The 123,655-nt window shown below is 30.6% G+C and overlaps 3 protein-coding genes across 7 annotated transcripts; 1 reads left to right on the top strand and 2 right to left on the bottom strand.

Moving 5' to 3' along the window:
• Window positions 1-23,362: 23,362 nt before the first annotated feature.
• Window positions 23,363-83,391, bottom strand: LOC148229276 (dual specificity tyrosine-phosphorylation-regulated kinase 2-like). The gene is made up of 9 exons (XM_088196500.1): window positions 83,154-83,391; window positions 71,396-71,573; window positions 63,958-64,121; window positions 63,456-63,733; window positions 50,867-51,005; window positions 46,652-46,823; window positions 46,433-46,576; window positions 46,102-46,231; window positions 23,363-24,700 (listed from the first exon to the last, which is right to left on the bottom strand). Exons 1-9 carry the CDS (start codon window positions 83,172-83,174, stop codon window positions 24,265-24,267), a joined length of 1,662 nt encoding a protein of 553 aa, XP_088052626.1. The 5' UTR covers window positions 83,175-83,391; the 3' UTR covers window positions 23,363-24,264.
• Window positions 83,392-105,110: 21,719 nt separating this feature from the next.
• On the top strand, window positions 105,111-117,037 carry Zir (dedicator of cytokinesis). Of its 4 annotated transcripts, none has more exons than XM_088196488.1 (32): window positions 105,111-105,257; window positions 105,416-105,491; window positions 105,719-105,879; window positions 106,709-106,925; window positions 107,158-107,492; window positions 107,550-107,829; window positions 107,902-108,279; window positions 108,540-108,720; window positions 108,792-109,065; window positions 109,130-109,286; window positions 109,361-109,549; window positions 109,621-109,724; window positions 109,801-109,969; window positions 110,031-110,639; window positions 110,707-110,874; window positions 110,940-111,049; window positions 111,781-111,962; window positions 112,028-112,110; window positions 112,166-112,342; window positions 112,407-112,533; window positions 113,032-113,237; window positions 113,298-113,432; window positions 113,782-113,934; window positions 114,000-114,335; window positions 114,713-114,941; window positions 115,010-115,139; window positions 115,218-115,389; window positions 115,461-115,641; window positions 115,749-115,942; window positions 116,011-116,216; window positions 116,394-116,540; window positions 116,605-117,037. In XM_088196488.1, exons 1-32 carry the CDS (start codon window positions 105,244-105,246, stop codon window positions 116,642-116,644), a joined length of 6,120 nt encoding a protein of 2,039 aa, XP_088052614.1. In that variant the 5' UTR covers window positions 105,111-105,243; the 3' UTR covers window positions 116,645-117,037. The 4 variants fall into 4 exon arrangements, with proteins under 4 accessions (XP_088052614.1, XP_088052613.1, XP_088052612.1 ...); XM_088196487.1 differs by having other exon boundaries at window positions 112,395-112,533; XM_088196486.1 differs by having other exon boundaries at window positions 105,111-105,281.
• Window positions 117,026-122,858, bottom strand: LOC148229274 (chromobox protein homolog 5-like). 2 transcript variants are annotated; one of them, XM_088196508.1, is made up of 4 exons: window positions 122,718-122,858; window positions 119,700-119,816; window positions 119,344-119,605; window positions 117,026-117,740 (listed from the first exon to the last, which is right to left on the bottom strand). In XM_088196508.1, the coding sequence occupies exons 1-4, from the start codon at window positions 122,832-122,834 to the stop codon at window positions 117,577-117,579; spliced, it is 660 nt and encodes a 219-aa protein (XP_088052634.1). In that variant the 5' UTR covers window positions 122,835-122,858; the 3' UTR covers window positions 117,026-117,576. The 2 variants fall into 2 exon arrangements, with proteins under 2 accessions (XP_088052634.1, XP_088052635.1); XM_088196509.1 differs by lacking the exon at window positions 119,700-119,816.
• Between the last annotated feature and the right edge of the window lie 797 nt (window positions 122,859-123,655).

Below are 123,655 nucleotides of genomic sequence, written 5' to 3'. Positions count from 1 at the left end.
GAACGACCAGTCGCAGGGCAAAAATTTAAGAGTATGTTATGATCACGCTTTTAATGAAATAAGTGTGCACTTACGCGTTTACTCCTGAAAATAAATATATTGTAGTAATTAAAGCAGTCTTCCAAACTTTTTCCTGATTAAGTCGATTCTTTGTGGAGCAGTGTTCAAGTATACTTACAATATAAAATAATTTGTCTATAAAAAGTGATTATAATTTCTCATAACATTTGTTTTTTAATATATTTTTTTGTTATTAAAAAATATATAATACCAAATTTAATTATTGTTTTATTTATTTGTTTAATACGAACAATGGAATGAAAATATAATTATATTGTATAAATACATTACTAATTCATATAACTGACACATTGGTTCAAAAGCTTTCGTAATGAAGATAAGTTCCCTCTCAAGTACTTTCCGAGCCTGAACAATTTACAAGAACAGTGAAAGGTTAGAGACATTATTATAGAGTAACAATTAATATATGTCAGCAGCACATTCAATCTAGGTTTCTTTATTTAAAAAAAAAAGATTCTGCTTTCAGGACCTTACGTAGTATTTGCAATAAAAATAGTCGGTAAAAAGTTGCTATCTCAGAAAAATAATTAATTTGATACAAAGCTTGTTTTCTTTAACATTATCACCGATGCAATAAAGTAAAGTGTCTGCAGACAGATGTGTTTTACATTTTTCTATATTATTAATTATATCAATAATTTATATTATAAACAACAATGATCTTAATCTGGACCCCTGTGGTACACCGTAAGATATTATTTTTTTTAGAATTTTTTGCGTTCTCTTTTTAAAATAATTATTAAACCATCTTAAAACTATTTCACTTATACCTAAAATCTGTTATTTATTTAACATTATACTTCTGTCTATTTTTTCGAAAGTTCGTTTAAAATCTAAGAAAACTGGTCCAATATTTTTTTTGTATTCTTGACCATTAACCAATCATTTATCACTACTTGTAATGCAGTTTCAGTGAAATGTTTTTCTCCGAACCCCATTTGTTGTTCACACAGAATGTTTTGAAAAATAAAAAAACCTTAAATTGTTTGGTTACTATTTTTTCCATCACCTTTTTCATAAAACGCAACATTTGAATTGATCTCATTTCCTTAACCTTTTTACTCTTTTTAATTTAAAGTATAGGTACAATAGTAGCAATCCTTAAATTATCAGATATTTATCCTTTAAAGACTGCATTATTTACTAAATAATGTAATTTCCCATGTTTATTTGATTATATTTATCTGTATTAGTTATCTATATTTTGTGAATTTTTTATGGGTCTTACTGTCAAATACTAAGAAATACTGTGCGTATAGGAAGCAAGCATCCCTAGATTATACATTTCACAGAATGACAACGTTGTCAATTTTTACTAATTTCGATTCTACCGTTACATAGATGCACCCTGATATACTTAATCACTTCCATCAGAACTTTAAGTATATAATGTAGACCGCTTCGATCTGAGGAGTTGCTGTTGATGTTGCTGCTGAATAATTTCTGTTTTTGTGATATAAATAAGTGCAATTTTTAAAATTAATTTATTAATATCTAGAAAGTATTAAGGAAATAAAATAAAAATTAGAAGATTTTTTTTAATTTAGAAAGCTTTTGTATATTATTTATTCTGTGTTAGTTAGAAATACATCTAATGTTACATTTTATTTTTTTGGGCTATTATTACAAGACACTTGACTCGATATTCACAACTTACAGAAAAGTTGAAAAGTTTAAACGATTTTTTTTTATCACAACGCATTTTTTTTCAAAAATAAAATAGGGAGAATGAGGCTGTAATTAGAGTCAGTTCACGAGTAGCGCATTTATTAACGAATAAAATGAAGCCATTTACCGATAACATAAATAAAGTCGTTTATGCATATTGCATCAGGCTTTCAGTTCCTACAAGTGTTGAGCACATTGTGCATAACATCAATAGCCGATTTAATAGCAAAACAAATGAGTTTGAAAACTTTCCTTTGGTTTCATCCAGTAGTTTAAAATTTTGTTTGACTTTTAACGCCCATGCTAAATCCAGGTTTTCCAATACAAAAATATTATTTTTTATAATTAAAGGATTAGGTAAATATAGTAATATTAAGTCACCGTTTTTAGAGATTAATGCAAACAGTAAGTTATTGGTTTGCATAAATCATTAAATTGAAAATGGAAATAATAAGCTTTGTAATTAATTTTGTAAAAGTGACACCACTTTCAGAAAATGTACAGTTGAGAAATCAATGACTTTACATATACTGCTTAGTTGTTGTTGTTGTTTATTTAATGAGTAAATTCATTATTTTTTATAGCTCACTTAAATTTTGCTTTCTGGCCCACTAAGACAAAAATATTTCTGACCTGGCCTTATAAAACAAGTTTACTTACCACTATTCTAGAATCAAGAATCACTATTTTTGTTATATTTAATCAAGGAAGGGCTTGATATATTATTCGTACTTAAATGCACTTCTTTATAAGCGAATTTATTAAACCAAAATAGCATCAAGAATAGATCGCTTTGGGGTCAGTGCCACACAATGCATAGCAATGAATTCAGCAATGCGTATAGCACTATTTATATTAATAATAAACTTATGTATTGTAGGTCGAAATATTTTATTTACATTTACGAGTGCTCTTATATTATAGTGTCACTTAATTAAGCATACTGTTTGTGAAGATATACATCTCATTAAAACATATCTGGACAACAAAACTACCGTTTTGTGAACTTCTGAACAGGTTATTATAATTAATAATTGTTTAATCGAGGACCTTGACCGTTAATTCTATTGAGTCATTAAAATCAATTATAAAAAATATAAAAAGCTATCATGTTGCAATGTTAATTAATAACGGTTTCAATCAACGTTGATTGCAGTTGAATAAGAGCAAAAACTCGTATCGGAATTTAAGCAAAGAGTGGAAGAATAATTAACCTACGTGAGAAATAAAAAATAATAAAAAATAGCCACACAATAACAAACAATTGTATCTGGATTATGCAACGGATTTGTTCGCATGTGTCCCTCTACAATGGCAACGCGTGGTCACACCCGTTTTGCGGAATGGGAAAGTGAGATTCACACACACGGCGGATATAATAAATACGCAAATTCCCACTGCGCGTAACTTTTTATTTATTTATTGTGAATACTTGGACAAAGTCCCTTTTCGGGTTAACAATGAAATAAAATAATTATTAGCTGTTGCAAAATTGTGTTACATCAGATTGAAAGTTTTCTTTAGGTAATTGATTTATTTGTGTATAAATAAAATCAATTGTCTGAAGTTAAAGCACAAACTCTTACAAAATTATTAATGCGATAAAATAAAAATAGAGTTATTGTAAGCTTTAAAAACACAAATTTGTCTACAAACTTTTAAGATAAAAGAGTTACATTTGAGTACTTTGGACCCAAAAACTTCAATTTAATTTGAATGAAAAAAAGTCTGTGTCAAATTTTAATAGTACAAAATATATTAAAAAATATTAAAATTTGCACATATTCCATAACCAAAAAACCATAGGAGTGTTAGCCTAATTTTACATCTCATTGCGGTTAGTTAAACTCAGATCAATTGGCTCATAGCGGTTGATTACCAATAAAAATATTATTTCTGATCTTCATTTGCTTGACTAGTATATAATAATCTACCACTCTGTAATTTAATATCCGTGTACCGTACAAGGATAAACACGTTTTGTCATTGAGAAGAAATGGCTTCGTTGACAGTGACTAATCTTAGAAATGTATGTATGTAATCATGAATCACGTCGATTTTCTAATGAATATTAACTCGTAACCAAAGGCTACTCGAAGACAGTTCATCCATATAAATATAATGTAAAATATATATTGTCATAATATATCCAATGAAAATAATATCAGAGAGCATACCCTTTTATGTAGTAAGTCGTTAAAATATATCATAACATATGTAAGTTGATATTTATTAAATATCTCTCATATTGTCGCCCCCTATCAAAAGTCATCAGGGTGATTTAGAATTGTAGGAAGTGATTTACAAGCATATGAAAATGCTTAACCAAAGACAAAATAAATCAATGTTCGGAAATTCAATAATTAATGATTCAACCAGAAGGAAGAAGATTAACTGAAGCATAAGAGGTTTATGGTTGAATTATGTAAATATGAAATTTATAGTAGATTTTCCACTTTCAACTTGAATGTGTAATATACGCTGTATGCAATATTTTCTATTTTTTAATAATTTATAATACTATAATACGTATCCTTAAATTATATTATAACAATGGATTGTTAAATTTTGTTAATATTATATTAATACAAAAATACTAATATTAATTTATTTTTGGTATAAATTAATAAAGAGACAATTATGAAATATTATATACTCCACAAATATAAGATTATTTGTGATTTCATGTGAGCTTAGTTTTTAGTTATATAATATTTGTTGCTTTTATAAAATAGTATAAACTTGAATACAGCTACAATTTTTACCATTTTGATCAATACATTTTTTTTAATCTTCTAGTCGATCTCTCATAATATATTTATTGCCAATTTGTTTCTTGTGTTTCCGTCTTGCAATTTCCACTTCTTCTTTGATAATTCTAATTTTCAAATCTTTGTGAATAAGCAAGTTTGGGATATATCACGGAGCATCAAACATTCTCATAAACCGAAATTATATATTACAGAATTACACGCAGAAGAGAGACAACGCAAATACACCACAGAGTCGCAGTAGCAGGAACAAGCAGAGACAATCCAAGAAAGCACATCGACACGAGAGACAATAGCAGAAACACATCACGACAACAACTGCCGCTCTACCGAAATCACAGCCGACAATAATGCAACTCGACACGCTGGCGAAAACTTTCCGACTTCCAAGACCTGCCATTTTAACTACCGGTACCTAGATTTCTCTATATATAATATATGTAGTAATTTATATATGTTTATAAAAAAGTTACCAGTTTCTCCGGTGGCTATTATGGCCTCAAAATCATACCCATTCGGCCCCAAAACATATTTCAATACAAGCTTATTGAAATATGTTTAAAATTTCTTTAGTTGACTCTCAGCTGATAATTGAGGTCTAATTCGCTGTTGATTGTTTCTATGATTTAAATTATATGAAAGGGATTTCTTTTAGTAATTTTTATACATTAAAATAGTATTTTTATGGTCCATTGTTCCTTAAAACGCGATAGATTTTAGAGTAATAGTAAAAAGCTGCTCTTGTCTGTCTCTACAATGTTGACGTTTATTTTACTTATTTTTATATTGTAACATTAACATATTTTTCATTATTAAAGGTTAAATTATTTTATTGTCCTTTATCTTTTTTATTTTTTTCAATTGCCCAAACAAATTTTTGTTTTACATGTATATATTGAGATAATCTTACTGATTATTTTCGGCACTATTGTACATGAGTAGATTGTTGAAACGATCTTTTCAATTATCTTGATTTGAATAGGTTTATCATCCCTGCCCTGCATCTTCTCTTTAGTACGAACCAGTGAGCATGTAGGTCGGTGTATGCAATTAAAACCAATTTTCATTTCTTTTTCGATTTTTTCTTCACACTCCAAAGACTCTAGAATGCATTCTCGATCACGCAACCCACACGTGGGTGGATGCATTGAATTATATCGAAACTATCCAGATGACTTTCACGTTTGCGACGTAGTCGTCATCGGGCATCGTCATCATCATCATTATCATCGTCACAATATTGTCTTTTATCGATCGTTGCGAAAGACGAGGAAAAAAATGCACAACGACAAAAAAGGGAAGCGAAAGTCGCAGAGAGAATTCCGCTAACAGAGAAGACGACTGCGTATCTCGAGTTGCGTAATCTAAACCAATTCCAATAGAAGCCATTCGATTTTCATATGTGTTTTTTATAATTTTATTTTTACATAATAACGCTCTTCTTTTGCACAACTCGTCGATAAAAGTTGGGCAATTAAAAATAAATTATGTATGCTTTTAATGACTTTTGGGAATGTAATGTGCACTCTATAAATATTCCTTTCGATAGTTGCTTAATAAACGATTTAAAGTTTTAGTTTTGACGTGCGATTCATAACGCTCTAAATTTTTGATGGATTATGGCAATATTTTTTCAAATACTAGCACGGATCATTGGCTAATATAAATGATTGCAGAAATTAGATACGAAATTTAAATTAAGATTCATAGGAAAATCAGTTGCGCATCGAGAAGTTTTTATTTTATTTTTCTACTTTATTACATACGATAATTGGCTCATTCTTTATACTACGTATTTACACCCGGTGCTGCTCTGCATATTTGTAATTGGTAACTAAATGTAAAAAACATAAAAAACGTTTTTTTTTTGGAGCAAAAATCAATAAGCATTGTTCCAGTTCAATCCACAGTTATTTTGACCGTAGAAATATCAAGACAATTCCTTATTTACCACAGCAACTTTAATTAATTTATGTTTATTGCAAAATCAAGTTTTACCGAAATTTTATTAAAAAGTTAATATTTTAAAGTTAAAAGGCATGACGGTCAGTTTTATAAAAATTCAATACATTGAAGCAACATCGCCTTTAGAACAGGGAATTAAAACTTTTCTAAATGTTTTCACGCACAACCTAATTTTATGACATAATATAGAGCAAAAGCCCGCAACATATTTCAAGTTGTGACCCCTTTTCATGATAGCCAACACACGACCGTACAAAACATTGAAAAAAATATTTTCAATAGGGCAAAGAAAATATACCAAAAATATATTTTTTAGTGTATTATGAATTTAATTTAAAACATGCTTTTAAATTAATATAATACAATTATTTAGTAATTTATATTAACCTGCAGTAGTTGAGTGGCACTCAAATAAATAATTTATTTTATTTATTTATTTAAATTAAATTAAAACCATTTTGCCCTAACAAGTTACCACAACGCGTCACGACGGTCAATAAACAATACATAGGATTATTACAATACACAAAAAATATAATACAAGTAAGATAACAAAGAATACATCAACTTTTTACCATTGGAAGACCAAGAAAACGGTCAATTTCGAAACGAATTTGTGGGGTCTTATTCTTAAAACTCACGGTAATTTACTATGACCAAAATGATAAATTATCAACAAGGAAACAATACGATAGCGTAAAGGATGGGACCACACACAAAAGCACTTGTTACGACCAGAAAAACCACATAAATAAAATGCAAGTGTTCTTACAGTAAATATTCTCCGTCATTGAAAGAATATTTCTTTGTTGCGAAACAGTCATGAAAACAATAATTAACCGGTTCCACAAGATTCCCGTTGCAGTATATGACCTTGGGCAATGCCCATCAAGCAAATGTCGCTTTCTAAAGGTGTATACTTATTTCGCTGTTCTAAGAAACGAGTACATATATTGGCTGGATGATCGCTGCATGATTGTGATTAGTCAGCAAGCTTTGCAGCCCTGGATACTTGGTCTCCGATGAGAAGAGGGCAGTCACAAGCAGCCACTCGAAGACAACATACTGTCATGTGCGCTCAGATCCCGAGAGGGACTCCTCCATACGAGCACCATCGTAGCAGAGTGAGATCATTTTTCGCTATACTGTCGCTGCCACGCCACCTACAAGACCTCTCGGATCTTCCACGGACATCATCTCTCCGCCAGATTCTCCACCACTGTCGCAACATAAAATGTGTAAATATAATCTAACAAAACGTCTTACTGGTTACGAAGCCACACCCCTTAGGGTTAGAAAACATTAAAAAAATATTATTATTTATAGTTCTATATGTAGTTATGTATATATATATATATATCGCTTGTAAAATATTTAAAAAAATATATTTTGCATGCAATTTATATATACCTAAATGTTGAAATCCTTATTTGAATTTTCTCACATCAAGTCTACTAATCCTTTAAACCTTCTTTCATATTTACATATTCTATCATCGCTATTTGTTCTACAAATATTTCAATATCATCAACATTCTAAAGGTGTATTTTAGAATGTTTAAAATATTCATCTTAATCTACTACAACCGTAACTTTATTATTATTTTATACCCGTACGATAAACTAATGATATAAGCGGTGACGAATGGTTTGATGAGCATCTATTATAAATAACTTAATTAAAAATATAAATATTTGTCATCACAAACGGAAACTAGAAACTAGTATTATATTAACCCAGAAAAAATCTAGCTAAAAATGCTGTGACTGCTTATTGGAGAAAAATAAAAACAGTTTACTGTCATAAAATGATGCTCATAAAAACCAATTTATAATATGAGAAAATATTAAAAAAAATTATAAAATATTGGAACATTTTTGTCAGAGCAAATATAAATTAATCTTGATGATTTAAACACTCACAAATATGGCTCAAGTTTATAGATCTATTTATTTTAACCAAATTAAATTAGAAGAAGTAATTAGATATACAAACAAATTAAAAAAGAACTCAGCTTCTTGTACTGATGGCATAACAGTTAAAACAAATAAATCAATTTACAGTCTTATTGCTCCTATTTTAGTAAAATTATTTAATACATGTTTGAAAAAAGGAAATGTTACCTAATTGCCCAAAAATTGACAAAAAAACTAAAGCTGATGATAAAAGCATCACCTTCAATTATCGCCCTATATTTATTTTACTAGTTCTATAAAAAAAAATTAATCAATTCTAACCAATAGATGATTTTTTAAAAACAATTTTTTTTTTATAAAATTAAAAAAATCTATAATGATAAATTTGATATTACAATCACTGTTATTAATTATTACAATAAATAAATAATTTTTTTAAAATTGAATTTAAGTGATTTTTGAATTTCAAAATATTTGCAATTTTAACCCTCTAACTACGTATTGTATATTAATATCCCTCTTACTTTTATTATAAATTAGATTATATTTATGTTTAACAGTAATTTATTATCTTCTCTTTTAGATAATAATTTATCATATATTAGATAACATATACAATGAAATACAATACAATCAATTTTGATTTTCGATACAAAAAAATGTTTCGTATATAGCAAATAACGTATCGATGTCAAATGATGGACGATGAGCGCTCATAGTCATGTGTAAGTAACTGTATTTCATTTTTTTGCTAAAAGATACACCTATAAAAACGCTAGATAGCCTGTTATTATATATTCTCACACATTTGCATACATATTTATGAAGTGAGAGAGCGAGAGATTTTATTTTTTTTGTATTCAAATCGGTATATTTGGTTTAATCGTGCCGCTGAAATTTGTGGGCCGTCGTATGTCAAACAGTCAAAACGTGTCCCTGTCGCATTATAGTTTTCCATAAAAATCATGACATGCCATGACAGGAAAAACGTATTTCCTAATTGGTTTTGCGCGTGCGAACCCCAAGGAGAATTCCACACAATACGTTACGCGAAAGCACGAAAGCGCGTAAAATATTTCTCATTAAAAATAAATAAATATATATGATACCTAATATAATTTTATATAATATCTACATTAATCAAAGTATCTAAGGTGCGAGATGATTTTATGGATTTTCCATATCCGCCAAAGGCATCCCGACAAGTTGCACTTACGTAAATCGCGACTTTCTTCGCAACGATTTCGTAACCAATCCGGTAAATCTCATTATGGCGAGATGAAATGTTGTGTGGTCAGATACGCTAAGATATATATGATAAAGTCATTAAAATGTCTATTTTATTTTAATGGCATATTAAGGAAAGGATGTCCGGATATATTCTAGTAATAAAATCATAGTTAAATGGACACTAACTGCAATAAAACTGTTTATTTTTATTGAATCAAGTTTTCTATTATGATATCGCTGATAAATACCAAAAATACTCATTGACCTTTACATATGTTAATTCATAAATATATTAACATATACGACTTGAATGATGGTAATACAGTGTACTCTCGATGGTGCGGAAAAATATTTTTTTAATTAATTTTAATTTATTTAATAAATTTTAAAATTATTTAAGTATAGACTATATAGATCTAAATTTTAGAATCGAAAGACTTTGTCACCAAAACATAATATAGCTGAAACATTAGAAGTTTATTAAATTAAAAGCGTTCTAATACTAAAAAAGTACGTCAAGTTCGATCAAATGTTATGGTTTCCATGCTGTTTTTTCAATTATAACGATATAGTTTTTTGTGGGTTTTAACCACATGCACAATTCATGAAAATTATGTAACAGACAATAATGGAAGAGAGAACTCAGGACTAAGCTATTGCGTTAATAATTCATATTTCACAGAACATCTACTAAAAACATTTGTACTGATACGGCAATCACTTATGTTTACTTACGAGTTTTTGTAGAAATGATGCGCGATAGACAATGCGTTTAAGAATATGTATAAATAGTTTAAATAGTCAGTGCACATTTTAAAAGTGACAATATCAATATTGAACAATAAATTAAATTATATAAATATAAAAATTGCATTTTTTTGATCTGGTATATAATATATTGGGCTTCAATTTCCATGAGAACTGTATAATTTTAAAGATAAATCTTTTGCAATACATATTTTAATTTTATTGTGGTGCGACTTTTATACAGTGCTGCCAACAATAGCAACGTTAGATTTGTGTAGTGTTGCCGATGACACAACTCCATTTAGTTTATTAAAAATTACAATAACAATTATATGAATGGACCATTTGTTGCGGTGCTAAGGACAAATCTCTCAAACTCGCCATTGAAGATTCGAGTCAATTTCGAAACGAAACGATCATTACTACTATGATGGCATTATACCATTATGTATTTATGCACTTTTTCTAACGTATACATATAATATATCCCAAGGCTGAAAAATCTCGTTGTAATGAGCGGCGATATATTCTTTTTTGTCAGAAAAACCATTCATCTTCTCTAATAGTATTCATCACACCTTGATGGCCGTCAATGGCGCGTGAATCGTCTTTCTTTCTTTCAATTCGTTTTCTTCATTGGCGTTCCATGAATGTTTCTGTACGTTCGCACGACGTTCAATGATTTGTTTTCATGCTGGAAAGTCATCATTATGATGATGCGGGGTCGCGTTTGATCATTGCGCAAATTGTGTGTAATCGGCCGCCATTTTTGTCTAAGAAGAAAGGAAAAGGAAAGTTTTTACAATCATCACCCACACGCGCTTTAATTTAATTACAACACGTACCATTGATTATACCCTTTGAGATGCGCCATTTGACATTTCAGCATATTTTATTATTATTGTTTTTAAATAAATTTAGTGACACTTTTAATGTATCTCACATTTTAATAATTGAATATCTCGAAATATTTGAGTTCGTTCTCACTCTTTTTAACGCCTTATAAAAAATAAAAAGATCCAAGACGTCAAACGCAAAGCCATTTTAATTAGCCAGCGGAAGTACTACTATAAAATAAATACTATTAAAAAGCACACGAAAGTACATTTATAACTTAGTTATACATATGTCATTGAAAGAAATCGAATTGTGCCTTTAATAAATAAAACATTACTTATAGTTGTTTATTTAGTCCACAACAAAAATTTACCGTTTCAAGTTGTTCTCTACAAAAATATGAATCGGTGTAATCCTTGCAGAAATTGCTAAAAATCGATGCATCTCATCGGTATTTTGCGACAAGAAAGTGGTGCTCGAGCGACACACTTCCACAGGTCACTTGCTCGTGTCCTCACAGGTGTATTGGTGTATATGCCATTTTGAAAGTTGTTCTGCAGCAGCGTATTTTATATGCCAGAAGCTATTCGCTGCCCTAAGATCGAGAATTTTGCAATCCTTAGATTTTCCATCAATTAAATCCGCAGAAGCTTGGGTTTCTACAGTGACTGTGTATGGTTGCGCAGTTTGCTTTATGGATACAAATATCATATGTTCTTGACCTCATCTAGATAAACGCATGACTTATACCTTTCAGTTTCTCAATTTATATAAAACACACCCATGAACGGATTAATCCATTACCTAACCGCTCCTAGATTTCTAGATGCATCGTGCATTATACACAATCTCTTATAACTTCCGTCTTCTCCAGGTATTATATTATATATGGACTGCTCGTTGCACTTTTACCTGTCGCTGTAACAATGCATCTGAGCAAATTGCCATATTAACCTAACTCTCTATAAGGTCAAGCGCATTACTACGTTATAAAAACGATGCTTGAAGATATTGCTGGGGCATTGTGCGAAACGGTTGCGTGTGAGATGCAGAAAAGATTGACGTGACAAGTACGAGAATCATCTTCCATAAAGGACAAGTCTTCCTTTTCCGCATGCCTTCGTTCAAATGAAACTGGTTTAATGAAGTCACGTATGAAAGCGTATGATTTGATATATATCACAAAGATTTACTTTAAAGCATAAAATAACTATTTTTTAAGGTCACGAAATTAAATGGCTAAACCCATAATTTCTTTTTTATGATCTAAAGACAATCCATTTATGCATGCCAATATTTTTTATTTGACTTTAAAGACGCAGTTGTATATTTTTATAACGAAGCGCTGAGTAACTAATTGTTCATAAGAAACAATCATATTTTTTATGAAGTACAGACAAAAATAATAATAATCGTTTCACTGAAGTTTGATCTCTATTTCATATATATTCAAAGGAAAGATGTAATAATGTAATTTTTACATAAAAATCCATTTTATAGCTCCCGGATGCATCAATCATTTAAACGCATCAAATATCAATTACAAAGGTAACGTTGAATGAAATTTATGTGAGCTAAAGATCGTTAACGAGTCCTATTAAAAATCGTATTAAAATCATAAACCAGTTCCTTCGATATGCGAGAAGACTTCAGATAAACAAAAAACACTACAACCTTGACCGTGATAAGAGAAAGTGAGCTCTGCTGTGTTTTTTCCTCGTTTGTCCTATTAAGCTTTTATTTTACATATTCATATGCTATTATTAATATTTAACAAATAAAAAGACTACCGCGTATAGTTCGTTAGCACTCGGTACTTTCCTCCTACACTTCAGTGATGAATAGTGAAATTTCATGCATTCTTCGCTTTCTATTTTTTTCTTCTTCATTCAATGTCTAAACTGGCCGTTAGACTCATCTCCTATTCGGCGAACGTGGACTTGGTCTCTTATTTTATGTTTATTTTCGCCTTATTTCGGCTTGCCTTCTAATTAAATTTCATAATAGAGCAACGAGCGCTCTTCTTCCATTGAGTGATCAAAAGTGACATAAAACCAGACAATGGCGAGTCGCTTTTGCCTATTGACGTTGTTTCTATTTGAGCATTTCCTTAACTAGAACACAATGGGATACAGGCTCGTTTGCGTTTTGTTTAATGGGATTTAATTGCACGCAACGAAGGTATTATATGAACGTTTGACGTAGAAAATTTATTTTATAAATATTTTTAAAATTATGTAATAAAAAAGAGAGCTAAAAGTCGTATTTAAACAAAATATATTTAATGAAATAAATAAGGTCGATAATGTAGCTAAAATATCGTAAAAAAATTCTATTAAAAATATTTATTAAAAGTTTTCAAGAAAGCATGCATATTTTCAAACATCTGGCAAAGACCCACTCATTCTTATGCAGCAGTATAAAAACAAAAAGCTGTTATAAAACATTTAAAAATATTCATACAAACTTTATTTTTGACAAAAAAGTTTCTATGAAAACTCTCGAAAAATGGAATTTTGTGATTTGTTATTTTAAAATAAATTATTCTAGAAAAGAAACACAAATGCAATGCAAAATAAGATATTAACTATTTTTTAGATGTTCCATGTAAAAATCTAGAATTTATATATGTTTATAAAATTGTTTCATAAGATTGTATTTTAATTAAAAGCATGCACCACTAATAGCTAGTTTGACAAATTTTGTCCCAACAATACACACATTGACTATTTATTTTTAGATTAAATAGAATTAGGCTAATATAACCAGCTAGTTTTAAGTAATGATTATATAATATAATTATTAATGAAGGCTAGCGGGTGACTTCTCACTGTCGTGAGGTACCGTAGCATATCAGAGTGCGGATACTGGACGATTATTAATAAAATATTAAATAAATTTAAACACATACTGTGTATTTGTATATTATATTATATATTTATGATACTATAAGTCAGGGGTCGGCAACCTTTTGAGACGGAAGAGCCAAAAGTTACAATTTAAAAAATTTCCCAGTTTTTAAAGAGCCATTAACATTTTTATTTTAATATTATGGTATTTGATTAGGATTATGTATATCAATTTGATTTCTGATTTAAAATTAGCTTTAAATGTAAAATAATATTTATTCATATAGCACCATTCATATGCACCAATAACTAAACAAATAGAACAGTGTTGCCACATTTCAAAAATGTCAGCTGTTCGTATACTCTCTACTCCACCTATTCTCACTGTTCTCTGTTAAGTGTTTTTATCCTGTATAAAGTTTTTTTTTGCAGTATAATCTTTTTTATGAGTTTTGAAAATAAAATAATTATTAATATTTGCGCATGGAACTGGAGAGCCGGATCTTGATGTCAAAAGAGCCGCATGCGGCTCGCGAGCCACAGGTTGCCGACCCCTGCTCTAGGTAAACAAACATCACATCAGTAAAACATTTACTTTGACAAACTAATCGAGTGTTTAAAATCTAATTGAAATAAATAATTTTTTTACACACAGGAATAATTTGCTATTATAACTCAATGGTATAAAATATAATTAGAAACCATTCTTGTTTATAATTCAATATGTATACATATTTATCAAAACTTAGCATTTTTATGTATAAATATGTTTTTTTCATATTTAATTTTTTTTACCAGTATACATATTGCTTAAAGTTTTTTTTTATTTGAAAATTTATAGATGCAACATTGAAATTTATGCTCAAAATAATGACTATATTCATGGATTCTATGTTTATATAATGTATTACAAAATACGATATGCATAGTTTTTCATAAAATATAATACAAAATAACTGTTTATATTTGCAATTGTAGTTGAAAAAAATATTTTGTTTAAATTTCAAAAATTTTCGCAAATTAAACAATGTATGCTAAAGATTGTCAAAAGGATTCTTAGGTATATATTTATTAGCCTAAATAAAGATATAAGTATTTTATTTACAATTTTTTTCAAATGAATGTTTAAAGACAAAAAGAACAGATACCAGCGCGAGTGACAGATCGTATCGAAACTAGGTTTGCCAGCAGCTGTTTTGCGTTAAGAACTCATAAATTTGCGTCAAGCGATCACAATCTCGTGCTTCGGCAACCTTAGAAAACATGCAGTGTGATCCAAATACAATGTCGGATATGGGCATCGTTTTTCGTACATTTAAGAATATTATTATTGGAATATCTCAAATCACTCTTTACGTCACATGCAATCTTAATACAATACGAGTCATAATATGTAAGGCATTGTGGTTTATTGTTTAATTAACTGCTTGTAACTTAAACCTTATTAAAAATTGGTTATTTTAAATATTTTTGAAATAAGTATTAAAAATATTGATATTTAATCTTTAGCCGTTTGGATAAATTCCTTGTTACAACATTCATGACACCTATTTCCATTAACCCTTTCCGCTCGTATGGTGCGTGAGACGCACCAGTACTTGGGTCTATATTACTCGTCAGGCGCGTCAGACGCACCATTTCAATTAATGAAATATAACGTCGATTTTTGGGTATTTCCTGTGCATGTTTTGAATGGCGTTTTTGCAGTGTTGTAGACAAGAGTTTCAAGAGTCATACCTTATCAAAAAAATATCATTTTTACCTGAATCAAGCCGGGGAGAGCTTATTTATCGGGATAAGTCGGGGTTTTTTTGATGACTAAATTTAACAGCAGATTTGCCGTAGCTTCTCCCAAAGGCAACAGTTGGCGATCGCCTTTCGGTTGACACGCGTCGGTGACGTTTTTATTACCTATTCTGTTTTCGACAGCGGCTCGGTTGTCCGTAATTTGTGTCTAAGTGAAACTATATATAGTGACTGATAATTTTGTTTAATTACTAATTTTGTAATTTTATTGTGAAGTTATTGTAAAGTTAATTTTTAAATATTATTGTGAAAAAATAGTGCTATGGCTAAATATAGTGATTGTGAAGATATGTTTTGTAATGATAGTGTATAATCGTATATTGGGCGACAGTCAAATGGGCGATTCAAAATGGGCGACAGACAAACGGGCGATGGTCTTTTGGGCGATACAATAATAATGCATTACAAATAAATGTGATGCAAATCATGATCTTATAATTAATTAAATAATTAACGTAATTAAATTCATACGAAAATATAAGTAATATTTTTTAGAAAAGAATTAAAAGATGAAAACATTATTCGGTCTAAACAAAATATAATATACCTACATAAGATATATGTATATGTATATTTACTTATCATTTGTGCATATTTAATCATAAAATTAATCACTTAAGCAGTTTGATATTTTTTTTCAAGAATTTAAGAAAGTTACTCGATATCATAAAACACTTAGGCTAAAGTCGGTAATTTTATTATAAATACCTACCAAAAAAATGTTTATAGTGGGACCTTACGCGAATTTTTTTTATGTTTTGAGCCTTGGAAACTACTGTGAGAACAAACTTTTGGAATTCCCAAAAATCGCATATTTTACAGTTATCTATTTTAAATTAGATAGGATTGTTATATATAAATATAATAACACAGAACTAGCGCTGATAAGTGTTTATCGTGGATTTCGCCCTTTACGCGATTTTTTAATATTTTGAGACTTTTAAATTACTGTGAGAACAATCTTTTGGAATTTCCAAAAATCGCATACTTTACCGTTATCTATTTTAAACTGGATAGGGTAGTTATATATAAATATAATAACCCAGAACTAGCGCTGATAAGTGCTTATCGCAGATTTTACCCTTTACGCGATTTTTTTATATTTTGAGAATTATAAATTACTGTGAGAACAAACTTTTGGAATTTCCAATATAATTTTTCGTTTTAACCCTTTAGAGGACACATATTTTTGTTTTATTTACATTTTTTAAAAATGAATTAATATCTTATTTGTCGTTTTAGGCTGCAATATTCTAAATTAAGTCAACTTTATATTGAACGGTAAACTGACCTACCAATGTACGTTATCACGGGTGCTCTTGTAACATTAGGTTCATTATTAAAAAAAAAACATAGGAAAAATAAACCTTAATTTTGGTGGTATATACATGTACCACTTTGTTCAAGGTGTCCTATAAATAGTTAATGTATATTTTATTAATATTTACAATAAAGCAAGGCGTGCAAGTTTTTTTTAATTTCTGTCGCCCAATAAACCATCGCCCAATTGACCGTCGTCGTCGTATAAAATTACAAACAAATACATATTCACCATACAGCTATTCATTAATAAAAGTTTTGTCTATTTTTAATTAAGAAATATATAAAATAATATCACACTAACTGCAACGTTCCATTTGCCCTTCGATGGGGCGATGAGACTAATATTAGTTTATATAAATATAGATATCTTGTGGGTTTCTTTAATTATGGAAAAAACGTACAATTTGTAATTCTGCGAGCGATGTAAGCTGGCTTCGTTCGCAGGTAGATATATCTAAACCTAAAACCGAGCGGCATATTGTTATTTGTGTATATTTATGGTTTAAACATTTTTCGGTCCCATAAATATTTTAAAAAGGGTCGTCACCCTATTGTGTTAATTTATTGTTATGGATTGCCAACCAATGGTACTTGAGAGAACCAAAAAAAATTAAAATGTAATTTAGAGAAATGCAAGTATTTGTTCTGATTTCTTCGTTTTTGATATTAGTTTATTCATAGTTATGCTCTACATATATAATTTTAATTTTTAAAAAGAATTTAACATTTTTCATTTTTCCCGAGCTGGCGACATACCTAGTACGAAAACGATTACGAGTGCAAAGGGTTAATATAATCGATGTAATAAAAAATATTTTGTTTATTATTAATTATTTCTTATTATTATAAATTGATATTAATAGACACATACATAGGCGTGAAATGATTCATTTTATAACTTAAAAACAACATGATGGTTATGATATTAGTTCAATTTGGGATCATGATTGGGAATCCGAAATTAATTCCAAAGGTCAAGTGTGAGCGGCACGCGAAGTTTGCGTGTGGAAATTTCTAAATTGTTCAACATTAACACTCGAAATTTTGGCTGTTGTTATTGTATGGCGCCACATTTGAAATAGCAAATTTAGACGCGAATTTTAGAATTTAGAAATGCCAAGATTGAGACTTAGCGTGTTCGCTAACGATTCGATCGTCTTAGATAACTTTCTTTAGAGACCTGCAAATAGACTTGTTAGGAATCTTCACTTTATTCACGCTGGTACAGGTAATACAAGAAGCGCTATTAACCATAGTATTATACCTTCACACTATACCATTTACAAATCTTAAGTATCAAATGAGGTATTCAAATGAAGTTGAGAATAGTGATAATTTTGTAATACAAGGTAAAATATTTTTTTTAGCATTTGTATTATATTTAATTGAATTTTTAAAATAATTGAAACAAACATTAGCATGTTTTGCATAATAACTCATACCTTAACCCTTTGGTTGCCGAACTTTGTGGACGGAAAAATATCTAAAAATATAATTCAATTGTTTGTTAATTTATGAATATTATTAAATTTATTTGTTAATTTATAAATATTATTAAATTTATTTGTTCATAAATTATATTTGAATTTACATAGGAAATGCTTTTTTTAATTTCTCGTTATTTTTTATTAACTAGACGCTTTATTACTGTCGTATATATGTTGCAAAGGTATTGCTCTTTTTGTTCAAATCAGCGTAATTTAGCTTAGTGTTAAAGTCGTGAATGAAGTGGAAGTTATAAATAATGTTACAGAAGTATGTTATAAGAGATTTAGTAAAGCAGTATTCTAGCTTATGTCTTCAAAAAAATAGGAAACGTTCAACGTTGCTTCCATTCGTAAATCATCTTGAACAATGCGAAGATTCTGGGTGGGACTAGACTCTTTGTTACTGTCTAATATATACCGAGCCAGATCGGACAGGCAAAGTAATCTTGGTCTTTTAATGCTGGTCTTGGTCGATTCAACGTAGCTCCGTTTATTTTAACTATCGTTTATAAGTCGGAAACGAAGTGGTAGTTCCTAATGACGTGGCGGAAGTATCTGTAATGATTATTGTAAAGCAGTATTTTGGTTTATATATCTTAGTAAAATAGAAAAAGTCCAACATCATTCCTTGAGCATCATAACCAATGTGAAGATTCGGGGCGGAACTAGACTTTATGTTATTGTCTGATTTATATTGCACTGGATCGGACGGTCATAGTATTATTCAAAGCAGCTGCTTTTTATCGTTTTTTAAGGATCATCTCTGCTGATTCAGCGTAGTTTTGCTTGTTGCAAATTTGGCTGAAATATCGTTATTCCAAGTCGCAAGCGAAGTAATAGTCCTAAATGTAGTTTTTGTAAAATATTCTAAGGGAAGTGATTAAGTATCGTGGTGTCCTAATTAATATACCAGCAAGAAATGGGGATTCTCTGACTAATGCCAATGATTCGGGGCGTAACCAGACTCTTCGTTATTGTAAAATACATATATTATAAGACTCTTTCGTTTATATATTAAGTGGCGTAACGATAGTGTCGAAATTAGTTAATATTTCATCTTCTGTGGAATGTAAAAATTTAAGGATGATGTGTTTACTATTGGATTCAGCACAAAATTTGCATAATTGTTTGTTTTCGTCAACAAAAAAATATGCAGATTTTTAATTAATTAAGGTAGCACGAGTTTTTGTCTCGATGGTTGTCCTCATAGATACTTCATATTTATGATACATTTACTATTTGTCAGTTACGCTTCAGAAGATGCTTTAGGGCTATAGGAGAAAAACCATATAGGGCATGATATCGTTAATTAGAATTATTGCCGTTCGAACGCTCCACTTATTGTTATTCGGAGCACATAATCAGGTAATTTTATTTGTTATCACTTTCAGGAATCGACTATATTTTTGATAATTAGTAATAAAATATATGATAAAATCATCGCAATCAATTATTTATTAATTATATTTTTACACAATAGATATAATGACGAAACATTAATTCCTTGCTCTAATATATTGATCGATACACATGTAATAATGAATACATACATATTTTATATATATATATATATGATATGAAAATTGCCATTGACCCGTCGTTTCGGAACGTGTTAAATACGTTAATTTTTTATACACACACGGAGAAAGCAATTTTTTCATCTGATTTTACACAATACAAAATATCAATAATGAATGATGAAGCGAATCACTACACACTGGGAATATCACTGATTTTGTAATTGTTATAATTACATACATACATAATAATAAACGCTATTATTCTTCTCCCGTTATGCTACATATCCAGTCGTTTATTTTTTTGGCATTTTATGTATTATATTATTATATAAACGTGTTATAAATCACATACATTTTAGTACGATATGTGTATACATATTTATATACAGTAGAATAAAAACTATACTTAATATAGTTTTATTAGAATCCATCTGCATATAAAATATACACATATTAAGTGAGTAATTTGTACTATTTTATAATGTAAACGATACAAGCATAGTTCGCCAAAGAATGAAATTAAATTCAAGAAGAATTATTCAGTCTAGCTTCAGAAGACAAATAATATTATTATTATAACAACTACACATTAATACACAATTTGCGTGTGCTATATATATTATTATATGTTTCCATGTATTTTTTTCATCATGTTTATACACTTTTTCTTAATAAAAATATTTATACCCGTTGAAAATTATAATATACCAACTTATTTACATCACAATCTTTTTACATACGAACAACTTTTGGCCTTTTAATGCGCCATTACAACCGCTCTAAACGAAATTATTAAAAAAACACACAATCACTCTTGAAATGGTCCAATAACATTAAGATTATCAAACAGAATAAAAAATAAACTAATCTACAAATAAAATGCCTCATAACATTACATTAGGATATTGTTATAATTAATACAGCCACGTAATTCAGTACAACAATTTTTTCTATGTGAAAATTGTACATTTTTTCATCTACGTATTATTTTTAATTATATTTGAACAATAGCCCTAAGAGGGTAAACGTCAGTTTATTTATATTGTTAAGATCCATTAATTAATTATTTCCAGCAGCAGGGAATTGTATGAAGATAAACTGTGTGTGTGTGTTAAACCAACGATTATCAAATACCACAGAATATACGATTAATATGCGCCACCCTGTATATACACATATTTATTAGAATGTGACCTAAATTACCACTTTTTTTCAATTTTTATTACGTTTACTAATTAATCGCAGGTCAAGTAAGGTTCGGCGAAATAATTTTTTAATTTTGCACGTGCAAGAGAAAGTCTCTAAAATAATCTACAAAGTCACATACATACATATAAGTAAAAAAAGGTTTAGAACCACTCTTAAATCGTCACACTAATCGACTAACACAAAAATGTATTTATTGTATGAATATTTAATATTATATCATATACATATTTATAATATATATATATTTTTTATGTAACTACCGTCGCTAAGTATTTCTTGTGTTGTTTATATTTATTATAGTATAGTAACTATTCTACATCCATTAAAATTAAATCACATTTTGGCCGAGTTAAATCGATGCATTTGATGCAGGCCTAGACGCACTATGACGCTTCGTTTAATATTTAATATTTAAAAATAAACAATAAATCACATCGATTCGTGTTCTTCACACGCACACAAACATATCGAATAAGCGCACTCTTTTGTTGCATAGTTGGTAACACTGGAGGGCGCGCTTCGCATAAAGGGGCCAGTTTATATTATATAATACATTATGACCTTTAAAAATCTCATTTTAATTAATCATCTTTCGCAGACTGAAGCAGAGAAAGTGAAAGTCGAAAAATAAAAAATAAATCCTACGCATCCGAATAGTTCCCACACACTGCGTGCAATATCGAACGGTGATTCTTAAACCTTTCTAACGGCCCTAAGAACTATCGAAAAATTGAGCATGTACCGTTTGATTAATTGTTTTTTTTTATGTAAGTTTACGAAACGCGCAGCTCACGCGCGCCATATTAATAATACATCTAGATAGATTACACAAAGAAGCTACCAAATGAGTCATGGTCGTTAAAACGATTGGTCGAGGTGTGAATTTTAAAATTAAAAAAAAAATGTTATTCAATAAACACCGTTATACATTGTATTAGATATGTCGAAGAAACGAACGAGAGATTATCCAACGCAATGTATGTTTCGTAGTATTAACTTCTATCAGTATTATGACTAGAATATGCTGCTATCGCTACTACTGTACCACATTTATTTATTAAATACCAGATTCTTAGACTTTGACATTATTTTTTAATTATGACGAACACATCTCTGTTGTCCTAAAAAAAGTCTCGTTAAAAACTTTGGCGATAATCTTATTGAATAAACACGAAATGGCACAGTAAATTAATCAGCATCTGAACGAATGAAGATGCTTTGGTAACATTTAATAGAAGAACAATATTGAAAGGCTAAACCTCGCTTTTGGCGCTAGGTTTAGGAAGACTCCCAGATTCTATGCTCTCACATCTAGAACATCCAATTAATAACTATACAATTCGATACTTCACAAAATTTTCCACTGCAAAATGTATCCGTTCGCTTATTTTTTACACTTACACATTTAGCATTAATCAAAATCATGAATGTTTTATAATAGTGTCTAATTTTATTAATTTGTAGTTTGCACATATTGTTTACACTTCTGTTTGGAAGTCTTAACAATTTCAGGTATAAAGAGACCGGAGATATTATATTAACCCTTTAATTGCCGAAATCTGATATATCGAATTTTACTATAGATTCAAACTTATCATGAAAGTAAGAAATGTAGCATTTCTTGAAAAAAAACTTTAAAGGGTGAATAACATTTTTTTAACTTATATTTTTTTTTATGTAATACATCGGTATTTAAGTGGTAATTTAAAAATATTTGGTAATTAAAGGGTTAACCAGAAAAATTGTATGCATTAAAAGCATAAAATTAAATAGTAAAAATGCATATATTAAAAAAAATAAGTTACAGTCTATTTTAAAGTTTTTTAGAGATTTTATACAACCCAGAGAATCCAAAAATGATTTAGTTGCCAAAAAATTATCAGTGTTTTTGTTCTAAGTATTCCATTATTATTATTATTTTTTCAAGTCAGTGCACAAAAACATCGTTTATCCTTTTATTTCTGCCTTGTATGTGTAAGTTTATTTTGTTGAGGTACGCAAAGCAAGGTAAAGATTATAACAGGTAAAACATATAAAACTATAACAATTTTAAAAATTAGTTGTTATAGTTACATATGTTTTATTTATTATAATCTTGCCTTGTTCTACGTACTTTATCAAATATGTGTTTTATTTAAGTGTTTTATATGTTCTGATTCAGTTCTGTTTATGTGAATTCTGCGTGTATATGTTTATGTCACTGACTTTTGGGAATAAATAGACTAGTTTTAGAATTAACGGTTAATAAAGCTCCGTAATCGGAGATTTATTAACCGTTAGTCGATAAATAACTGATCGTTTATGGCAATTACTGAACTTTTATTATTATATGCATAATTTATATAGATTTTCATATAGCAGGGGTTTATAAAAGATTAGATCAATCCAAACATTACAGTTGGTAAAAATTCAAATAAACATAAGGGCTTGAATTGGTTAAAATAAATGATTGATTCGATAAAAAAGTAATTGACAATTATGATACTGTTCTAGTTTTTCTCTAGAACCATACAATACTAGTCGATCTGTAAGAAATCAATCAAACTAAGAGATACACTATATATTTTACAATTATTTTGAAATTTACTGTACCATATGAGTTTATATTATCTCCGGTCTCTTCTGATACTTAAAATTACTAAGTAGTTGCATTGAATGGATACATTTTGAATGTAGATTTTAGGAAATATGTTGGATGCTCTATTCACAATAGTTTCGAATCTCGCGACTATAGGCCACCGTGCTGCTGAAATCTCTCGACCCGACGCGCACTTTTATGCAACTCTTCGACATCAACAATCCCTTGAAAATCTTCAAAATTTGTTGTTCAGAGCGCGGCAGCTGTCAAGTAGATATCACGCTTGGCTAAACATGGCGGAAACGTCCCCCGTGGATTGAGAGTGGTGCATGGTGCCGTGGGTGTGTACCCCGCTGCCGGCACCCAGCTTGGTCAGCGTCTTTTTTCCGTGGTACAGTCTGTACAGGGAGTACTGGTGGGCGGACTCCAGATCGGAGACGCTGTTGGTCATCGCGCTAGACTTGTTCACCAGAGCGTTGGGGGCCAACTCTGGTCCCCTCTGGAACGCCGGAGGTTCTACTTTGTGCCTGGGTGCCGGAGCCGGTGGTAGGGGCGGAGCGCCAGGGGGCTCACCCTTGGCGTGGAGCGGAGGAAGGTGAGGCGCTCCTAAAGGACTGGGAGGCTGCTGGCTGCAAGGCGTCTTCACTTGAGACGACTGGACCCATTCGTGTTTGCTGGCCTGGTCTGGAGTGATGCGCTTCTTTGGGTCCCATCTGAAAAGAGTAAAGTAAAATCTCAGTAAGTTTTAACCTTTACTATCGATCTGGAAAAGAGAAAGGATACGAGCGACATAGAACAAAAGAGATTGGGATTGACGGCGCACTAGTCACGATTTTTGATCTCGTCTTGCAAATGGGCCATAAAAGCGAATCAGAAAAATCGTCCGCGGGGAAAGCTGTTCGATTACCTAAATATAGTCTATAAAAAATGTGGTAAGGTTAAAGTTTTATGACAGAATTGTATAAGTTTAAATTTTATATTCTATAGCGTTAACATAGAGCACCTAATAACCATTAAAATATTAGTAAATCAGCCTAAAGGAATGAATGATGAGCAGGAGCATTATCCATGACCATCAAGACTTTGAGGGGAATTTTTTCCCGAAAAGCTATAAATAGTAATCATAAAATTTTTTGGGAGAAAATAACGCAATACGTACTGCTCGTATTGCAAGACATTATCAAGTAAACATTAATATTATTTATACGAACTGAAGGGCGTAGTTAACAATTAATATTTTCGAGGAATCCCAAAACATCTTTGAGAATCATGATCGCGTTTGTCAGCTACGAGGAGCTGGTCCGGTTTGTATAAAATACTTTTAAAATTACTGAATATTTTTTAATATGTATTATTATTTTTATTTTTAATGTATTAAATTGTATCGTAGTGACGCATTGGGATAACCATTTTTACGCATGATAATCTTAATTTAATTTAAATAAAATCTTAAGAATTTTTGAACATTTCATATTAAAATTGGGTATGTTGTATTATTTGGACCAGACCAAAGAAGCATTCTCAAGAGTCATTAGGTTGCGCTCTATGTTATACAAGGTACACAATATCCTCGAGCACAATATTAATTAATATATATGTTTTATATATATGTAGTCATCTAAAAATAGAACACCGCTTCAATGCAATGAAGCACAACGTTATCTATTTTATATTAAAATTTAAGACTGTCATGATATTGATGACGATTTGAAAAATATTCGTCGCAAAATATTATTAATGTTTTATCAATGTCACTTGAAATGCAATGTTCTATGTAGTAAACTTAAACTATGACAGAATCAATTGCTTTTTATTAAGTTGTGTATAAAGGCAGCAGTTGCCAATCTTTCGGACCACACAGAAATGTTAAATCCCACGGACCACAACCATAATTTTTTCATAAGAATAGCATTTTTAATATGAAATTGTATTTGTTTTTTCTTGAGGGAGACTTAGTGCTCGCCTATTTATTGTTGCAATGGCCAGAAACATATTACATTTAAAACATAAAATAAATATCATACATCAATACTATTTTACCATCAATAATCTTACGCAAATAATTTTAAAATTTATAGTAATTCAAATAAATTAACTTCAAGCGATTTAAAATTTATAGTAAATAAAAATAAAGGCGTAGTAGTTTATTATTGTATTATACATATTTAATAAATTTACGCATATAAGACTTGAATAAATAGTAAATCAACGTGCGACGAAAACAACTGTATGGTAACCACAGATCAAAGAATATAATAGTAACTAAAGTGTGCATAGAAGAGTGACGAGGTGCAGAGAGTAAAATATATGGCTACCATGAGACTATCATCAAGTCGCTAAACAATATTTTTGAACTTTTTTTTAAGCCAAAATGAAAAATATACTATTAAATTTCAGTGCAATCCCTTTTTTATGAATGTAAAATTATTAGCTCTAATTTTAAAGAATGAAATGTAGGGCATGATACAATTTTTAAAAACATTTTTAGATGACATTTATTTCATTGCCTATATTTAGAATTTTCGTCACAATATTGAAAAAGAAACAGAGCAGATTTGTTGCTACTAATCTTGATAAACTGATTAACATGCTGTTGATCAATCAAATGTCATTCGATATGGTTTGAAGTGTACTTTTGAAGTATGCTTTCGAATGGTGCTGATAAAATTGACACCGGCCGATAATTATCTATCATTGATTATTGTATTAAGATATACCATTTTTTATAATTAATAAAAATTTAATGTAGTTTGTAAATAACTTACACTATTCACAACGAATTTGCTAATTGTTTTTCATCTTTTTTAGAAATGTGCAATGAATAGAGATTGATTAAAATAAATGTCAGATAGTTTTGGCTTCAGGGAATTAAATAATTGCACCTGTATGTATGTACATATATGATATTTTTTCGCAGAATCACGATTTTAAATATAAGAAGAGAAATACTGATATTAAATATTCTAAATGTCTTTTATGAAACGGAAGCTACAGCGCACACTTCCGACGCTTTTGTATAAATAATAAAAATTGGGCAATCTCGTTGCGCAATGTTACCAATTGAATATAAAAATGGCGATAATGACGGCAATTTTCCGAAATGACTCGGCTGACCGGCATTACGAGTGAGAAAATACCTGCGAGAGTACATTAAAATATAAAGTGTTACTTGTATATTTGTATGTGTGGTCCCGATTGCAAAATTCGCAAAGCAAACGAATGCCTACAAAGCGGCTTATGCCGAAGCGTTTTTTAGTTAATTAAATTTTTAAACAAGCATCGTTAACAGTGCTTTTTATAAGGCGAATATAAACTTTCATGTGCAAATACAGTGGTACCCTAAAAAAATAATGACTGGCAAATTGATTTAAAGAGCTCAATCCAATTATTTTTAAATAACTGAAAATTCAGTCTAGCTCTGGATATATTTTATATTGCAATGTAAATAGTACAGTAAGAAAATATAAAATATTTATATTAAAAATTAATAAAAAAAAAAATATTTTAATATAAAATATGATTTTTATTATAAGGTTTACTTTTTCATGTAACGGCAATTTAAATATTAAAGGTCGGGTGCCGTAAAAGAGAGCAGTTACTAAAAGTTTATTTCTTTGGAATTGATAAATTCATTCCTTTGCCATCAAAGAACAACGTTGATACTTTATATTGTTTTACGTATATTGGAGTGGATTGATTTGATTCATAAATGAGTAATTAAAAGCGGTCGTGGGATGACGCGTTCGCAGATCGCGTGCCCACAATAGCCGACCCGCTTCCCGCTTTCTTTCCGATCGCTTAATTTTCTAATCTCTCGTCGCATTGTTCGAGGAGCCGGAAAGTGAACGGGTAAAAGGTGATTCTGAACAGTCGCCACACTCGGACGTGACATTCACCTTGTGCACTAGACGAGCAACCTTCAGAGTTGAGCGTCCTCCTATAAACTTTTGCCGACGCGTGACACTTTTTACGACGCTATTTTTCCCACGCGGCACCAGGCCTCGTCTCGTGTTTGCGTTGCACTCCAATCTTATAGAACACCGAAAAAAGCGACGTGCATATTTTTGAGTGTTCACACAAAACGCCAACGCGGGTAACTGTGAACGTCTTCCATAACTAATCGATATAATAATAGAAAGTTAGACGATCACCGAATTATATTATGTAATTATTAATTATGCCTTGTAACGTAACGATGTAACATTTATATTGATCTATCACATTTTATTAATCAGACAATTTGTGAAAGGCTATTTTTTATAGATTTATTAGCGTATATGTAACCTTGTATGAAAAGCATATTGATATTGCATTTTACCACAAACTAAATCCACTTTGCAATTGCTCAACCGGGTAGTAGTTCCGAGCAATAATTGTTCTATTTTAATTTAGACAAGAACTTGGGTTATCATATTCGATAATGTATTACAAAAGCTGCTAATAGAGTATGGTTTATATACGTGTTTTGACAAAGACATTGATCATAATCAATTTCGCTTTGAAAGTATATCAAAGATACTCATTAAAAAAATCAGTACTGCTACAAAATTAGGAACAATCTAAACTAATTTTATTAGTATTTAATGTAAGATTTTTTTCAATTTTATTATTTCTGAAAATAAAACGTAGATAGATAATTATCCACAATGTGTAAAATTGAGGATAATTATTTTATCAATTAATTATCATGTCCCTAACATAATATTAATGATGCTTTTTTTTATGTAGGCAGACTGCTCCGGGCGGCACTTACTTAGAGGCGGCATTTTCGCGATGGAAAGACCGTCTGTGTAGTATGGTTCTTAAAATAAATGCGCTAAAAAGATATAACCAATATGTAAATAATAAACAACAGTTTAACAAATGCTGATTTTATGAATCGATTGATCTTAAAATATGTATATAAAAATATTTTTGGCCGGCCTGAAAATTTGGGCAGTTTCTTAAAATCGGTATAGGTCAAAATGATACCAAATGTTCTTTATTGTTTTTTCGAGTCGAGCACGTGTTTGATAACCATTAAAATATTTCATTAAACTTGAAAACTGCTTTGCACATTTTTTATATGCATATTATATGTGAAGGGTATGTAGCGTAGCTGGAGGAGGGGAGAAGGTCAAAAGGGACCGCCTGTCCCGGAAAGTTTTGCCTTATTGAAGACATGCATTAAGTTACAGATTTTCAGAAAGGTCAGATTTTGTATAAGAATAAGGGGGCGGGGGCGGCAAAGTTAAGAATCGCTCCGGGTGGGGCAAATCTTAGCTATACTACTACTAAGGCCCAATTGTTTGCATAATATTCGAGAATACCAATGCAAAGTAATCTGTCACAAAGACGTGCTAAAAGCTTATAAACTAATTGCTCTGGTTGTGTTAGTAAGACTCACTGAAAACACAGATTAAACTCGTCCGCGTAAAATATGTAAAAAATGTAAAAGGGTCAGTGCTAAATACGAAGGATTTCGTCGGTGCGAAAATATCTTCGCCAATAAGTACAAATCTTAGATGTACATTCTACAGAATTACATGACTATCTTACTGATTTTAATAAGCACGATAGATCAGTGGCTTAAATCGGTTATTTATATCTGTAATATCTAGTTTTGAATACCATATTAACCTAAATATCTGAGATTTTTCTAATCTCACGAATGATTAATTAAAAATCGGTATTAAGAGTTATTAATTAGGTTTTTAAAACCACTGTTACGTATAAGAAAACGTGTGAAAATCAATGATTGACAACCATTGTTTTTATATATCATAATATAATAACCCTTTTTTTACGTGCGCATTTGTTCAATCATCACAGAAACATTTCTTCCTGGGTATAATTCAATTAAATAAGCTGTTCATTGGTAATAATTAATCTGAGCTAAGATTCTAATGGCAAAGCAAAATTCGAGATTTATTCACAGGTAAGTCTAAATCTTGAGTATGCCACAAAATTAGAAATCTTTCACCTATTTAGGGAAAAAATCATGAGAAAAATTTGAAAAAAGTTTGAATTCAGATTTTAGTATACATTGTTGTCAATTTTTAATTGCCAGCTGCACATCTACTATTGGATCAAGATTCACCATAGTCGGTCGACATGAGATTAATCTTCTTGTCGACCGACCTCAGTCAGCTGATTCAGTCATTTCAGTCAGATGATATACTCCGCTTATCGATTTTGGAATGAAACTGAGTTGTGGACATATTGATACATATACATGGGCAAATAATGAAGCTGTATCTCTTTTATGTAAACGTGGACAGTTAATCATCAGATTGTGGGAGAACCTCATGAAATTATCGACATATTGAGATAAGAAACCATCAACTACAGTAAATTTTACAACTATCACTTCACTTCATTGTAATTTTATGTTGCAATAAATATTAAAAATATTACAATGAATGTGTATTTTTAGTAAAGATATAGTTTCACTAGTATAAATATAATTGTAATTACTATGTCAGTTAAAATACTATAGTAAGTTTTAAAACTTTCATTAGATCAAGTTGGGTGAAGTTTATTACTTTAGGATAGGTTTGGGTTTGAACTGAAAATATACGTTTCGCAATTGTCAAATTAAGTTTGGGCAGTATTTAAACGTATTTAGATATACTTTCACTGAAACACCAGTGGAAATATAACTTTACTGGTAATACACATTCACTGTTAAATATACGCGTATTTTTTGTTGCTCACCTTCTTGAGGTAGAAACAATAACATTTTTTTTATTTTTATTTTACGTTGTAACCTAATAGGCGTAATCGCAATGCGTTACAATGGGATAAATCCGTACCAACTGGGTGTTAATCAGACATAATTAAACGTTAGAGTCTGAGAATCAGTAACATTTATGTAATTTATTTTAATTTATAATCCATAAATGTCGTGTTTTAAATCCGCAGACTCTGGGTTAGCAATCTAGACCTTGCAGACTACGCTATTCCAACTTTTATGTACCTTTATATGACTTTAAAATGTTATAGTCTGTATTCTGTTTCCGCCCTGAATCACTGATATTGGTTAGACGATTCAGAAATGGATGGGGTGCTGGACCTTCCTTTCATTATGAATATATATCCTTTGAGACAATTTAGTCAGAACTTCATATACAACTACCACTTCACTTCCAATTTGAAACAAAGTGCATCAAGCAAAGCCACGACAAATTGACCGACACGACTTTGGCTGTTGATCAGTTCCACTTTAAGTTATAGTAGTATAGTATATTATTTCTTGAGCGACAATTTTTGCGATAAAATCAATATAGTTTGTTGATTTAAAACAATCTATATTTAACATTTTAAATGAATTTTCGTGTGCGTTTTTTAGACTTTCTCGACAGTTTTATTATCGCGGAATACAAAAATAATTTCGCGATTGCCGCTTTTGTCACCATTATAATTTATGCACATGTTTTATGCATCTATGTCATATTATATCAGCATCAATGTCAATGATCAAGGTAGCGTAAAATTGATTGGACTTCTGTAATAAGAATAACCAGCAGAGCGACGTCTCAACGCATACAATTTTGACACGAATCACTAATCATATTAGTGTCACTCGACGATTGTCATAGCAAATAGAAAGTTTAACAAATTCTTAGCGACCGAGAAAGAAATAGGAAATAAATAGCATTTATGAAAATAGAAAAAAATCATTAATTGAAAATCCATTGTAAACAGAGAGACAATCGAATGAACGATGACGACGCGTTTTAGAAGGCGTCGAGTTATTATGAGCAAACATGCCAATGGGCGGTTTTAATAATGGCACTACAAAATTTCGAGTCTCTGTTATAAAGTGTGACGAATGCTATCAGCTAGGAGATGATAATAATTATTGCGTTGTATACACGTAGCAGCGAAAGCGCCATTAAGATGATGGAACTTTGTAATTAGGACGCGAAAGGTGAAGAGGGAAGAAAACTACCTTGCAAACCAGAAGCTGTTGACCTATTTTTCACGAGCGGTTATAAATAGCGCTAGTATTATAATTTTGAAAATAATGACGTCATTTCAGAAAAATGCATATTGTGGGTCTTAAATTTTTCATATAGATACAAAAATAGGACGTGACTTGATACATTTTTAATATAAAAGAGAAAGAGTTTTTTGAAAGGAATCTTGTATCTTAAAAGTACTATAAGAGTGAAATTCTTGTCAAAACTATCTATTAATCTTGACTATGTATCGTAAATAAACAGTATAAGATTAAGATTATATTCACTAGAATCGCTACGCTTGAAGAAAGTAAATGGACAATGGGCTTGAGTGGCTCGTAACCTTTCACTTACTAATAGCACGAGCATTTGAAGATATGAAATTGTTACCCTTTTACTTAAATGAGACTCGATTGGCACTCGATTCGCAACACTACTTTTTACAAGAGTCTGCGTGACGTGAAGAAAATACTATATAGCCTCAGATTTGTTCAGTGAGCCATTTATTATATGCAAAGTTAAAAACATCTCAAACATTTTATGTTTATAAAAATCATGCTATAAACATTTGACTAAATGGTTTCGTAGATTAAAAATACAAGGAAGAAAGAAGTAGAAAGGCATTCTTTTTATCTTATGTGATAATCAGTTTTGTACGAGCTCAAACGTTTACCAAAATTTTAAAAATTCTGCGTGTGCTAGGTGCCACAAACGAAAACTTGCTTCTAGGTTAACTAAATACATTTAAATCCATAGCGATTGTGTTAAAAAAGGGGTATTCTAAGTCAGTGGTTAGAATACCCATTTTTACAAAAAGGCCATATCGCACATATTTTAGTTTGCCAGAAAGTCAAATTGAAGTGTGCATCATTTCATCAAAATTTGCCAATATTTTTTCATTTCTTAAAAATTTCTTAAAAATTTGTCAATATTTTTTAAACAAATTTTCTAAAAAATCGTGTTTTCTTTTGAAATTTTTGTGGGATTAAAAATGAAGATGGAAAATACACAAAGCATTTTGAAACGAAATGTGTCTATATATAAATTACTATCGTAGTGTAAGTTACATGTATGAGCACTGTTTTCCATGTAGTTTTAACTTAAATTCGCTAAGAAATCCCATGATATCTGCAGTAAAAGCTTAATTCCAAAGTCACTTAGTATTTCATATTAGTAGTTAAAGACTGGGTTATTTTTTAAGAAAAATTTCAATCGTCCCTCTAAGTTCATGATAGTTTGAGATATTTCCCACAAAGTACATGCTGCTGAATAATACAATGAATAATCAGAGGCTTAGAATACTTTATATTTTTTTCCAACTAAGCCTTAACTCGTTCGGTACATATTTTAACACATTTTGTTTGATTTCACTTTAGATAAATATGTTAACTAAAGCTAATTATTTAGTCACTAAAAACATAATAATATATAAATTATTTATAAGTTTATTAATATAAAATTATCATAAGTTTATTATCTCTATTTTAAAATAAATGTAATGTAAACCAGTAACTATCTGTTTGCAGAAGCCACTAAAATTGTTACTAGCATTATTATTTTTACTCAATTCAAAATATTCGTTATTTAGCAAAATGAACTGGGTAAAATTGCACATAAGGTGCCTTAGATAAATGTGGTTTCGACAAGGGCACTGAGAGGGATTTTTCTTTTTCAAAATTCACTCGAAATCATTTGCTTTGCTATTTAATTGGCTATTGATGTTACTCGCAATGTGCTCAACCCTTCTAGCAACTGTTCCGCCAAAAGTATAATATATTTAAATAAATATATTTTAACATTTCTTCAGTTACAATGGTAAGTGACTGCTCTGTATTTGTTAATAAATTAAATACATTTAAACTGACTTTAGTTACAGCTTTATTAAAAAATGCGCTGTGATAAAAATTTCGTTGAGGGCTTTTGATTTTTTTATGAAATAGAAAAAGAAATAGAAATCTATAAAAATATCGAAATGAACAAACGAGATTACAGCAGCATGATATCAAAGTCTTGTCTACCGGTTTTGGAGTCTATTCGAGCGACAAAATCACATATAATTGTCACAGACTTAATTATCACACAATAAAACAATTACATTACAACGGACACAAATGACGCAGCCCTGATAAATGGATAATTAATGAATATCATAAAATCTGACCAACGGCAAGAACGTGTAAGGTCCATGGCCGGAACATCGCAGCCGAAATATCGAACAGTTCTAATCGCGAGATTTAAATAAAAACGCCACCGATATTACAGTATTAAAGTTCTTGTGTTTTATTTATATATATATATATATATATATATATATATATATATATATATATATATATATATATATATATATATATATATATATATATATATATGTGGTTGAATGCGTTTTCGCGGAGAAATATTTGGTTAATATTTCTAGGAGTCGGATTATTCCGCGTACTTTTTTGATTCCGTGTGGAATCATGGTCCCTACGTTTCGGCCAGATTTGCCCGGCCATCCTCAGGGGAAAATTGAGAATATGAACATCCGGTGTGGGCAAAGCCCAGCATGTGGTTGTTCAGATCATGTGGTTGTTCGGATCTGAACAACCACATGCTGGGCTTTGCCCACACCGGATGTTCATATTCTCAATTTTCCCCTGAGGATGGCCGGGCTAATCTGGCCGAAACGTAGGGACCATGATTCCACACGGAATCAAAAAAGTACGCGGAGTAATCCGACTCCTAGAAATATTAACCATATATATATATATATATATATATATATATATATATATATATATATATATATATATATATATATATATATATATATATATATATATATATATGGGACAATCTCCGGCGAAATATAGAGAGACTCATTCAAAAAAACAAGATCAACGCGAAAAAAACACGTAAATAATTTTTTTAAATATAATATTGCGTAAAATTTAAACAATTTAATATATATATATATATATATATATATATATATATATATATATATATATATATATATATATATATACTTGTATTCTATATTTCGGCCGTGATTTTCCGGCCATGATCACGAATTGTTTGATCAATCAGTCGCAAACAATTCGTGATCATGGCCGGAAAATCACGGCCGAAATATAAAATACAAGTAAGCATAAATCGCGATGAATCCCGAAATTTCAAAAAAAAAAAAAATATATATATATATGTAAATATATTTATATATCAACTTTAATACTGTAAGTACATATGGTAACCCTAATACATCATGGCGTTGCTCGTTGCTTCGAATCTGAGAAAAATTCACTCGTAAACAACGAGAGAGTCATGAAGGAAAGTGCTCTTTGGTTTATTATGGAGCTCGACCTTTGGCGAGCGAAACGAAACTACGTCGTTTATCGATCGTTAGAAAATTTACATGTAAAATTGTATATTATTATGTACAATATTGTTTCGGACATATCCGCGTTATGACATCTGTAAAAAATCATGAGCTTTCAGTCTTAAGAGCAATTATATATTTGATGAAATTTATTCTTTAGGGACGTTCTGAATGAAATACGTGAAACGAATAAAAAATAATGTTATTTTATATTGAAAAGCAAAGTTTATATTGGATTATTAACTTCACAGTCACGGAGCAATCGCGTTTTTCCTTCTACATTTTTGATTAAAAGAAATTAGAGTCGTTTGAAAGTATGGCATCTATATACAGAATAGCCAAAAAACACTGAACGACCTTTAATATATTTTAATGACTTCCAGCATGAAATCAATAATTATAATTTGATTCGCGAATGGTGAGATACTATAGATTGTTTCAACTGTGCTCTGAAGGCCACCGGTGACTCCCTTTATTTTAAATAATTTTATTATTATCAATTTAATAGTCAATTCTTATTTATTTGAGTGACTATAAGTAAAGTTAGTTCGCTAACAAAAAAAATTGTTTTTAGATTTAAGAATGTTTGCCAGAACATGTGTCTAAAGCCTTGACAACCAACTATGAGGCTTAGTTTGTTCTGTAGTAGTCTACGCAGATTTAAAGAATTTCAGAAATTAAAAAATAAATCGTGGTTAGGTTATTATTCGTTCAGTATCTTACCATCTATTAAATCGAGAAAATGTAGCTAATGTATCTACCTACATAATATTATTGCGTTGACCTAGAAGTTCGCAGCTAATCGTATTAAAAAAATCATTAAAGAGATTTTAGTGAGAAATGGTTACACAGGAAAACTTTGAGAAGTATATTATATAAAATGAGTTTACATATCTGGTTTTATATACATAAATAAATAAAATATGTGTAATTATATTAAATAGGTGCAGCTACAAAAAGCGAGAGGTCACACAAGCATGGAAAATTGCTACATTAACTTTTGACGTTCGATTAGTCTCGATATGTGTTCTTTAAAATTTTTTTTTTTATAAACTTAACTTGAGAACTTGCACCTTTCAAATGGATGACGTAAAATATGGTACGATCATCATATAAAATTGATATTTACTGTGTGCTGTAAGACTGTCTTTATTTTTTTAATATCTGGACGAGGAAGATTTTCAATCTTCTAGCAGTGTTTCTAACAAAGTTCATATTTGATATTAAAATTTATTTTCGGCATAAATGTCAGTTTACACATTGTTACAGGTGGTTATGTGGACCATGTTTGCAATTAGTACACTGAACGTTAAAGCGAACATCATACTTTTTAAAGCACCTCGCGCCAGAAAACTGGTTAGGCAGAAATTTTTGCACGGTAACCAGGAGTCGCCGGACCCTCGCCGTTTTATTGTCCGAGAGATGCTTTCTCCTCGACCGACGTTTCGGCGGTGGTGCTTCGTGCATTGTACCGGTTCACACGCAGTGAAAGTGCTCGAGGCTCTCGCGGTGAGAGTGAATCTTCGGCAGATGCCACTTATTTGCGTGTATGTATGTGTGTACACTGTCATTATAAGTCGACATGACCGGATGCTCTTTAACCGTTGCGTTACGCGCAATATCCAATTTTAAAAGTTTATATAATATGGCATAAGCACTCTATGATTATCTGAGATCCGATATGACACAGTGTAATCATTTTCAGGCAAATCGGCCATGTAATATTGGTTAATTTAAAGTATCTGTAAGAAATGGCACATTTATTTGAAAACATAATTATTACCAGCTCATTGTAGCTAGCTAAGAAAACATCGTTGTGTCTGGTACACTCGTATCAGGGCCCTGGGAAAATAATGAGTCCGGGCCTTATGACAAAAATGGCATTTTATATATTTTTAATATCGTAATATAATTTTTTGAATAAATAATAATAAGTACGAATTAACCCTTTCTATGCTACAAATAAGTTGCGACATATTTTCTGATATTATATTTTATGCGAAATATTTTAATTAGGCATTAAAAGTTATTAAAAATATTTATCTGATAATTAGTCAGATTTTCTTTGCTGCTCAGTGTTGCCATATAGTGAATTTCCAGTCCAGGGCAAAAGCAATAAAATCGTACTTTTTATAACAATATTACGAGTGAGAATCAAATAAAGCACATCTAAACCGAATTTTGCCCAATAGGAGAGCGCAAAAAACAATTATCACTTCTCAGAAGTCAAAAATCCACGCCAAAAGCAATAAAATCGTGTCACCGCCGTCGCAGTGGGAACGCTCGTTACCGAGCGTTCCCACTACGACGGCGCCGACACGATTTTATTGCTTTTGACGTGAATTTTTGCCTTCTGAGAAGTGATAATTGTTTTTGCGCTCTCCTATCGATCAAAATTCAGTTTGAATATACTTTTATCAGCCTTATTATAATTAAAGTCCATAGTAATATCGGTAAGAATAGCTATCATATTCTTAAAACATAGTGTGATATCGAAATGCAGACAAACTATAGAGCAATATGTGAGACGCGATGTTTATCTGAATTTATTCTTCCGCTTTTTTTCCCTTGAGAGATAAGTTGACTTAGTTTGTATTTTGGACATTTTGGAAAGGGCTAAAACTATAGTTAGTTTTAGCACTTTTATTGGGATAGTTTTGGGTTTGAACAGGAAATGGACGTTTTACAATTGCCAAATTGTGTTTCATAGATATTTTAAAGCAGCATATTATCGCCTATCAATTAAACTAAATTTATGTTAGTAGAAATATATATCTACTGGTGAAACTGTGAAAATATACCTTTACAAAAAAAAATACTTTGGATGTAAATAATTAATGATGAGTATGTAAATATATATGTTACTACATATAGAAAAGTTGAAATCATTAAATTTTACTAGCAACTGCCAGATAAATTATAATTTCACTGGTAAAAATAGATATCTACTAGTGAAAATGTATTCTAATATGATTTTACCAAAATGCATATTATAAAATATATTTTTGAGAATTTGTCCCTTCTCCCCTCCTCCCACCCCTCTCGGCTAGCCTGAGCGCTGACGTTCTGGCTGTGACTCCAAGAATAAAGGACGCGATTATGACTCATCAGACATTATGGTATTATCGACTTTACTCCTTAGTACCTTATTGCGTACATATTACACCGAAAATACATAGATCTTGACGCTACTAACAAATAAGCTTTATTTCTTAAATTTTAGCTAGATTTTTATAGTTTTATTGTGTATTATTTTTTATTGATTAATATATAAATATATTTAAAATTTAATTTAATACATGGATACGAAATAAAAAACATACTAATCTATAATATATGGCAATTTACGATACAGCTACTATTTTATTGGGGCGCATTTTGGACGTACCTTTGGATACGAATAAAATTGCTTTATAAAGGTTATTATTAGAAAAAAGGTTTTTATCGCACCTACCCCACATTAAAGCATTTGGAAAAAAATATTACATACTTTTTTAAGACACAATTTCAGTATTTTTTATAAAATCTTTTCATGACAAAATCTCGAATTGGTTTAAAAACGTAATATTTTTTAAAACTTACATTTGCTGGCAAAATGATAGGTATTTAAAAATATTAATTAATCAGGTACGACAGTTTGAGAGGCGATCGTAGTAAATTTATCATTTATTTGGCGTATATAGGACACGGAAGAAAAAACGCAGCGAGCAACGCAAACCGCTAAAGAAAAAAAACTGAAATCACTTTCACGTAATGAAATCACAACCTTTGCGCCTGAGTTCATAGTCTTACAAGATAATCTTTCTTTTCTAGGACAATTTTAAAAGTAAAAAACATGAGACTCGAACCCATAATAAAGTAGCGTAATAGATGTGCAATTTGCGATTATTTATGTATCAAAATTCACCGTAATTTATTTTTATCTACACTTTTTCGAGAAATTTTAGCGGAAACGGAATAGAGATGGTTGGTTACTTTTTAAGAAATGGCATCCAAAACAACAACAATCGCTGTTTATGCAATATTGTTGCTCCAATGAAATGTAACAGCGGGAACACGGAAAAGCATTGTGTTGAACAACGATATCGAATTCCTAACTGTCAATAAATTATAACCCGTAAATATCACTTTGCATATAGCGTGAGAAAGTAGGTATATGTTTCATCAGAGAAATAGACGATTAATTAAAATCTAAAACATTGTCGACATTGGAGATGAAGTGCTATACATTTTAACAAATTGAGATTTGAATGCAGTAGTGTTATCTGAAATACGTATTTTAGTTATATCAAACTTTCAGACAGAAGTTATTATTTTATATCATATTTTAAAAGCTGCCTTTCAAATGCATGGTTCTGATAATCTTTAAAGCATAGATTAAATATAGTAGTAAGAAATACTGATATGTATTTAGTTAAGATATAATATTATTTTGTGTTAAAATTTTCTGCGTCAATCTAATTCCATTCAGTGCGAGGTATTGGTCCATTTCTTTTGTGCCAAAAGAGAAATGTGACAAAATAACAACATGAATTTAAGCAGGAAGAAGTAATGCGTATTCATTGATAAACGAACTCAAATAATTAAGGAAAAAATATCGATTTAATGGACGTTTAAAATCGATTAACCTAATGACAAATGGCAATAAGTTTCTAAAGCAGTTTTACATGAAACAGGTTATTAAAAAATTAGTATATCAAAAACTCCATGTCAATAAGTCATGACCAAAATAACTTTTAATGTATCGTTACTTTCTGAATATTCATCATGTATCGAAACTAATAATCTCTCATACACATACTGGATAATGCAAGTTTTGATATGATTAACTTTCGTCTACTTTCGACCGGTTTCGGTCGAGATCGCTAATCGCCCGCGACAAAACCATCGCCAGTCGTTTCGCACTGTCGATTTCCTCCATCAAATCTATTAGATATTAGACAATTTTATTTTTATAAAGGTCGTTGTGTCTCTGGTAATTGATCGCGTAATGCTTTGATAATGTCGTCTCGTCAAAACTATTATTTATGCTTCCGATTTCATAAGACATATTTATTATTTTATAATCATTCAGGGCTCTACAACATTTTGTAGCCATTTACTTGGTATGGATTGTAGATTGCTTTTCTCCTTGTATTAAAAAATACCAAGTTTTCCACTTTACTGAGCAATAATTTAATTGTGTGATTTAGCATATTCGATTTTTTACTTTAACATTGCATAAACTGAATAAAAAGTGCATAATAATTGAACTTTCGATTGAACGAGTTCGATGCACTCTAGCGTTGTAATTCTTTTTAAACCAATATGTGATTATTGTTATGCTAAGATTTTTTTATAATAAAGGAAAACTTTTCACAAGACGTTTGAAAAAGAATTTTAATGTTACGTAGCATGTGTTGTAATGTGATTTTTGTGCAATTGTGGAATGTAATATTGTTAAAATTCAATATTGTGGTTAAACGCTAAACACAACTAGTGGTTAAATTTTTTTTCAAATATTTTTTGTATAGTACGTGTATAAATTATAAATTATTGTAATAGTTTGAGTATTTATGTTTATTATTTAACTCATTATTACTTATTGTTTAGTATTTAATAATTCACAATATTCTAGTTAAAATATATTTGACTTAATACAAAATATGTATGTAACTGATATTTTGTTTTTATTCCTATTCGATATCAATTTTTTTAAATCCAATAACCAATCTTCTATTTACAATTATAGAAATTAACACATGATATTAAATCATAAAAAGGGCAATACTGTTTGTAATATAGCGTTTTAACCGTAAAGTAAAAAATGGATTTCATTGTTAAATGGGACACCATCGTGAGAAACATTTTAACAGCTAAAATCACAAAGTACACACCATAAATCTGTTTCTAATCTGCCTTTATGAAAAAAATTGCTCCTTCGGCTTTCAATAAAAGGGACCATGAATATAAATACAGAAAATATAAAATATTATTACAATTCAGATTTTTTAGAGCGATCAAAATTGGACAACAGTCAAGAGGAAGCAGACTTAACTTCAGAACAGCGAATATTACAGAATCCGCCGCTTCTCTCTTCGCATCAACTTGTCCAGTTCAACGTCTGGAATCCAGAGCTCAACTCGCATCCGACAATTCAATCTCGCAAAGGTCAGGACATATTATTATAAATAATATTACTGATATTTTTATTTCATTTATTTTTAGAAATAGATTTGTAACTGTTAACTTTTGTTTATAAATATGAAAAGTTGATTAAAACCTTTTTGTGATTTTTTAACATTATACTGTATCTAATAATATATATTATTTGCAGTTGAACATTATTTTAATGATTTGTTTAAATGAACATTATTGTTTTATTATTACTTAATTCATTTTTAATCAAGTATGTTTTTAGAATATTTCTATTCTTATTTTAAGTTTGCTCTTAACATCTTTTCGTGAGATTAAACTCGATTTATGGAAATGCTCTTAAATATATAATATAATATTTAAGAAACGGTGTAATCATTCTTACTGAAACGTTTTCTTGGATAAATTAATATTTATAACGAGGGTTAATTATGTAAAATTGAAAAAGCAAATCAAATTGCAAAAATATTACTGCAATTTTTTTAGTATGATTTGAAATGATGAAGTAGTTGTCGTTTATTTAAGTTTATCTATCGTACGATGGTATGAAGTTTAGAAACCACTGAAAGACGTCATCAAACTGCCCAGCAAAAATTATGTTAACAAAAGTCAATTTATTTAAGTGTAAGAAAGTAAGCAGAACAAATAATTGATACTTAAAAACTGACAGTTTATACCTAAAAATAATGTAGAGATCTTCGACGTATAGCTTTTAATGAAATTGACGCACCGACCGTAAGAAAAACCGTAATACGCGTTAAAAGCGCCACAAAATGTTATCGATCTTTATAGCCCACTGACAAGTGACATTGTTATGCCGACAATGCATTTTGAACACGACTATAAGAGAATCGAGAGTTTAGCTAAAAGCATCTTAAACGGCAGCAAGTCGAATGCAACGACAAGATGGAATGCGTGGAATGCACGGTTGCCAAATATTCACATGTTCAAACTGAGTTATTTTTAATGTTGTTTTGTTTTTTGTAGTTAAAAAATTTATACACAGCTATTAATAGCACAGCGAGAATGAAACAAATAATAGGCTTTTACACATTATTTATACAAAAAATCTATTACGAGTAAATATAATTATACAATCTATTACGTCGAAAAGCTGCTAGTCTCTCACCCGCTGAAACCCCCTTTCATATTCTATAGATTTTCTAAAGGAACATTACCCAAAGGGCGTTCTTAACAACAACATAAAATTGTCTTTGAAAAAGTGGCATTGAGCCAAAAGTTTAAGATACTATGATTTATAGTATACATAAAGAGATGCTTTTATTATAAAAGCCAAAGGGAATCTATTAAATATATATGTGCTTTAGTGAAAATTGTATTTTATGTAATATTAAATATGCAAATATATTTTGGTTATTAAGCGGTTAAAAATATATGCTTTACTGAATTGTTGTATAAATAAGTAAACGTCAAATTATCTAAGAAACGTTTAGTCACAGACGTTTGAAATAGATATATTTGCACAAGTGGCAGATAATCGGTTATTTTAGCAGATGTTCTGTTCCTGGATACTGCACGGGCTCCTTTGTATCATCCAGCTAATTGATTTTCATCTTAATGCAAAAGTGAAAGCGAGCACTAACATGCGCTTCATATGCTAATTTATTTTTAAGCTCATAATGAAGACCAATATAATAATTGATAACGTTACATCATTACAAAATAGCCGATATGTAAGCAATTTTTTAATAAATAACATTGTATAGGGCTTAAAGGCATAGTAAGTATTGTTAATAATTAGTTCTCGTGGCCATTCGAAAATAATGATAAATGAAAAAACAGTAATTATACATTGCTTAATTTGTTTTGTGTATTCGCTATTCAAAAACCACTCAGACTATGAAAATTCAATTTGTTTTTCAACCAAAATCTTTGTTAACATTTTAAGCGTTTTGTTATGCAATTTTCAATGTGTTTTTTACACAGTATTATTTTGGTACAATACTATTATATTTTGTATGAAACTCTGAACGTGACATATTTAATTCAAATGCTTAAACAAAGTGGTCTCAGTTGCTAATTGCTAGAGACTAAAATAAACTCAAATTTTTTACAATAAACTTTTTTTGCTAGGATAATATTTCTTATTAGTTGATTTCAATAGAATAGAATCAACTGAAGAATAAATCTATATTTTTAAAATAATCTATTGTAAAATTAAACAAAATATATAGTATTTCATTTGTTTCATACAAAGTAATTAACTACATTTAAAAATAGATTTTATTGATTAACAATAAATTTCCATTTCAGGATATTTTATTATAATTTGGCATGATTTAAATAAAAATATTTTATTTTAATATCTTATAATAAAATGCCCAGGCTTTAACGCCCTTTATAAATTTAATGGTGATAGAGACAAGCAAATTTTCAGAAAGTGTAATTTTGGGTAAAAAATGCATTTGACATTACAGTGATAATATTTCAAACAAAAATATTTATTTACGAGCAACATAATGTGACCAGTGGTGTAAGTAGGTAACTAATACTCAAAAAGTCATGGGTTCAATTTTTTATGGTGTCTAGGAGGAGATCCGGAAAATTTATCTCCCGCAATTCACCGTCAGCAATTAATCGCTAGCAGTTTACCGTAGCGTCAATTGATCGCATAAACAATTTTTAGCATATTTTATCGCCAGGCAATACTTTAATATAAATGTATTTATTTATTTACGTAATTACGTAATTAAAAATCCGGAAACGGCAGAGTTTGGCAACGGACTCTCTTAGTTGATTGTAATAGTTTAGGAACGGTGTCCAGAAAGAAAGACTTTAAGGTACGCAGCCAAAATATATTGAGTAGTCGGTCACTTATGTGCAATAAATTGTTAAAAATAAATAAGATATGTCTTAGTTGTATTTTTAAAAAAATTTTAAATTTCTATTTTACACTACATCTAATTAACACTCTAATGACTTCCGTAAGTAGCTATTTTTGACACGCCATATATCTGATTAGTCATCTAATTTTATGTTTTTTATGTATCGTAATTTATTATACATAAAACTGGTTGTCAAATTAATTAACGTCTGATTAAATTTGACGTAATGTAATAGTATACAGCAGAAAAATATACAGCTAGAAATCTAGACTCTTCAGTTGATTTGTATGCAAAGAAAAAATAACTTGTTGCTACATATATAAAGCATCCTTGCGTTGGAACAGTATTTCAAAATGTATACTAAGTAATACACTTTCTTCCATCACTATAATCTCGTTGCCATATAAAACTGACTCATCTGACGCAACATAATAATAGTCGATGCGATTTTTATTGAGCTCACTCAATAAAAGAGCAATAAACCCATTCTATCATCGTAACGTAAAGATCCATATCTGTCTAGTAAGATATGGACTGACTATACATATATGTATAAGAAGAAAAAATACGCCAGGAAGCGTCCATTCACGTGTACGTTTCAATTATTCGATAACAATGCGACGATAACGTTGCGCAACAACCGGCACTGTTTCGCAACAGTATTTTTTTCACACGGAACATCTCTAAAAATCTGCATTTACACAGATTTATACAGATTTTTCACTGAGAAACCGTGTGTACAGATCAAAATCTGTTTATATTGAAATTTAAAATAACAGTACACCGTTGCAATCTTAGCATCATAAAATGCACCAACTATATTCATATATTTTTTAATGCCTCTCGATATCAGAACATCGAATATTAATGCTTTATCATATACAACAATTTTTATCCTGTAATCTGATATAAAAATTAATTATCTCTTGAAAGTATCCACTCCAGAACATACAATATATTTGAAAATAATCAGATATGTCAATCAAAAATCAGCTATAGCAATCGTCGCTTTGATAAGTATTTCGCTCGTTTTAGAGAACCACAGGAATCCAATCTGGGTCTACTGCTCTTTTTGCTCTTAATCAACGACATTAATGCGGATATTAATAACTAAAAAATATTTATTATATCCTGATAAGTATATAAAAGTATTCAGATCCGCTCCCTTCACAAAAAGATCTCCCTTCACAAGTCGATCGACTTATATGACTTCCTTTAAGCATCGTCAAATGTCACTTGTCACATTTTACAGATCTTCTTGCTCGGCGGAATTTTTTTTCAGTTCATGCAAAGCTGTTTTAATATATATTTTTATTGTTTGTATAATGCCAATGATGACACAATGGGGAATATGCCAAGTCATGAGATCAGATTTGTAATAAAAATTAAATAAACACAAGGTACTTTTACATTCATCCCAGCATCGTTTCTGAGGTTTACTTATGATCATTGAAAACGCAAGTCATATCGATATTAGAATTTTTTTAAAGTTAAAATGCAAGACGAAAATTTTTTTACCTCAATTACATTTGGTAGCAATAATTTGACGCACAATCTAAATCTAATCATATTGATGTCACGAATAAGCATGATTTAAACTCGATAAAGAATTAAATTATTAGTTCACTATCCATCACGGTTGAATAGATTTATATTTATTATTCTACACCTCGTTAGGTTAACATTGCAAGGCATGCAAAGTAGAAGTATTATAGACGAATATCTAAAAGACCTAAGTTCAAATCCCGTATGAACTCTATATGTTTTCAAATATTTCGTATATACACTATGTGATTTTTATATATAGCAAGATTTAAAATTGTACTCACTCTAAGCATTTTCCTATGAAGTCTACGAAGAGCGTATCCTCGCATCTGATGACTGTTGATAGCGTCTTAGATCCAGGTTTTCTTTTTCTTCCCTTGCTATTTATGGTACATCTAGGGTTCCCCTTTGAATCTGAAATAATGATAATAATATGATTTTTGTTGTTGAAAGTTTAAGTATTAAAATGTTTTAAGAGCTATATTATACAAAAATCTATTTTAAGAACTTAAGTTATATTATTTTAAATATAAGTGATTTATGTATAGTTCATTCACATTATTTTACCATAAATATTTGCTTTCTACTTTTTTTATATAATATTAATTTCCATACCAAAAAATAATCGTCTACGAGATGCAGAAACAATGACGTCATCTGGCGGTAAGCCTAGAACTTCCATGATGCAGGCCAGCTGCTCAGCCTCGTTTTCTCCAGGAAACAGAGGATATCCAGTGTACAGTTCTGCTAGAATACATCCTGATAAAAAATAAAAATAAATTAATAAAAATATTTTTTTAGTAATATATTAATTTTAAGAAATAAAATAGTTACCTAAACTCCACATATCTATCGGCGCTCCGTAAGATAAACCTAATATCACTTCTGGAGATCTGTAAAACCTTGACTGGATGTACGTGTATACCCTTTGGTGCGTGTAGCAAGAACTGCCAAAATCTATAACTTTTATTGAACTACTGCCGCGCTGCTTCAAAAGAATGTTTTCCTGTGGACAAAGAAATATATATTATTAATAAAAAAAAACAGTTATGGCAATGTAAATTTTGTGATAGTTATATTTTTTCGATTAATTGGCAAATTAAATAATATATATATATATTTATATTTATTTTGCATACAGTGCAACATTCAAATAGCGGAATTCCGAAGCGTAGCTGCAACATAGGAATTTGTAACGTCGTGCAATTTAGTACAAATTTATATGCAATATAAGACAAATGTTGGTAGCATGTTTTTTATAAAAAGAATTTTGTATGCATAAAATTTAACGTGTGCTCCCGTCAGCTCCAGTTGGTGCTGTGTGTTGTTGAAAATACTGATTCACTAAAACAATAATATCAAAGAATTAATAAGTTTTTCTCCTTTAATTGATTTACAAATAATAACACTCGAAACACGGAATATTCGCGTTCGAAACGTCAAAAGACGATTTATAGTCCTAATTGTTTGAGGCAAATAGCGCCGCAATAATATCGAGTGGATAATCGGTGGGCTAAAGTTTTGCGCTAAACTTTATTATCGTAATGAGCATAGGCACGTCATTGGAAGGATTTATTCGTTTTTGCATACCATAACATACATTGTAAGTAAATAAATAAATAAAATATTGCAGTATTCATATTTATAAACGTATTTTTAATGTGGCGTGACTGCGGATAGCCACGCGACACGGAAAAGTATATTTTTTGCGATATAAAAAATGTTATTTAAATTGATGAAAAAATATTTTGTATTATAAAAGGAAGAAATACATAACATCATAAATTTTATTTCTATTTTTACAAATTATTAGGTTGCTTGATAAATATTTGTCTGAAAAGTATATATTTTGAAGAACAGTGCCAGAGCAAAAAATCAATAAGGGATTGTCAGGCTTTGAATTGAAATAGCCAGTTATATGGTTTTGAATTGAAACCCTTATTTTTATTATATTATGAAAATGTGTGACAAAGGTACACATGTTTATCTGAGTAGACAATTCTGGTTTAAAGAGAAGTAGGGCTGAGGAGCAAGAGTGGTTAATAATAAAATGCTAAAAATGTGTGATTGATTTATCGATAAGATTTAGTTGCAAAAACTTTATATATTTAAATTGATTGTATAATACATACCAAATTTCACATCCAAATAAAGTAATTTACAACTTCAAGGAAATAAGCTGAATTCGATAATAGTAAATACTGCTATTTCTGCTTTAAAGCGATACTAGACGTCTTCGTGCAAAACTTTACTATTTTCCGAATCTTCTCAGTAAAAAAATGTAATAAATATCATTATTATTATTGACATTAGAAAGCTCAAAGATAATCTTTAAATAAAATTATCTGAATTTGATAAAAAAAGAAACTTATAATTCCCATCTTTTAACGATACCAGATTTCAACATACACAATTTAAAATATGAAAAACTTTACTAGTTTTCGACTTTTTGTTCATTGGAATGATGCGATGAATACATGCTGATTTGGAGGCTCTCTATTTTAAGATAAATCTATAATAACAATTATTTATTTGGCTTTAGAAGTGCTGAAGAATTAGAATGACAAATACAAAAAGAGTAAATTTAAAAGTTAAAATTATATTTTGATTGCAAAAGCAGATCAACTTGTACAAAAAATTTGTACATATAATATTTTTTTTGTAAAAATTTAAACTGAAAATTTTCGATCGTTATATTTTTATAAAAATACAAACTTTCACAAATTTTTAACTACATTTTCAAGGTTTCAGATCATTAGGGAGTCTGACTTCGTAGCCAGTGTGACGCTTAGTGGAATCTAGTTAGAGTTTTATTAGATTATATTGCAATTATGACAGACGATGAATGTCGAGATGTATTCTTCGAGCGATGGTGGAGAAACCGGCGCAGGGATGATGTCCATGGGAGGTCCTCAAAGGTCTAGTTGATGACGTAGCAGCGAGTGTACAGCGGAGGAGTTCCTCTCGGGATGTGAGCGTCCATTACAGTATGTTGTCCGCGGGTGACGGGCGTCTGCTGTTCACTTCGAATGGCTATTTGTGACTACCTTATTGTTCTCCTTGGTCTAGGGCTGCAAAGCTTGCTAATCAATCATAATCATGCAGCGATCATCCAGCCAATAAATGTACTTGTTTCTTAAAATAGCGAAATAGTTAAACGCCTTTAGAAAGCGACATTAACGGTCATCAAACCATTGTATTCTGCAATGGGATTCTTATAGATCCGTTTATTTATTATATCCGTGACCATTTCGCAGCAAGAAAATATTTTCTTAATGACGGAGAATATTTACAGTAAAAACACTTGCGTGTTATTTCATTTTTTCTGGTCGTAACAAGGGCTTTTGTGTGTGGTGCTATTCTTTACGCTGTTGATGTGTAATCATTTTGATTACAGTAAATAAACGTGAGTTTTGAGGAACTCCTACTGTTATTAAGCATCTTTAAAATCGATAATGAAATAAAGCAAAATATATTACTGTCAATAAAAAAAGAACCATTGAACGCAGCAATGTAAAATAAATTACATTATTAAGATATTTACAAACTGGAAATGTGATCGCAACTCACCCAAATTCAAAAATGCAGCAATCAAATATATTTTCAACAATTGAAGATTTAAATTCTTTGCAAGATTTACAAGAAGTAACTTTATCGCCAGAGAATTATTTAAAGCGAGATTTTCAAAATACAATTTAATCAATTAACCCTTTGAGGAGTATCGCCGTACATGTACGGTGGTCGATATTTTATTGTTTTGAGGTACCCCAGATAGTTATATATTTACATATATAACTTATGAAATTATAAATAAACAGCATTTTAATTATATTTTTTTTTAATTTGCAATAATGTGAATAATTTTTATAGATAATAATACCAATAAATTATAGACTACAAAATAAATTAACATGTATTAATTTAAAAACTGTAACTAAATCTCTAATGCTGTTTTATTTTATAGTTAAAATGCATAGTATTAATTATGTTTATTATTCGTACTATATTTTTCATAAATTTAGAATTACTCGATTTGCTATTTATTTCACAAATTTTATTTTGCGTTCTTCATAAGCTAATATTCCTCTTTATGCATCATTAGTTGTCTATATTCATTTAATCTAAATGATTTTGGTTATACAATAGTAGAAAAATAGAGATCAAGAATAAGACAAACAAACCTGTTTCTAGGCTTCAATAATATATTATTAACTATTTTTTCTTGGATTAGATTGCAATGAATTGCCAATTATTCTCTGGCGTCATATATTTTCAATATTTATTGTGAGAGTTTTCTATAACAAATATTTACAATTAAATTAAATATATTTTTGTAGCATATTCTTCCATACAATACGACTTCTAATTTTTTTTGTACACACAATAACTCCTTAGCTGCCTAAATCTGGTATACCGAGAATTGCAGATCAAGTCATTAATAGCGTAGTTGAAGATTTTTTATAATAAATTCATATAACATGCAATTTCGTATAAATTGTTTACTTGGTAAAAATTATGCCATCATAAACTTAGCGGCGCAATTTTTTTTTTAATATCGGAATGAGGAGTCAAGATGGTCATCAATACATATTTAACAAAAAAAGTACTTAGGTATCAATGACCAAAGCACAACTAACTGTTAAAAAATATATGACAAAAAACGACATTTATTACGGAGCTACCTAAATATATAATATAATCTAGAATGTGAATTATCTTTTCAATATACAAATATTGTCCATTTAAAGTATTTTGTATCATTCTACATTCCTTTCTTCAAAATTCGATGAAATTAAAATTTATATTGACATTATTCAATTCGAAAGGCAATTATCAATCGAAAACCGATTTAAAGTCCGAAATACCAGTCATGCTACAATAAAGTTTAATAAGCAATATGATTTATCTTTTTCGTTTTATTGCCAACGACGAGTATAACTTCTCGTAATAGAAATTGGACGATGGGTGCAAAAATTGCCCCGAGGGTTAAAAATAATAAAAATTAAACATAACCAGACTATTCAATTAGATTACAAAAAAATCTCTCACCGGTTTGAGATCGCAGTGTATGATGTTCTCCGTTTTCAGTAGCCGCAGACATTTTAGAAGCGAGTTGGCGAAGCGTCTGATGAGGCTCAGGCTGAAACCTTGGTAGTTGTTCTTTTTGATTAGCTCGTAAAGGTTGATGCTGAAACAAAAAGGAGAGAAAAAGTTTTAAGTGCGTGTGTACGTGTGGTAAATTGCCTTTGGACGGGCGCGGGCTACCAACGTGAAAAATAAGGGGGATGAGAAAAAAAAAGTATTTGTTCGTTTCGTTTTTCGTTCCATATCAGGTATTGTCACATAACGGTGTCAAGGATAGACTCTGGCTAAATTATATTTATACAATTTTGCGCGTGAAGTAGTGTGTGAAGGAAGAAAATCAAATCCGCCAGGGATTTTTACACAGACCTATTGCAAATAAAAGGGGGATAATGGAAAAAATTGAAAACACAGATGTATAAGATGAATAAATATGTAGGTAAGAAAATTCTACACCGACTTGAAATTAAAACACAAATCTTAAAAAGGAGATTGCGTTTTCCCCTAAGATTATAACGGAGGATAAAAAATATGCAATCCTTTAAAAAATAGTATAGATATTTTACTTTGTATTCACTCACGCTGATTTTAAACTATTACTGCTAAAAAAGTTTTTTGGAAAGTTATCGTTATTAAGGCATGTTTATTTTCATCGTCCATAATATCATTAGGCAGGTAAATGCAAACAAAAAAAATATAGAGACGCAAGAATGAATTCCATTGCTTGTCAATAGCATAGGAATTCGGCCAAAAACTGAGGACCGTTTTTTATGACTGCATTAATTTATAAAAGTGCTAACGCTAGTGAAGACTATTATAAATGGGTACAATATTTGAGATGAAGAAAATAACTGTGTATGGAAGAAAAGCAATCTTTAGCTTAAACGTAACATAAACAATATTGTAACTACATTAATAAATAATATATAGATAATTCTAAATCTCTTTTTTTTTTCATCACGAGCTCAAAATTCGGTCGTAGTTTAGCGTCTGGTATTACGGCCATATCCGATTGAATAAAAATTAGCATAATCGATTTGCTTTCGGCTGACGATCGGATATAAATAACAATTTGCACAAAATAATTAGTCATAAATACACGAACGGTGGCATCTCGAGTATTAAAATGGCACGCGATGTCCCCATTGGCTTTAATAACAAAATTTCAGTTTTGATCACCGCTTCTCAAATATACAAAACAACGACGAGCTCGAGATACTAATTGGCGCATCTACGTTCAAGAATAAAAGTGAAATTTTGCTTTACTTATTTTTTCTCATGGTGTATTATTTTTTTGAAACATATTTACATTTTACGCCCTCTTTGAGATTAAAATGATTGATCGCTGTTTTCCATATTTGCACAAATGTGAATCTGTGTTTTAGCATAAATAGTAATTATTTTAATGGTAAAAAGTAATACTAAAACATGCAAATAAAATATATGTGTTGAATAAGTTATTACTTTAAAAAAATATAATATATACAATGATATTCTGAATATTTTTCTGTATTACAATAAAGTAATATATTAGAAAAATATAAAGATTAATTTGCGTTTAATGTTAATTGTAACTGTTATATTTTAGTAATACAAGCGATATTCGATAAATAAAAGTACAAGGTTAATAAATAAATATTTTACACTGTATGGTGCTACTAGACCTTAGTTGCAGCAATATTGTGCCTACAGCGTGTGTTTAGAAATACTTCTGTCTATGGCTATACAGTTATGAATATCTTTTAAAATAGTGTAATAAAGTGATATGTACGCTATTTACTGCTACTCATAAACTCATAAAAATGAATTAAAAAAAAATTATTTTGATATGTATGTATTCCAAAATTAAAAAAGAGTCCACGCCCACTTTTATTGAGACGGCTAATCACGACGTTTTGAGGGTGTAATCAATTTTTTTATTGCCGCTTATTTTCTTATTTGAATATTTGCCTTTCGTGTCCTTTGTGAATTTGACAACCGCGCACTTGTCATTTCGTATTCAACCTGTCCATAAATATCGCACATTTGTGTGTTTCATTAAAGACGACATGTGACCGTTATGGGGTGATTTTAACTAATCCCTTGAAATGTATTATTATCATGTACACATTAAATAAATATGTATTACCAGTGAAACTACATTTTTACTAGCGTTTCAGTGAAATCATATCTGAAAAGATTTTTACCGGTAAATATATATAGCGCTAGTAAAATAAAATATCTATAACATTATATTTGACAAAACGTTTATTTCCTGTTTAAACCACTTAAACGTACAACCAAACTCAACTTGACCTAATGAAAGTTCTAAAACTACTATAGTTTTTAAGCTTTTATCAGGTAAATTCGTTTACGTTAGGTTTGGGTTTGGCTTAACTTATTTTAAATATTGTAGTATTTTGTATTTTGTAATACGCGAATTAGATCATTAGTTTATGAAAAATACTGTTTTAGTTATTGAGCTAGTGAAATTATTTATGTATACTAGTCAAAATATATAACTTCATTTACTATAACATATATAATAATAATCGGTATAACAAAGATTTCAGTGGGTCGTTAAGACTAGTTTCTGTTTATCGCGCTTTTAACGCGTAATATTCAACAGAAGTTTTCTCACGTTAAATGCGTCAATTTCAATAAAAATTGAGTCAATGGACAATATAACGATCCACTAAATTAATTAACTGTTAACAATAAGACAAAGAAGATACTAAACCTTAATTGTGGCAATGTTGCGTGTTTAAAATGGTCGTATCACCGCATACTTTGAATTGCTACTATTAAAAACTAATTCTTTCATATAAAATTGTCACAAAATGAATAAACTATCAAATAAAAAATATAGTAGGCGCGAGATTTCTATGATATTAGAAGATAAGTGTGAAGGGGTGAACTTGAACATTGGACTAGGTGTTGATCAAGAAATAAAAAAAATATTTTGTAGTACAATGTTTTGTAACAATATTATAATTTTAATTTATTTTTATTAAATCTTCCAAATAGGCGTAAGCCCAATGCGTTACAACGGGGTAAATCTATACCAGCTGAATACGTCAATCAGATAGAATGAATGCCTACAAGTAAGTACCAACAAACTCAAGTCCGGAAATCAGTGACAACTATGTTAATAATTATAAATTAGTATGTGTAATATAATTTATAACCAATAGATGTTACTGCAGCTGGAGCCATTTTTTTTATAATAGCGCATTTTTTATAAACGAAAATTCGAGTGCCCCTGCCGGGGCTCGAACCCGCAACCCCAGAATTACTAGTCTGAGACGTTACGGACTACGCTATTCCGTCTTTATATATTTGTTTATACAGTTGTAATGGTATATGTTAAATGGAAGAGTTTCAACAATAGTATTCTATAAAGCTAGAACAATAAAACAAAATTAAATATTAATTTAAGAACCCCCAATTTTTCTCACAATAACCACAAATACCACAATAAAAAAACTGAAGCATTTAAACAACAGTAATACCCTTGTGGTATTGTCATAATCATATTGTCGCCCATAAATGCCTATCTATAAGTTACATGCTTTCACCAGAGATGGTATAGAATGTGGTGTTAAACAATATCGCTATTGGTGATAAATTGGCTTTATTTTCTATTCGCCAAAAGTATATAAAAACTTGTCAGTTAAGAACATACAACCAGAGACCAAGGAACTGTTCAACTGCGAGGCTCTTAAAACTTACATCGACCCCTAACCTAACACATTATTTGCTATCGTAAATCTGTATAATCTATATGTTTATGCAGTAAACTATACATTAAACAGTTTTTTCGGTATCCAACTGGCGGAATAAGTTACACAAATAATTACTAAGAATCTGACTTATAAATAAATCCCAGTAATGTATAATAAACATTTATACTGATATGTACAAAAATTATAATAACATAAGAAATATTTATATGTATAAATAATATAGAAAGCGGACTGTACGAGTGCAAAGGGCTAAAAAGCGTATCATCCTTTTACGACTACTTCAACATCAAATACTTTTATGACAGACTATATATAAATTACGGTCTACTACACTATTAAATAACCATTTTATGATGAGAAATTGTTATTTATACTATGTACATACATATATGCCACCGTCTTATACATATTATATTGAAGAAAATAACTTATAAACTCGACCTTTCTTGTCAAAACTAAATAGAACAACAACACATTCTCTCTCTCTTTCAAAGATCATTATAATGAAGGTATACATTTACACTGAAAAGTGATACCTTTCTTTAACGACATGTTACGCCATAAAGTAGAATCCGTGGAATGTTTAAAACTAACCCATTTTCTATTGAAGGTTTCGTCATAAAACAGAGAATACATCACATTCCACGGATGAACTCTGATTGAGTAATAAACCGTTTTATGTCCAATTACGTGACGAGTTTAGTTATAAAGCTATTTTCAATCTTTGTATGTACATTAGTACATACGTAGTACATGCCTTGGACACTTTCACTTTGTTATGTTTAGTGTCTAATCGAACTGTATGTGCTCAGTTCAGTCTATGTAATCTACTTTTATATATCTTCTATGCACACACTACGAAGCTTCTAATTAAATTAACAACAGTTTCCAAAGCTACACAACACGCATGTCTATTGTATGTACACTAGATCGGGTCGAATCCGGTTCCAATGTGTTTTATATATATATAAGTATACGATACACGAACATTAATTACCTGATAAAACTAAGTTATTCACTAGTGTTTTATCATATAATAAAAAATGGTCGACTAACAAGAGGTATCAGTTCGATTGGTTTCAATATCGGTAAAAACATAATAATGGGCTCTCGGCAAGCAATAACTTTATTATTTATGTAGCGTTGATTCAGAATAATATGAATAAAGTATTGATTTAGCGAGCAACAACGCAAACATATGTATAAAATACGTTGTACCGTAAGAATCCAAGTTAAGATTATATTCATATTTATTCTATAATATTTCAATCTGCCTGAGATTTCTGAACTCTTTTTCCTAAGTTTAAAATTATTCAGTAGTTCATATGCATCTATCATTAAATCATGCTGATATTTTTGAGAAGCTCAGTTTTGCATTGCCATCGTCCTTATTTGCTTTCCTAATAGCTCAGCCACGAAAATAAAAATAAACTTTAAAATGCACCCTCATCCCCCGCTGGGCTAAAAAAGAGGTGAGCTCGCGTGTCACCGCCACGACAAATTTATACGAGCTACTGACACGACAGGTAACGCTATATCGTCAACGTGAGACCACTATCGATTTTGTATGTGGTTAAATGAAAAAGTTTTTCATTCATTCGAACCCGAGCCTTATCGAGTTTTAATGAGACTGTGACTGACAATAGATAATGCACGTTAATTTGAACGAATAAAAATTAAATTATATTTTTATTCAAAAAAAATACCTAAAAATTTTGGGCCACGCAGCGAGAAATTTTACGAAAAATATGTTTTGTTGAAATTTCTGTTTATTTAAAAAAATTTAATCAATTTACTCAATGACTGTATTTTTATTTACTCATCTCATACTCCAACATTGATATATAATATATATTTTGATCTTATTTATTATCTTGCCAAAGACGAGACAAATTAAAAAAAGTAGGTAAGTTGCTACGAATCAAGAAGATTCTGAGAATGAAAATGTCGGGATTATCCATAATCGTTGCAACGAAATTAGTCGCAAAATACTTGCTAAAAGGAAACTGATTGATTTGTGTCCCTTAGATTTTTTAAGAAACAAAGTTTTTTTCTAATCGACAATAACAGTTTCAAAGCTCTTATATACGCATATCGACCGTGGATCTTACTTGAAATTAAGATCGAAATTGTACAGATGCTCTTGACTGGTGACTCAGAGGCCGCGGGTTCGAACCACAGCAGTATACTTAAATTTTTAAACATAAAAAACATAATAAATCATAATTAATTATATAGATGTCACCAAGTACTTGTAGGTATTGTGTCTGATTTACTCACTCCGTTGTAACGCATTGGGCGTACGCCTGTTAGGTTACAGTAAGAAATTGAAAAACGCGAAGGGCAAGGATTCCATGGGTTGACGACGTTCCCCTATTTTACTTATTTTAAATACATCATTTTATATATGCACACTAATAAATCTAATAAAGTATATATTTGACAAAAACAAAGAGTCTGATTCCACCCCAGATTGTCTACATTAAACATATGATCAAGGCCAAAAATATGTTGGAATTATCTCATTTCTGCAATGGTATGTTTTATTTTATTCCTTATTACAAATCTAACTAACATTATTTGACATATTTTCCTAATGCGTCATGATAAACATTACACAAAAAAATATTCAACATTTCATTTAAATACATAAAAATACTATAGATCAACTCAAACATATTTTTATATATTATCATATGTATCCATACACACATTCTTTAATATACAACATGTTTATAATAATTATATCAATATAAAATAAATTAAAATCATATATGGTGCTTGTTTTAAATATAATAGCACCATTCCACATATTTTTTCCAGCTCCTCATAGCTATCACTGAAAACATATTTGTATTTGGCAAGCAAGAATGGCTCATGTAAGTACATGTTCTTAACCCATTGTTTGCGGTAGAGAAAAAAAATTTTTTTTTTTGATTTCACAAAATTCACAGAATTTTATTTGCTATAAAATATAAAGCTTTTATTTAACAAAAATCAAGTGCCAGTAAAATAAATAAAAATGTGTATTATCAAAACTGATAATTATTTCTGTGATGGCAGTAAAAGCAGACAACAGATTGCCTGAATATGTGCGAGATGGAGTGCCAAGCGACGCGAGGCAGATCGCGTACTCTCTCAGTCTCTTAGCCACAGCCGGACAATCAACACGTGCTAAGAATGACGTATGACTTATGGCTTGTGATTTCCAATACAGATTTGAACATAGAATAAATCACATTGAATTAGAACAATTATATTTTTTTACGTTCAAATAATATTTATGCTCACATGCATAAATAAAAACATTATTTTATAAAAAAAAGCATAAATGCAAGTCCTACAAAGAATTTTACTTTAACTGCGTTGATGATCAAAAAAACGTCTATCCATGGGTCGCGACAAAATTTTAAACAAAATTAGAATAATTTGCACACCACTGCTCTAAGGAATATTGACGGATTGTTGACACCTCTCTTTTGAAATTTAAAAAGGATGCTGTGCCAAATATGCAATAAATTGATAAAACGTTTACTTTAGTCAGGAACGTACTTTCACAATTACATCCAGAACTACTACTTCGTTTCAGCTGAATGTTTAGATAAATTTTCATTTAGAAAGTAGCAGCTTTACTTCGATCGTCTAACCTGGTCCAGGTAAGCAATCACAATAATTCTACCAACTCTAAGATTAAATTTGTGCTGTCGTAATTCATTTAAATCAAGAAAATTTAAGAATCTATTTAAATAACTTGTAACTTCTTTCTCAAAAATTATGTTTTGCATTTAGTAAAAAAAAAAACAAATCTTTGGTGAAAAAATTGTTATAATGCGAATAAATATTTAAGTTATGTTAAGTAGAAACGATGAAAAAATAATGAAAATTATATATTTAGAAAGCTCGATCGTTTAATATTAATAAATAATATATTACATAATGGCAAAATCAAAAAATATACATTTTTTGTGACAATACGAAGTTGAAACTAAAGTCCAGAATTTGTATTCAATATTTAACGACTCTAATATTTATATTTAATAAGGTTACGTAAAATGTTAATTTATATTAGTTTGACTTGATTTTAAATTAGATGTTTTGTTAAATCGTAATATAGAATATATTTAACAATACCAGCTTTTGGTTTATATGATAATTTGCGCATCGAAATGTGTATCGCGAACTTTGTTATTATAGCAAAAACAAACCGCCCCCATCCTTCGAAAGCCTTCGAATTCCAAACTTTCTATTACCAGGAACATTTTCCAACAAAGTTCAATCAGATTAAAACTGTTATAATGTATATTAAAATTAGATACATTATATAAACCACGACAAAACAAAACATTAATAAAATATTTTAAACGTGTCAGTCAGATTTTTTACGTTGACTTTCATTTTCTTCCATGACAACGTAAATATCTTTGTTGCGAAGCTCTTCAATAACGTACTCATAAAATATGACACATAATATTTTCGCCTCGAATAAAGGAGCTTCTGTAAGACGCTTTGTGGATTGCGTAATATATAATATTCAAAGCTTCAAAAATACACTTTTGAACATGCTGTATAATGAGATTTTAACGACACCCAAAACTCGAGACACGCGCGAGTGCTAGCAAGGTAAATAAATACAATAGCTCCACACACGTTCTCTCTAATTGATCACGCGAGGAAACCGTCAAAGTGACAACAAAACTATCCATAACACAGGTGTCTGATTTCAATATTTTCTTTCTAAACTAAACTTTTGCGAATAATCCGAGTGGTGTTTGAATATTCATTTAATGTCAATGTGGTAATTTAATTACCAATGAGCCAATGAAAAAATACACAATTTATGCAAAACGAAAAATGTTTTATATATAATCAAATTGATCTTTGTCGAGACCACTCATAATAGTTATCACGCATAACTAAAAAGGTTATAAAATTAATATACATATTTGTGCTTCAAATTATGTGCGTTATTTACAAATAAATGAGCAGTTATGTATATCCATTAACGGTATCAAGAATGTCAAAGAAAATTGCATAACATGTAGGCGAATATTTTCACAAAGCAGATACCAACCACCGCTGCCAGATTATCGCAATTTCCGTTACACATATTATACAAAGAAACTAATAATATATGTATGAGACAAAAGCAAAGGTTCTGGTTCTAAATTGAATCATCTGCATTGGTCAAAGGATCGGGGACTATAAGATACTTTAGAGTTACCCCCCATTAATATATAGTATATTAGCTGGAATGCTGATATATTTAATCATTCATTTCACTGTTGACTTTAAATGAGGAAAATTACTCCTAATTGACCAAGACCACCATTTGAAGCACAAAAATAGCATTTGGTCAAACCATGCAGTCACCCTAAATCTACAAAAGTTCGATCTTCGATACGACTTAGAGAGAAATAATATTTATAAGAAATTCAGCACAACTCTTTTTAAGTTTAAGTAGCAATAAAGCTATTTTTGCTCAGATAAATGCACACCACCGTTTTCGCTAAGATACGTGTAACAACATTATGTTTATTTTAGGAATTTTGATCACGATGAAAATCATAAAAAAATAATTGGAAATCGTCGTTCATTAGAATAAAAAGTCATATGCTAGCATATAAATAGAATGTTATTATCGTATAAGAATATCAAAATTTTATAGGACAATACAATTTTTTTCAGCTATAATAATGATGTAGATTTTGTCAATAAAGGCACGAGGAAGGACTCATTATTACTGACAAGTAATAATGAAAATGATTTTTTAAGAGCTCTGAGACATTTTGGTAAACATTGTTAAGACTTAAAAATGCTTTTATAAAAACATTTTTAACGCCAAGGGCGTGCCAAAAGGTAGTGAATTTCGCAAAATGGCTAATTATTTAAATCGAATCGCACGTGATTAGTTGAACTTTAAAAAAAATAAGCATTTATAAAAATAAGGTCTAATTATTTTATTCTTGAATCTACATATATAGGACGGAATAGAGTAGTCCGTAATGTGTCAGACTAGTAATTCTGAGATTGCGGGTTCGAGCTCCGAATTTTAATTTAAAAAAAACCGGTCCCAGCTGCAGTGATATGTATTGATTATAATAATTTATAATTAATAATATATATGGCAAAGACTCCCAGACTTTGTGTCTGGTGATTAATACTTATAGGAATTCATTATATCTGATTGAAAGATTTGCCCGTTGTAACGCATTGGGCTTACGTCTTTCAGGTTACAACAGAATATTTAATAAAAATAAATAAATTATAAAAGCACTAGGCTAAAAATTTATATATTTGAAAAATTTGTTTTAAAACTTTTTATTAAAATTATATATTGTCAAAATCTCGATTATGTTAATTAGTCTGATTCGCTATCATGTTTTAAAATGGCGATTGTTCATAACCTTAGCAAAAATAATTTAGATAAAAAATAAGAAGGTGAAAATAAGAGTAAATTTAAATTAAAAATAAAATCAAAGTGCAATAAAAATCTTTTTTTACAGTTTTTGCGCTTTTTAAAACGAGATAACTGAGTTTTATTAATATTGGCATTTGTTAGCCAGCCTTATCCGACATGTTTTTTTTTTAAATGGCGGCTATTAAAATCATAAAAATGGTGATTCCATTAAAATAAATATTTTTAAAATTTATGTGGGATGTAACAAAATTTAAGAACACGATAGCTGCCTTTGTTTTAATCATTTTAACAAAATACTTGTTTTGAAAATATTTATTGTAAATATCTCATTTAAAAATGGCTGTTTAAAAATGATCAAAACTTTGTTAAAAAATATATCAGAGAAAAACTAGCGGTAAAATATATTTGAAAATATAATACGAATTTACATGAAATTCGCAAAAACATTTTTCTTATACATTTTTTCAATAACATTATCAAAATAAAACTTTTTTTAAAAGTATTTTTCGTTAAAATATCGACTAAGTTAGTTAGATAGTCTGACCAACCATCTTGTTCCAAAATGGCGAGTGTTTAAAATTTTTAAAAATAATAATGTTAAAAATATTTATAAATATAAATTAAAAATTAAAATCAATTTATTTTTTGTCATTTAGTAGTTTATTGATATCGCTATGAAATTTATTTTAAAAATTGATCTTGCAATATGGCGGCTATTAAAAACTTTAATAAAAAGAAATTCAGAGAAATAAAAATGAAATTATAATAAATATTTTTAACACTTTTTTCAGTATTATGGAAAATAATAAAATTATAACAAAATTTGAGGACAAAATAACTATTAATTCAAAATAATTTTAATACAAAATAACGGTTATAAAAAAAATTAAAAACTGTAACTTTGTTAAAAAAAACATTTAAGTAAAAAATATATGTAAAAAACATTTTAAAATATAATATAAAAAAAATCATTTTTTTAAAACGTATATAAAAAATACATACAAAAATATTTTATTGTAAATATTAACATAATATGCCAATTTTATGTAAAAAGCAAAAATTTTGAACTACACAGTTAAATAATCCTTACTTAAGACAAGTGACATTTCTGAAAAAAATAAAGGTTCGCTACAAAGTATATAAGTATTTTTTATATTAATATTCAATAGAAAAATAGTATTTTTTTTATTAGTAAATGTAGTTTGTTTCTGTATAAAACTTACAAGGGAGTCTATAAGGAAGCACATTATAAACATAACCCGTAAACAACGGTTGTTAAACATATAATTGATACCATTGTGGACGCCTTAATGGTTCTATAAAAAAGTTTGATATATATTTACCCAATGTCTACGAATAGTGTGCATTAACCCCATAGAAAACACGTTTCCAGCTCTGCTGACTGACTAACCCATAAAACTTGACACGAGCCAACAATGACACGCTAAAAATACAATATTATAAAGTCAAATTTTCCGCTCGGAGTAACACTTAATTCGGTCGTATGAATATTAAAAATCATGTTGTTTGGTAAAATTTGCATGTGCGTTTAGCATTTTATGGTTTACAGCAATAAGTGTGTAAAATGTGTATACTTTTGCTTAAAATTATGTTTATCTATGTCCACGCAAGTGGCATTATTCATCAGATAATTAGTGACAAAGTAACATTATAGAATATGTCTTAATAACCAAATATGAGAACAAATCTAATACTAAATCAAAGCTTGAGAATTATATAAAATAACTATATTATATGATACGTGGTATCTGCGGAAAAATCAACGTTTTTCAAACAGCTGACCTAACCTAATTGATTTTTTTCATACATAACATTCATAATTATAATAATTTAATAGGATTTTTTAATTTAAAATTAGTAAAATCATTATTATTTATGTATTTTTTTACAAATTTGCTTAAACGCTGTTATTTATTATCTTGTATACATACATTTAAGTTAGTTTTTTATCTATAAAATCTGATGATTATCTTTGTTATACTAATTACTGATCCTTAAACTACTAGCTCCTATTAGAGTTTCGATAAAAAAAACCTTTGTTATTTACAGATGTATCTAAACTTCGCTAAACTAAAGATTACATCCGTACTTTACGAAACCCTAATTTCGGTATATTTACGTCAGTGCCACAGTAGTATAAAGGCATCAAATTGAGTGACTAGGATTACACTTAAACCCTTCTTACACCTCGTTATTTGGATAGCATAGGCAATATCTAGGATTAGTACCCGTCCATATACTTCAGGAATGTAACACGTCAAAACTAAAACGCGTTATATTTATATACATATAATCATTTTGGAAAGTTAAATATGAATATTTAGCGAAAAAGAGACTTTCACTAGGACATTTCGAGGACCGGATTCGCGCTGGAATGCAAAGGTCAGCTCACCTCATCAACTCGAAACTGATGCATAAGTGGTTCCTGAAGTAGAAGAAGTCCAGCATGTGAATGACGTTATGAGCGCTGTCTTTGTCCTTGGTGCGGAGATGGTCCAGGATCCTGACTTCTATGAGTGCCTGATGGTGGAACCTCTTCTTGTTCCTGATGATTTTGATGGCTACGTGCTGGTTGGTTCGATGATCCAGAGCTCTAATCACTTGCCCGAAGCTTCCTTTCCCAATTACTTCCAAGATCTCGTACCTATAACAGATGTGGTCGTGCGCCACCTGCGAAAACATAAAATTGCTGTACTTCTTCTCTAACAAGTAGAAAGTCTCTAACAAGCATTTCGTAATTGTAGCATCATCAACTGCGTACTTTATGTGGTCGTGTATTATAATGATCGTCATCATAACGACGAGATTTTTCTATATTAAATAATTACAATTAACGTGTGGCGTAAGCGTTACATAAATCAGGAAAATGAAAATTGCCTGGAAAGTGTGGTTACCTTATTATAGCTGCCGTTGTCGTCATCGTATCCAGAGTTCAAGGGAGCGCCGGGTCTTCCGAGGACTTTGGCTGAGTCCAATCCCAAAAACCAAACTTCTGGAAACTTGTCGACTTCAGTGCGTTCGTATTCTGTGAGCCGGGATCCGTAAACTTTGAGAGCTTCTGAGAAAGAAAAATGAGAAATTAAGTTAATGACTGTTTCTCTGAAAGAGTTCGCGTGACAAATTATTGTAAGTACATCGTAAAATTGCCCAAGTAATTATTGAATTAGTGCTAGCGTAAAATATGTACTCACAACACGATTTGCATATTTCAATCAATTGTAGAATATTTCTAGGAAATGTAATAAAATATCTAATGCGTTTATGTTTATATGTAATTATAAAAGTTTGTCTTACTAACACTAACTATTGAACATAATTTTTATAGAACGGTCTGCTGCAAATTACTATGTCGAAGTAACTATAATAAATGGTTTTATGAACAAGCAATATAAAATCTGAGATTGCAGCACATTCAATCGACAATGTAATAAATGAAAGAGAAGTTAAAACTTATTAAGTTGTAGTCTTACATTTATTGATCCATATTGCACAAGTAATGATTCTGTCTGACAAATTTAAAAGCAAGAATGAGTTTATTCCTATAATTTCTATTAATCTTTTAACTTTAAACAGCTCAACTTTTTAATGGCATTAAAAATATACAAAATCTATTATAAAATATATATATACTCTTTCTAAAAACGTAATTCTCATATATTGCATTTTAAAAACGCGTAATAGGAATATTATTTATAGTAAAATTATTATTAATATTAAATGTTCTAAATATATTCTTACTTAGGTTACAAATTATTACCTAATTTGTACCGATCGTGCGAAATATCAGTTTAATTAACTATATAAGTCATATCAACAGCTGCCAAGAATGAATTTTGAACATAGGCCAAAAATACTTATCTAATATCATTCTATTCAGCTACTAGTCGTAGATATAGCTTATGTAAGTATTTCACTATTATTATATTCTCTATATTCAACCATTCCTTTCTTAGCACTCCTATTAAACGATGAGAAAATACAAATTGAGAGTAAAGCCCTTCGTATATATTATAAAAGTGTGCTAGATAAATATTTATTTAACCCATTGGCCGACAAAAGTGCGGATAAGCCACAGCTACTACAGCTACTCTAAAATGTACTTTATTTTAATATTTCTCATGCAAGTCACGAATAATGATATTTATTTGTGCATAAACACATCAATGGTTATTAATATTTTATATTAGCTAGTTAATAAAACCTATTTAATTTTAGTTTGGTGTTTCACTTATAAGTAAATAGTAAGACGCCAGATTAAAATCAGAATCAGTGACATATTTTTCAATAATTGTAAACTAGTGTTTCTTCTCGAGAATTTCTCGAAAAAAAATTAAAATAAAGGTTTTTTATATTATAAAATTAAATTTGTACGAATATTTTTAAAAGGTATAGTAAAAGTATTGTCATTTTTCTTTGCTCAACCGTTTATATATATTTGATTGGATCGGGTAATTTTGTGGCGCAGCTGCTCTGTAAGTATTGCCATCATAAATAAATGTGTAAATAGCTATTTAATTAATTTGTATACTAAAAGTGGCTCGCAAAAACATAATTGGTATCAAACGGGAGTTGTTAAGCAAAAAGCACACGAATGTGCGTTTTTAATTTGAGATAATAACTATTTTTATTAATTTATCATTTAACTAACTTTTATTCAGAGACAAATATGTTGAAGCTTATAATATTTACACTGCGACTAATTAGGATTAGTAGTATTTTTAAATAAATACTAATATATGAGTAACCAGCATAAAAAATTGCGCTACGCTGCCATAAATATTCCTAATTTGTAACAACCAATATTTAAAAAAAAATTGTTTATTAGAAAATCACATTTTAATCAGGAAAATATCAGTTTTTGCTTGCAGAAGATTGCAATATAAATGAAAATATTTTTCAACAACAATTTATATTTATAAATATTTTTCAGTGACGCATTTTCTGATTTTATCAAAAAGTTAAGTCAATAACGATTTTTTTAATCCAAAAAGTATTTATTCAATTAGAAGCATTGGCCATCTTTTGTCCACTTTTCAATTCCTCTTTCATAAAATATTCAAGTCAATCTAGAGAGTCACCTGAATAACGAATCGTTGTCCATATCTTGCTCTTGATTTTATGCCTTTATTCAAGTATTGGTTTTACTCCATTAAAAACTATTTAATAAATTTATTTCATTGTACGTATTTCAGTAGCACGTAAACGTCGCTGTTTAGTTTCTTCAGCGGTTTTATTTCCATGTATTGCAGTAGCAAGTAATAGTTTTTAATAAATAAAATTTGAACGTGCCAGAATGTCATGTGCAAATGTCACTTTGTTTTATGTATTTTATGTTTTATAGTATGGTATTTTCTGTTTTATGGTATTAATAACTTCACAAAAAATTTGCAACGCACACCTGTTTTTGAGATAAGCGTTAAACTATAATAAAAAGTGGGCCTTTTCAAAGTTTTGTTACGTTCAACGAACTAATTCTGAGAATTTCGGTCATAGTAGATACCGCCGATAAACATTATAAACATGTTTTTTGAAGGCGTAAATGCATTTTTTATTGAGAAAACGCGTCTTATTGGCTCACATTTCGAATCAAAATAAAGGCATATAAAGCACCAAATCTTGGATATATTGAGAGAGAATACGATTATCTGTGTTACAGCTCACGTATATAAATTGTTTCATTCTAAGATTTTTTCAAATTTCATTCGAGATAAACGTATAATTTATGAATATTCATATAGTAGAAAATCAGGCGAATAATTCGATTGAGAACCTTAGTCTAATCCTAGTTGAAATGCTGTGACAACTTCTGTTCCTGTGCTCCAGCTTATTTCCAAATCGCGATTTAATGTCAGTGGTAAAGCTTTTTTTATTTTTTCCCAGTGATTAGTAGAACGGAAAAAATACGTATATACTTTCAACTGTTCCGAAAAAAGTGACCACAACTAAATCCTGAATTCATCCATAAATTCTAGTGTTTCTCGTTGTGTAGTGCTACTATAAAACAGGTCAAATTTTGTCGATAAATAAATCAAGAAGCATGTGCGCATAAGCTGCGTCTGATTCAGCATAAAAAATACTAAATATTGCTAGCAACACGAAATCATTTGCTTTTGTTCAGTGATATAAATCTGCGTGTGATTGCGGGCTATCTATGAATGACGTCACTGCGGACTTGTTTTATATATTAATTTATTTCTTAAAATGGTCCAGCCGACTGATATAAAACTGTGTTGTTTTTTTCTGGCCGGGATTGAGCGCGTCATAAAATTATTCACATCTATCTAACTTATCAAATAAATTTTCATTTTTGTTATATTAAAATATTTTATAATGGATTTTAGATTCCAGTGTCAATATTTACTGCAGGAGTCGGGAAAATAAAAAAAAATAGTGAATTTTTTTTTAATGCAATATGATACAAATTAGTCCATATAAGCGAGCCAATTATGGCGTTGGTAAAACAAGGGCGGAAAACAAATAAATTTCAGGCCAGTAGGGTCACAGTCGAAAGAACAAAGAAGGAATATCCGAGCCAAATATACGTGGCAGGAATCCAGTTTCAGGGCGCGCCCGTGTAAATATAATAGCGAACAGCAAGAGGACGAGGAACGCGTTCAGGTTAATTTTGCGACAAACTCTCGTGATTAATGGCCTCACTTTCGGGGGTAAAGACTAATTCGAAACTATATTTCTTTCTTGTGGTGAACGATCAAAATTGTCGCAATAAGACATTTAGAAACGAAGCTGAAAAGACAAACCCCAATATCAAATCAGTTTGAATGGTTATAAAAAATCGGTCTATACAATATTTAAACTCAAACTTCTCTACGACCAAGACATCTTCTTTCTTCCGACCCAATTTTACCTTCAATTTTTTCCATTATTAAAAATAGCACTATGTTTCTAGCGATTTTAATGTGGACTTCTCTTCGTTGAGGTCCATTTCGTCATTTACCTAACGATCCAGGTATTTGAAATGCTTCACCCTCTCAATCCCATCTCTGTCTAATGGCAAGCTTAACGATCACGCGGGAAGCTTGCTTATAAACATAAATTTTATTTTATCGATGTTTATTCGTAGGCCCTTTTTTATACATTATTTATTTATACTATCCAGGGGTCTTTGAAGGTCGTCAACGGTCTCAAAAAATATTTCCGTGTCATTTGTTTTCCCGAAAATTTTTGAAAAAATTAATTTTTTTTTAAATATAATATCTGAAAAGGCTTCTCAAATTGCATTTAGGAAAGCAAAAAAAGATATGCTGCGTTTAGCATATTATAGAATAATATTTCGTTAGGATTTTAGTAATTTTTGGTTTGCTTTTAAAACATTTGCAGCTTCGCGTGTCGAATGCAATTAATGCACCGCAACGCGGAGATCGATACAAGCGTGAAAATATAAGCTTTAGCGTATTTTTTATCGTGCATAATTTTATGTGTCTAAAAGCATCGCGCAATATCATTATTTTTTAGTATGATAATATTTTTAGATTGAATTTTATGTGTTTTGTTTATGTTTCTTATTTTAGAATGGCCTCTGTAAATTATTGCACTGTTAATGTAGGTTAAATATTATGATCTACATTTAATAAATGCATGTATTTATTAAAAGTAGATCATACTATAAATTGTACGCAAAACTTAAAGGTCTTATATTGCAGAAGTCAAATTAAATAAAGCTAAACCATCTGACTTGTAAAAAGCAATTAAGAGACCAGTATATTGTTATCCAAACCAAAATAAGCTTTCTTTTTAATTGATATAAATATATATTTAAAAAAAATATTAAAAAAAGAGCCTTTGTGAGCTGCATACAAATGGGTGTGTCCGTGCCAGATGCTTGGACATATGCTTGCTTTATTGGGAGCTTTTAATATAGATCGAAAGTATTTGAATGGCAGAAAATTCTTTACGAACTGCTATCATTTACCTTATATTTGCCTTAGTAATTGAAAAAAATAGTTTAATAATTAGATAAGAACAAACTGCTCCGCGTTGGAATTAGCATATTATATAAATAATAAAAACGATGTCAAAAGAACGTTTTAATAAAATTATTTAGTATAATAAGTGGTTTCTTCTCGACTATTTCTCAAAATTTATTTTAAATCGAGAGTTTTTAGAGTTTTTGTTTGCAAGCTGCATATTAATGGGAGTGTCCGTGCCAGTTGTTTGAACATATGCATGCTTTACTGGAAGCTTTTAATAGAGGTCGAAAGTATTGGAATGATAGAAAGTTGTTTTCGAGTTTCTCAACTACTCTAATTGGCCTTATATTTGCTTAAGTAATACAAAAAATAAATTATTAATCAGGTAAGAATAAGCTGCTCCGCGTTGGAATTAGCAGATTGCAAAAATGTTTGGAGGACTTTCACAAAGTATTTTCCAACGAAAATTTGCCGATTTTCACTTTAGATGATGTGCTTTTAAAAAGTAATTTAAAAAAAATCTGTGTGTTAATATACCTACTAATATGTTTTAATAAATAATAAATTATTAAAATTTTTTTCAAGTTTTTGAAGATTATAATTTACACCCCACAATGTTAGTAAAAAAATATTGCAAAAATGAAAAAGTGATGATAATTTAGAGTACGCTCGGGATAAGTTATTGTGTGCATGAACTGTGTGGCTCAAAACAATTTCGCTCAGAATATTTAATTTTTTATTTTAAAAGAAAATATATGTTTACTTAACATACATACATCTGAGCTAAGTTGGAAATTTCAACGGACAATTAAAAATATATTATATAATCGAAGAAACCAAATATTGATGTCATTAAATAAATGTTTGCAAAATTCAAAATCTTTCACTAGTCAAAAAAATAATGAAGTCCTCAGCTATTCTTCAAAAGCAAAAAGATATAAAATGAGGAAAGAAATTATTCGCAGATTGCTTAATGTCTCGACGACTCTATTAAATCATTAGAATCCATTGAATAAATTAAAAAATTATCATTGGCGCAACAATAAGAATAATAACTTTTTTAAGCCTTACAGTGAATAGTGTAAAAAAACCAACAACGTACGGATTAATGGGAAAATAATTAAAATATTTTAATCAACGGGTAAGAGAACGAATAACTTACAGTGTATATTTGAAGCCTTGATATCAATTAACCCAGATATGCCCAAAAAATTTTGTTCCCTTAAAATTTCATTTATAAATAAAAAACAGTGGCACGAGTTTAGTGACCTACCAATGGGACAGTGGGCATATATGGGTTAAACCAATATCAACACAAAATTATTTAAAATAAATCACTAGAGAAGATCGAACTTCTGTGCCACACTGCAAATTAATGATGAATACTAGCGTTGACGAATCAGCGACTGTCCTTAAAAGAGAACGCGAGACAACGAAGTACACGCTACATCGCTTCTCCCTCTCATATACATGTACACGCACACAATAAAAAACCGGCATCCTTATCCCGAGCGTACTCTACATATATAAACGTACAGTTATAATGACATACTATATATTTAATATATTTTTTAATTATTTGAAATTTCTTGAAAATTCTTGAGAAAATCGATTAGTGAAAAAAAGTTTGAGAAACTAGAATGATTCGAAGCTTAGAAAAAAATGCGTGATAAATTAATAAAATATAACAGTTTAAAAAGTACAATTGTAGAATTATAGTGATGAATTAAACAGAGAACAAAGCGTTGCTTATATATTAATGTACAAAAGTACATTGGCTAAAGCCTGCAATATTTCTCTTAAAAATATATATACATAAACAAAAACGCAATAAAAATATTAAGAACATCTGAAGGGGACTTTTTTCGACGTCTGTATTAAATTTTCAATTACGAGTAAAACTTCTCACTGCGAGACCAATTAAGACTTCCAGTTTTTTTTAAATAAAGCGGCTTTTTAGTAGAATATAAAAAATATAATATGCCTTAAAATTATTTTTTTCAATTATAATTTCAATTTACTTCGTAACGATTAATTTGATAAAATAACAGGGTTTTTTATTAGAATAAATATCAGTTTAGTACCCAAAGTATCACGCTGCTGTGTAATTATATTTTGGAATTAATGGAATTGCGAAAAATGTTTTTATGTGTGTAGTAATGATTATTTAACCACTTCATTCTAGGTTTTTTTAAAAACTAGTAGAGATATGTTGGTAATTCCAATAGTTTAGAATTTTAAAGACTAGTAGAGCAAGCAAGTAATTTATGATGTGCGTTATGTGTTTAAAATTACCCTACCCTATACACTCATTAGTCACTTTGAAACTAATCTAAATATAAAAAAGAGCAAACGAAAAGGGTATTCACGGTCAAATTATAATCATCAATCTAAGGGGACTGACCTGCAGGCGTAAGCGGCAGCCGGGGCGGTGGCGTAGGTGCAGGGGCTGGGGGCGCAGGGGGCTCTGGGGCGCGCCGCGCCCCATGCAAGGGGGCGGCGGCCCCGGGGGCGCACCCGCCGGACAGCTCCTCGCTCAAGCGGGCGCCTCCCGATCCGCCCTTCTCATTCTCGATCTGCAGCTGTAACAACAAAGATGCATTTTCATATTAGGATGTCACGTTTCATTAGGTACATACATAAATAATTGAGGTTCAATATCAACTTGACCCTTGTCCGTTCACCTGACCTAAGGTCAAGAGCGTGAGCCAAAATAAAATAATAAATAAGCGACACACCTGCACCGTCTGGCAGAGAAATTTGGCAATTTTCGTTTTGTCCATTTCACATTATAATCATTATTTTTTGCTAACAATTGAATTTAATATATACACACAGTGTATGGCATTATTTTAATATGTTATAGTAAATGTGTATTAACAGTAAAAATATATTTTCACTGGTATTTCAGTGAAATCATATCTGAATACATTTTAATCACTAGATTGTATGTATTTCTACTAACGATATAAATTAACACATAGGCAGTAAAAAGCTTATGTGCTGCTCTTAAATGAATATGAACAAAAATATTATACATAAAAACGAAAAAGAACAAAGTACATAATATAGTTTTAATATAGCAATGCGATATTCAAGCTCGCAAAAGACCGAGATTGTGTTTATTGCGTTTATATAGTCATTTTTTATATCTTTAAATCACAAAATCGCATTAAGCCCGCAAAGTGGAGAGTTTAATCCGACAGCTGGAATCGTCTAGGGATCGCCATGACCTACATTACCCACGACCCTCGCATGGCTTCCAAGGATCCAATGCCGCACTTTATTAATACTCAATTTTTACCACCTGAAAATAGCCACAGGAGGCAACCACAGTTTAATTCAGCGACCGAAGCTAAATCATATTAAGCCTCCTCCGTTCAATACAATGAGGTCCAGAGCCAAATTTTCCGAAAACTGAGCTATATCAGTTGTTTACTGCTGAAACGCCGAATTGGGTCAAGGTTGTTCCTGTAAAGCCTTGGTAACGCGATTTCATGAATGTATAATACGTTCGTTCTATATTTTTGCTTCATTTAATTTGAGAGGAATTGTTTTTGTGTTATAAAAAAAAGAGATTGTTTTACGTTGAGGTTCGAATGTTGTTTTTGTGGTATTAATATTGTTAGAAATCACCAACAGGTTGGTTTAGTCGTACTTATTTTAATCCCGTATTTTTATCAACTGTTACTAGGTAACATAATTAAAAATGTTCTATTATATACTACATTACTACCTATAATTTCATATATGTATTCCATATTATGTGCGATACAGTGTAATCAAAGTTTTTCGCTTTATAATAAGCTTTCGGAATCGATTCCCTGCTGTAAAATTTTGTATTATTTTAATTAAATAAAAAAACTTCTCGCAGTTGGAATTACAATTCATATATAAAAATATTTGTTAAACTTCTGTTCAAGTAATGAGCTTACGTCTGTCAAGATAAAGCAGAATACATATTATTGAGTGTTAGTTATAAATTTAATTTAATCATAATACAATATTTCAACAGAGATGGAAAATAAGCTGATTCAATAACAAAATAAGCTTATTTTTCACCATGGTTTGGAAAATATAATCTTACAAAAAATATAAAAAATACTGAGAATTCATCTTAAAAGAAAGCTTGTTTTAAATTTAGTATTTTTGTGTTTTATATATAACGAATATGTGTTTAAAATACGCAACATGCGTTTATAGCATTATTTAACTAAATCATATTGATTTATTACTATATATTTCAGATTAAAATCATAATAAGGTTAATGGTTTAAATTATGCTAGACAAGCACGATAGAACCATGGTATATTTGATGATTAATACATGAAATACCTAGGTTTGAATCGCATTTGGATTTTTTCAATTAGTTACTGTCATATCTAAGAGATTCGAATAAATAATTATTATATAATTATAATCATCATAGATAAGGTTTTCTTAGACTTTCCTAATCTCACGGATAAATATCGTTCTGAATAATTAAAATGAATAGAGCTAGATCGTGTTTCGTGACATACATATATTGATTTAAAGCTGTAATAATAGTTTATTTATACTATAAAACAGAAAATACATGGGTTTGTGTCTGTCGTCAAATCAAACTCCTTTCAAACGATGAACAGAAACGACGTATTACAGACAATTGCATGCCAATACAATATGAGCCAATGAACCTTTTGAGGAGTTTCGCCGTACATGTACGGCGGGAGATCTTTCACTGTTTTATAGTACCCCAGATAATATTATGTTCATATATGTATGTAAATGTTTTTTATATAATATAATACCATTAAATTAGAGAGTACGAAATAAATGAACATAACAATAAATATTTTGTAATAATTTTACAAAAAAGTTTGTGAGCCTCTAAATTAAATTTAAAAAAAATCGAGTATCGCCGTACATGTACGGCAGGCGATCTTACACTGTTTTGAGGTACCCTAGATAATATTATATTTATTTATGTAAAAAATAATACCATTGAATTAGAGAGTACAAAACAAATGAACATAACAAAAAATATTTTCTAATAATTTTATAAAAATATTGGGAGCCTCTAAATTAAATTTAAAAAATCTAAAAGGCCAAATAAATATGTAAAATAAATTAACAAATTTTATTAATAGAAAAGTGTTTAAATTATTAAAATATACTATTACAAAAAAAGCAATAAAATGTATAGAATTTACTATAAATGCAATATAAAATAATAACAAATAAATAACCCCAGAAATAATTATGTGAGAATACATAAAATTAAATTACTATTTTGTGTACACTAACAAATTAACAAATATGTATAAATTTCCTCACTACTCAAGGGGTTAAACATTCTGAACAGCGACGTGCAAACGCCCGACTACGTGCTACTGCAATACGTCAATGCCATACGTATGATATAAATTTGTAATAACAGGTAATAAAGCTAGTAATTAATAAAATATATCTGGATAAAAAGAAACATAAAAAAATTGCTTATATTATAATAATAAAAAAACACGAAATAATCCAAAGATTTCCATAAATATTATTATTTGTAAAAAAAGATAAACTTAATCGAAATTTATGCATAAAGATATGAAAAGAAGAAATAAAATACATTGTAAGATATATCTCACAAGTATGGGGTTAAATTTAAAAGTGGCAGTAAGGAATCTAACCTCTATTGTTAGACAGGCGGTTAAAGAATTAGGTGCCTAAAAATATTCTAGGGAAAAAAATAAGCCAACATTATATTTATTTTATACTAATATGTATAGGGTATGTGGCTACTTGTGATTCTTAAATAAAAAAAATTGCCACAAAGATTAAATTATTTAATTTTTATATAAAGTTATGCACTGATTTTAAATACATGGACTACTAACGTGATTTTTTAAAAGCGAGTTCAATAAACGATTCAGTATATCACCTAATTAATATAAAAAAATACTACTGCCAAAAAAACTACTAGATTTAGAAATCACAGTCAGTAGATTTTTAATAAGTATTTTCAATTTTTAATAAGTATTGATTTCTATATTACTAACGAAAAAATTATATTAAAATATTTCAGTTCCTTTATATTATTATGAACTAACTAAAAAAATATTCATTTTTAATTTTATAATCATAACCCCATTAATTAAAATAATACCAAGCAATTATAATTATCATTATTATTATAATTATATAGAACCGTAAATTATGTGGCAATTAGTATACATACATATATATTTTATATGTATATTATTTTATTATATTAAGCCCGTCTAATTAATGGAGTATCCTGATATGTAAAGTGTATATATGATATATAATATATATGTACGTTAACTATCTATAGGGACGTAATAAACCAGATTTCACGTTCACGTCAAAGTATATTAAAAAGCGACGTCGGTCGTTCCAAACGAGGACCTTTGTCAGGGTTGAATTTCAGAACTGTAGTAAATATGATAGTATTCAGTTGCACGCTATACACCCAACGAGTTATGGCCCTTTGACTATTTTTAAACGTTCAAAGATAGCAATAAAATCGTTTGCGGTGCTATTTATACATTTACTGATATCATAGAAAAAATATTTATTTATTTATATTAAATTGAGATCATCGTGAAAATTATATACTATTGCACTTTCCGACACTAGGAAGCTCATCTGCATAGAGAATCTAAATCACTCTTTAATAAATAACGTGAGTTGAACCCCTGAGGAACTTCCGATGTGTTGAACTTGTTTACGATTATTTAAATAACTCAGGAATAATCAAGTTTAAGCAAAGCAACCGAGCTCAAAATATTTTTTATTATAAATAACCCATAACTAACATGGTCAAAAGATTTTTCAATATCCGTTTCAAGAGATTTTGTCAATGTTTTTGTGATAGACAGTGGAACGGGCGGGATAATATTATACATTTGATTCGGTAGATATATAAATTGAATGACTTATAATCAATTGCCTAAAACACTATTGAAGGGATAATAGACCACAACTACGCTGCGGATATATTTGCGTCGGATTGTGGGATTAAGCCTATGGAAAGGTAAAGCTCAGGACGGAATGAGATGGCGAAGCCTCCTTCAAGTGGGCAAAGTTATTGAATAACGATATCATACATGAATACATACATATGTATACCCTTAATAAATTTCAAAGCAAATTTCATATAACGAAATACACGGCGTATGAAAATTAATTTGAATTAATATCCGTGGCTCAGGTGTATAACTACCGGTGTTACGGTTTCAATACATAAAAAAAAAATTGTGTAGCAATACTGATTAATGGCTTTGCATTAGTATTATTATGTAAGCGCGCTATTCTTAACATGATATATAATATATTTCGATAATATATTGAGATAGACATTTTAAAGTCTAGTATGTATGTCTTACGAAAGTGCATGTTGAACCATAAATAATATAGTGATTTATTCCCATGTACAAAATGGAGAGAAATGTTACATGTGAACTGGTACTTTATTTTCATTTTTATTGTTTTTAATAGCAGTATTTTGCACCTTAAAACATCTTTATATTTACAATTGATTGAAAGATAAATATAAATTCATTTAAAAAAAATTTTATGACGCTTAAAAATAATATTGTTTTATTTTATAATATCATACATCATATAAATATCATCGAAAAATCGTTAACTTATCTATTAGTTGAAAAAAAATATTTTTCATTTGCCAAATAGTCTCTATTTTTGTAATTTATTACGTTATTGCTGGATTTTTTTATAAGAATACTGAAAAAAGTTCTAAATTACAGTTGAATTATTATATAATGCCTAAATTAATTTCAACAATATTTTAAACTGTACAGATAATGCAAAATTTTGCATATGAAATGTCTGCTTTATTTTTATTATTTTTGTGTTAATTGTAATATTTGATTAGTATTTAATTTTTGCAATGATAATAAGCGTCATTGTTTTACTGAAACATAACTATAATATGGAATAAAAATAAACGTATTTTATACTATTTTATTTAAGAAAAAGTATTTTAAACTTGTTCATAATTTAACTATGATGATAATCGCTTTAAATGAATGCTGCTCTAAATAAATACTACATATCTCTGGCTTTTAGCAAATAATATATATTAAAAAAAATATGTATATAGATTTATTAATGAAGATGATTTTAATTACCATTTAAACCTACTTTTAGGACAAATATATAAAAGCTAGTAATTTTCCGCGTACATAATATTTTTAATAGTGCACCACTAAAATATTTCCAGCGCCTTTAATTAACATTGAATTTAAAACAATTATCTATAATATTAATTCATTATTCACTATATAATCCGTATATGTAAATATCTGTAAAAGGCTGTATTTTGTCAATAGTTTATTTACACACTTCGTTAAGAAAAATGTAATTTTACGAGAACATAAATATGGTTTTTAATAGTTTTAAAAACCATATTTATGGCTTTTACCTTTGTGAAGGAGACACAAGATGCGTTTTTTTTATGATAGCCAGCGATCCGATTGTAAAATATTTGTTAGGTTCATTTGTTTTCATTAAATATTTTTGTTGTATAAAACAAATAAAGAAAAATATTAATATTTTGTCGCACGGAATAGTTTAAGACCCGCTGCCTAATAACGGTAAGGATATTTTAATATAAAAACATGTTAACTATAATAGGATATTTATATATTTTATTATGCTTTTGACAATTTAACTGTAATTAATTAGGCAATGTATTTTATTTAATAGATATATTTAGTTACTGGGACAATTTATTTAACCTAAAAAGTCATCTTTCAAAAAACAACGTTTTTTCTACGTTACACGTTCTCTTAAATTATGTATTACATATCTTTCATTTTATTCTGCTTAACATGATCTTCATTTGAATAAATTTCAGACAAAACAGCCTAATGTATGATATTTTTGTCAAAATTTTTGGTGTACGTGTTTTTTTTTAAATTTAATTTGCGGCCATTACAGAATTAAATTAAATGTTATTTTTAGCTGATAAAGCGAGGAATGACGTTTTTATGATTATTTCACATGTTTTTTTATATAGCGTTATAAATAGGATTTAACGATCGATTTCATATCATACAGTCCGTCAGGACACTGACAATATCGATGTTTACATAAATCGCCGCAAGCCTATACCCATAATAATTATTTAATGTAGTCAATTTTATGGTCTTCTATGAGTAGAATCACTATTGAAATTTTTTACAGCATTTTTGTAACTGAGAGTAGGATTACTATTGATTTTTTTACAGCATTTTTGTGTTGATTCTTTCGGTGTGCGATGCATCTATTAGATTGTCCAATGAAAATTCTTTCGCAATCTGCACACGAGATTTTATACACACCTTGAGATTCATTTTTTAAACTATCTTTTCCGTTTGGAAGCATTGAATCAATTTTGTTTTTAGATTGGAAAATAGTTTGGATATCGTGCTTCGTCAAGATTCTACCGATCTTTTCTGTCACCCCTCGGACGTATGGAGGATTCGCATGTATAATTTTTTTTTTTTTTTTTTTTTTTCTGTTGTCTTTAGATTTTCTTTTCTGTAACCGTTTAATTGAAGCGCGACTTTCACGGTTTAGAGTTCAGCGTCGATATGTTCTTGGTCGGCCAACACTTGGACCAGAGTGGCAACTATTGAATCAGAGTGGAAGTTACAAATAATTCGTGACCATGTCTGGAGCATCGCAGCCGAAATATAGAAAGAAAGTAAGTGAAAATCGCGATGAATCGATTCCAAAAATTATAATACTTGCGAACCTCTAAAAATCCATATATATATATATATATATATATATATATATATATATATATATATATATATATATATATATATATATATATATATATATATATATATATATATATATATATATATATATATATATATATATATATATATATATATATATATATATATATATATATATATATATATATATATATATATATATATATATATATATATATATATATATATATATATATATATATATATTTATATATATATTTATTTATTTAGATTTTAAATTTTTATCTCGAGATATATATTTATTATCAATACTGGCTACAGATGCCATCGCGATCTTACTTCAATGTGAGCGTCTGACGTTTCGAAGAGTCTGTCACTGTGAGATTAAGACAATTTAAGCAAAAAATCTGTCTTTCTTCGATCTCCCAGATACGACAGAAATTGAGAAACTATGATCTATATGGGATTTTAACTCAAGTCTTTCCGGCATTAGCCAGCCACTAATTTAAACCACTGGTTTAATTCGTATACCTATATGTTGACGTTACAGATTATTTAATCTCAGATTATTTTCGACACCTTGACAATCTCAGGATTTATCAAAGACACGGAAAATATTCAGCATCGTTCATTCACAACATCTGGGGTAATCTATTATAATTAATGGTATAACATTTCCTATGATTTATTATTAATCTAATTTTCTAGATATGAAAAAAAATAAGGAATATACGACCTTTAGATAAATAAGATGACATTTGCATTACAATAGAATTAAAATAAATCATTCGTGATGTTATAATCTATTTATAATACTTATAACAAAAAATAAAAAAAATATTTATAGATTCCTACGCTAAATAATCATGTCAAAGGTGATTCTAAATTTAGATGACATTAAAGATCAACGTAGGTTTGAAAGTATAAACTTGCCAAACTTTCCAAGTAATTAAAAGAAACCTTTACAATCGTCAGTGTTTACTTTTAATTCAATCTGAAATTTTCTATTACCACTACTATCGCCGGCATACTTTACCCTTGACATTACCGCAAACCTTGCCAGTCTCCCCCTGTTGATCCTTCAGGAGGGTCGGACGGAGGTCCAAAAGGTCCGGGGGTGGGTGTACGCAAAGTACTGCGCGAACATGTTTATAAATAAAATGGCGTGAGGAAGCACAAAATAAAATTTTGTGACGTCGTCGGCGAAAAATTTCTATGTGCGAGGCCTCCCACTTGACACACCAGGCGCGTGGCTTTATGGTTTGTTGAAATATGTTACGGAAAAGGTTGATGGCTAAGGAAGGTTTCGCGTGACTCAAATGTTCGACTAATCGATGATTTATGAATACTTTCTTTCTATTATATTATACAAATAAACGTGTAGGAGAATTGTTGGGTGATAAGTCAAAAGTTACGCAGTTAGTTTGCGGTTTGATCGAAAAGCTCGCGGAATTCTTTATATTGTATTAATACAAAACTATATTTCGTTTAAATAATTTTGAATCTTATTATTGTACTCATTTTTCGAGTGATGCTGTTAAAAATAATTTTATTATTATATGGTTGTTAAAATCATTAATATATAAATATAATAATTTAATATCATCACAGTTTAGGTTTTCTTAGATTTTCCTAATTTCACGTATGAATTTCGGGGGAAAAGAAATCGAGCATCACGTGCATATATATATATTTTACAATGAAAGTTCTAAAACTAATTATAGTTTTAGAACTTTTATCAGATCAAGTCTGAAATACGACCTATGCCAGTTCATCTCTCATGGGAAAATAAGCGGAAGAATAAGTACAGACAGACATCGCATCTGACATATTGCTCCATAGTTTGTCTGCATTTCGACATTACACTATGTTTTAAAAATATGATAGCTATCATTTCTGATATTACCATGGACTTCTAATATAAAAGGGCTGATCAAAGTATAATTAAACCGAAATTTGGTCAATAGGAGAGCGCAAAAACAATTATCGCTTCTCAGAAGGCAAAAATTCACGTCAAAAGCAATAAAATCGTGTAGGCGCCGCCGCAGTGGGAACGCTCGGTAACGAGCGTTCCCACTGCGGCGGCGCCTACACGATTTTATTGCTTTTGACGTGAATTTTTGCCTTCTGAGAAGTGATAATTGTTTTTTGCGCTCTCCTATTGGACAAGATTCGGTTTAGATGTTCTTTATTCGATTCTGGAAATTCGCTATATGGCAACACTGAGCAGCAAAAAAAACACGATCAATTATCAAATAAATATTATGAGTAGATATTTTTAATAATTTTTAATGCCTAATTTAAATATTTCGCATAAAATATGATTTCAGAAAGTATGTCATAACAGCGGCTGATTTTTATATTTATTTGTAGCATCGAAAAGGTTAACTCGTTCCTATTATTATTTATTCAGGAAATATTACGATGTTAAAAAATACATAATGCCATTTTTGTCATGAGGCCCGGAATCATTGTTTTCCCTGAACCCGGGTTCGATCTCGGCAGCCCTGCTTGTATCTTATTACTTATTAAGTATTTGTCTAACGCCTCTAATATTCCAATAAAATACAATAAATAAAATTAATTTTGGTTACTGGTTTTTATGGCGCTTTTCAAAAACCTAACAGTCGAAAATTTTATTGGAAATTTCCAATATTTAAGATTTTAAATTTTATTAGAATTTATAATTATGCGATCAGAAAAGCCGTTGCTTTAGTTATTCACGAAATGAAATTAATTTCCTTTTGGAATAATCTGTGTTAAAATTCTGATAATGTTGAATTTTTGCTAAAGTTCTGAGACGTATTCCAACGATATTTAATATTTATTTTAAGCTCTTTAAATATTTACTTTTAAAATGGAAAACGTACATTAATATTTTTTTCTTAAGAAGTTATTACTTTAACAGAAATAATTGTAATATCTCAGCGACTTATGTTTCAATTGTAATTCTCTCTGAAGTGAGGACTTTTAAAATATTTCTTAGAATAGAAAAATTCTCCATAAAAAAAACAATAATTTGACTTTGACATTAAATATCATATAATATTTTTATGATAAAAAAATAATTATTTAATTATTATGCATATTGGAAAATATATGTTATATCACTCACGTAGTTTTTTTCTATTATTAATCCAATAAAAATAATTTATTAATTCAACCTAACTTACCATCTACAAAATAATGAACAATTCTAAAAAATAATTTCTGGTATGACAAACCAGCTTAAAAGGTGAACTTTGAACCGTCACGTGATTTATTATGATCATGATAATTAATGAAACTTTTTGTGTGTTTTTTTTTATATAAAAACGCGTTATGAATTAACTATGAAGTTTGCTTATATATTAGTAGATAATGTAGTATAGTATTATAAAAACGCCCCACGATTTCGTTGTCTTTAACATCAAAGGATGTAAAACAATACATTTTAAACAATGAACGGTATCTGAAACAACCCCATAAAAGTAATTTGATACTCTATATGGGTAAAAATGGTAATATAAAGAGAGAAAACTTATAATCATGGTTTATTAGGGACTATACGGGGAAAGTTTAATACATATTTAAAATAGAGATAAATTTATTTGAGCTGAAAAGTTTTACCTATGCAGCGAGAGTAGAATTCATTAGCGAGATGTTTGATTAAAACATTTGCAGACGAAACTAATTAAACACGGTTTTAATGAGAAACAATTTCAAAGCAATAGAAACCGAGACTTCAATTAATAAAGTTTTATTTTGACAATATGATATTACTTTATATAAAAATATTTATCTTTCAAGCTATAATAATATCGTATGCAATTATGTATCTTTATAAATAATAATATATTTGGTAATCTTTCCGTTGTAACAAAATAAAGGTTAATCAAATGTGCTACAACGAAGTAGACACAATCAACAACTACCAAGTATGTAGTGAGACACCAAACTGAAATCAGATATTGCAATTTTGCACGAACTAGTTTTTTTCTTAATAATAACCACGATATTTATCTGTAACATTAGAAAAATATATATTTTTATTTTATGTCCATAGTAAATTGATAAATCGACAGGTGTCTCTGGCAGCACGGAGTGGTATTTTTTATTAAAATTTTATTCTGTTAATGTAATGGAATCCTAAACTTTTATAAGCCAGATTAAAAACTAGCTTTTTATAAGTATAGTAGACATCGCAGAAATGTGCCAACATGCTTGTTTTTCACAACGCCTTAAAATAACAAAGTCTTACCTCCATCTGCTTCTGATTAAAAATATTATAAATACATCACACAGTGGGCGTCTTTCACAGATGACTTTCACGTACACACAGCATCCTTACATTGGTATAAATTATTATAAATTCTGCGGATCCTTGACCCAAATTTGGGACCTAGGAGGTGTACAGATAGACGGGAACGTACCACTTTTGGCTTGTCCAGCATCGTTTGCTCGGCTCTACATGTCACGGGGGAATGCGCCCCCGACGTTTCCGGTCAGAAGGGGAGAAGTCGACGGATCGGCAGCGGGCAGAAGCACCCCGGCGCGGGCGGCTCCCGGTTAGGGCTGCGGCTGCATCAGGCCGGCGGGAGCCCGGGGCGAACGGATCGGGTCGCGGCAGACGCCCTCACATCCGACATCCCGGCGGTGCAGCCGGCTAATGGCCGGCGGGACGGACGGGGGCGCCGAAGGCGGGGGTTGCGAGGGCGGGGCGACCGCCCTCCCCACGATCTCCCGCCCTCTCGCTGCGACGGAATCCGATCAATATCCTTTTGCTCTCCGAGCACAGAGCTTCACCCTTGCCATCACTAGGAGCGCTCTCCCTCTCTCTCACTCTATTTGGTCCTTTTTTAGTTCAACCCGAACATATGCCGATACAGGTGCATTATTTTCAAAAATGAAATTCATGCTCCCAAGTTACCATATACCGGATCTAGGCTTGGTCAAATTTGCGCCTTTGTAAACCATTTACTTTGTACATATACCCGCAACCAACTCCATCGTTTTTATATTTTACATGTATATACATATATATCTATATCCAAAGATGCACTGCTAATACACTGAAATACGACTTTTAAGCATACCCTACATACCCCCCACCATGAAAAAATATTGACATTTTTTTATTTAAATCAATAAATATATTATTAAGAAAATTTACGATTTTCACTGATTCTTAAATATCTATGGAATATATTTATATATATTTAAGTAAGTAAGAAATCTTTAAAAATAAATTTAAGTGAACATTAATGTAAGATTGGCAAAAATATTTTTGATTTATAATCAATAGTTGTAACTTTGCAGCTATTCTGGTTTTTATGAATAGTGCATTTTTATAAATTAAAATTCAGCTACCATGGCTCGAGCCCGCGGCCTCTAAGTTACCAATCTAGATTTTACGGACTACGCTATTCCGACAAAATAATTATTTATTATATATTTCTGATGTAAAGATATAACGCTTGTAAAGTCAGTGTGCGTTGCTTTATATGAACCTCTGAAATATGAGTTCAATTAATCTAATAAGTGGGCAAGTTTGTCTTTATTAAGAATTCGTGCAGATATAACATTAATAATCTTGCCACAACTGACGTCTTACTTGGAAATGATTTTAAATACTTTTTTGCATTATTTACAAATGGATAATACAATAATATTTAATCATATATTCTTACTATTATCTTTGACTTGTTGAATACAATTTTTAAGTAATCCTTGGTATATCATATTCAATATACATATATATTTATGAGAAGATATCTGTTCTTTTTGTTTAATAAAAACTAGTAGATGTTTCGTTCGTAATAGTTTTTTAGCTGTTAAAGTAGATAGAGAAAGATTGCGTCTAAATACTGTTACTATTAATTTTAGTTAAATGATTTAGAAACTAGTTTTATATAGTCAAATTATTTGAGCAGCCTACTATATATATATATCTGGCTCTTGTGAATATATATTATTATATCACTAGATATATTTTATTACGAATAACACGCAAAGATACATACATACATTTTCTTTACCTATTGTCAAATATTCGAGGCAGTCGCGAAATATTAGTGATTATAGTTTCAGGCGACTACCTGAAGTGCCATAAACTAAATATAAAGGCGCTTGACTAAATTATTTGATATGATGATTTATTAAATTATTATAACACTAATATCTTACCAATTAAAAAATAATTTTAATTACTAAAAACTTGATTTAATAAACAATTTTGATCATAGATAAGTTTTTAATAAAAAAATCTGTATAATCAATTTTGCCAGATCAAAATAATATTTTTTTAGAATCAAACATTACGGTATCATGAACATACACATATATATTTTTTAAAGAAAATTGAATTTTTCTCTACGCTGCCAATCATTTCCGTTAATTTTATGTAGATAATATTACTACTCACCAAAGGGAAGAGTATGAGAAGGGAGGTGAATTTAATTTTCGTCTGGAGCGCTGAAACATCGAGGGTCGGCTTTGTATAGAGGCGACGCCATTTATTTTTTACATATACACACATACATAGCTGGGATCATCATCTATGGCTTTATATTTTCGTATTATTGTCTAAAACATAGTAGTCGGCGGTAGCAGTAAAGTAGCAAAAATAATAGTATGTCATCATTGCCAGCAATTATTTTTCTCATCCATTATTTTGCCCCTACGCGCATGTAACTAAATACACACATCACAGATTACTCAGCATCCTTGATTCGTAATCTAAGCAAATTATACTTTAAAACATTACTTAGAGATAATTGTGTACAAATGTAGGTTCTGGAAAATAAAAATCCGCATATATCGGGCCTAAACTTTTTTTTATATAATAATATAGAGAGATTTTCCAAAAAAAAAATTGATGCACACTTACAAAAGATGCATTAACATAAATTGAACCAGCTTTTTGTAGCATTCGCTGAAAATATTTAAAAGCTATAAATGCATTTTTAGTACATATATAAACTAGCACGAATATTACCTGAAAGACTAGGGTTAGTATCCCAAATTGACTCCAGTATTTTACAATTTCTATCGTGTCTGGGAGATAAGAATTAGTAATTATTTTATAATTTTAATTCCAATCGATCATAACAAATTAGGGGCTCCTAGATTTTTCTAATCTCACTGATGGATATCGTAATGAACACTTAAAATAAAAAGCTTGATAGAACAAAGTGACATACATATATTGTTAGTAGTAATGATAGTATATAAATAATAATAAAAATGTCACTGATTTACTGAAATTTGTCTCAAGCTCATACCTCACTTTAGTAGTTTTTGATTGTGCTTACACCATTGTAACGCATTGGGTTAACGCCTGTAATGTTGCGACGGTAGACACAATACATATATTTAATGAATAGTATAAGTTTCAAAATAAAGTTTTACTATAAAATTTAATCTCAAACTTCTTAAATGGTTGAATACATTGATATAGTTAGAGTTTTACAAATCTTGTGAAATCTCATCATACATATAAATTAAATACACTTTAAGGGATTCCACTTTACAACTTTTACTAATAATAGTTTTTAACAGCAAAAATAATACATTAAAATTGTATATTTAATAGTATGAATTATAAAACTTAAGTTTTACCATATTTTAATTTTAAAATGGTTTAAAACAGTATATACCCAGAATAATGAAACAAAAATCTTATACAATCAATATTCTGCTGAAATACTGTAACAGAAATGTTATTAATCATAAATATATACATTTATTATTAATCGTAAATATAGACATTCGTTGGATGTTAAATATATTCACACACTAAAAGAAATATTCGGAGAATAATAATGTAGAGAAAATATGTTAGGATACTAATAACATATCTAGACCCTTAATTTATAATTTAACATAACATACTAACTCTTCACGCCTGCTCTATTTTTAGCACCTAGCACGCACATTGTATTCAATAGTCTAATATAACAAAAATCATTTAATAATTTTTTGACATTATTCTTAAGTTAATCTAGATTTATTAATCTTAAATATATTTTTCTTAAATTTTTTAATTGATTCATCAGTAACAACGGATGCCATTTTGCTTATTTCTTATTGTAAACGACACTTATTTATGATTTATTTTCACGGCACTTTATGGCAGAATTAAAGAATGAGACAACCCATTTTAAACACACATCTAAGAACAACGTTGTTCCAATTAACTGTCTGATAAACATTGCTATGTCACATGAAAACAGTAGTGTTTTCTATTTAATAAAAAATAGCTTTCATTTTTACAAGCTCAATATCATTTCTTTCCGAATATCTGGTAAATTTAATAACAAATTTATAAAACATATCAATATATAAATAATTTTCGTATTAAATATATTTTTTATTGTATTTATCCTAGTCTAAAAATTGAGATAAAATAATTTATTAATTTGCTTTTTAAAGTAAAAATATATAGCTTTCAACCAAAAATACATAACCCATAACAATAGATATTCGATAAAAAGCTCAGACGTGACTCAATAGTCTTAAAAGAGGTCAACAGGTGATGAGAGTGGATTCGAAGGTAGGCGTTTCTTCAGAGCTTAGATTTTAGAGACACGTCCGAAGGTCAAAAATGTTATCTCAACTAAATATTTTATTATATTTTTAACTAAAAAATATTCAGATTTAATGATCATCTGACGAACGTGCCGAAGAAAAGAAATGAAAGCTCTCCCTCGTGTCAATCCGTTCCCCTCATCAGTTCTTTCTGACTGAAGAGCTTTGAATCAGTTTTTGTCCCCCGCGGTTCTTTGTGCTTGCAGCGTGACCCCTAATAACGACCCCACAAACGGTCAACCCATTATAAGCATAAATCATACATGTGTTGCTAAAAGGGGTATATAATTGTTTTTTATTATTCATATGACCATTACTACTCTGTACCAGTATTGGTTACTTTTATATAAATAAATTAGAAAAAAATATTTTAATGAGCAGCTTAAAATAATATTTTTAATATGAGCTTTTTATGAAATAGTAAAATGTTAAGAGCAGCTCCTTTGAGGTTAAGAATATATATCTACATACATATATATGTATACTAGGTACTTAAGGAAAATAAGTGGACACTTGACAGAGATGAATTGTGTTGTAGTTTTTATTCCTTTCGGACCTTAAGGGTATACATAATGTATTTTTTATTAACGTCTTGAATTGGACAAGTTTGGGTAAATAGTTATATAACTAAATTAATACAAACGATGCATTTTTTTTAGATCAAAATTAAAATATTCTTTGGCCTTCGTATTGCGTATTACGTATAATGACTTCCTATTACAATGTCTTAAAGTTTAGGCAGAGGTGTTTTAAGCAGAAATATTTTTGTCGATGACTTGAGAATGGCGTTCGAACAGGGATCACCAATACTTTATTGGCGAAGTACCCCAAAAAAATGCTAAGAAAAAGAACTTGACCGGTAATGTAATCTAAACCAGAAGATGCTTAACTTCTAAAGAAGAAGCTCATGAAAAACTTTGTCAAAAGCTTTTGAAAAAATGCTATTAATTCTATAGCGACTATATCGACATGAATTTTAAAATTCAGGGATTTTTCATCTCCTTCAAGAGACGACACAGGGAAAATCGTGTTTATGGTCCACTAAAGCCTGTCGGTATAGATCATTATTATATATTTATAATGAAAATACTTTACTTTTACTGAGTAGTTTATCAAAAATAATAAACTACTCTTTAAAAAACAGACAGGGGCAAAATCTACGTTGCAGATTTTAGAGTTCGTAATATGATTTTTTTTTAAAAGAACTGGCTAATGTTATAGTTTGCGATTTGTTAATCACAGTAGATTTTTACAATCAATAGTATAATAAAAGACTTTCCTTTTCGTGACTGTTTTTCTTTACGAATCAAGTTTATCCACCCAGTTTTGATGAATATGAGCAAAAACAATAACGCCGCATTCCTTTCATATAGCCGTATCTGCATTTAATTTTTATAGTAAATTATAAAAGTAAATTGGTTCGTGACGTTGTTGTGAAAAATGACAGGCACGACAAAAACATACGAAACCGATCAAAATTATCCAGAAAATATAATCATAGTTTTGTCGTGTATTTTCGTTTTTCATTTGTGTGTGTGTATCTTTTTTTACCTTTATTGCCTACGTCAAATTAATTAAGTCTATTTCGATCCGAATCGCATTCGAAATGTGACCCGTACCACGGCAGCTACGGCACCGCGCCACGACATCAAATTAAGCCTTCCGTGAAGAAAATATCTATTCCAGCTACTACATTATAAATCGTAAAACTGGAAAATTAGAATAACTTATCGGATGGACGCAAAGGCAAAGGACGACGACAGGCACGACATAAACAACGGCGGATATGATAACGCCAATTGGGCGCAACTGATAAGGATAAATAAATATAAGTCATTGGAATGGCATGGTTCGATTAATAAACTGATTACACGATTGAAAAATAAAGAAATATACTAAGAAAAATATGTATGGTAGGTATAGTTTTTAATGAACATATTTGTTAATTTATATTGTATACAAAAAACGTTACAACATCTTTTGCTGTAAAACAATACAAATCACGCGACAGAAAAATTGTAACTAAACCAATAGAAACGATCTGTTCATAAATATTTTTAATTGTTTATATGTTTACAATTAAGGCTAGGTAAATGTTTTATTAGTTTTCAGAAAACTTTGAAACGATTATGAATTTCTAATGTTTGTTTTGTTGAGGACAAATCGTTCCAAGCCTTCCAAAAGTATTGGAATTTGCTCACATGTAATGTTATTTTTCGCTCGATTTATTATTAGAATATAATAATTTAAATTAATTAATTAAATAATTATATAATAACATTTTAAAAATAAATACACATCTGTATTTTTAAAATTAAAAATAAATATGACAATTATTCGATATGGCAACTCGAATTGAAGTGTCGTTATAAATTGAATTATCTTATATATCTTAACGGTGTATAATAATACACGTAAACAAAGGAAATATATTTAATTATAATAATAAATAATAATAAAAATTGAATTTGCTTCATTGCTCTCCGAGGCACCGGTAATGCATTCTGTTGTTTCGACCAATAAAAAATAAACATTCAAATATAAACAAGATGGCCGACAGTACCGTGACAACAGTTTCAAATAAATATTATTTAATAATAAAATTTTGCTACGCGACAATAATTTTCATTAATTCATTTGACTGAATATAAATAATCGGATTGCAAATTAACTAGGTGTGTTATAACTAGGAAAATTAAATATATACCTAATGTGTTGAGTGTTAGAAGAATACATGGATTAAACTAGATAAACAATCTTCGTAATGAAATCTTCAAATTTTGAATTCCCGGCGACAGTGACACAAAAAGTGAGTTTCTTCTTTTATATTACATAAACAATATCATTGCTTCCGATTTAATGCACATCTACGTTAGATTTCACTGAACGTACCTAGTTTTCATAATTTACTTTTGAAGTGGTTATAAGTTATTAGAATTATAAAATAATTTGCATGATTTATTTTTCTTGACCTTCGAGTCAGGGGGTTTATTTTTAATTCAGTTTACTGTTGTTGTTAAATTCGTTGTGCAACAATTGAGAAATGTTCTCCGTGCAGGCATCTCCATTGATTTGCTCTGGATTCCGGATGTTGATAACGTGCTATGCATTTTTTATAAAATTCAAAAAGCTTAACGATTATGAAAGTGATTTTTAACTGATAATTATTTTTTAATTGAAAAATATTTTTTGTTTAAAAAATAATATTGATAAAAAGCTAGAAAAAATTACGAATATCCGAATACCATATCCAATAGTGCGAATAATTGAGAACCCTAATTCAAAATCCACTAGTCTCTTATTTTTTGCCTTTGACAAGATGAATATCCACGGGTAATAAAATGAAAATATAATATCTCAAATAGCATTACACGGAGAAATTACAGAAATGCGTAACGTCACCGCGGAATGCAAAGCAATAGGAGCACCACATGTGGTTATATTTCGCAGCACTTCAACTTAACTGTTAGCCGTTCGGTTATAGCGCATACTTTAAAACGCGAGTCTGAAAATGTAAAATCTATTTCTAGCTGGCGGGCCGGATTAAAATAGATAGCAGCCCATAGTTTTCCAACCCCTGGCCTAAATCAAAGTTTTATCAAAGTTACATAAGTAACGGATAGACAATACTTCCATATAATTTAATAATAGATAAGAGGAAATCTTTGTGTTTTTTACATTTGATTGACAGTAAAACAACTGCAATATATAATAAATAGACATATCAGTCGTGATAATCTTTGATTTATTATTAGCTTGTTTTGACATTAAAATATTGTGATTGATAAAATCTTGATTTGCACATTTAAAGTAGCTTGACTGTTCTGTAATAAGTTGTCAAAATGCCTTAAAAAGGAATATTTTTATGGCGAGAGGTCTAGAGATCTCATATATTTTGTGTGTTGTGCAAAAGAATTGAGCCTTTTCGATTGAACACACATCGCGTTTTTAACCATATTTTGACAATAATTCTTAGTTGTGATGTTATCATTATTATTTAATAAATTGTAGTGAATTATAGATGCGTACAATGCGTACAAAAAAGTTTAAGTAAAATTGCCACACTTAAATCAAAAGCAAAAAATTATATTATCGGATTTTTTTCTTGTTATTTTTTGCAGTAAAAATGAAATATAAATATTAGAATGTCATTGACCACTTTGCCAAAAGCTCTAAATAAAACATTAAAATGATTCGTGATCGGCGTGCGTTATTCTATGGCTATTTTCGTATGCGGCCACGTCAGAAATAGTATACAAGTTCATGGGTCAAAGCGGCACTGTTCCATTTTCTTTCCCCTTTAAGGTTCTATTCTTAGAGTGCGAATCGAATTGCGAAGCACTCAACCCAGCGACATTCGCATCAATGGCGTACCTGTTACCGGCACAGGTCGTAAATATTCGACATACTTTTACCTTACAATAATTGCACTAGTTCAACAGGTCCACCATATTACAACGACGGAAAAACCCTTATGTTTTTTTGGCACACTATCGACGCGATAGGTAGCTACTAGGGCTCAATGGTTACACAAGCTATAACGTTTAATGGGTTGAGGTCGACTGTTTCAACTGTAACCATTTCATTAAGGCCAATGCGGACTAATCTGAATTCGAAAGTTTACTCGGCCGACCAAGTTTTCAAGAAAGTTCTGCTGCTTTGCATATTTCTATTTTAGGGCACTAACCACATTCTTGATCTATGTATTGCAGGGGTTACTATTGGTATGATAACGTTTTATAAGACTTGCTTAAAGTGCGAACTGTAAAGGTGTTTGCAAATCGCAAATGATTCTGTGACAGTGATGAGCGATTACGATTTTTTTAAATTGAAAAAAGTATACTTTGAAATCATAAGTGGCGTATCTAGTATCGTCTGTGTAAGATTATTTTATTGTAAATCTTCCATTGCACTATGATAAGCGTTTTCCAAATGGGTTTCAACAGAGTAAACATAATCAGAAACTACTAAGTTTTAATTTATATAAACATGTATCTATCAAATTATAATAAAATCGTATACAATTATGTATCTTTTAAAATTATTAACTATAAATTTTCTGTTGTATCATAATATATGTTAACACAATGCGTTGCAATATAGTAATAGTGAGTCACCATAATATTTTATTTACTATAAACCATTATTCACAAATTAGATATTTATTCGTAAGATTACGAAAATCTAGGAAAACCTAATCTGTTATGATCATGATCAAGTCTTTCAAGTATTAGACTCTAACTTATACCACTGTTTTATCGTGCTGGTTATAAAATCATTTTCACATCAAAGAGATGGTCAAGCCAGTAGCTTTTTTCTGTGGCTTTAATTTCAATGAAATATACAATTCGATGTGTATTTGTACATATGTAATTATTACCCATATGACGCATGTTTTGTAATTAAATGTACATTAGTTTATTTACAGAATTATATATATTTTACCAATTTACAACAGAGAAACTTTAAATTGTTTTATGTAAAGATGCTATTAATACATATAATATAATGAGAAACGCCAAAATAAGGGCGTAGCTATTATTATATATCTGTTTTTATAACTACATAATGTATGTTGTATACTAATAATAACAAACAGTAGTATTCAAGAAGGTTAAATATTTATGGTTAGATTCCTACTGCTTAAATTCAATTAGAAATTATAAATAAATTATCATTTCCATGGGTAGTAAACATAAATAACTTTTATTAATTTATGATGAGGTAAAACTTTCTGAAGCTAAACAATAGTATATTACTAAGAAGCATTTAAATTGTAATAACCTACTAATAACTAAGCAGCTCTTGAATGGGACACTAGCAGAAAGTTGTTGGTACAAATTAGAACAATGGCTCTCAACTTTTTAATACAAAATTATGCTTTGTCAATGTAAATATCGCAAAATACTTAATAATTGAAAATTCAAAAAACATATTATTATATTTTACGTATTTTTCTATAATTATTTTTGTTGTTATTTATTTATTATTAACGCTCGAAAAATCTTAAGAAAAAAGTTAGTTTCTTGAAAAATAAAAAACATCGATTTTTATATTGCTGACTCGAGACAGCGCTAGCGAATTTCAGATGAGGATGTTAGTGGGCCAAATTCACCCATAAAATATTTTTACGTCTAAAAAGTGAAACTTTTAAATAGCCAATTTCGTCAATCGTTAACAAAGGGGTAAATATAACAATATTATTTTTTATGCAGGGTAGAATTCATTGTCTATCACGCATTCTTTTCAAACAAAGGGTATTTTTTTTACGTCTCGGAACGGATGTGTTAATAGGTGGTTCGTGAAATATTAACAATATTAACGCAATTGTTTGGTCTTGAGCGCTGTATTTCATTGTTAAGGTCTTACTTTCCAGACGAGTTGATATTTATTTTGATCTGATTAAAATAGTCGTTGGAATGACATCTAAGTATAGTTGAAACCCTCACAGAATAAATTAATAATTTTATATTTAATAAAAAAAAATTATCACACTTTAAATGCTTCACTTTCTGGTTGTTTATATTATATGTATTGTGAAATTGTAATTGAATGTAAAAGATTCCATACAAACTCAGTATGGACTGAACATTCCAGAAAAAGATTATACTAATATGATTATACTTACAAATTAAGCATTTTTCTATAATTTAATCAATAAACGCTCATAAAAAAACATATTAATTTGTTATATACAAACCTTAAGAGCATATAATTGATATTGTTTAGGCACTCAAATATATTTAAAGACAATTCAATTTTAATTGAACAGTGAATCTAAAACGTTGAGTTTCATATTCCATAAAAATAACTGAATTAACAAAAGTATAAATCAAACTAACGATTTAGACACATCGTATGTTTCACTTATATCAAAGTATCAACTAGTAATAAATCATAAATCTCTAAGCATTCATTCCGTATTATTTATAACGTGAAAAGTGATACTCGTCTGTATTAATTAACAACATAAAACGCACAGGTATCAATTAAAGTGCGTCGTAAATAATTTTCCAAATGTTTGTACCTAATTCACAGCATGCAGGCTATAAACCAGCATTGCCAAGATTCTTCGAGACACTTGTTTGGATTATCGTAAGAATTATACATAAATCGATTCTAGAAATTTGTGTGCTAAACGAAGCGTGCCAACATCTCGTTTGATGAACAACAACTAACAACACTCTTCATTTTCAATGGTTAGCAATTAATGAAACTATGCGATTATCGAGTTCTCGGAGTGAAAGGAACGTACTCATCGCTTGAGAAAGAAAATCATGCTTTTTTCTTGATAGTAGGCAGATGAATCATTGGTTTTCCTCAGTGGTGTTTGGATGTTACATAAGGCGGTTGTTGGGTAACTGAGGTTCTTTTCAACGCAGACAGGAAAAGCGATATTTTGCGGTGAGTGCTCGGAAACCAATTTGGCGAATGAGTGACAATTGTGAAATTGCGATAAAATGTCGATTAGAGACTATTATGCGATTCACGATTGAAAAGAATGCAAAAAAATGGCCTTTGTGACTTTTTATATATATAAATAAGTTGAGTGTAGTCTTTAGAATATGTCAATCTATAAAAAATCATTGGAAAGCTATCATAACATAATTTTCCTTTATATTTATTTCTTAGCAATTGCTCCTTTTATTTACATAATTTCATGGTTATAAATTTTTGGCTTATACTTAAAAAAACGGAACTTTTATTATGATAATCTACTGGTTCTTTGCAATTATTCATTTTTATCAAATTATCTTTGTGAAATTTATTTTTTGGCAAAAAAAGTTAAAGAAAATTACTACCAGTAAAAAGTGAGCTAATTTTTCAATTGCATAATATACAGAAATCTTATTCAATTAAATATATCAATATGTTAACTAAAATATTGAAGTAAAAGTATTTTACTTACATATTTAAGAAAATGCAACATTAAATTAAAATTATTTAATATTATACAAAAATAGTGTTAAATTTATACAGATAATATTAAAATGGAACCTTAAAAAATATTGTACATCTATTTACATTATATGGATTTTACCTCACTAAACGAGAGGTAAAATTCATAAAATATTTTTTTTATATTACTGATATAGTGCTGATTAAAACGGTGATATTTTTACTCTATATTGATACTATCTAATTTAATACTAATTATATTATACTCACATTATAGATGAGCATGGCGATATCCTTCCAATTCTTACACACGGTATACAAATCAATGATGGCAATTTTTCGAATCACTATACTTCATCAAAAAGAACCACACACATCCACCCGATATACGATATGTCTGTAATGTCTGTAAAGTCTGGCAAAATGACCACCTTCCCGTTCGAAGGTCCGCGAGATATAGCTGCAATCACGAGGGTTGTCTGTAGCGTACAACCTTCCGTTTGACGGTCATGACAATAATAAACCGTTAGCGAGCATAATTCGCTTAATTCACCCCCTCTGAGCTTAGGGTAGGTGGGTGGACGGCTTCCCAAACTGAGTTGCGTGACAAAATGCATACCACGAGACTGCGTTCCACTCGACTGCGATAAAAAATGATGAATTTCGGATCAAACTAATTCCGCCATGTCGTGATGACGACATGACATTATAATATGGGGCTTAAAAAATTGTCAGGTTTCGTTATCTAATGGTATCAATTGATTATAGATGGTTTTATAGGCTTTTTCCGTGCGTATGATACTATTACCGTATATTAATACCACGATGGAAATAATATATAGTATACTCCATCTGAGTTCAATATGAAATAAATCACATTTCACTTATTCATATTTTGGCTTTATTCACAACATCCCTCCCTATTTAAGTATTAAAGATCAAGTTAAACTCTTAAGATTAATGTCGATTAAAGTGAAAAGCGTCTGATTCCCTCGGTCTTTCAAGTGCCATCTCAGTCGATTTGGCGTAGCTCCGTTTTGTGCGAGTTCGGCTAAGCACTCGTTGAAAGCAAAACGGTATTCCTAAAAGTAGTGATTTATTACGGTAGTATTGTGCCTAATAAATCCTTTAACCTCTTAACCGGGCATGACGTAATTATATTTCATACATAATGGGCGTGACGTAAAAAGCCGTCATTGAACTTTGAAGTGTTTTCAACAGCAATGACTAATTTTGTCGTAGCTTATATTATATCATTAGAGCCGATGCGTTGCTCTTTTGTAACGAGCTTTTAAATAAAAATAAAAATGACAAATTTAACTGCTCATTATAAATCAATTATTTTTAATTATGTAATAAAGAACTGTCTGATTAAGAGGTTAAAATTGTGGGGAAAGTCAATCTTTTCTTCCACTCTTAGGTCCTCTGAGCAATCTCAATTATTCTGGGCGGAATCAAACTCTATGCATTCGTATATCATAAGTCTAATACATTTATTATTAGATTATATAACTGTAAAACGATCCCTTTGAATTTGGCCAGAAAAATGCATGTCGTTCAATTAAATTCTATGAATCTTAAGGAAATGGATGTATAATATTAAAAAAAAACGACTACTCTTTTGCAAACTTTTGCACCCCCCCCCCTCCTCCCCTGAATAAATCTGAAATTATCAGTCCTCTAAATTTGCTAAAATCTTATTTTATAAAATACGATTAAAAATATTTTGTTACTATTAAAGTACGTGCAGCATTCACACGCTTTCGGAAACGCTGAAACTATAATTAAATCACAACGTGAATTACAATTATGTATAATTAAATCGTAAAATATATAATTTTCAGAATTGAAACACGTGACTTAAAGCACTAATTTATAAATAAGTTTTTTAAAAATTAAAACTAAAATGTAACCATTTGCGCTTACTGTATACTTATAAAAGATATGTCACGTTTACGTGATTTATAGTCGTTGCAAAAGTCATAAGTCAGTATAGTAAATAAAAAAATATACAAAAAAGGAAGTAATGCTATTTATGTGTTGATTCACAATGCATCATTAGCTTTAAAAACCGCTTAAAAATCTTAACGATTAAGATTTTCGCCATAATAGGGCCATAAAACTTTTACTCAATAAATTTTAACTACATTGCTTGAATAATTTTAGATTTTCTACAATTAATAATCTAAAATAATATGATTTTATGTATAAACTGTACATAATAAAAAATATTATACAGATTGTATCAGTAAAATGTAACATTCACTTACAGAAATAATATTAAGATATAGTAAATGAAAGTATCTATTGTAGAACGATATGAATTAAAAGCAATTTGCTATTTGTGTATATGATTTTAGAATTATCTCTACACTTCTTGATATTCTTAAGCTTCTTACATTGATTACTTATGTATTTTATTCCAAATAAAACCTATAAATGAACATTTACAACTACAATTTTTTACGATTTATTTATTGTAAATATTTTTTTTCATTAAAACAACACTAATTCCGATCTCCCAGACATTGAAAAATCAATAAGGAACATATGATTTTCGATCCCAGGTCTTTTAGGTATTAGACAGCCACTTGTACTATTGTATTGTGATAGTTACAAAGGATTATATAAAACATTGAAACTCTGTATAGTATTATTACAACAATGGTAACGTAAATCAATTGAAAATTCAGTACCGCAGGAATGACAAATACGTGGCACGTGTGAAAAACTTGGCACGTCTGAGAATTTCAGTGGTACGCCAAATAATTTTCTCATATAACCTTTTTATTTATTTTTAGTTGGAAAGTACAGTTATATGCTGTAAGAAAGTAATAAATCGTGTATCGAAACTTTAGCTTGGTCGTCGTTCCTTCGGTATCTGCTCGATATAATTCTTCATAAATCTACAGTCAATGTTGGCAGACGCTAGTGAACCAACAACACGGTTTTCATCGCATCATTTTAAGACAGATGCGACGAAAACCGTGCTATTTATTATTTATGTCCATTGAATCTTCATGGAGTAATTTACCCTGGATCTAGGGAGCCGAGAAAATTTTTTTTGGAATATATTTATGTAATAAAAAATATCATGCTTTTATTAAACAATAATAATTCCTATTAAAAAAGCGGTATAAAATTAAATTATTAATGTTTATAATTATTTATGTGACAACCGCTGGGGGAAACAGAAGACAGCCCCAATAGCCGCCAGAGTGCCAAGCGACGCGACGCAGCTCGCGTACTCTCTCAGTCAATCAACGCGTGATGCGGTAGATCACATACACGTCCACAGAATTACGGTTTGCGATTTTGAATACAGATTCAAACAACGTATAATTAAATATTTTTAGAAAAATTTTACTCAAAAAAAAAATATTTATTGACAGTAACAAAATGCATCGACAATATTTTACTGTCAGATACAAACTATACTTTCAATATAGTTGACAACTGAGTGATAAGAACTTAAGAAAAACCAAAAACGAATAGTTTGCGAAATCCACAAAAATTAGTTAATATTAGTATGTATAACGCCATAACAATTGCCCTTATAATAAAAATATGCATTCAGTTTCAATTAATATTATACATTTTTTTAAATATATATGTAGTTTCTAAGCAAAACAATTTATATAAATAGCCGACTTCTGATTTAAGATAAAAGCATGATGTTTACGCTTTTCACTAGCGAATTTTCTACACGTCACGTCAATATTCCTGACACACACATATACCTTAACAGTATGTTTACATTTTATTTACGTGGCAGCATATGAAGAAGAAGAAAAAAATAGCATAATCGCATTTGCCGAGCTTCGGAGTGTATGCACGCGAGAACGAACGTGCAGCGTTCTAAAACGTGAAAGTAAAGGCAAATGGTTAATCTGTTTCAATTTCAAGTGCATGTTTTAAATGCAAATAGTTGAAACGTGATTTAAGACCTTAGCATTCGGTTAAAATATATACTGCCTATACCTAAGCATAGGATTACCAAGAAAAACTGAAGGATGCATAAAATATTTATATGTCGAAGTTAAAAAATATGTATTCCTTCATATATAAATTAGACCTATGTATATTATATACCTGTCGCTCAATATAAATCATAGTTGCCTGCAATCTTCACCTCTATTTTAAAATCACTCCACAGATCGAATTCTGTAATAGGTCTTAAACACATAACTCATTTCGCACATTATAAATGCTATTATACCAATGTTTGCCTATGATTATTAATTAATTTTTGTTTTTTTAAGCCATCCTGTAAATATGTATATACCGAAATATCTAGGTATATAATTTATATTTACGACGTTTAGATTAATGTCTGAAGTTCACGAGGGCGCATTATTACGACACGGTGACGTCGTCGATTCTTTTTCATATGGTAATTTTGTGGCTTTTGCTATATAGCCATAAAGAAAAAAATGTCGTCCAATATGGCCGATTGAACACAATACCTGGAAATGGGAGCTTTAATGTGGCAATCGATATGATGTACCTATACCAGGGACGATCTGCTACATTCGAATTGAATGTTTATGTATGTATGTACAAATGTATTAGCTTACATCAAAGGGTATAGAATCGAAACATAAAGCAACTCTAGATTGATACTTTTAGATAATTAGTCGAAGGAAAGTTCATTGACATAGGTTTTGGGATTCTGGTTTATAGTTTTCATACAAGTTTTAATCATTAAATTAAATTCAATATTGAGATAGAACAGTAGTATCAATTATGTTTACTAATCATAAAGCTTTAATTGGCATTTGATTATAAAGTGTTAGTTTGTAATTTAATAATTGTTACTAATATTTTGATATATCTTATAATTGTATAATTCACGAACTACAGAAATTGATTTGGAATTTCATTATGGAATTGTGGTTGATTTTTTTTTTCATATTTTCTAATAATAATCTTCTTTAAATACATTTTTTATAATCTTTCTTGTTTTATTTTCTATATAACGTAGAAAGGTCTTGACTCGTTCATATTTTTGGGTCATTCTGTAAATCTACTCTTTCTGGAGAGAACAATGTATATAAATCCTAATCCATGTCCTTCTGATTTACCTCTACAAAATAATCACTATTCACTCTCATCAAAAAATCTCACCATCAATATAAGATTAGAATTATATACTATTTAAATGTAATCTGATCTTCTTAATATCTGAGCCACGAGAAATATAAAAAAGCGTTGATTAAGAGGCAATTTTTAGAAATTGTAATTGCCATATCACGATCATGAGTAACGAACATATCATTTATTCGTATATAACTTGAGATAAAATTTACTTTTATTTTAAGACAAAGATAACTTTTTCTTTTTATAATAGATCGATTACAATGATTAAATATATATGTTACTGAAATATAGATTAAACTATATACGAGGGATATTCGGAAAGTAAAGAGACAAAACTAGTAAAAAATAAGTGACCTTTTATTCAGTTGACTACTAAGGTCCATATGACACAGCAGCAACGTTGTGCTTGCAAAGTATGTTTAAAATAGCTGTAACTATTCCGGCAAATGCAGGTTTCAGTGATCCGAGCAACTGCTCTGAAATTCAGCATCAACATGTTTTCGTTATCACTGATGAACTCATTTAAAAATTCGTTTTAATAGGCAATTAACGATAACGTGTCTAAAATTGAGCATTATACCATCGATAAAATTTACCGCATTGGTTACTGTAAAATAAATCAGTCACAATCGTTGAAATCAATAGATTTGTGAGACCACACAGAACACTCGTTTGTGGGAGATCTTATTCTTAAAACTCGCGTAATTACTCTGACCAAAAGTGATTATTTATCAATAAGGATAAACTAGACAATAGTGCGATTACATAAAGGCTCTCAAAGCTACGAATAGAACTAAAGAGTTCCCCCATAAATAACACCCAAGGCTTCTTCGGTGCATTGAATGAATATTTCTTGGTTACGAAACTGTCAAGGGAAACAATATATAACTAGAAGACAAATAGCGCTGCAAGGCCCAACATTCCCGTTACGTAATTTGATCTCGGAAATATCTATCAAGCAAATGTCACTTTCTAAAGGCGTATACTTATTTCGTTGTTCTAAGAATCGAGTACAACGATTGGCTGGATGATCTCTGCATAACTATGATTGGTCAGCAAGCTTTGCAGCCCTGCATCTGAGACTCCAATGAGAGAAGGCAGTCACTTGGCAGACTCCGGCAGACACTCGAAGAGATCACCAGACGCCCGTCCGCCCGCGGACAATATACTATCATGGGGCTCACATCCTGAAAGGGGCCATACGAAGATTGTAGCAAAGAGAGATCAATCTTCGCTGTACTGTCGCTGCCATGCCACCTACAAGACATCTGAGGATCTTCCACCGACATCATCCCTCCGCCAGCATCTCCACCATTGCTTGGAGAAAACATCTCACCCATCATAGTCTGTCGCAATATGTAATATAATCTAATAAAATTCTCACTAGTTTCCATCTGCGTCTTACTGGCTGCGAAGTCACACCATAGGTTACCAAACCTTAAATATATATTTCCGAGCTAATTAAATACTGAAAATACTGAAAAATAATGATAGCTCTTTTTATTATTATTATTATTATAAGTTTGGTTACGTCGGGTTTTTAATATTCAAGAACCTTCTCGATCTTTTGTTATTTACGCAGTTATCGTGTCACAAAGTTGCGTTTTCAATGCACGCATAAGTCTATTATGTACTTTCAGAATCACACTTTTGTAGAGGGTACACGTTTCGTTACGGCGTTAATCTGCTCTGGTCACATTTTCCTAACAATGGCTATGGAAGCCTTGCAAGGTGAGGCTCTTCGAGCAGTTGTCAGTTTTCTTCAGTTTTGTTTTCTCGATTGAAAAACAGACAGGGGACACCTGTCCACGTGCAATTTGCGTGATATTCGTCTGTCATTAAAAACGTGTTTGACAGATGTCATTGCATAGAATACAAGTGCCCATTTTTCTCTGCCACTAACAAAAAAATACTCCGATTGATTCATAGAATAATATTCTGATAGTGGAATTTGACCGAAAATGTTCTTTATATAAGACGACAATTGAAACTTTCTCTTTCAGCTGCAATAATTTGATCTTTGATTATAGGTACTTTCATGATATAACATATTATTCTTATGAAAACATCATATGATTTATTATTAAGCTTTATAATTTGTAATTAGCGCCAATCTATCAAAAACAGTGTTGCTAACTATATATCTTTCATAACATTAAAATTAGTATAAAAACCTTAAAAAAACATTTATTCAACTTATTTTCAATGTCAGCACGAAAAAACAAAAAAGAGTGGGGATCAATGTAAATTATAGATTAATCAAGCAATTTTCTGTCATGATAATTTTACGGTAAAGGTCAAAGGCGATCTAATTGCAACGATTCACGAAAACATTAGCTTTATTGTACATAATTGTCGTAAATTGTCAGATTAGCTACTATCATATTGATTCTGTACAATATGGGCTTACTACACAGTTTTTAATAACAAGTTTAAAACAAAATAATAAATTAATTGAATATGTAGTGGCACTCCGTTCCAATCCATTGGCCAAGATGTTTGCTAAAAGCCATTTATATGTGGGTTGGTTTTATATTTGTAAGAGACAAAACTATTGACGATATTTAAAACGACTGACAAATATATTATATATTTATAGTTATAATTATTATACCTTTAATTAATTATGAATTAATATTATTTATATAGTATTATTGTAACAATTAATATAGTTTGATTGCAAACAACAGGAGAAATAAAATGTTTTAAAATAAGTTACAATAATATTTTTTAATACAAATAAAAATATTTATTGTTCTCGCAGAAAGTTGTATATCGCTCAGGGCCGGCCCGAGGGGCAGGCAGTACAGGCGATCGCCTGGGGCGCTAGATCTTATGGGGCGCCGTGATACCAAATAAAGGCGCAATATTCACTTAAAATTATCAAACAATATTGTTAAAGAATATAATCTGATATTTTTTTTGTATACACTACTGTGTACTCTTTAGATTATTTCACGCGTAAAAAATCGCGACGAAAATAAAGCTACAAATTCTTAAATACCTACAATCGCAAAAAAGAGTATGGTGTCAAATATATGTAATATTAAATTACTTTAATTTGAATTATATTTTTACGCTCATGTAATGAGTTATTAAAGTATTATTAAGGTGGGGGGGGCGCAAATTTAATTTTTGCCTGGGGCGCTAAATATCCTAGGGCCGGCCCTGATATCGTTAAGCATAACTACTGAAGGTTGCTGTTGACAATCCAGCTATTCTCGAAGAATTCCAGTTTTGGGTTCCAGAAAGTCTTCGAGAATCACAATCGCGTCCTCTTTTGATGACCATTGAGGCTAGGACGTCTGCACTTAACAACTCGCCTATGGCTATCGCCATCCGTCTCCTTAATACGCTGGCATTGCAATTTGATATGTTTAATGTCAGCTACAGCTGGTTTGATGCCCTGCATAGCTGCGTTTTAAAATTTAAGCAAATTGGGTGCGAGTTAGTGATGGTCAGAACAGTGAATACCACGTCTTATTATTTATCATACATTTTTTCCCTTGCATAAATGGCTTAAATGTTCTGACCAACGCTTGTTCACACCTAATCAGTTTAAATTTTAAAACGTATTTATATACCAAAACATTGTCGCTTTCATAGCCATTAGGGCCAAACACATAGCAAATATTCATGACTATTGGTTTCTGAGTGTAGCGTCGATATTCTTAACAAGTACAAGTTTTCTTATTTTTTGATAAAAATTAAACATTTGCTTTATATTTTATTTTAAACACTTCCTATTCTATGATGTGTAACTAGTACACATTTCTTTAAATGATTTAAATATCTATATTAATATAATAAATAACAAGATGGGATTTTATGTATTCCTCCATGCTAATACTACGCATTGAATAAAATAATAATAAGCTCTCATCGGCGCAGCAGAGATATTTTGTCGAAAATCTGGGATAACTTCATAAATTCTGGGATGCATATTTGCAAACAAGTACAGCAGCCTACGCACACACGTTTTGCAGCTCGTTCTCGTTCATTGAGCAGGTAGAAAGAGAGAATTCGGTCGTGTTGTGTACTTTGATGTTGCGGGTGACGTTTGTGTGCAGGGGTACTAAAGTGAACTATCATTTCTGGCTATAATTAAAAAATACTTATTGGGTATGTTTGACTTTTTATTTTGCTGCGATTTTTAAGTTTTGTTTATATTTTCAAAATATATTCCAAGTTTAGAAAAAAAGTAATTGCTGAAAAAATATGGTGAAGGAAGATACATATGATAGTGATGTTGAGTTTGAAATTAACGATCAAATTACGGACACAAGATTTTGTTGAATATTTTAATGGTACGGATTCGAAACCGGTTAATGAGAACGAAGGTGAAGGAAATGAATGATGACATTTCGGGCACAGAAGTTTTTTTAAATATTTGGATGATACGGACTCGGAATTGGCTAATGAGAACGAAGACGCTGTGACGTCATTTAGGGGGAAGGGGCAGGTGGAAATTTTCATCAGGTCAAGTCCAAAATACAAAGCAAACCAACTCATCTCTCAGTGGATAATAAGCGGAAGAAGAAGTATACACTGGTGCAGACCGGTAGCTCTCGGGCAGCCATTTGATTTATTTTATTATCAGCAGTTAAATTTTAATTATTATTAAATGTTGACCTCAACTATAAATAACTAATTTATGTATATTCAGATTCGAAATCACTTATTTTTACATTTGTATATATTACACAGCGCAGTAGCACGCGGATTTATTTGGTACAATAAGGGAAAGGTTAAATTAATTTATTTTATCCTCTTGTAAAGTTTATTTCAATAATGGCAACACTGTATCGGAGGTGTGTCCGTATGATGAGTGATGCATGTAAACACTAGCTGTCATTCGCGGCTCTGCGTGTGGCCGCCGGCATGATTCACCTTAAAATTTCCCATATAAACGTTTGAGAACCACCGATTTAAACCATGGCCGCTCAAAGGTTGTTCTCTCAAAGACTGACCGGGTGAGTCACTGCCTTCTTTGTTTTGACTGTACCTTACTAAAACGTCAGTCAGAAAAATCGATGCACGACAAAACCGAAAACAATTAACAAAGCACATTTATATTATTGCGCAACACTAACAATGTATTTTACAGATCCCAAGGCACCGAAGTTAGGAGAACTGTGTCATTTCAGACCAAATCTGGCAGTATTTCCGGTTGTTCTTCTTCAGTATGTATACAAATAACTGTTAAAAGTAAGATGACCAGACGTTCTCCTTAAAAAAAATGTTTAATGAGCAAAATTTAACTTTTTTTAGCTCCTCTAGCAATCTATTCTATTGAAACAAAAAAATCCGAGATGGCATTTTTATTTTTAGTGCCCTTTATTTCAAAAACCTGGTCATTTTAGCTAAAGTAACCTTTAGCAATTGTCATTTGCGCAATTTTCAATTACAGGTATCGCTGAACGACATGGTAGATCCGCCAGATTGGGAAGAACTCTCCAGCCGGTTAATCATGGATAGAGATCCTTTAGCTTATCCATTGAATGATGTCAGCGTATCGATTGTTCCGAGGAAAATTAGGACCATAAAACATGTAATGCCCGAAGAAGATCTGTATGTATTATTTTATCTTTATCTTTGTCAAAATTGTGGGCCATTCTAAAAATAAACATTAAATTTTCAACCCATGGAAGACTGAAATATAATTTTATATATGATAATTGACATAGTTTGGTGGTGCCCCTAGTGTTCTAACCAAATTTTATTCGGAACCATTTCTTTTATTGCTTGTTCAGAGAAATGCATTAAAACATCTGATAAGCTACATTTATATCACACTAATGTTAAATTATACTTCAGTTTATATTCAATGTGGATACACTACATTCTTCGTGAATATAAAATCAACACCAGCATTTTTTTATCTTATTTATATCGAGTTTCAAGATATTTATTCTCTTTGTAAATATTTTTTTAAGCTAGAAATAAAACAAATTTCAAGATTTTTATCTTATGCGACCCACAGATTGAAAACCACTGATAAAATAATTTTAACATATGTACCAATACAATTCAGAACATTTGATACATTTTTGTTTTTTAATTCAAAAGTTATCATATTTTTTTATTATATCTTTGTTGCACAAAGTTCTCGCGAAACAGACGGTTAATACAAAAAGGTAGTAAAACAAATCAAAGCAATTAAACGTTGAGAATCATTGATTTTTATCTACATTTTACTTTAAATACAATATAAAATAATAATAAATAAATAATTATGGAAAAATATGTAAAATTAACACACTCTCCTAACAAATGTGTATAAATTTACTCACTGCTCAAAGGGTTAAGAATTACACAAATTTTTTAATGGTTCCTCATTAAATGGCCAAAGCTAAACATTCCTTATACTGTTTTACTTAACAATTATAACGTTTTCCAGTTGCGATGTTCCGTTACACGTACGAGAATGTGTTCGGTGTCACACATCAGATTGGGTGGCGGTGGACTATCATTACCGTTCTTTCTCCGGCTCTTACTATTCCCGCGAGAAGATCATTGAACGGCAATCTTTGCTTCAGAATGTCCCCAAGCAAGATTACGAGATTGATATGGAGCCTCAAAACATTACAACACCAAGCGATGAAACAACACTGCAGGTATACATTTAAGTGTGTGATTTAACAGGGAATTATATTAAACGATACGTGCATTTAAATAAATACTTTGTTCCATAAAACAAATTGCTTGTGCATTTATGTAAGGTGAATCTTCAGTATTTTTCTTTGGAAAAGGATTCGTTGCAGAGAATTATTCATGGAGTACAAACAATTTGTTTTATGGAACAATTATTTTATATATTGCTCATTTAAATGCGATTTTTAATTCAAGGGTTACTCTCAACCGTCCAGTGGCCGTCAATCCGTCGCCTCAATCTCATCAGCATCTTCGGGCAACGATACATTAACACCTCGCGGATCTTGGGCCAGTTTAGATCTTCGCAGCTCGTCTTCAGATCCGCTTTTGCCAGACCTACTCGAAAGACGACCGCCCGAGCAATTGGATCAGCTCAATGAGACTAAACGCATGGAGGGAAGAAAGGGCGGCCTATTAGGATTATTCTCGTCTTATATGGACGACGAAGAAGCGATTGAGAGACGAATACATTCCGAGCAACCCGCTGAAGTAATCGGACATCGTATTTTAGTCACGTGCCTTGATTTAAGGTTGTTAAAAATATTATATGTATTTTCGACACAATATAATTTTGTGTTTATTTACAGACTTGAACCTGAAGTTGAACCAATTTTTGCATCTATGGCTCTCTATGACGCCAAGGAGAAGAAGAAGATTTCGGAAAACTTTTACTTTGATATGAATTCTGATAGTATTAAGCAGATGTTAAGCTCGCACATAACGCATTGTGATATAACGACGCTAAGTCGTAGCGCCGTTTTTGATATAACTCATCCTACGCCTGATATATTCTTAGTGATTCGCTTGGAGAAAGTTTTGCAGGGTGATATAACCGAGTGCATCGAGCCTTATATAAAAGACGATAAAGTAAATGTCTATTTTTTGTTTTAATGTAATATATAATAGATTATTTGATCTAAATAATTTTTGTATTTGCAGAATAGAGATAAGTTAAAAGCCGGAGCTTTAGCGGCTTGCGAAAGACTCGGAAAATATAGAATGCCTTTTGCGTGGACTGCAATTTATTTGATGAACATCCTAACCGGACAAAACAGCCTCGATCGAGATTCTACTTTGAGCACTGATAAAGATTCTTTAGTGTCTTCGCAAAGCAATAGTTTAGACCGTAAATCGTCAGCTAGTAGTTTGGAGCATTTTAGGCGTCAAGCAACAGGAGGATCGCTCACAAGACGCGGCTCTTTAGAGAGAAGGGCTCATATTCAGCATCCCATATTAGCATCTGGATCTGAAGAATTAGGCAACGCTTTGGATACCTTCAAATCCATCAAAATAACCGTCACAAATTTCTTTAAACAGGTATGTAATGATACAGTTATTACTTCATATCATATTTAAGCAACTAATTCCCAATTACATTGTCTTCGTCAAGAAGTAATAGTAAATTGAATAGTAAATAACTCACAATGACAATTAAGAGTAATTAATGCTACTCTCATTGTCAATGTTATGTCTCAAAATCATAGGCGGAGCATCCAAGATACTTATATGTTCTATCAAATGAAAATAATTCAACGTTAAAGGATACAATATAACTTTAAGATGTATTTTAATTGCAGGAAGGTGATAGAATGCGAGACGAAGACTTGTACAAGTTCCTTCAAGATTTGAAACGTCCGAGTGGTCAAACAAAGAAGTTGAAATCAATCCCAGGAAATCTGGTCTTGGAAATAACACCATGTCCTGACGAGCTTCCAAACGGCTTAACGTCTGAATTAGCAAAATTCAATCCTTACACAGGTTCTTAAAAATATGATTGAAAAATTGTATATTAATTTAAATAGACGTTTTAATAAATTGTATGATTTCAGACGATAATAGTAGACCTTTTAAAGAAAGTCTAGCATTCCCACTCTTCCCGATATTAGTGCCTCATTATCAGTACAGAAACCTTCTGTTTGTATTCCCGAAAGAACTAAACTTCACAGCGTTCTCTTCGAGAACGGGATCGGCCAGAAATATTGCAGTCCGTATCCAATTGATGGCCGGAGAAGATCAATCAAACGCTTTAAATTCGATATTCGGAAGAAGCTCGTGTCCGGAGTTTACTTCTGAAGCATATACGACAGTCACATACCATAACAAGTATATAAGATACGAGTATAAAATATATTTTGATATGAAATAATTTATTTTTAATTTATTTTAGATGTCCGTCATTTTACGACGAGATAAAATTCAAGTTACCGGCCAATCTCAGCGATCACCATCATTTGCTGTTCACGTTCTATCATATATCGTGTCAGAAGAAACCCGTCACTGCTCCGGAGTTGGAGAAGACCGTAGAAACGCCAGTTGGATATACCGTAATGAATATATCTTAATAAGTTTATAGTCGATGTTCTGAATGATATATTAATATTATTTTTATACTTTACAGTGGCTGCCGATGTGTCGATCTAGTCGTCTCTCATCCGGTGAATATAATTTGCCTGTGATGCTAGAGCCTCCACCGCCAAACTATTCATACATATTCCCGGAAGTCTTACTCCCTGGCACAAGGTGGATCGATAACCACAAGCCTATCTTCACTGTGACTCTCGATCCACATTCTTCGGTTCATACTATGGTATTAATTTTAGTTTATTTATTATTTTAAAATACAATAATTTAACTAAAATAATATTTTTTACAATGCAGGACTCTCAGATGGAGAGATTTTTAACTGCTTGTGAAGCTGTCCAATGTGGAACGATTCCGCCTCATATCGGTATATCTAAAATGGAAGCCGAACTAAGGAATAGGTATAGAATTTGATTTAATCTATAGCTTAATAGATACAATATAATTTTATTAATCAAAATCAATCTTATATTGTAGTATAATGGAACTGCCGAACAGCGTAATCGAACCAATGGTTAAGAGCTTACCGGTGATTTTGGATAAGCTCATTCTGTTGTTAGTGATGCCTCCGTTTTTGAACGGCCAACAGCTGAACATAGCTCAAGACATATTCTATTGCATGACGCATATATTCACAAATATAACCGTAAGTATTATATTGAATATTATTCTCCAAGATCCGTAATATAAAACTATACGTCTTTCAGAACATGAACGAATGCAGCACTTGCGATTTCCACGGCCGCAGTTCGCTTCTCGGCTCTTACGTACAATACCAATGCCTGATACCTCGACCCCATAAACCGACAATGTCTAGTCGTCACAGTTCTCACATCACCGGAGACGTATTCGACTGGTGCGCGAATTTCGCACACTCCGGATCCTCAAACGCTCAAGTGTCAATGTGTAAGGTGTTGCACGAAGAGCTATCGTTGCAGTGGGTAGTTGCGAGCGGAGTCACCCGAGATTCAGCCATGCAAAACTCTTGGACGCTCTTCGAACTGATGATCAAATCGATGGTTGAACAGTTGGGATGCAATGGAACGCTGGATGCACCGAGGAAGACCAGATTTTCTGAGCAGTATATGGACGATATTACGAATTTGGTTAGCAGCGTGACTACCGAGATCATATCGCGATATACTAAAGATCCGAGATTGGCACAGTCGCTGAATAATAGTTTGGCTTTCTTCTTGTTTGATTTGATCAGCATCATGGATAGAGGATTCGTGTTTGGTCTGATTAAGACCTATTATAAGCAGATGTCAGCGAAAATTGCTTCGCTGCCGGATGCTGTGCCTTTAATGCAATACAGGGTATTTGCATACTTAAGTTTTGTAATGAAAAAAAAGCAGCGATCTATAATATAAGTATTTTTTTTAGGTGGCGTTCTTGAGGATTATTTGTTCTCATGAACATTATATACCATTGAATCTTCCATATGGTACGCCATATACGAGTCCAATGAATCCTTCTAGTCCTTCGCCTTCCACGCATTCATCACATTCGACTCATTCTACACATAGTCATTCATCAAACGTCTCTTATCAGGTATTTTTAAATACTTAAAATTTATTATGAACATATGTATATATATTTTTATTTATAAATTTTAGTTAAGCAGTGGCGATAAAGGATGTTACGCTGAACTAAGCACGGAATTCAGACATCAGCATTTCATAGTCGGTTTACTGCTGACTGAACTCGCCGCTATCTTAGATGTTCAGTAAGTAATATATATATATGTATATATAAGGAAACCGAAAAGTAATCAAAATTTTTGTTTGCTTACGAAAAATATTTATTTATCAAAAATTCTTTAATACTTATCACTATCTATCACTTTTGTCAGCTTATAGGCAATTTTTCGATACCATTTTTGAAAAAAGATTCGTTTTCCGTTAATACTGTTAAAAAAAATACGGGTATTGTAAAATTAAGGTGTATTTTTTTCGTCGCCCCAACAAGTGCATAATGGCGAACTTCAAACCCAACACGTGCGCGCGACCTTTTTTTTGTTCTATTCATAGAAAGCAATATTGAGGACATTTAAAAATTAGAAGCTTGTAAATAAAACACTTTCTTAACAAAATTATTTTGACATAATTTCACCTGTATTTTTAATAAATTCTTGTATTCTGCCTAACATCAATAAATACAGATTTCCAATTATTTTAAGATCGATCTCCTCTTCCTACACTTCCATGATGTTTCGTCAGCTCGGACAAATTTTTTGATAATTTTTTTCTTAATTGTTGTTTTATGATTGCCTATAAATTCTCAATTGGGTTCAGGTCGTGGTTGTTTCCTGTCCATGTTAATGCGATTCCCGTTAACTCTTTGAATATAAGAATATAATTGTGGAAGAATACCTTATATGATTTTAATTACTTTTCAGTCCTCCTAAATATAAGATTATTTTATAAACCTTTGATTATATTATTTGCTTATTCACAGGAATCAAACACTTCAAAACAAAGCGATATGTTCGGTGTTGAGTTTATTGACATCTCATGATTCTGACAGTCGTTTCTCGCAACCAGAAGTCAAGGCTCGAGTTGCAGCATTATACATTCCATTGCTGACGATCGTAATGGATGCATATCCTCAACTTTATAAAGGATTTCTGCAAGGAAAAGGTTAGTTAGAAACATAGTATTTTTTATGGAACTGAATTAGAAATCACATCTATTGCCTTTCATAGATCGTTTACAATTGGGCGAAGATTACACTAATAACTCATCATTCTCCGGTCTCGTTCCACCCGATGCTTACGAGTATAAAAAGGTTAGTTAGATGCTTTATATTTCATCTATCGTATACTGATATAATCTTTTCAAAGGCGTCCAGAGCAAACCTCAACAACGAATCGACCAAAAATTTGCTCATGTGTTTCGTATGGGTGCTGAAGAGCGTCGACAAAGTCGCCATAACCAAATGGTGCGGAGAGCAGACGCCCTCAAAAGTCTATACGCTTTTAGAAGTACTCAGTTTGTGCTTCGCTTGCTTCGAATATAAGGTAACTAGCATATAAAATATACATACAATAACTGACTATTAATAACTGAAAGTTGAACCATCAGGGGAAAAAAGACGTTCAGAATACGGTCCCGCCAGTTTTTCGTAAGACTTCCGATATCAAATCTAAATTGGAAGATGTCATATTGGGACAGGGTTCAGCACGCAACGAGTTGATGATGAGACGTAAAGGTAATAATATTATTAATCTAATGATTTTTAATAATTTACTTAGCTAATATAGCTAATTGTTTATACACTAAACACGTATTTTTTAATGCACAAAGGTGTTTCTTCATTCCATTAAGGAAACCTGCTACATTTTTATTTTTGCGGATGGTTCTAGGAATATACAAATTCACACCTCCATACAATATTCCCCTGGCCGTACTCATTTTTTTATACCTAACTATCCTTAAATTATATCTATTTCTAGTATTAAATATATGTACATCTTTATTTATTATTTAAATAGTCTAGTAACATATTATTTTCTAACTTATATATAAATACTAAAACATTTATCTTCAATATTTCATAAATATCCAACCATTCTAATCTTTTAGTAAATCTATTTTTATTTAAAACTACTCTTATTTCCCTATTTTTTTATTTTTTGCAACATCGTCGTATCTAATTTATTAAGCATATATAATAGTTTTATCTATTACAACTTAATTTTGTGATCAGGCTGCCATAGTACTCCGACGAGTGGTACTAGAGAACGTTGGAGAAAAGAACTCACGAGGGCCGGAAGTACGGCTTCTTCGCTCACAGTTCCTGGGAGTATTGTACAATATGGTAACCAAACTATGCTTCCATCGAGTCATCTTGAAGGTGCTCTAGCCGCCGATATATCACTGACTGTCCTTCATACTTTGGAAACTATCGTACAGGTTTGCAATCAGTGGGCTTATAAATTATATATGCTTTTTATTATAATAAATCATTTATAGGTTGCATCAGCTTGGGACTCTCACCATAGCATATTTGGATTTGTGCTGAGAGTATTACTTCTTGGTTTGGCTAAGAATCAAAGCACAAATGTACTTCAACATATGTTTGCAACACAAAGATCTTTAGTTTTCAAGGTATGATTATAATATGTTATGCTGAAAGATTTTTGCATTATCAAAAAAAAAAATTGAATTTTTAAAAATGTGCGAAAGTAGAATGTGCAAAAGTCGAGGGCCGCCTACATTCATAAATCTATATTAGAGTTAATAACTATATTCTATCTAACATATCTTTATAATTAATAAATATACATTTAGTTGTAGATTATTTTTTAACCATCTTTGTATTATACTTAATTCATTATTTAAGTTATCTACAACTATTATGACCTATGCAATAAATTAAAATGTCGTCTGAAAACAGATTTATTATAATATTATTATTTAAAAATACATGTTATACTAAAAATAATATTTCCAATAGTTTCATTGGTTGGTCTTTGACTCTGAGACCGAACAATGCGGAGAACTGTGTCTGGTGCTTCTCAGTCACTGTGGAGCTCTTTGCGGCGCGGTTCGTGCACACGCAGCAGCCACTCTTTACTTGTTGATGCGTCAGAATTATGAAATCGGAAACGTTAGTCTCAATCCCTTATTCTGAACCATTATAATTCAGAAGTATAATAATTATTTATTCCGCAGAACTTTGCTAGAGTGAAGATGCAAGTGACAATGTCACTTAGCTCTCTGGTTGGCACAAGTTCAACATTCAGCGAGGATTCGTTAAGGCGAGCGTTGAAAACTATACTGATGTACGCCGAACAAGATACGGACTTGCAAGACACTTCGTTCCCGGATCAAGTCAAAGATTTGGTGTTGAATCTCCACATGATCTTATCAGACACAGTCAAGATGAAAGAGTTCCAAGAGGATCCGGAAATGCTGTTGGATCTGATGCATCGTATAGCTAAAGGCTATCAGAATAGTCCAGATCTTCGCTTGACGTGGTTGGCTAACATGGCCCAAAAACATATGGAGGTAATATATGATTTGTTTCCCTGATTATATACTGAGCTATCTATTCTCTTTCCTTCTTAATTTCATTTACTAATAGAATATTATTACATAAGCATTTCTTCAATGGTAACTAAGATTTCTTTCACTCTCTACTAATATTTATATAAATATATAAAATTAAATGTATATTTATTATTTTATATAAATTATTACACCCTTTGTCCGATCTAAATAAAATTTTAGATAGCTACTCTTTAGGACCTTGCTTAAATCATAGGCACTCACCCACCTCTCCACATTGATTATATTATGAACACAATATTTTAAAAATTGTTCAGTTGTACTTTTTAAGACCTTGTTACTTGAACATAAGCCTTCACATTACATTATGTTTGCAGCGAAACAATCACACCGAAGCCGGAATGTGCTTAGTGCACAGTGCGGCTTTGGTAGCTGAATATTTGGTGCTGTTGGGTAACGGAGGAAATGCTATACACGGAGGAGCTGTAGCACTGCAGAATATAACTCCGAACGCTCTTCAAGAGAGCGCCGTATCTGACGACGTTCTTGCACCGCGTAATGAGGGAATATGTCTTGGAAAAGATTTTACAGAGCAGGGACTCCAAGGTACACCTCACAACGATACAGCGCACAGTATATTTGATTGATCTAATTCATGTCTTATGAACATACAGGACTGTTGGATCACGCTGCTAACTGCTTCCAAACTGCCGGAATGTACGAGGCTATGAATTACGTTTATAAAGTATTACTTCCGATCGCCGAAACCAATCGGGATTATAAGAAACTTGCAAATATTCATGGGTGTGTTATCTTTATCTTCTTATTATACAATATTGCATCTGCATCGCCATAATAATGCATATTATTTGCCATTCACAGTAAATTATATGACGCGTTCACTAAAATTGAACAATTGAGTGGCAAAAGAGTATTCGGTACGTATTTCCGCGTCGGATTCTACGGTTCGAAGTTTGGTGATCTGAATGGTGAAGAGTTCATTTATAAAGAACCAACGTTGACCAAATTGCCTGAGATATTCAGTCGCTTAGAGGTGAGAAGCTAATACATGTATATTTCAGACTTAACGGGGGTTGAATTCAATTTTTACGTATGCCGTTGCAGAACTTTTACAGTCAAAGATTCGGCTCTGAAAACATCATTATTATAAAAGACTCCAACACTGTCGACACGGCCACATTGGATCCGGATAAGGCTTACATTCAGATAACTTACGTCGAACCGTACTTTGAGTCCTATGAGCTACGATACAAGCAGACGCATTTTGAGAAGAATTTTAATATAAGTGAGTTAATGCTTGGCTAAAAATTGACCATGAGAGAAGCATTCATCTCTTATTAAATTCTAGAAATTAGTTTGAAGGGTTTTTTAATAATAATTTTATATTCATAGAACGCTTCATTTACGCCACACCATTTACAACAAGCGGTCGAGCTCATGGGGAATTAATTGAGCAGTGCAAACGTAAAACAATCTTGACGACGGCGCATCATTTCCCATATGTTAAAACGAGGATACATGTTGTGAATCGTACTCAGATTATATTGTCTCCGATTGAGGTCGCCATTGAAGATATCCAGAAAAAGGTTTGCTGAATCAAATAATAAAAATTAATAATTTCCAATATTATTTGCTAATTACAAAATAAATGCAGATCATTGAGCTAGCGGCAGCTACAAATCAAGAACCAGCTGATACGAAGATACTCCAGATGGTCGTTCAAGGATGTATCGGCACAACAGTGAATCAAGGACCGATGGAAATGGCTCTTGTGTTTTTATCGGGAGTCGCTGATGGTACACAGCTACCGACAAAGCTGACGAATAAGCTCAGATTGTGCTTTAAAGATTTTTCGAAAAAGTAAGTCTCGCTCAAGCATTTGAATTTGAGTAGTTTCATATCGTACTAATGAAATTTATAAAACTATTTACTTACCATAATATCTTAATTTGTAAAACAATTTGCCAAAACATATTAATTTAATCAAAATAAATTGTTATAGCTTGTTATAAAACACAAAATCTATTTCAATTACAGATGTTGTGATGCTCTCAAGAAAAACAAGAATCTCATTGGTCCGGATCAGCGCGAATATCAAAAGGAACTAGAGAGGAACTACCAAAGATTCACCGAAAGACTGGCGCCGCTCATCCAGATGACTCCTGGACACGTGTCTCAGTTATGGTGTGTATTTGTATATATGTACTTATAAATTTAGTAGTAATATTAATAATTATTTAATTTTCAGTAATGGAATACCTAAAACGGAGAGGAAGTTTCACAATTAATTGATTTCGTCTATTTTCGACAATCAACTAATATATTATTATTAACATATTACTAATCTGCTTTCATAGTCATAGTATTTTTAAAGCATTTTTATATAATCATACATTCTAAAATGTACCTACAAGAATAGAAATTAGCTAGTAAGAAGAAAGAAGATCAAGACGTGTACTAGTATATTTTTTGATTTGCTATGGTATTCACGATACTGTGATATTGAGTGCATAATGTAATCGTTAAATAAACCAAAGACATAATCGAACAAATATAATTTATTATAAACTTTATTTTAATTTAACGCTTCTGTTGCAATATTTAGTATTAAGATTATAATTATCAATATTCATATCGAATTGTATGAGTAACAATAATAATAAAACACCTTTTCAACTAAAGTCGTTTATTAATCTTACGTCACATAAAATGTACATTTTACTGTAGTTACAGAGGAACTCTTATAAATAATTAAACTTAACCTGAATGTATTTTATTTTTCGAGGAAAAAAAAACAATACAACTGAAAAAATCTAATTATGAAAACAATTATCGTTGATAAAATGGCATTGTACATTTTACTGTAGTTGCAAATGAACTATAAATAATTAAAATTAACAGTTATTTTTTTAACGAACACAAAAATTATATGATAAAAGAGATTGAGTATTTAAATTAAAAATAATCTGAAAATGTAAAAAATTAAAACTTTGAAAATTAAAAGAAAATGGCATTGTTGTCGTAACCTTGAGTTATTATAACGAAGCTCTCCATTTGCGTTGAAAATTGTCGTAATACATATATATATATATATATATATAGTATTTATTCAAATTTGGATTCTATGAGAGAATTTATATAAAATTCTTGTGCGACAATCGTTTTAATGCCAATGATTAGTAGTTAAAAATATATATATATATAGAGTATATATCACAATTTATTCTTGCTCGGATTGGGAGTGCCATGTTAATCTTTCTTCGTAGAACGCGATCACCTCTTGAGGGCATTTTAAGTTTGCAACTTTAGCTGGAACAAGATCGGCTTCTTCAGATCCAGACCATTTGATTAAGAACATCAGTTGGCCGCTCGCATCAGATGCACCTGAAACAATATTTATTTAATGAAAATTAAACATACTACTTAAAATTATTAAGTTAATTTAGCAACTAAAAAACTAATGTCAACTAGAATTTGATATGTAAACTATTTTTTATATTAATTTGACATTTGGCTGTTTAGTTGCTGCATATTTATCAATTGAAATAACGTTCTGTGGAAGCATTAGGTAAAACAAACATATATACTAAAAAATATAAGAATATTTGAGGTTATAAAAATATCGCTACCGACTACTTATTATTTTGGATTAACCAGCTTTCTTTTCAAAAATATGAGATGAAAAAACAATTCAACATTTTCATCATTATTCTCACTGTAAGAATGCATTTTTGTTATAAAATAGTAATATAACTTTTGAATTAAACGGAATTAAAAAACAAAAATTTATCAATGTTCTGCATGTTATTGGTTCATATGTTAAAATTATTTTATCAGTGGTATTCAATCTGTGGGTTGCATAAAATAATAATTAATATCATAAACTTTGCTTTATTCTACTTTATTTTATCTCTACTTTAAAAAAACATATAATAATTAATTATGTGAATAAAATGAACCATATAAATTATATTTCGGTCTTTCATGGGTTAAAAATTTTATGCTTATAGCTGTCAGCTTTAAAAATAATTTACTAATGCTCTTGTTTATACATAGCTCTATGATTGTCCCTCACAGGAAAGTCAGCCAGGGCAATAAAAATAATTATGCATTGAAATATATTTTTTCTTAAAGTACAAACATTCATTCATAGACTGCAGCAAAAGCCGCTTTAGTTTTTGCCAGTAGATACTACTGGACTCATTAAAAGTCAGCAATCATAAAAGGTAGTAGAAGGAGCTGGTAGATACTACCCAGCCCGTTGGTTAAATGTTAACACTTAACCGGCGGGTCAGGTAGTATTTACCGATTTCGTCCACTGATGGTAACTGATGAGACCGGTAATAACTACCTTTTACGATTTCTAACGTTTAACGACGGGGTCCAGTTGTTTCTACCCACAAAAACTAAAGTGTTTTGTGATGACATCTATGAATGAAGGTTTGTACTACAAGAAAAAAAAAGTATTCCAAGGCAAAAATATTTTTATTGTCGCCACAACTTCACATGTGAGGGACAATCAAAGAACTCTTTGCATCAACAAGCTAAATTAATAAAACACGATCGTAAATTATTTTTAAAGCTTTGCATAACAAATTTAACCCATAGAAGACCGAAATATAATTTATATATAATTCACTTAGTTCATTTTATTTACATAATTAATTATTATCTATTTTTTTAAACTAGAGATATAATAAAGTAGAATAAAGCAAATTTTACGACATAAATTATTATTTTATGCAACCCAGATTGAAAACCACTGATAAAATAATTTTAACGTATGAATCAATACAATGCAGAACATTTGATAAAAAAGTCATCATATCTTTTTGTTATAAATCTGTGTTGCGCAAAGTTCTCACGATACAGACCATTTTCGCAGATCATGCAGGAAAAAAACGACTCGTCGGTTAAGTGTTAAGATGTGAATATTTTATTATTGAATTGAGTTTTCTTTCAAGTCGGGGATATTGATGATTCTTACCAATAATTTTTTCAGCTTTTAAATTCCGTTCAAAGCCAGTTTTAGTCTTGTCACTGCTGTCCTTCTTATCCTTCTTGATCTCTGGCTCGTCCTTCGATTTCTCCTTACTCTCCTTCTTCTTCTTATCGTCCTTAGTCACCTTCTTCTTGTCCTTGTCGTCGTCGGAAGATGACTCCACGGTTTTTCTCTTCCTAGAGCTCGTCTCCGAGGTTTCTTTCCTCTTTTCGCTCACCTTCTCTTCCTTCTTATCGTGTTTTTTATTCTGCAAAAAAAATAATTAGCACATCAAAGACTAATATATAAGACGATATAGCAATATAAAAAACGAGCGATATACGAAAATTTTGATTACTAACATCCTTACTATGCTTCTCCTCAAACACTTTAATCAGGCCTTCGCAATCTAAATTGTCGCTGGGTTCCCATGTACTTTCCGACTCCGGATAGCCCTTCCATTTTAACAAGTATTGAACCTTGATAGAACAAAAAAAAAAGCGTTTAATATATATAGTTAAATACTGTCATTAAAACGAGGTAATCATATAATAGAGTGAAGATAATAACTCATATATTTGTTTATACCTACAGTAATCCCTTGACACGTAATAAAGAATATAAAAGTTTGTAACGTGGCTATGAAGCTTGGCTCAAATAATTGTGAGAACTATAATCAAAGACAAAGCTAATTCTTACAGGGGTGAAAAATACCGTTATACAAAAACACCATGCAGCAAATGCGACTTGTTTCTGAAACAAGTGATAAGCAAGTTACAATAAAAATTGATTTGTTGATCAAAATTTATTTTAGGCAACAAAGCAAAGATGATTCTTCAAATGTATGTATGAAGAAGGTTTAAGATTTAACAGATTCAAACAGCATTGATCTTTTGCTCGTTTGAAGGTATGAAACTAAACAATGAGTACATCCAATACTTGAATATTCACGGCAATATGTGTATTGATAGAGACCTTAAATGCACATCCACAGTTTCAATTTGATTGAGTCAATGCTGCGCTACCTCTGTTTTTGTCATGTTTTAAGAGCAGAATATCAAATAAATGTGCTCTAAAATTTAAAACAAACATCGTCAACGATAAAAATGCGAAAGTTATGTGGGATGTGATGGTAAAAACCGTTGTAATCAATACATATGAATAGGCATTTTGCACATTATGCAAAGCTGGAGCAAAAAGCCATTGCAAAATTTGTAAGATTAGCAGTCAAATCACAAATTATAATCTCGAAACCAGACTGCAGAAAGTAAGAAATGAATGGTAAAAAGAAAATTCTCTTTATCTGAAAAATGAGCAGCACAGTGAGAAACGCGCCTTCAATCAGACCTTCGAATGTCTTAGAATACCTTCGAATGTCTTAGAATATCTTCGAAAAAGGGTTCAGTGATGAGTCCATAAGGATTTTATCGATGATTCGGTACGACGCCATATTTTATTTATTAGAAATTTAACCATCATGATTTGACAGGTTACCCTAGTTTAGATATTTACGCATTCCATTTACATGCTATCCATACGTTCATATTCATGCTTATGCTTATTTTTACTCAGACAGGAAGTTTAATGTTTGAAAACTAACACAAGAATAAAATGAGCCGAAAATTTGCATTTGTGCGAATACTCTGAAACACTCTGGTCATAAGCATATAATTTTAAGTATTTTGATTATGTCATTGCGGTGCATTGAGGTAAACGGCAAGTGGCCACTTGACAAGGTTTATCGAATTTTAGAATCAATCGACTTTGAAATCCATGGAAATCCAAATAAAAGGTTAGTAAGAACAATGTTGCTGGTCAACTAAAGCCCACTGACAGTGATTTTGGATAGGGCCTTTTAACAGAAAAGTGAGACCAAGGGCAACTGATCCATAAAATGATTTTTAAAACATTTTTTGGGCTTTCACTAGAGATTAAATAATTCTGGACTTGCTGCAAAGCAATAATACAATATTAGGATATTTAATTTTGATCATTTAATGGTGACCAAGAAAAGACAACATCAGTGTAAATAATTTTATTTGCCGAATGAGTCTTTAACCACTTTACATGAGCTCCTGCATGAGTGTGGGAATTCAGAAATATCCATTAGTGGATCTAAATGTGGACCCATATATAACTGTGATTGTATTTGTCATTATACTATGGGGGGAATCGAACATTTTATTACAAGTAAAAAAAGGGTAATTTTTTTAAGCTGTGGAAGTCATAAATTAGACAAATACAAGGTGTGTTATTCACATTTTTTTCCTCTTGAAGTATTTCTCAATTGCAGCAGAATAATCACAGAACCGATGTAGATGTAACATTACACCCCAAACTCCCACGATGCGGTCAGTGTGCAGCGGATATCAGCTGTCTCTAAAGATCGGTCGACGAGGAATAACCACTTGCCGACCGACCCGTTGCAGAACTTTGTCTTTTTCCTTTGAGTCAAAGATTAACTGATTATGTTAGTAATGTGGGTACTTTCCTGTTATCGTTTGTTAATACATTTTATTTAACAAAACAGAAGCGGTACAATTCCTACAAGAATCTGTTTTGTGAATGAGAAATTTCTCACTCACTCGCTGACGCTTTTGCTACATAAATGTTTTAAAATTTAAACGGATTATAACAGTGCAACCAATCTATTTAAAAATGTAAATTATAATCGTATATGATAACAGGAACGTGGCATAATGTGATTTCGATTCCTTATTGGTGTGGAAGCTCAGCTCATTATTAAGTTTATTTTGATTTAATTTTACTCAAGAATAATTGGGCATGTATTATAGATCTTCCCCTGAACCTTCATTGGATATTTATCACCGACATATTTTGGCGATTCGAAGGCAGTTGTCAATGGTCAATCGTTGGTCCCCATATTTTTTACAGATTCCCCCCTCCTTTTATAGATATAATTACTTCAGCAGGTGGCAAAGGAATGGCAACTGGTCTTCTAAGGATCAGAATTATTTTTGTACACCAGTCATAAAAATACATGAAATTTATAAATTTATTACATCGATCGAAGTGACCGTTGGTCGAGAAGTAATCGGGTTCGGACGAAGCAACCTACGACGCATCTTCGGGGGTTTGCTATACCATAGATATACGGAGAAAGTAACCGAGTACAGAGCGGGGAGATGGCTGTGGCGTACGTCGTTATACTAAAACAAAATGGTCGCACATGCAACAAAAACGTTCATTCCCCACACTCGCATTCATTATTGCGCTAATTAGGCACCGACATAGCCTTCGAAAGATCGCGTCGCGTCGATTTATGCAAGCGCGACAATCTTGTGAGAGAAAAATGCGTTTTTTCGGCGGCGAAAAATTGGGGCGTCGGGTCGGCCGCCGGCGACGCCGCAGAATCTCACCTTGCCCTTGACGGTCCTTTTCTCGAGAACCTTCTCTACGACGTACTCCTCCTCGGAGGGCGCTCCGCTGCCGCTGGAGCTGCGGCTTCGGCTTCGGCGTTCCTCGCGGCGACCCATTGCTTGACACGACAGGACAATAATGGCGGAACAACCGCCGCCAAACGCAATAGACAACGCCGCCGTTCAAACTTTCGAGCTTAACGCCGCGTTTTTCGGCCATATCAGCAAACGTATTTTGAGCAAAAAATAACATTGTACATAAAATATATTCACAATAACATTTATTTATATTAGCACAACCTTTTCAAATAATTTTGAGATCATTTGTATTTTAATGAGTGCAAATAATTTGTAATTGTTTTCCCTCTTAAAAAAAAAATTCAATCGATAATGAATAAATAAACCTTACATGTATTAAATAAAGGGGCAAAAAAGTATTTTATTTATGAAATTTGTGACTTTTTATACATATTTGTCAACGTTAGCTGTAATAATACTTTTTTCTCGAACGTGCTCGAAGGATCAATAAATAGGCTGCTTTTGCTACTTGTATTTTATTCCACATAGTAGTTGTTTAACACGTTCATTTCAAAAATATTCTTGGGTACAATAGTATCAGATATGTTAAATACACAATACTGATTTATAACCATTTTCATTGTTTGCAAGTAATAGTACAAGGAGGTCTGAGCGAGAGTTCTCGCTTGAATCGGGCTAAACATCCCTTGGCTATAACAAATCTTGTAATGGTAAATCAAAACAACTTACGTCACTCGATTTTGTAACTTTTGCAACATCTTATTAAATTCCCATTTACAGTAAAACCCCGTTAAAGTTGTTTCAGTATTGGCGGTATTGATATTCCCCGAAATCGAGCACGATTTTGTTGCTTTAATAGTCTCGTGTAGCTCGCGGCGCGTTCAAGTGCGAACGCATGA

This window comes from Plectrocnemia conspersa, unplaced genomic scaffold (genome assembly GCF_051122295.1).
Source record: "Plectrocnemia conspersa isolate PC_06_02 unplaced genomic scaffold, ASM5112229v1 ptg000011l, whole genome shotgun sequence".
Taxonomy (NCBI): domain Eukaryota; kingdom Metazoa; phylum Arthropoda; class Insecta; order Trichoptera; family Polycentropodidae; genus Plectrocnemia; species Plectrocnemia conspersa.
The sequence above is the reverse complement of the archived record's forward strand: the minus strand, read 5'-3'. Positions and strand labels throughout refer to the sequence as shown.

Excerpts from the sequence above, each read along its gene's own strand:
- LOC148229274 (XM_088196508.1), bottom strand. The coding sequence starts at position 122,834 with ATGGGTCGCCGCGAGGAACGCCGAAGCCGAAGCCGCAGCTCCAGCGGC. Across the intron at positions 119,817-122,717 it reads AAAGGACCGTCAAGGGCAAG|GTTCAATACTTGTTAAAATG; the intron begins GTGAGATTCTGC and ends TGTTCTATCAAG. Across the intron at positions 119,606-119,699 it reads AGGAGAAGCATAGTAAGGAT|AATAAAAAACACGATAAGAA; the intron begins GTTAGTAATCAA and ends TTTTTTTTGCAG.
- Zir (XM_088196485.1), top strand. The coding sequence starts at position 105,244 with ATGGCCGCTCAAAGGTTGTTCTCTCAAAGACTGACCGG. Across the intron at positions 105,282-105,415 it reads TTCTCTCAAAGACTGACCGG|ATCCCAAGGCACCGAAGTTA; the intron begins GTGAGTCACTGC and ends TGTATTTTACAG. Across the intron at positions 109,970-110,030 it reads ATATATTCACAAATATAACC|AACATGAACGAATGCAGCAC; the intron begins GTAAGTATTATA and ends TACGTCTTTCAG.
- LOC148229276 (XM_088196500.1), bottom strand. The coding sequence starts at position 83,174 with ATGCTGGACAAGCCAAAAGTG. Across the intron at positions 64,122-71,395 it reads GCTGCCGCTTACGCCTGCAG|AAGCTCTCAAAGTTTACGGA; the intron begins GTCAGTCCCCTT and ends TTTCTTTCTCAG. Across the intron at positions 51,006-63,455 it reads ATCAGTTTCGAGTTGATGAG|CATCAACCTTTACGAGCTAA; the intron begins GTGAGCTGACCT and ends TTTTTGTTTCAG.